This window comes from Hippoglossus hippoglossus, chromosome 4 (assembly GCF_009819705.1).
Source record: "Hippoglossus hippoglossus isolate fHipHip1 chromosome 4, fHipHip1.pri, whole genome shotgun sequence".
NCBI classification, from domain to species: Eukaryota; Metazoa; Chordata; class Actinopteri; order Pleuronectiformes; family Pleuronectidae; genus Hippoglossus; species Hippoglossus hippoglossus.
In genome coordinates, this window is record NC_047154.1 from 14,708,447 (window position 1) to 14,815,164 (window position 106,718).

The 106,718-nt window shown below is 43.1% G+C and overlaps 2 protein-coding genes across 7 annotated transcripts; one reads left to right on the top strand and one right to left on the bottom strand.

The window, feature by feature from the left end:
• Positions 1–15,674: 15,674 nt before the first annotated feature.
• Positions 15,675–81,370, top strand: fbn2b (fibrillin 2b). Its single transcript, XM_034582694.1, is given in 80 exon segments — positions 15,675–15,770; positions 18,975–19,294; positions 28,251–28,333; positions 28,483–28,584; positions 34,887–34,982; positions 35,352–35,447; positions 44,237–44,434; positions 47,786–47,911; positions 51,782–51,907; positions 56,198–56,259; positions 56,261–56,308; positions 56,310–56,345; positions 56,347–56,356; positions 57,346–57,392; positions 57,395–57,448; positions 57,450–57,586; positions 57,684–57,829; positions 58,039–58,121; positions 58,123–58,180; positions 58,711–58,740; positions 58,743–58,760; positions 58,763–58,835; positions 58,931–59,042; positions 59,044–59,050; positions 59,832–59,881; positions 59,883–59,945; positions 59,947–59,973; positions 59,975–60,020; positions 60,023–60,109; positions 60,231–60,284; positions 60,388–60,413; positions 60,415–60,492; positions 60,494–60,515; positions 61,434–61,559; positions 61,860–61,979; positions 62,966–63,103; positions 63,462–63,512; positions 63,674–63,799; positions 63,932–64,159; positions 64,986–65,111; positions 65,209–65,337; positions 65,498–65,623; positions 65,925–66,050; positions 66,218–66,340; positions 66,547–66,672; positions 66,912–67,037; positions 67,353–67,475; positions 67,587–67,709; positions 67,811–67,936; positions 68,043–68,165; positions 68,565–68,687; positions 68,885–69,046; positions 69,192–69,260; positions 69,353–69,478; positions 69,583–69,708; positions 69,824–69,973; positions 70,323–70,394; positions 70,484–70,609; positions 71,580–71,705; positions 72,387–72,512; positions 72,643–72,759; positions 73,075–73,203; positions 73,289–73,408; positions 73,766–73,888; positions 74,014–74,166; positions 74,279–74,344; positions 74,450–74,575; positions 75,409–75,528; positions 75,631–75,753; positions 75,841–75,972; positions 76,094–76,219; positions 77,110–77,316; positions 77,466–77,591; positions 77,705–77,827; positions 78,077–78,193; positions 78,297–78,425; positions 78,553–78,672; positions 79,256–79,487; positions 79,646–79,799; positions 80,225–81,370. Coding segments are annotated over 79 exon segments (8,673 nt in total). The 5' UTR covers positions 15,675–15,770; positions 18,975–19,115; the 3' UTR covers positions 80,603–81,370.
• A 920-nt stretch (positions 81,371–82,290) lies between these two features.
• LOC117760021 (cortexin-1-like) lies at positions 82,291–99,337 on the bottom strand. Of its 6 annotated transcripts, XM_034582689.1 has the most exons (3): positions 99,191–99,337; positions 94,505–94,874; positions 82,291–85,817 (listed from the first exon to the last, which is right to left on the bottom strand). In XM_034582689.1, the coding sequence occupies exon 3, from the start codon at positions 84,695–84,697 to the stop codon at positions 84,317–84,319; it is 381 nt and encodes a 126-aa protein (XP_034438580.1). In that variant the 5' UTR covers positions 84,698–85,817; positions 94,505–94,874; positions 99,191–99,337; the 3' UTR covers positions 82,291–84,316. The 6 variants fall into 6 exon arrangements, with proteins under 6 accessions (XP_034438580.1, XP_034438579.1, XP_034438582.1 ...); XM_034582688.1 differs by lacking the exon at positions 94,505–94,874; XM_034582691.1 differs by lacking the exons at positions 94,505–94,874; positions 99,191–99,337 and adding an exon at positions 91,770–94,453.
• Between the last annotated feature and the right edge of the window lie 7,381 nt (positions 99,338–106,718).

The following is a 106,718-nucleotide window of genomic DNA, read 5'->3' on the forward strand; positions in this document are numbered from 1 at the left end:
TCTCCCCCCACCTCAGCTCCTCATTGTCCTCCAGTGACATCATTGAATTACTCACAGGATCCCCTCTTTCATCATAATTTCTGTAATGATTATCATTATCATACCACCATTAAGGTCTCTCGGACTGCATCATTTTTGGCTAACTTCCTCTCCCTGTCCTGTGGTGATAACACGAGGAAGACAGGAGAAAACGTCAGGTTTAGGTGATGTGAAAGCACAGGAGGTGGAGGGTGGAGAGGCACTGGGTTACAGGGTGAATAGTTTTGAGGCCAGAGGAAAAGTGTTGCAGCTGCTGAACGGTTGTATCTCTAAAGCCGCTTGTGGACATGTACTGAACTATAAACATTTCCCGAAATTTCCCGAAGGGACTGTATGTGAGAACGCAAATATCCAACTCACTTGTTCCAGACATTTTGTAAGAGCTCATGTGAGAATTCAGCAGGAACATATCCAGAAAATGTGGACACAAAACTGGAAAAAAAAGGATGCTTCAGGGTGAACAAGAGGTGTAGAAGACGTCAACACTGTGGAATTCATACATGATGTTCTGCTTCTTGCATGCTCTACCCAGACAACACTCCTCACCTGAATGTTCTGGACACTTTCCCTTTTGTTGAACACGTTTGAACTGAAGAATGTCCTGCTGTGTTCTTCATTTATAAAAATCTAATCTTGTCCAGACCCAATTTTCAGGACATTGTCCAGAGCTCATGTCTGAACACGGCCTAAGAAGCAACACATGTGACAAACCACTACGGTCATTTGTTGGATTTTTATCATCATTACATGAATAATAAATCAACTTTATCATCATCTTATCATCATTATCCGACATCAACACTGTTGAGTCCCCGATCACCAGCTGCTGATTTGATTCCACCTTCCACTGCCACACTTATTTGCCCATTCAGTTTCGAAGTGGTTTGAAAACGACATCTTTAACATTATCTCACGTGTTACGAGACCGACGCTTTGTTTGACTAGGTAACGACTGTGGGTTTTTTTTACAATGGCTCGAGCAGACCACTCACAATGATAGGAATGGTCACTCCACAGCTGCGTTCTTATCTAGCATCAGCAACGACAGGCAGGAATGTGTTGTAGCTGCTACAGACCTGCTACATTGTTTTTCACAGCCCTGCTACTTGGAAGCAGGAGGGTGGGCCTGCCATGGCTTTCCGTTATTCATTGTTTTTGCACATATTAAACCTACAATCAACCTATTTGTCTGATAAATCTGCAGTTCTGTGTAACACCAGCAGGGATTTATCCACTAGGGTTTTCTGTAAAGCTCTGTAAATCTGTTTGATGAGTGACGTTTGGCTTTGACATCGCTTCTAATGGTGAACAACCTTCTCGGATAAAAGCCAAACTGCGTACATGAATGACATATGTTATATTTCAATGTGATCACCACCAGAACATACAGCGGAGGTGTTCAGATTACTCTTTCCCTGAGCTGGCCTGCGATCTCTGCTGAGGTCTTATGTCAACAGGACTTGGGAGATTTTTAAACACAGTAAAACCTCACACTTCTCAGAGAAAACCCTGGACTGGGAAATGACTCTAGCTCTTGTGTTTTTTCCCCCGGTCTCATTCTCTTCCTCAGATTTTACTCTTTCTTCCCCAATTGATTGTTGTCTATTAAAACATTACACATCTCCTGTGTTACTTCTCCAATTAAGACACTGTCTAGGTAATCTCCTTTCCTTTTAGTTTGGTTTTGTTTCCTTTGCTTGCTCCAATTTCAGCTTCTTATCTCCCCTCCCCTCTGTCCTTGGTGTATTATCCCTCCTGACTTCTAAGCTCCTGACCCCTGCTGTGTGTATGAAACTTGACGGATCCTGGTCAGGAATTTGCCCTATATCAGCAGAGTTTGGGGCCCGTAGCTGTAAATCACATGACCAGTATGTGGGAATGACCATAATGAAGATGGACGGGCTGGAGAGAGAGCTGACAGTGGGAGTCGCATTCCTGAAGCCGGTCCTCCGATGGTGGTGAGTGCACACACATCCAAGCCCACTTGTATTACCATACCACGTTAATCCTTACCTTTAACATAACCTACAATAACCTTATTCCCAAGTGAAAGCCTTGTAGTGTGCACTCTAAACGGAAATCACAAACCCCCTCTAATCTTTCCCAAAACCTTCTCCCTTCCACACACACTCAGACATATAAACACACGAGTATACAGGGTGTGTGCTCCTCATGAGCATGTGCAGGCCTGGAAAATGGGGGAGAAAGGCTGAAAGTAGAGATACTCTCTTTCCCTAAGGGGGCTTCACACCTTCACAGTTTGGTCTGGACTTTCTGACTTTTCGGTTTAGTCCAAACTAAAATAACAAGTGTGAAAGATGCCTCGGATAACGGTTCAGACCAACGGACCAACATTTTGTACAACCATGGTTTGGTTCGTTTGTAGAGTGACAACATCTTCTCGGATAGTTCAGACTTTCAGAACAATTGCAGGAACATTAAACAATATAAGCAGATGAAGAAGTGGATCTCAGGATTTATTGTAGCCCTCACCTCCACCAAAATAATGTTTGAAGAACGAAGACGTTCATTTTGCTGGTAGTAAAACCATAAAGATATTACAGTGGCAATGGAATTAACAAAGTGAACGTGTTCCTTCATTTTCCTCAGTCAAACAGATGGTTTTTATTCAAAAAAGTTAGTGAATACAAAGCTGAATTTACAACACGCCAACATCAGACACAGACCTGTCTACAAACTAATCACTGTTGAGTATAGTTAGGTACAGCCCACGAAGGTACTGATGACAGGACGTACTAACAAAAGTCTTCAATGCACACCTTGAGACACAATGTAAAAACTAACCAGATCAAATGTATACTATGTGACAAAGACATTAACCTGGGTTCGGCCTTTCAGGTTTGAAAACACTCTCAATTGAAAAATCTTGTTGGAAGTGTTAGGTCCTCGTAAAGGGAATTTTTTTTTTTACATTTGAGAACAAAGAGATATTATCATGAGAATAAAGTCAGAATATTACAAGAATGAAGTCAGAATTTTAGGCTCTGTGTCATTTTATAGGGGTAATTTCACAACATCAGCCTGTCGCCTGGATTAAAATGAGGAATTTGCAGCATCTTGTTAAATCATTCGTTTGTATAGGTTTCACAAATGAAGAAATACTTACTGTTTTGTCAAATCAGTACAACACTTACTTAAGTATCAGGAATTTGAAAAGATTGGACAAGAAACTGTGTCTATTCTGAAGAAAGAACCACACAGACCACTCAGAGGAAATTGCCTCTTTTATGAAGGAGAAAATGTTTGGTAGAAGTCGACTGTAAGGATATCTTTGGTTACTACTGTGTGATATTCAAATAGGTTTTGGACTGGTTCAGTAGGTGATCCAGGTTCTCCTTGCTGGTAATTTCCCCCCAAAGATGTTTCCCTCATTATATTATTGCTTTTTTTCTCATAAAATCTTATATGATGACCTTATTCTCATTATATTGCTGCTGGGACAGTCATTGTCAGCTGTATACCTCTACATTATCTATGATGCAGCTACATGTTACACACCTTTATTTATAAAATAACGTACGCCAGCTAAGTCAAACAGTGCAGTGATGCTGCAGCTTTCTAACGTTGCAGAACACAATCGAACCACGAGCCTTCAACTAGTACCAGACGCCAGAGACCACGAGGGAGGGAGGCATACACACACACTTCCTCAGTAAGACCACACACCTCCGCTGTCGCATCTCAGCTCTTATCCCTCCCTATTTACAGTACAGGAAGATGCCAAGTTTACTCTGTATCGAGAAACATTTCTCAAGTGTTTTTCACAGTTTTGGAGAAGCAGGAATTCAGAGAACCAATCGAAGAACCACAGAAAATGATGAACTGGCTGCTCTGTGACCTCACAGGCTCTTGTAGGAGTTCACCGAGTTTATCTGTGACTCAGCCAGACATACAGAGGAACAAATATTGGTTCTTTCAGATCCTGTGTCTCTCCTTGGTGTTTGGCTGGCAGAGCTGACAGCTGGACTGCTACAGCACCGCCCTTAATCCTGAGAGAAACCCCCCCCTCCCACCCAGAGACCCCTGTCTGCCTGTACACCTACAGTACTGCTTTCTCCATGTGGGGGGGGGGGGGGGGGTCTCAGCACTTCAAAGCACATGGGAGCTGCATTGGGGTGACGAGCAGAGCTGAGCAGGATCACACTCGTCAATGTTAAACAAGCAAACAAATTGCGGACCGGGTGTGAGCGACTTCGGATTTGAATGAGTGAGTGAGTGAGTGAGTGAGTGAGTGAGTGAGACATTATGTGCATTTTCACACACACAGTATCTTTATCTCTCCTCCTTTATCCTCATTTGTGTGGTCAATATATACATTTCCAAAAAGGAGACACCATCATGCACATCTGCATTTCTGTAAGTTACGTCCATGGTCACGTCCCTCACCACGTGCACGCTTGAAAACCCTTTAACATGCTCAGCAAAGAAATCATATTTTTACGTGTTATTTTCAACCTCACTAACTTTCAGCAGTAATCTGAGGCCTTACTCATAGACTGTGACATTTTGAGGTTTCATCTTGATATCTGAAGATAACACACAGGATATTTCAAATGTTTTGAATGCAGAAGATTGATTTCACTACTAAAAGCACTTGTTCACTTTGCCGCGAAGATCATTCACTCTCACCTGTATTTTGGTCAATATTATCTACAGTAAGAAGAAGTTAAGCTTGGTGTAAGCCGGGGTTTCCTCATAACTAGAAATGACTTTACTACTGTGGGTAAAGCAAGAACACGGGGGACAGTTTCGTATAAGTTTAATGTCCACATAGGGTGCAGCGTTGGACACCATAACTCCTCACAGCCAAAGTGGGACGTCCCATCTTACATTATCACTTTGCCACTGCCAAGGAACACAATATGTATACTGTATAGCATATAGACTTAGCATATCATCCAACCATGAAACTAGCTCAGCATAAAAAACTAGAAGCAAGCTAATCAAACCAGACTCTTTTTGGAAACGCTACAGTTAGCAACAGTTAGCATCAAGAATGAAAAAGGAAATACTTTGGAGCTCTGCCCTCGGGATGACGTCACACCTGAATAACCCCAGTTGATCGTAGGGTTAGGATTAGTTGCACAGGAGCAATGTTTACGTTAGCCAACTAGCCGTTGTTAGCAAAACCGACGTGAAGGGTGTTCCAGTTGCAACTTCAGACTTGGGTGTTGGTAATTCCGAACTCTGAGGTTTAATGGAACCCGGTTAGACTCCTAAGAGTAAAACAGACAAGATATTTGAACATAGCTGTAGATAGAGGTATTTGTCCTTCAAGCAACAGGACCACTGATGACTTCGACTGACTAATGAGCTAAATACGGTTAAAAATAACCTGCATATTCATAAGAGAGGTGGAGGACATAAGTTATATCATGATGCACACACAGCTGGTCACCTGATGCTTTCAGCCCGAACTGACCTTTAGAAAAAACAGAAAAAGAAACACTACTACGACCACGCAGCCTTGTACTGTGTGTGTGTGAGCACATGCAAACATATGTGACGGCTCCATTTGTATATATTAGCAGATCCGAGCGTGAAAATCCACTCGTCATTTCTTCAGATCTTCCCACTTGCCACTACATATGGTCTATTCTGTGTTTCTAGACTAAACACCCCCCTCTTCCTTTTCCTTTTGTTGGTTTGTGTAAAAATCCTGGGTGGTCCATTGATACGAGCCTCTGTTGCGTGTCTCGGAGCAAGGGAGGTTTGACCCTAAACAAATGTGTCACAGTTAGTCACAGGGAACTACAGCATCTGTTTGTGTTGAGAGTGGAACATGACTTCAGTTTTCTCATGAAGAGGATAAGACAGAGATTTTCCTGATTTGTTTTATTAGAACTTAAACTGTTTATGTTTTGTTTTTCCAGCGCAAGTGTGACTTTGTCTTTTGAAGAATCTGTTTCATATGTTTGATCACTGTCTTCCCTCTTTCTCCCACTCTTCATCCTCTTGTTTTGGGGTTAGCACTTCACACACCTGCCCCTCCTCTGCTTTTGTCCTCACCTCTGTTATTCCCCGCAAAAACAGCTGCAACCCAACAAGGAGGAAGACAACAGCAGGGAGGACCAGCGGGATGGATGAAAGGTGGAAGGAATGCTGATAGACAGGTAGGTTAAGAGGATGTTTCAAGTATCTCAGCATCTGTTGTGCAAACCTCTAATGATCTCAGTGCAGCCGCAGCAGAGCAGAGCGAGTAGCAGGCCGGCTGCATGCTAGATGTCCTGTTCCCCCATTTGTCCCGAGTACACCTGCTTTACTGGAGTTTCCGACTCATTAAACGCTTTTTGTGGCTTTTCCGACCCATGCACTGACAAATGCAATATGTGCACAGACAGATGCACGTGCACAGGCTTATAGTTACACATACACACACTCGAGTGGACACACAGATGCCCAGTGGCCTGTTGCTGTGGTCAGGCAAAATGAGGTGAAGCATAACTTTCATGCTATTTGGCCTGATTATAAATTGGCTTAGTGGGCTGGAAGGATTCAGAAGATGAGATATTGGTTCAAACTGTTGGAAGGAAATCACATTATGTTCAATCCTTTAGCTTTGATGATCAGATTTCCCAAAGTTATCTTCATCTGCTCTGCAGACGGCAAGTCAACATTTATAGATAAACATCTATTCTTAGCTGACAGAGATCGAAACGTGTTTGTAATGGGAGACATCCAGTGTCCAGGTGGAGCAAATTGGTCAATCTTGCCTGCATTTATTGTTCTGGTAAAGGGTTTAGACAGAAATTTTACTTGGCAGAGCATTTTCATTTCCAGGGCTGAGCTGCCAGTTTCACATTTAATACTGGGAATCCAATCTCACAGTCGGCATTTAGTTTATCGACCTATCTGTATCACAGCAATGAGTTATATAAAGTGATTTTCTCTCATATATTAATTATCTCATGATATTGCTTTTTAAGTGTCTTCATATTAGTATTGTTACAATATGTTTAGCATGGTACATACAGAGATTAATAAATGTAAGACTGCTTGTGGATACTCTCTTGGACATTAAGTAGCTCAGGTTTGTCAAGAAAGTCGCCATATTTGTTGCTAGGTGCTAGTTTGAATGAAAATTGTTAAATGTGTATGAAAAACTCAGTAGATTCAGGGGAAGAAGTGCGAAGTTGCCAACACTGCCTGTAAATGACCTCTGATGATGTAACATAAACATTTGCACCAAATCCTTTTGAAAGAGCAATGGCCAAAAGAGAAGGTCCAATACTCGAACGGCCAACCAATGGTATAACCTCACCACTCAGTCATGTGGCATTCATCTGACCAATGGCATAGCTTCATCACAGTCAGTCAGCGACAGACGTCATATGGCTCTGCGTTTGCAGTCCAGCCAACAAAAGGCAACACACCGTCACCAGGAGAGGTTTGTTGCTTCCTCCTTATGAAACACTTCCATTTGTTCTCAGTCAGGTTCTCAATGATGGTGTCTTTGAAGCTGCTAACTCAAAGGAGTTTTAGGTGAATAAAGAAAACTTGTCTTAACCTGTTGCGTCAACTATGCGATGTTTGAAGCTTTCTTGAGAACGACTCATCCAAAAAACTTCAGCTAATACGTTGCACTTTTTTGGATCCTCAGTATACTTTGGCATAAGGTGCAATGTCACCCTCGGCTGAGTCTATGAAGAACTAATACTCAAGGGTAGAGAAGTCCATGATAAACTTGAACCAAAAGGTGCAGTGTGAAATCCAAGACCTTGTCACAGACAGGATGACATTAGGACGTGACAACTAACGTCTGGACTATTATTGTTTCCTCCACGTCTTGTACATACAGAATCCTCTTTGATTAAATCTTCTTTTAAATGTTAAAAATGTTGAAATTTAAGTATTTTAACCTAAGACCACAATAAATCTTAGCTCATACAATTGTATATGTATCTCAGCATTATGGTTCCACTGGAATAGAAATGGAAAGTTTATGAAAATCGTGCTGAAGTGAAAGGATTTAAAGAGGAGGGGAGGAAAGACATATCAAGGTTGTTACACTTTGACAGATTGCTCTATAATCCAGACACCATGTCCGATGCTGCCCACCCCCCCCCCCCCCTCCCATCTCCAAGAGCCAATGAAAGAAAGAGGATATGGCTTCATTTTTCACCCTTTTCCTTTTTGTGTAAGCCAGTTTGAAGGACCACACCTCAGTACGGGCAGCCTCAAACCCACCGCAGAGGCAAGGGTTGGGGGAAAATTCTTGGTGGGTTTTATTAGCTGAGCTTATTTATTGAATAGGATTACAGTAAAGTAGGTTGCACAAGGTTTTAATGCAATCCCACTGCAGTCCCATGACTTGTCTGCAGTATAGCTGTATTCTTGGGTAGACTGTGAACAAGAAAACAGATTTAAAATGAATTTGATTTCATTTTAGAACCACTATGCTGCTTTCAGACATTTTCCTGAAATTATTATGAAGGGTTTCCTGCAAGGCCCCTGGTAAAATCTCCAGAGAATGTCCGAGCGAGTGTCTGAAGGATTGACAGCATACACGTAGGATACGCCGATGAAGATGTCAAATTGGAGGGACTACGAGAAACAAAAGCTTTTGGTGATAAAAACTGACGCTGGGGTCGATGTGCTGTGAACAAAAACTTTTTATGCAGCAGAATTTGTATGTCATGTCCTGCCTCCTGCCTGCTCTACTCAGGGGCCACACCTCAATGGAGTGTTCCGGATATTTTCCTGTTGTTGTGAATCCGTCTGACCCGGACAATCTCCTGCTGCCTTCTTCATATGTGAAAGGCAAACCTCTGGACATTTTCCAGAGTTAATGATGAACCGTCATGGCCTTGAATCACTGAACATGCATGATGGGTATTCAGAGAAAAGTGGTTTTGTGGTCAGGACACAGGAAGGAGGTCTTAAAGGGCGGATAAAAAGAAAAAAACCTGGGAGCCTTTTTAAATGTCTTCCTTCTTGGATATGAGAATGGCAGATGGTTTATGAAAGCAATATAACGAACAGTGAGGATTTATTTCCATACCAATAATACCACAATCTTGATCTATATTACTCAATAACTGTGCATCCATCTGTCCTACTGTCAGCTTTTGTCTGTTTAAAGTTATACTTCAAAATTAAAGGAATGTGTTTATTTGCCTGGATACCAAACTTTTTTTTTTTAAATTCAACTCTTTATTTACATTACATGTTACTGTCAATTCAATATGATGTTATAAATGTGGCATAAACCCTCTGATAATGGAAACAGGTCGGTCACAGTTACCACACTGTGCATGTGGCTTAGGGACACCACAGCACTCCAGCGTCTCCTCTCTTTGGAGTCTCAACTTTACAGCTGGAGCGAGAAATGACCTCCCCTCGTCCAAGTCCCAGCTCTCAAGGTCTGAACAGGAAATAGGGGGAACACCACCCCCGCCCACCCCCTCACACCAACTTACAGCTCTCCCAGAGAGAAAGAATCAACACAACAGAAAAGTATGGAGCCCAAACCTGAAAGATTGTTTTAAAAAAATACAGGCTCGTCTGTGGATGTAAGACACATAATATTAGTAACACGAGCGATCATGTGATAAAAATTTAGCTATAACTGATGTTGTGAATTTGAAGTCTGTGAATTCCAGCCGTTGTTTGGATTCCTCTGAGAGAGAATGTTTTATGCTTCTTTGAAAATACAAAAGTCGCTGTACACATCTGAAAACCATTAGTCCCTCAAACTTTTAGCAAGCAGTCTGAGGATTCTTTCCGCTCTCTTGGAATCTCGCTGCATTTCTCTCCTTGCCTCTTTTGACTTTTCATTTCTTTCTGTTTCAGGGGCTCCAACCTTTGAATTTTGCAGTTACAAGGGTTATGGAATTTCAAAACTCTCCTCCAGAAGCGTTTGCTCCATGGCCCACTAAAACCAGAGTCTGCCATAAACCTCTCTCCATCCATCTCCCCACTGTATGTTTTAACAGTCATTTAACCATGGCCAAACGAGCTGTGCAGAGTTACAATGTGCTCGCTCACTGGAGAGCAACATCACGTGTACATGGGTCCGCCTCTTCCTCCTCTGGTTCCCACAAAGCAGGCAGGGAACATGTGAGGCAGGTCTTCCCTCCACCTCCTCCTCATCCTCAGCAGTCTAACCTTGCATGAAAGGACCAATGTGTTTGTGTGCCATTTTATGAGATCACATATTCTCATCCCCTCTGAACACTGCCATTCTTTGTCTCCACTCGTGTTAAACTTTGAAGTTCTACATTCCTCTCCCACTGCATCACTGGGGCAGCACAGCTGCACAGGTCTTTACAAAGAGCACTGCAGGTATGGTGAGGCAAGAAATGACTACCATGTAAGCAAATGATGGAAAGAAAGATGGAAGAAGTCAGGTATGGTGGGAGCTGTGACAGAGGGAAAGGGGGAGGGTTGTACAGAGGAAAAACTATCTATCTATCTATCTATCTATCTATCTATCTATCTATCTATCTATCTATCTATCTATCTATCTATCTATCTATCTATCTATCTATCTATCTATCTATCTATCTATCTAGATCTGTCTGTCTGTCTGTCTGTCTGTCAGTTTCTATCTGTCTCTGTTTTCCACTTACAGACGGTGTACATGTTCGTTTGTTTGTTTCTTTATGTGTGTGGTGCAGAGATCATATTTCCATCCATCCAGGAAAAAAACCACCGGCTGACCACAGGATTTCCAGCTGGGACCATCTCTCGACCCAGCCACACTCCACCCTGACCCCACAGGCTCCAACCACAAACCCCAAGACCATGATGACACTACAAAACCAACCACTAAACCCCCAGCCCCGCCTTACCATGTATATATACACATACACACCGACACTATGTATGCACACACACATCTCCACGCTCTCATGACCTTAAGGTTACCCTCTGCCAAAACATACTACGAGCTCCAGACCCGGCGTGTGAATAAATCCAGTGTGGAATAGTGGGAACTGTTACAGTCAGCGATGTGCCCAAACAACAGGATCTCTGATATCCTTATTTCATTGCTTTGATGCTTCAATAAACCACATTAGTGCTTCATTTAACTAAAACCTATTGGTCCTCGTATGTCTCTCTTTCTTTAACCCTGCAAATTCAAGCATGTCTTCCCTAAAGTGTGAAACTTTTCTCCTTTCCATATCGTAGTTTTAACACATCAATGCCACTAATATTTCTCATCTTGTTGTAAATACATGGCAAAGACACGTAAGGTCCACTGAAAGCTGATTCACCACTTTCACATGTCGCAACTGGAATGGCACTAAATAGAGTTCGTGCCTCCACCAAGGCCCAACAGTTGCCTTAAATTCATTCAAGCCACACCAAATCTATATCCATTAAATTGTTCCCTGGCAAAATTGGTTAAAACATGGAAAACACTCCTATCTCTCAATGTTAAAGAAAGTGAAAAGAATTCTTGGATCCGCCCCCTGATCCCCTCCAAAGTTGAATGGGTTCTTCCCTAATCCATCCCGCATCTTTCAACCAAGGTTTGTGGTTATCCCTCCTGTCCTTTTTGTGCAATCCTGCTAAATAAAAGACAAACAAATAAACACAGATGAAAACATAACCCCGTTGGTGGAAGCAATGACCTAACACTAGCCTAGTAGAGACATAACTTAATTGTTAGGTCTCCAGCTTTATGAGCTCTGTTAATATGTGATTTCTGATGTGCTTCAGTGCTTCTGATCTACAGTTTTTGTGGCAGCTTTTCTAAAGTAATCAATCTTGTGGTTAAAATGTACTTTCATGTGTTTGTTAAAAGAGTTTTTCAGAAAAAACAAATATAATTTCTGTATCAAGTGGTATATTTTACATCATGAATGAGAATATATATATATATATATATATAAAAAAAACTAACAAATTATGGAGACAAATTTGAATCTTTCACCATAAACTCCTCCAGTCCTGCATTCAGTGAACCACATGTGCAATGGTTCACCACTATATGGGCAGCAGTACAGTATGACTAATACTGGCCATGCATCTCTCCCTGCTGAGAGGCTGTCATGGAAGTGATTTGGCTCAGTGATGTCTCTCCTGGCTGGGGCTGAAGACAGTCTGAAAGCCCCGACCTGCCAGGCACTGGAGGTCTCGCATGGTTCTCTCTTCCAGCACTGGGGGAGATCAGGCATCGTTTTAGGAATTCAACTACAAGTGTTGACTAAAGGACAGATCATTTTCATTTGCATACACTCATGGAGATATTGCATTCCAGTGTATCCTTCTCCTTATCTGTTAATGATACTCATAATCAAAGCTGACGCATGGAATCTGAGTTAGACCTGGGATTTCAAGGGTAGACCGGTTTCACGCATGTGTGCAAATGTAAAAGTGTGTAACGATGTGTTCATGTGAGGACAATCCAACTCTCAGCTGGTTTCTGTACCGGCTTGTCTCCTCTCATACCACGTGAGCTACGAGCGACCAAAGCACAGCACGACCGAGCCCCCGCGTTCCTGGCACATGCAATAATAATGTAGTCTGGTCCATGTAAAACAAATAGCCTTCTTTTATCCACGTGAGCCCGAGTAGTCAACACAACTGTCGCCACAAGTCTCACTAGAACTCATTTTTTGACCAAGTATTAGGTCGGACAATACAACTAGTTATCTTGAAAACACATGTTCGTGTCGCATGTTTGCACTTTCGAGCGTGTCGCGAGCCAAACCTCCGAACGTGAATCCAGTACACGAAAGCAAAAGAACTTCTTCTACTGTAATGACCCTGATCGGAAAGATCTGTGACATCACCGGCACACGCTGCCATTGGGTCCACACATGGCTCCTCGACCCACTTGTATTCACCGGAGGTCGACATGTGGTGCGTCTGTGTGCGTGAGTGTTTACATATGTGTATACAAATGTATGTAATGGTAAGACAAGGGATGGGAGACAAGTAAGAGGAAGAGCGCAAGGAGAAAAGAGAGGAAGGGGAGGGCTAGTAAAAGTATTTCCCCGGGCTCTGAACACACAATACACACAGACAGTGGTGTGTTTTCACTGTAGCCAGATCACTGCATGGCAAAATGTGGTTCTGTTTAGAGGGGAGAGGGAGGGACTGCTGGGAGAGAGAGGGAGGAAAGAGAGAAAGGACACACTCGCGCACACACACACACACACACACACAAATACATAGGCTTGAAACTCCTACAGGGTCCGATTCTTTTTGTTCACATTTATCCCGTCTTTCACGGTGTCAGTGTGAGACTGTGAGACTCCTTCAGAGCTTCTGCAGCACACCACATATCATCCTGTATGACTCTGCTGCAAGTTGAAGGCTGGTCCTACAGTGTGCTGCGTGGTCCCCATTACAATGAATTCCCCTGCTCACTGGGATGGAGTGAGAGTGGGTACGAACGTGTGTTTGGTTGTGTTTTGACGTGTGTGTGTGTGTGTGTGTGTGTGTGTGTGTGTGTGTGTGTGTGTGTGTGTGTGTGTGTGTGTGCGTGTGTGCGTGTGTGTGTGTGTGTCCATGTATCAATACTAAAATCTTCTCTAATGGGAATCTACTCAGTCAGTTTCAGTGCTGTTTAAATCATGTGGTGGAAACAAAGCTGAACTTTCATTTATCAGTGAGCACAATGTGGAAATGTTCAAGTTTTCAAGTGAAATTTGAATGAATCTCTTTATAATTAAATGTAGCTTTGCGTCATCTCTTCTCCGGAAATCCTAATCCACGCATTCATTCTGGTAAATCTAAATCATGCCTCGACAAAAAGCATGAAGCACCTGGTTGTAGTTACCCAACTTTTTTAAATCTTTGTCCTGAAAACTGAAAAAGGCAGTAATCTCAGCCCTTTGTCGACGCATCAGATGATGTCAGGGAGGATAAATAAGACGATTTCCAGGTAGCTCTCAAGTCTGTTTGTGTAAAAAAGTATTTATGACCCGTGTGTGTGTGTGTGTGTGTGTGTGTGTGTGTGTGTGTGTGTGTGTGTGTGTGTGTGTGTGTGTGTGTGTGTGTATGAGACAGTTCAAGAGTCCCTGTCCTCAGCACACTACTGTTATCCCCCAATGAGTCAATTGCCAATGACAAGTCTCCACTCTGACTAACAGAGGTTCTTCAGACTTTATGTTGCTCATCACTGACTGAAGAACCAAAAGAACACTGAGAAGCTTCTTTACTGCTATTAACAGGACAATACGTCATCAGATTGCTTTTTTCAAATAGGTTTTTTAGCTTTGATCGCTCTTATATACCATTTCTGTTAAAGCACAGCAGGCACCCAATGGGGAGAACTGGGACATTTCCTGGTGGCCTGTTGGTTGTTTTGGCCTGTGACCAGTTAATTAGACCAGTGACAATAGCAAACAGGTCTTTTTTTTTGTCTTATCTTTATGTCAAGTGGGGTCGTAGAAGGTATTTCACTGCATGTCGTACTGTGTAAGGTTTGTGTATGCGACAGATAGAATTAGAATTTGCTGTGTCAAAAATGATGTAATCATATCCCTTGGTGAAACATAAATCAAAATGCTTCATCACACTTCACACGTAACTACCTTCACACATACAGCCCCTTCGGAAAAATGTCGTGGACCCGAACATTTGTAGGGTCAAAATAGTACCATTGCATATGCAGGAGATGTCTCTCTCCACAGCCTCCATCATACTCTGAATATGCTCAGAACAAGGTTAGAAATGAAGCTGCACTACTTAAAACAGTAACGATACATTTGCTCCAAACCACTTTTGCTTTCTCATTTTGTTCAAATAGAAAACAAGGCCCTCCCCTGTAGATCCACACTGTACCATTCTTGTTGAGAGCGGTGAAACCAGCACAGTGGGTAGCAGCATCTGAGATGTGCTCAGCTGTCCTCACCAATATACCACCCAGATGGCCACTCTCAATGTTAACTTCCTATCAGCACTTGTGGCAACAAAGCACAAGGATGTGTCAATCACAAGCAGCGGTGGGCCGAGGCAGTAAATAGCAGAGGACTATTTGAATAGCAAGCGTAAATTTGACTCTTTAGGCTTTGCCACTTCATTTATCAAATCAAATAAGACTTTTTTTGTGCAAAGTTAAAATACAGTTAAAATGCAACAACAGAATAAAACGCAGTAATACAAAATAAAAAGATTAAATGACTAAACTAGAATAAGACATGATAAAAAAAAATGGATTACGAGAACACTACGCTAAAAAAGTAATTCATTTTCTATTATATATATATATTGAGTCCTGAGGTTATGGAATAAGATGTTACTCTTAATTTCTATTAACCCGTTGAATACTTTTATTTTTCCTAAACTACCAGCATGACATGGATAATGTTAATTTCCCTGTTGATTTTCAACTGTTGGCTCTTTTCACCTCAGCCTCATGTTAATGCAAATGCCACTTAGCAGTCACCAGAGATCATTTACTTTAGTGTCATCACCCAGGAAGCCTGCAGGGGTGTTTTTCTTCTTCTTTTGGGGATGATGGTGAAGCCATGTTAGCATCAGTGTGAAGATTTAGCTGCTTTGGCCCCTGTTATAACAACTCGAGGAGTCTTGAGGAATGTGGGTTTGTCCTGCAGTCCGTTCCTACCCCCTCTCTCCCCCCCTCTCTCCCTCCCTGTGTCCCCTCCCCTCTCTCCCAAACAGGGCAATTCCCTAACTTTTTCTCTTTTTCTCACAAGGCTATAGTTAAATATTCCATTCTGGGGAAACATATCCTGTCTCATATTCCGACTCTGGGCTCCTCGACGCCAAGGCACTCCAATTGTTGCAAGGTACCGTGCGCATTGCTGATCTCCTGACACTAACGATCAACTTATCAATAGGTTTGATGCTGACTATTGTTTCAGAAGTCCGTTGTTTCACATTATCTCTTCATGCATGTCTGTTGCTTAGCTGCAAGTCTAACATGCAGCGAGGTGGATGGTGAGCTCCACATGTGTTCCCGTGAGCGTCCATGCGCGTAGTTTGCACTTTTTACCGGCTTTTTTGGGGGGGAAACTGCGTGAAAAAACAGAAACCCACCGACAGGCTGGTCACGTTCTACAGTCCGATTGCTCGTCTTGCTGACGTTCCCATAGTTTGGGGTAAGATTATTTCCTGTCGAGTGAAGCGGAGTCTCTTATTTCAAAGAAATAAAAAAGCGCACTAACCAATTTTTTGCCATCTTTGATTAACTCGCGTTTCTGCGCACAGGAGCGGATGTTGCGCTTTTTTTTCCTCCATTCATAAAGTTGTGGTGACAAGCGGAGCTCGTGTCTTCGCTGCAGTGTTATGGAAAAAAAACACATTTGTCTTTATGTCAACTTGAAAAAGTCTCATTAATGTAAGGGGGTTATACTGTGTAAGTAGAAGTGGCTGTAGAAGTGTGTCTGTGCTCGAATCCACTGCAAATGTATTTCACTGTGTGGTTTTTGCATCTGACAAGACCCTGCATATGAATCTACTGATTTAAAGTTGTGCTTTGCGATTATTTAGTTTCAATTTTACAGTAAATATTCTGTTATTGATATGCTCCATTGTGCAGATGATTCTTTGATAATGCAGGATGCACGGATGCTTTACTTTGACAGAACCCTCAGAGGGAGAAGTCTCCTACTCCTTAATTGATGAGGCATTTCTTTTGTTCACCATGGATCCTGCCTCCATCTACTTCGCTTCCTTCAAGCAGCTTCAACCACAGCTTTTACTTGTCATGATTGAATGGGGAAAATGTGTGTTTTTATATAGAACTTGTCCTTAAAGGAGAATATAAAAAGATATAAAAATAAATAAGATTTATTAAGGGGTGAATTAAGCCATCACAAAGTAGTTGTTCCAGTCATATATTTTGAATACAGTTATTTTGGTTTGAATTAAATGGGGGGAAATGATTTGTGGAGTCACTAGAATGGCACTCAGTAACGTGCATACCTCCGCAAAGGCCCAACGGTCCTCTTAAATTCAGTCAAGCTGCACCGCGAACTCATAGACATCAATCCCCTAAATGTGCCAGATTTTTTTCAGCAAGATCCATGAATCATTGCCCGGGAAATTGGTGACAATGTTGTAAAAATAACCTTCCCGCAATGTTAAAAAAAGTTAAATAAGAAAACCTGGATTCGCACCAAAAGTTTATGTCTTTTTCCCCTGACCCATACCCCATCCTTCCACCAAGTTCCATGGAAACCCATCCAGTAGTTTTTGTGTCATTTTGTTCACAAACGAACAAACGGACAGTGGTGAAAACGTAACCTCCATGGGGGAGGTTATTATGGACACTTATACTCACATTCATCTCTTCCTGTCTGGATCATTCTCCTCCTCTCTGCGTGCTATATAGAGTCTACTCTAGCTCCTATTTCCTTTAAAATTCATCTCAGTCAGTGTGATGTGCATAGGGCCATATATTTCTTTTCTTTTCCTTTATTTGTCCAGCCCAGATAATATGTTGGGACCCATGACTGGAGGGCTGAGGGCTGGAGGGCTGGGTCTGCTGAGGTTATATATCACCAGGGGCCCACAGTTCACTCTTAAACCTGAAGTCTATAATGAGGTGGAGAAGAGAAAATAAACCTCACGGCGGTCCAACCCAGCTGGACCCTGGATGTTTCTCAATTTCATATACGTTAATGCAGCTTGGCCGGGCTTGTAAGACTTAGTGTGTGCTCAGTATGGAGTTAGAAAATGTGAACTAATTAGATTTAGGAATCCATATTGTACACGGAATTGCAGTGGGGGGTGGTTCTTGTGTGTTTAAGATCAGTAACTGATCTGGGAAGTACGACTGAGAGAGAGAGTCATTTGAGCTACTTGATTATCTTTACATCACCATTTAACTCTTACTTAACTCTCACTCTTGTCCTTTCGAGCAGCCTCCATCTAGTCTGTCTCTCTGGCGCCCTCTAGGCAACAGCTATGATTTAAGGCAGTGAGTCACAACTTTTTTTTGCATGTGACCTTTTACATCAAAGCTATGACCTCTTGTCACAGTTTGCACATATGACATATAAGTTTTTCACAACAAAAAACAACTAAAGAGAAAATATAAAGTAAAACTAAAATAAATGTTGCTTCTCATAACGCCTGATATTTATCTTCTTATATTTCCAGGGGTTTGACCACCAGTGTGCGATTCCAAATATATATATTTGTATAATATATATGTTGTTTGATGGTATATTTACGATCCTTATTATCATCCAATTTAAAGACGATAAACATTTAACATTTAGCTAACAGCATTGGATCGGTGACACCGAACATGTCTATCTAGTCAGTTTATGACTTTTTCCTCTCTAGTCTGCCGTCAATACACACAGTATTTGTTGTCTGCAGTGATAACCACTTATGAGATGCTTTGAAGTGCAGTACAGTGAAAACAGATTGCTGGAAATTGGGATTTAAGTGTCTAGTCTATTTTCTCGCTTGTTCGTCTTTATTCACGAGCAGCTCATATGTTTTCTCTTTAGTCCATATAACCACCGCTGGTATAGTGTGTGCTTCTCACAGGGTTTTTCAAATTGGAGAATGTGCGAGGGTGATGTGAGCTGCATAACAAGGGGTAAAATCAATTTGATCCATAACATCAGTGATTTCCAACCAGAGGTACTTGTGGCCCAGTGGGGAACTTCTGCCAGGAACAAAATTTGGCAATCAAACCGAGTCAGTACACGTCAATGGTGCAACTGAGAATGTTTTGAAAAGTTTAGATTGTTAGCTAAAAATAACAAAGTTACGTAGTAACATAGTTACGTAGTAGGATTCACAGTTTTTGCTTCAAATTGGCGTAAAACTATGGATAAATGGTTAAAACTTTACTTTGCCAAGTCGCACGACAAACTGTTAAAGTAGCCACTCTGATATCATTAATGATGCTAATAACCCACCTGACAAGGCTATGGTGGAACCTATGACAGAAAAGTTTTCTCTTTCAGTCTATGTCCAATAAAGGTTTTGTGTGTTTCTTAACTTTCCCTCCTCTCTTCCTCCGTCTACAGCCCCTACTCTGGCGTGCACAACAGGATTGGATCCAGGTCTAGAACCCTCTGCTCAGCCTGGGTCCACACGGTGAACAGAGAGTCAGAGAGTAAGTGTTAACACAGAGGCGCTGCCGGTCGGAGGGATAGCCAGACGGACCAATGGGATCAGGGAATCTGGCTCAGATGCTGCTGCGATGGGCGGCAGTGTGTCTTGCGGCGGTTCATGTGGCGTCTGAACAAACTGGGAATGGACAGTACCAAGCGACCCGCGTGACCAGCCCCGTGGACCAGAGAGAGGCGCAGCGGGTCCGACGCCGCGGCCAGGAGACTCTAAGAGGGTAGGGCTGTGTCTTTGTCAAAACCTAAATAAACAGCAGTGCAGTTTGGTATTGATTTGGTTCATATTATACTGTAAAAGTATTCATAAGAGGAAGGCTGAAATGAGGAGAAGTGCATTAAGTTTGGTTTTGCATACACAACTCAGAACATTTGTTGCTTTATCCGGAGAAGAAGGATTTTAAATCTAAATGACTTTCCCCTCTCTGCTTTCCTGGCAGCTCTCTCTCAAACTGCTGTGCTCTCTGGGCTGTAGCCAAGCTCGCCTTATACCAAATTATGCTGCTGAATACTACCACATTGTTTTCACAAAAACAGCACATGCTCAACCTTAAACAGGCCGCTTCGCCACACAGTCTGTTTACAGCAATTTGGCATTTTACATGGGAAAAAGCAGCGTCCTTTACATCTCATGAAGAGATGATGAGAGAAAAGCATGACCCAAATTCCCCAATGGGTATTACTTAAGCTGGAGAAAGTAGTTCAGGACGGCTGAGGGCAGTTTTCTGGCCCCCTGGTGTTCGAAGTGGAACCAAGCGATGGGGAGAACGGTGCGTGTGTGTGTGTGTGGGTACATATGAACATACATGTGTATGTTTTTAAAGGTGTTGTTTATTTGAGTGTCCATATGTGGGGAGTATCCAGTGAAATAAGCACCAGGGATCACATCACCTCTCACCAGCTGCAACCTCCCCCATCCCTGCCTCCCCCCTGCGTCCCCTCTCTCTCTCTCTCTCTCTCTCTCTCTCTCCCTCTCTCCTGCTGCCGTCCAGCTCTTTCACTAAACACCATGAATTTGGGTGTGGGATGTATGTCAGTGTGCAGCAAAGACTTTTTCACTGTATATTTCGCTACAAAACAAAGACTGTTTTGTTGGGGGCCCCCGTTTTCAGTGTCGGCATCAGTTATTCCAATCATACTCCCATCTGTCCCAGCTTACGGCTCCCCCAGTGCCAAGCCACAGGAAATGAGGTATTCGTATCACCCTGGGGTGGAGGGGGGGGGGGGTATGAAAAGGGGCATTTGTTTCATCGCTGTAGGTGACAAAGCAGCAGAACAAGAGTTAAAGAAAAGTATAAAGGAAAAGGTGAAGGAAATACGGAAATGAGGTGAAAGAGATGAAAACGAGTTTGGTAGCGATAGTGACAGTGACAAATAACCAAACTCTGTGAATTGTATTCAGTTTAGGCTTATTGCTAACGCACGCTAAAGCCCATGTAGAGTCTAGAACTGGTGTTTTCTCTCCAAACACGCTCAGGGAGGGTTCCTGCTGCGTAGTGGAAATAGATTTGACTGCCTCATTTTGCTTAATATGGAAGGCATTTGTCCATGTTGAATAAAGAAAATGGTCCTCATTGAGACCTTATTCTAAAGAAGATGTTTTATAGAAGAGACTGAGCGAGCATGGAAGCCCTTTATCATTTACTGTTCACAGCCACCATTATCCTGTCTGCTGCATCGAGCGCTCACCGCACCACAATTGAGGCGATTGGCGTTCAACTGGATGCATTAAATGCGTGATCTGACTGAGCAATAATTCACATTCACAGTTTGTCAAACAGACAGTCAAGTGAGCGGCCAGAGGAGAGAGAGCAAAGAGAAACCAGGAGACTTTGCACAATAGAGTATTATTCCCATCGAATAGTGTGTGGTTTCATGAGAACAAGAAACAAAAGCCTGCAGACTTTTTCCATTACATTGTTAAATGTTCTGGAAACACTACTACTGTGTTCGGAATGAAATGCTCATGCAGTGATCGTGTTTGTGCACCGAAGTAAAGAGGTGATCAGGATCTTTGTAAATCAGGGTATATGTTGAACAGGACGGGCTCCAGGCCAAGATGAGTGCCCCCGAACCGAAACTGTTTGACATCTTTTTGGATTATTTTCATTGGGTTTCTAGGTGTTGCCTCGTAACTGTCACTTGAATTATTTTGGAGACTTTTCAAGCGACCTCCCCTGTGCTGTGGCGAGCTGGCCAGAGCAAACAAATCTAATGTGTTGAATTTGTTTTCAGTAACCGTTTGAGCGTCACTTGCTGAAAACGATCACAGTTCAAGTGAATTTGGGTAAAATTAGTCATCTAACCACCGCTGCGCTGAAGCCTCAGGGTGACGAAATCCCATTTGCAATGACTAAGTTAAGTGTTGTGGCTGTTGATAAGCCTTTGGGTGGTGTGGGCCAAATGTATCGTACACAGGAAGCAGTGAATTGGACTGTTCATGACAACTAACTAAACAACGTGCAAACCCAAATGCTTGTGTCTTAACGTAATGCCTTCAGCGAAGAGCTTGTCTTCTCTACTGCTGTAATTTCTGATCTAATATTTCCCCCTCCGTTTTCAAGAAATATATCTATATGTATACGATGTTTACAAAGTATCTCCGTCCAAATGAAGAAGAACACAAAAAATGCTTGACGTGCCAGTAGTTGGCGATAAAGTCTACATGAGTCAAATACCAGAGAAGAACGCTGTGTTCTGAGTAATAATGGGCGGGGCAGATGCCTGTGAATGCTGGTAATGTTGTGCAGTAATGAAAATGTAATTAACTTGTAATTTGACCAAGCAGTGCTAACCAAGCGTAGCGAATGTGGTTATCTAGCTGCCATTGTTGTTGTTGTTTCTGGCACAGGCTCATTACACAAAGCAACAGTGGGCGTGCACAAAGTAGGATGTCATTGTTTTCCAAGCGCTCCTTTTCTCATGTACACACGGATACACAGAAACCAGAGTTTTAGTGATTTAAACGACGTTTGCATGTGGACAAGTTTATTTATTTTTTTGTGCTAAATATCCGCATTTGTGTGTACAAGGTGCAAGAGTTGCACCAGTCACGGTGGACTGTCAGTAACTCAGTATGGTTTCCACAGATTCTCTTTGTGGGAGATGGAGGGAGGTTATTTTAATGATGCCCATTACACTGGCCTTGGGCTGTGGTGTAGTGTTTATTTGCTGGCTGGAGCTCCGTATCCCCTGCTCTGTCTCTGGTCGTGCCTGGTCTTATGCTGACTGACTCTGATTTATTGGCTCCCACACTACAGGCTGGCACCAGTCCACTCAAGGGCAGCATCTGATCAGAGTTTAGCCTGGCGGCCTGCAGCGTCTGCTCTATTGATGGATGATTGAGCGTCTGGTTGGTAGAGAAAGAGAAGGAAAGAATGAGGCAGAGATGGCGAGTTTTTGATTTCTCTTATTTTCTTTCTAATGTAAGAGTTAAAAATTCATAGTTCAATCTCTCGTGTTGAAGAGTCCAGCCAAGTTTTTTTTTCCGTTCCAGCCACCCACCTTATTAACTTGGCCCCGCTCTGCTCTGTTGAGGAGAGGCGTTTTTTTGGATCCTGGCTACTTTGGCTGACAGTCAGACCCGAAGCAGAGAATCACATTCGGTTACTCCAGTCCCCTCCAGTTTAACGTCAATACCACCCCAATGGCCTGGATATGATCCTCTATTTATAGTCTGGCCTTGGCATGTGCATGATTTTGAAAGGGAAAAGCATTTCCCTGTTTTTCAAAGTCACAGGACAAACTTCCTTACCTCGGAGTGCTTTGAGGACAAGGAAAGGAATAAAGAGCCCCAAAATAGCTAGGGAGGAATTTATATTTGGGACACATGAAGAATCGCCAGCTTCTCGATTTCTCTTTTATGTGCATTAGGTTCCATTTTAGTTTTTTTTATGTGTCTGTGCTTTATACTTACTGTACGTGCAGGGTAAGGCTGAGCAGTAAAGGCAGGATTATCTGGGACCACTGATTGGCATGTGGTCTGTGAATAAAGTGGTTTCTGTTTAATGTCAGACTGGATAAAAAAAAAAGGCTTCACCATTGGTTTACTTCCCACATTTGACGCTGCCACACACATCGACGCGCACACAAAACAAACACATAAAGGCATCGCACCAGCTTATTTGTGTGCAGAGCTGTGTTTGATTTTAAATTATTTCTGTTGCCGATCACAAACAATATTAGCTCCGCCACAAATCATCCGAGTCAAGAAAGGTCTCGGTGTTTATCACATGTATTTTTCAGGGATAAGAAAAACAATCAATCTCTTCTTGGGTTTGTACGGTCGACCGCAGTTTAAGTTAATATAATATAGAACTTAATCTCCCCGTTGTTTCTCAGCCAGAAGAGTCATCTCAACAAACACAGCCAATTCCTTCCTCCACTACACGGCCAACAATCTCTCACTCTTTCCCTCTTTATCTGTTTCTCAATTCAATTCACGTTCAATTCTCTCGTGGTGAGTTAAGCAGGAGAATGTTTTGCCAGGACAAGAGAGTACCCACTGTTTCTCGTCTCTGAGGTGGGAAGGACATTTATCCGACGGGTCCGGTTATTATCCTCGATTAGGATTTAACAGTTAACATAAACCAAACTCACAAACTATTTGCAATATAACCTTCTCCTCTTATGCTCTGCAATTTCTCCTTTGTTTTTTTTCATTTTCCCTTCATTTCCCCTCATGCTTACCTCCTTTCTACCTCCTGTCCTTCCTTTCTTCCAGTGCTTCCTCCAGCTTCTCTGAAGCACGAGCAACTAACAACGGGAGATATTCAATATTTACCCGTCAGTGAAGACATTTCCTCACAATGAGAACGTATATATTTCTGTAATTTACCACTAATTACAAGGGGGTTATGCTTTCATCTGCAGTTGTTTGTGGTTACGTAAACAATACTTGACCAATTTACGTGAAATTGTGGAGGGGTAAGACATGACCCAAAGAAGAATCACTTTCTACAATATTCTGAGATTTCTTTCAACATTTTCATTGATTTTTTAAAGAATAATTCATGGATTTTGATTTTTTTTTAATTGTCACGTTAAGAGGACTGATATTTATGAGTAGGAGCAATTTGGTGTAGATCCAAATAAAAATCTGGATCCAGTGAATTTACCTGTGGTTTCGTAAGGGGACTAGCAGAGGTATACACTCTACTGAGTGCTGTAATCTTTTTCCATAGAAGTACAATAACTAGTGTGGAATATGTCTATCCATCGCCCTAATCACCATGTAGTTGAGTCGTTGACTATACACTCAGTTCTGTATGATCTCCTCTGTTTGAGCAGCAGGCTGAGTTATTGCTAAAGACAGCACTACGTAAGAGTTTTCCTGAGGGAGGGTCAGATACCAGGCACGTGACCTTTGACCTATGACCAGTACACACACACACACACATACATGAACACAGACACCTGACCTGGAGCCTTGTCACCTGTGAACTTCTGCTCTGTGTCCTGATGGAAACTGTCTGCAGTCATTTTCCACGCATGCCTGCGTGAAGCGCTGCCCTTCCTTGTAGGTCAGAGGAGGCTGTTTCTCTGAACTGCCTCACCCTTTGACCCTGTGGATTCCTGCACCGGGAAGAGGACCCTCAGGCCACAGCCTCGAACAGGCTTGTTGATTTTGCAGTTTCTAATTTTACAACTCGTTGCTAAAATGGAAAGAAACCACAAAAAAACCAAAGACAATCATAGATGTTTAATCAATGTGTTGTTTTGTCTGGCAGAAAACGGTGATTATATTTGAGCAGTGGCCAACATGACTGATTCATATTGCTTGTTTTATCTAACCAAGAATCAAAAACTACTTAGGTCCAATCCAAAAATCTCTCTGATACTGTCCTTCCTTTGAGCCCTAACTTCAGTTCCCGCTTTTCCTCCATTCTTCACATTTCCCCTTGGACGCAGTGGCAGCCATTTTCCTTTTATTACTATTAATGGCGGTTAATGAGCGATCCACGGGCCAGGAGGCAACTTCAAAGTCCGCGACATGGCCACAGAAGAGTTAATCTCCTTTAGATTGAGGCCTGAGAACAGTAGGACATTTCAATATTGAGGAAAACCCCCGGGGCTTAAACTCCATTTTTTTATGGCTGTCTTTCAGTCTGTTTTAGTTCAGCTCACCCTCTAAAGCCTCCTCTGTGTGATAGAAGAAGTCAGAGAGAGAGAGGAAGAATAACAAACCAGAGCACCTCGGGGTCTGCCCCGTGTAATCCTTCATATATTGACATCCCCCAGGTCTGTAACAGTGGAAAATCTTTAACGCTCTGCAGACAAATAGATCAGGAAGAAATTAAGTTCTCTGCTCATTATGTGCTGGAATGCTGATGTCTATGGCTCTATGCATTTCTAATGCTTTTTTTTTTTTTTCAAAGCTCAGTTTAGTTTGTTTGTTTTCCCCAGAAATTCAACCCCCACCGAGGGTCTGGCCTCTTCTTGCTTATACGGCTTTCTCCTTCGTTTCCATATCTTCTGTTCTTTGCTCCCACTCCTCCTCCTGCTTCTTCCTCTTCTCAACATAAACTTGTTTTGCTTTGCCTCCCACTGATCTCCTGTTCCTTTCCCACCGTCCTGTTTTCCCTTCCCCATCCTAACGGCCATTCCCCTCACTGCCTTTGACACTTTCTCTTTAAAACGTCAACCCTCACGTTTCAGTTTCTGCTTTTTGTCTGTTTTATTTCTCTTCCCTCTCAGTCCGACCACTACTTCTGCCTACGTAAATATCTCCTGTCTGCTTGCCCACCTGTTTGTCTGTCTCTCTGTCCCCCCACCATGCCATCTGGTAATGTGGTTGGAGGTGTGCCCTGTTATTCATCCCATCAGAGATTCAAACCCCAGCTGTCATCTCCCTGGTGACAGCCCGCGGTTACTACGGTCTACTGTCTGCTGAGGAAGGAGGTCGGTCATCTGTTTCACGCAGAAGGAACTTCAGAAGTTCACGAGAACGAACTCTTTATTCACCACTTTGTTCGTTTTGATGCTCTTTTCTATTCAAGAAAAAGCTAACTGTCATGTTGACTTTTATTTTTGGTTTCATGGCAAACAAATAATTAGTCAATCCGATTGCTAATTAATAGACTATTCATCGAAAACGTATTTCTGATATATTTGTTTCAATGAATAGTTCTAACTTCAAGGAAATGAGCTGTTGGACCAATAACTTCCCAGAGTCTCTGCTGGTTGAGTATAAAGCAGCAGTTTCAAGAAATAATCTGGAATATAACTCCCTGAGGAATGTGGAATTGTTGCTCTCTTTTCTTTGGTCTTTACACGACTTCCACAAATGAAATATAATGCGTTGATGAGTGAGCTTTAGAGATGCTGGAATGTGGATTTTGAACAAAGTCAGGCTATTGTTTCCTTCAGTTCAAACCTTTATCCAAAGATAAGTCATAATAATAAGAAGGTGACATTTCCTTTCCAAAAAACGAGAATACATCCTATAATTTCTCCTTCAAGTCACTCAACAAGTGGAAATCAACAGTCACTTCTCAAGTGACTGTTGATTTGGCTGTTGGCCTGGCTAGTTTGACTAAATAAGCAACTTTTCCATTGTTTCGATGGATATGATTGACTAACTGATGAGAAATGATCACTAGAAGGGAACTTCTTGTAATAATTTTGAAAAGTGCTCTATAAACAAAGTTATTATTATTATTGCTTGTAGAGCGCCAACCTACACCAAGACTAACCCCCTCCCTATTGTGAAATGTTATGGAAAAAAATAAAATCCTGGACTTAATCAAATCTGCTCCAAAAGAGAACCCATACCACATTCTCACACCAAGCTTGAATGTTCCAGAGGTAAATGTGCCAGCAAGTTGTCAAATTTGAAGATGTCCTCTGTGAGACAGCTCTGCAAAGTTAAAGAAATAACTCATTTAATATCATCAAGATTATTAATATTGGAGGTTGAAACAGGCAAATTAACATTTGAGCTGCATTGTGGTAAATGTAGAACCAAGTGTTTTTGAAACGTTATACTCAAACCTTGCCTTTCCTTAACACGTCCCTCAGCTTTATGAAAGTGCAATACTAAATTGCTGGGGTTCCCCTTGTTAAATGCTTGTTAAGTTGTTTTGTAATTCGACTAGACCTTGGCCAGTGTTACTTTAAACACTCATAAATTATGTCCTGGGGGCAGAAATTTTCCAGACTATAGGAGATGTGATCCCTGTGGTAAATGGCTCCACCATGAGCATCTGTCTCACGCTTTCCCCCAATTTACTGAGCTGCGTTCCCTGGGTTCTTCGTCATTCCGCCAGTAAACGCAAACAACAACCCACCAGGGCTGATGACTTCAGATATACTGACTATTACACACTAAGGTCAGTAAGGATATCATTAGTACGACCACGGAGTTGGAATCACTTCTGCTTGTTACACAGCTTAATGAAGCGTTTTGGTGTATTTCACTCACAATGACTCACACTTCCTCGTAATATGTGGATTTGGGTTTTGGGATTGATGCACGTTGGTAGTTTGACTCCACTTCTAACTAAACGGAGCTAAAAGTGGGAGTGTAATTATTCATGGCTAATAAAAAGTGAAAGTGAGGTGTACTTTGCGCTAGATTGGAAGGCAGCTGCTTGTTTATGTGTGTGTGTGTGTGTGTGTGTGTGAGCAGAGCTTGTCTTCTCTAGATATGGTTTAGCCATTTCCTGAGACTAAAACTTTGTGGCTAACCTTTCAGGCCAGTCAAGCACTGTTATGACTCTTACATCTGTCAGATGGGGTCAAAGTTCAGCGTATAGGCCCTCTAGCAGTCAGGATCAGAGCCGGGGTCGGGCAGCGATGGGGAGGATCTCTGGATATTTGCCAGAGAACAGGACAGCCAGGCAGGGAATCAGCCAGAGAGCAGGGCTTTATCTCGCCTTCCCAGTTTAAATTCAGCCTTTAATGAAAACAAAAGTCGTTTCCTCATTGTGTCGTTCAGGCCCCTCGTACTTCCCCCCCTCGCTCCCCTCTCTGAAAATACCTCCATCCATCACCGGAGGAGGCTTTGTATCAAAGTTTGTTATGTTTATTCTCAAAGCAGAGGCTGTGCAGATCCTGGGCAGCTCATAAACTCATAACTGTGTGTATTTGTTTAGGTTTTTTTTTTCTTACTAAAATATGTTTGGGAGGTCTGGGTGAGTATTGAGTTTGTTTGTTCTATCTTTTTGTCTCCGTCAGGCCCAATGTGTGTGGCTCTCGCTTCCATTCATACTGCTGTCCCGGCTGGAAGACGCTGCCAGGAGGGAACCAGTGTATCGTTCGTAAGTTCCTCGATCCTTAAATCCTCGATACCACAAATACCACAAAGCCCAGTGGGAAAGATAACAAATAGTGGTGGGATTATTCTGCTTATGTCATTATAACAAATAAATGAATGAGCCACTCAAATTCATTCTCTTCCCCTCTCCAGCAATCTGCAGGAACTCGTGCGGCGATGGCTTCTGCTCCAGACCCAACATGTGTACATGCTCGAATGGCCAGCTCTCTCCCAGCTGTGGAGCAGGAGCAGGAGGTCAGTAGTGCCGCTCATCACACACATATAATAACTTTATCTCCACCGAGCATCAAACCCCATCAGAGTGTTGCAATAGATAACAGCTTTTTATCTGCATACAATCCATTACATACATTCATTTGACAGTTTTGTCCAAAACGACTTACATTTCCCCCTATCTTCAGTAAGGCCCTATTACTCCTCCGTACCAGACTGATTGATAATGAAAATAATCATCACTTAAAAAACAATGATTAAAGAAGTTGACGTTTTGGGAAAATATGCTTATCTCCTTTCTGGTGGAGGGTCAGATGTGAAGAGTCTTACATCATCAATATGGAGCTGCAACCAGCAGTCGATTTACTTAGCATTGCTCTATCCGAAAATAGTTGTCTCTCCCTGTTTCCAGTCATTGTGCTAATCTAATTTTACGATCAGCTGGCTAAAGCTTTTTGTCTAGTCGTCACCATATCTGATTCCCTACTGTACACAAGGATTGGCAGAATAAACCGCTGGTGTAATGCTATGTATTAAATTAAAATAATCTTCAATCAATTATCCTCCAATCCTGCTGAATGGCCCAAACTACTGACCAAACAATGTTGCCTGTTACACTGAGCAGCTTCAGCTCCTATAGCTCTAATGCTCTGCTGCTCTCCAGAGCTAATGGTTCCACCCTTCTCTCACGGGAGCCAGAATTGTACTGCAGCCAGTGAAATAGTAGAATATGGAGTCCCAGGCCTCGGCTGCAGCCTGCAGGTCACAGGGTTTGTCAGGATTATAGCAGAGAGTCTGGCTGCTCCAGCTCAGTCTGCTGGGCTGCGTTACAGACCACTCAGGATGTGTGCGTGTGTGTGTGTGAGAGTGTCTGTACGCACGCCGAGTGTGTGAAGTCACCTTCGTCTGAGTGAGATTAGTGTGATGTCTGCAGGGTTTAAATATGAAGTTAATATGTGCATGACATGCTGAAAACATTGTTACAAAGCACCACTTAGGGAGCATGCATGCATGCGTGTGTGTGTGTGTGTGTGTGTGTGTGTGTGTGTGTGTGTGTGTGTGTGTGTGTGTGTGTGTGTGTGTGTGTGTGTGTGTGTGTGTGTGTGTGTGTGTGTGTGTGTGTGTGTGTGTGTGTGTGTGTGTGTGTGTGTGTGCAGCATGCAGTGTGTTCAGCTCCATCGCCTCAATAGGCCAAAGTCAGCTTGTCAGTCACGCCTGGACCCTGCCAGACACTTTACACATGCTCACATTCCAATAAGCTCGCGAACACACATTTTCACCCACACCCACACTCAGACAGAAACACCGTATGTAGACACTCACACTCGTATTAAACAGACAGACAGAAAAAACATACATGCAACCACACACACACACACACACACACACACACACACACACACACACACACACAGTGAACATCAGTTGGCCGCGACCCAGAGGATGTAAAAGCCGTAAGAGAGGACGACCTTTAGAGGAAGGGCACGGAGGGAGCGGTGGAGAAAAACAGCCTCTGACCTGTGTGGCAGGATACGCACAGTTCCCCTGCAGAGTCAGTGCTTTGGCAACAGTCATGCTCCTCTGAGACTGGAGCAAGAAAGTGAAGCGATAGCGAGCGCTTTGGAGAGTTGGGGCCGAGCTGATCGCCACACTTTGGGACTCTCAGCTTTCCTCAGCTGGGGTTTATGCCGGTGTTTCAACCTGGCTACAGGCAGCGGGGAGGCAGGAAGGGAAGCTACTGAGATGCTGTGTGATCGGTTTGATTATACAGCATCTCATTAGAAGTTTTGAAGAATGCCTTTTTGGCTCGGCGGAGTGGTGTTTATCCTTTGGCTTCTCTGCCAAGCTGTTTTCAGACATGAACTCAAGATAATGTCCAGACACAATTGCCCGAACTCAGCAGTAGATCGTCCGGGTCAGACGTGTTCACAACAACAGGAAGATGTCGGAGCGTTTAGGTGAGAGGTAGCGCCTGGGTAGAACATACAGGAGGCAGGACATGACGCACAAACTCCGTTGCGTGGAAGTTAACACTCTGCCATCTCTACAGTCAGTTATTGGTTTTAAACATGAAGTTATAACCCAACCTATAAGAATGATCTGTTCCTTTGCTCACAGACTTATGTTTAACTGCTTCTAAACACCTCACGTTTGCTCCATTTAATATTTGGTTACGAGGCTTCGTTTTTTAACCTTACGACCCCGTGAGACACACTCACCGTTTTTTGGGTGTTAAACAAATTACCAAGTCGAAAATTGTTTTCACAACATTATCTGTCTCTGAGGCTTGAGGCCGTGCCAGGAGAAGGCAAACACACCTCATCGTAGATCTTGTCTTGCCTTTTAATAGGATAATTCAGTGCAGCTGGGAACAGATTGCAGCTCGATGCAGATCCGCTTGGAAACGGCAATTTCCTCTGCCTTAATTACACAGCCTGATTCTCGCACCCTGGTTCACCGGGTTATAGATAGCATCTTTATGTCTTGCGTCTTGCCTGTGGAATGCCGGGGTTTAGATAAATCAGCAACAGATTTCTGATTTTCTCCTGGAATCTTTTCTGTATGCCAGTGAACAATACAAGCATGTGTTTCTGTGGAAAGACGAGCAGACAGTTAGAAATGTACTCATCTCCAGAAAGAGAAATATTTGCAAAGCCAGTGTAGCTTTGTAATTTGCACCAATCGTGTTTACTTACAACTTGCAGTCATATGTCACTTCCCAGACAACAAGGGGTTAGCATTGTTAGTCACCCTTGTAAGAAACGCACAGTTTAGAGCCGAGCAGCTGTGCAGAGGATGTTATAGGGTCATCTTTATTACCCCGTCTTCCTTTAACCGTAATTACGAAATCATTACCACGGACGTTCTTGCCCCAATGCTGAGGAACAGCTGTCTTCACATGGACTTCAGCCTCCGTGGGCTATTGACTGGAAACACTGGTGAGGCCTAATTATAAGCCCAATCTTTACAGCTAAATAATACTCTGACCTGTTAGTTATGACATATGCAAGGACATACCTAAATTAGAGTGATGATGTGTGTAAGGTACAGAAATAACTCCCCAAATGACAAGGTGCGGGACTCTGACTTTCCTAAAATGGAAAGAATTGTTTGCATGTGGACGCCAACCTACGTTGAAAACATCTCACACAGCTTTCTGTTTCATTACGTCGTCAAGTTATTGCTGAAGCTGCAGCTGACGTGTCCCCGGGTCCCTGCGGTCTGTGTGTGTAAATCAGGACAAAACACGGCTGTAAAGCTCCTCAGCTTTCCATCAGACATGTGCACACACACACACACACCCAAACACACACTCTCGACACACAAACCTGGACTTCCTGTGTTTCGCAGCCTCTCATAAAAAACACCCAGATGTAAGCAGCTCACCGACGACACTACCAGAATACAGAGGTGCATTGTGGTGCCGCAAAAAATACACCCGACTCCTTCCTCTCAGAATGTGGAAGACTCACACACACATGCTCGCACACACGCACATCCCCCCATCCTGTTACTATGCACATGCAACTTTCCAGGCACAGGTCGTTGGGGCAGACCATCTCTCCCCACCTGCGGGGGCGGAGTGGCGTGAGGAGGGGGAGCGCCGGGCGAAGTCCGCCAGTGAGATCATCCTCCTCTGCCTCCAAATGTGCTTGTTTGCTTCCTCCGTCTTCTCCGTATCCCATCTAGTCACTGTTACAGAGAAAACACACGTCATGAACTTAATCTGTCGCTTGTGTACCTCTGCAGTATCTCCCATCTTTTCAGCACTTATCCCATCATTCTCTATTCCTGAGGGCGCAGATATCACTGACTACACACGGACAGAGAGCCTCTTACTGCAAAGTCTCTTCCCCCGTCAACCTCAGCCTCTTTCCCCATACTTCCCCCCCCTCCACTGACCTATTTAGAAATATGTTTTTGTGGGGTGGGGGACTTGTTGAAAAATGGATGAGTTTACCCAGGATGCCCTCGGCTTTGGGAGAGTGTGGTTTACAGCACACTCCAAGGTTTACTCCGCAGCGGGAGAGAAAACTGTAATTACTTACTGCAATAATTTTTCTGAGATGTTTCACATCATTGCGCCTCTTGTTGGCCTGAGGGAAGAAGAGCGAGTCGGAGGGGTGTACGGCGCTAACCTCATGTCTTAGAGCCGAGGATGAAACCTGAGAGGAAGAGCTGACTGATCTCTCATGGGAGTGAAGAAGAAGGATGGGGAAAGAGCACAGTCGTACTCTAACCTATAAACATGGCGTGCCCCAGAGTCCCAAACTATTGCTTTAATTGATTACCACATGTTGCCATGAGGTTTTCTGCCAAATCTGTACATAGAGTCGGCCAAGTGTTGCACATGAGAAAGCTGAGTGGAAATACTTCGAGACTTAAGATGCATTTAGTATATGGAGAGAAGAAAGCTTTGTTGACAAGCTTGGTGAATTACAGCGCTGCGTTGAATTCACTGAAACTACCCAGGGGACCGATCCAAGATGCATGCTATTGGGCTTTGACTCATTTTGACCAAAGTCTGTGCATAAGGAGACATATGGGTTATCAAAACAAAAAACTACCTAAAGGGTGTTTACTCACAGACACGACACTGACACACAAGTCATATTTAGTGTGTTTGGACACAGTCAGAGCAAGTGGGTGAGTTGTAGTGGCTGAAACAAATGCCTCATGTTGGCAACTTAGAAAGTGTCATTGAAAAAAAACAACAACCTCAGCTATGGGGGAAGCCCAGTCATTTCCCCTCTGCTCCACATGCCAGAAATGTTAAAGTGGGAAAGAGATATAAACAGACACATGGAGAGGGAGAGGGAGAGAGAGAGAGAGCAGCAGATAGAGAGAGAGGAAATTAATGTTGAACCTGCGATTAAGATATAGACAGAGGAGGATGAAAGGCAGCGAGGGAATAAGGAAGAGTGGAGGAAGGAAGAGGGATGAAAGCGCAGGGTGAAGGACAGTAAAATATCCACTCGAGCCTTGAGGATAGAAGAAAAACAGGATGTAGGGAAGGAATACAGGCTGCTCGCATCCAGCACTGGAGGTGTCTCATTATCTGGACAGTAAAAGCTTGGCAGCAGAAATTGGCCAGGACGAAGGACAGGTTTCTCTTAAAGAAGCTGCACTGACGTGTTTGATGCTGTCAGATTGGTTCTCTCACACTCTGGCAGCCAGAAGGTCCTGTTTCAAATTATAACAGCAAATACTACATCCCTCTCTGTTGTTTTTATGAGTGACGTGCGTTACCGCTAATACTCTCTCTGATCTGATACCAAGTAAAACCAAGGGTTGCATTGCCGATACCAACATGCTACTTTGTGCTAAAGCTTGTGTTCAGAAAAGGGAAATAAAGAGTAGGCTTTTTCAAATTATAGCCATGTTTAACAAGTGTGGTGGTGTTGCCACGGTGCCTCAACATCCTACCACGCACATCATTTACAGCCTTGCTGCTGTTTTCAGAGCTGGAAAAGATCCACACATTTTGCTCAGTCATCATCAACGTGCCTGTTTGTGCAAACAAGCCGTAGTTGCTATTGCTGCGACGGGCGGAAGTAGAAGTAACAGATCCTGTTCATATAGCGTAGCAACTTTCTACCGTGTTGAAAAAATACACATTTAAATCATGAGAATCGATCCTAGAACAGACCTGTCTGAAACGCAAGTATCGATATTTGAGTATCGATCCGCGCATCACTACTGTTTATTCACTACTCAAAATGGAATGCTTTCTCTTTGCATCCTGGCATGTTTGGATTACCCTCACCCCCCACCCCTCACCCGTTTTCCCTCTCCTCTCAGCAAATTCCTGAATGACTGACTGACTGCAGCATACAGCTGGCTCGACTTATTGCCTTTACTCCCAGTCTGCTTGATTAGCTCTGGTTTTGTGGCCTGGGGGCCTTTGAGCCGTCGTCTGCTGAAACAAAGATACGCCAGCACTGTTCAAACCCCCATTTGAAGTGTAAAGAGGTTCTTTAAAGTGACCACAGTTATTTATTTTAGCTCAGATGTCTCAGCTCTTAATGTGCTTTTTGACTGGGTGAGACTTTAATGAAAAGAAGCTAAAGTCGATCAATTAAAAACACCGTACTCTCCTTTCTTAAAAATATAGCTTTGTTCGATAATGACGGGTAGTAAATAACAAAACCTTTTTGAGTCCTTTTAATTCTGTGGCAATGCCGCAGCTTGTGCCCTTTGATAAAACAAGTGAGGTGAAGGTTTGATGCTCATTTTCAAAGCGCATCTGTTGTCGATCATCTTTCTATCTCATTTTGTGGCCTAACCTCATTTCCCTCATTTCCCTTTTCTGTCTCCAACAGTTCAGTCATGTAACATCAGGTGTATGAATGGAGGCAGCTGTGCGGAGGACTCGTGCTCCTGTCCGAAGGGCTACACAGGAGGCCACTGTGGACAACGTGAGTGACAGATCCTGCAGCACTGACACATTTTCATCACATTTCTGTTTTTAGATTTGATGATCTCAGTCAAACATTAAGACTTTTTCAGACTATTACAACTCTATTAAACGCTTAGCCAATATTTGGGGGTTAACGCAAAGTTTAAAACTAGGGCGTGACGTAAGAAGAGTTGACGTTATCGTCTAAAGGTCTGTTTGTTGTACAAATATACAATGCAATGTGTGTTTATGTGCAAGTGATGCAAGTGATTACAAGGTGAAGTCATTTGAAGCCTAATGAAAGACCTGTGTCTGTGAACCTGTGATAGAGGAGTGGAGAGTGTGAAGCCGCCCTGTGATTCACTCTCTTTTCCTGTCTCTCCCGTAGCCGTGTGTGAGAACGGCTGCCAGAACGGCGGGCGCTGCATCGGGCCCAACAGATGCGCCTGTGTCTACGGCTTCACCGGCCCGCAGTGCGAGCGAGGTGAGAGCTCATCCTCGTTTCTGTAGTGACACTGTATGTGATGATATGATAGAGGCCTGCTACTGGTATTTTAATGGTAAAACCAAAGAGGCTTGAAACAGTGTAAAAAGAAACCTTTACAACTTTGTTCTTAGTTTTATATTTTTCATTTCCATATTGACCACATGTATTGTTATGTGTGGCTGAGTGGATGTCACTCATAGGAGAGTGAGGTCCAGCAGAATATCGATGCAAGACGATCAATCCCATTGTTTTACCTTTTCTGGTCAAAAAACTTGTCAAAACTGTTTCAATTTGCACACTGACTTCTGGGTTTAAATTTGACCTGTCATACTTTCCATAGTTAACACACAAGCTGTGTCCTAATTCAGTGTCCGACAAAGGCTGCCAACCTTCTTGTTTCGTTTCGTCCTTTGCGGTCTACGTGGCACACGAAGGAAGAACCGACAGCTTGTGTGACTTGTCTGGTTTGATTCCCAGCAATCACTGTAGCACAGTTAGTAATAATGGCAAAAACTATGAAAAGACTAAAACTGCCTTTCTCTAGCTGGAAAGTTAGGCAGGCCAGGATCTGATTGGCCAAAAGATGGACACCAAGTTGCTAGATTGGTGAGGTGAGATACGTACACAAGTGTAAAGGAAAATATCACTGCAGGAACACTTTGATGTGACCAAGGAGTCAGAAGTGCCGCTCCTATCAGTCCAGACGTTCTCTGTTATTTCATTACTCCAGCGCTCGGTGAGCAGGCTCTTCTAGCGTGAATGACTTCATACAGTTCAGACAGACAGTGGGTGTTCGCCTCCTGGGCTTTGAACAGAGGGCTGAGGTATGTGTGCGGTGGGAAGTGATTGCAGGGTGCTGGAAGTAGGTGGTATGGTCTAAAAAATGTCTGAATTGATGGCTGCTCTTAGTCTCGGCTTACCTCAGTTCACCTTTTCAGAGGAAGAGAGAGAGCTTTATACGCCTTCAGATATTCTCTGTTACCAATCTCACCTTTTCTTGACCCTCACCTTCCACCTTCTACCTTCTCCTTCCCTCGCTTTCTTCCTCCCCCCGCTGTCAACCTAAACTGAGGTAGAGGGAAGTTCTTGCCCTGTAATTGCACCCACCTCATTCCTCTTCTTCCGTATAATTTTTTTCCTACCTACATGTGTATCAATGCTACAGCTACCAACCCTAGTATCCTCCACACTCATCCCTCATCTTCCTCTCTCATGTCTTCCTCTGTCTGGTTCTTTTCTTCTCTATTCATGTAAACGTTGCAACCACTTAATAAAATTCTTTAACATTTGAATCATTTCCCTCCCTCTCCATCCCTCGTTTCTTCATGGAACTCTGGGGTCTTGTTTGCTTGAAAAAAAAAAGCAAAAACTACATGTGGGGGGTTAAGTTTGTCTTAAAAACATCTGGCAACAAATACCGCCCCATCCACTCTCCCCAACTTCCCCACAGGACGGACAGAATAGACTTTCTTTGTGGACATTTCCTGATGTGGAGCTGGGTAGGGAGGCAGAGAGAGAGCGATGGAGGGGAGGAGGGAGGAAAAATTGGAGGGATAGGGTGAGAATGAAAATTGACTCGCCAGCTGTGTACACAGGGGGAGAAAATACAAATTCTTTCTCTCCATGTTGGAGGAGCGGGTAGAACGTTGGACCGGCTGGTAGTCACAGGAAAAAGTCTCATAAATCTTTGTGTTTTTGATGCTAAATTTCCTTCAGAGAAAAAAGAGGATATGAGCTAAAATTGTCAAACAAGTTGCATCATTCGTTACAAATCGTCATAGCGACAACAAAGGTAACACACATACTGTGTAGTGGATTTGAAAATTGGAAATGGACCTCAACATTTTAAAAATGAATCAGCTCCAACAGATTTGTCGGGGGGCCACTTACCACAACATGTACCATCACCACCTTCACTCCGTCCTGCGCTCTGGTTGGTTGTTGTTGTCACAGACACATCTATAAATTTAGCTCGCTAGAAATCTTGTTGTTGTTGATTCTGTGACATGTTGGTGAGCCACTCGAATTGTGAATTGAGTTCATACACAGCGATTGGTGGTTGCTGATTGAATGCGATTTGGATCCGATCTGGCAACCTTTAAAACTAGTTGGCAACTGGATAATTGGGAACTGGGCTTGAAGAAATTAAACATTTGACTGTCAATTATCCAGAAAATAGCGATGTCGAGTTTTAGCGGGGCACCCCCCCCCCCCTCTCCAATAGGCGACTAATTCATTTCTTTATTTTGGATTTTGTCCAAAAGGGCTACAGATTCCCTTGTGTAACCTTTGGCGTTTCTTACGTCTGTTGCATATTGTGGTTTTTAGAGTTTGTGTGACGGAGGCTGTGAGTCAGTAGATTTACTGTGTGATTCAGTGAGAGGACTGCTGAGGAACTGCAATTATGAAGGCAGTGAAAGTCAGTTGGTACGGGGAAAACTTGGAACTGTGTGGGATGGAGTCATGGGAAACCCTTGTGTGTTTGCATGTCTCGGGTGTGTGTACAGGTGCAGCTATGTGCGAATAGCTTATGTCTGTGCGTGCCTGAGGCTTGCTGTCTTTAGTTAGGGTTAGGATGAAATATGGTCAGAGTTAGGGTTTCCTCACTGAATTAAAAAGCACGAGTACACTGTCATTATTCAACAGCTACTATGTGTTTGTCACAGTTTTGTTTATGGATATGTGTTCATGCATGGATACTGATGGAGGGGTAATGTTGCTCTGTCTGTATAAGAGTGTGGATTCCGACATGCTAAGGTCGGGTTCTGACATAAATTGTGGAATGATATTTGGTTTAGGTCGGATCTCTGTGGCTGAGCTTTCTCCTTGATTCTTCATCCTGCCTGTGTCGGTAATCGGGGGAAACATCAGGCTTTGGTCAGGTTTAAGCACAACCTGGGTGCGGCTCGGGTAGCTTTCTCTGGGGCTTAGTCAGATATGGACAGAAAATTGCGGCACAGGCTGCTCTCTAGTCTGTATGGGTTCTGTTGGTGAGTCACATTGGTCCAGGCTGAAATTAAACAGATTGAGCATTATGCTGTTTTTGGTACAGACGTTCATGTTCCTGTGAAGATGAACCCCCATGACTGAGGTGATCTACTGACTCTTCCTCTAGTCCTACCATCAGGTTGACATCTTTGGTTTGAGGTGAAATTTCTCACCACCTTCCATTTTGATTCAGATCTTCAGGTCCAATTTTTCCTTTGTCCAATAAGGTTGAATAACCACATTGTTGGAAAATTAATGACGCTTGCTTTGGCCCATTAAGCCAGCTCTGCTCCAGTAATAACCCAGTCCCAGTGTCCCAGTGGAGCCACACAGCCTCTGACATCAGCCTCAATCTCACACCAGTCCAGGCTAAATAAATCAATTATCACAGAGGACCAGTTTTCCCCCCCAGCAGGCGGTGACGTCAGCGGCATTTTAAGGTGCTTGAAGTGAAGGAAGTTGTTTTATTTCTGTTCTATTCTCTGATCCTGGGTAAGACCGAACCAAGCATGGCAGAGCTGGTAGATGGGTGGGACCTGAAGGCAGGCACAGGTCACTCGGTGGAAAATATCCCCGATGACAATTTAGTTTGAGTCAGCCACTTTGGAGCTGTGCTAAATTTGATCCGCAGCAGGTCTATAAATCATATACCAATGCAGCACGACGTTGCCATACAATGGAGACTCCATATTTCTCTTTTCCACAAAGGGTACATAATGACCTCTATCAAACCACGAAGGAGCAAATATCAGAGAGAGTCTTATTCAAACCAGACACAGTGTGTGACCTAGGTCTGGAAATCAGCTTCGTGCTTCGTCCAAATACTATATGTTCTGAATTAAATGTTATATATTCGGTGTAATCAGGAACGTCACATTTCACCAGCTGTTTCTTGTGTCTGCTATTATGGGAGCACTGAATTTTGATGATCCATCTCATAAATGAAAAGCCGAGGAAATTTGCTCAGGTCAAACTCAGAGTCTCTGGTTGGTTCAGATCAGCATCGGACTTGGCTCACAGGATGGCGATGAAGGCCGTGTTTGATCTGGCTGATTTACTCTCATTGCAGTACTACAGAAAAACGTTCCCTTCACAGAATAAATAACACGTCCCATGAGTGGTACTTGTTGATGGAGCCGGGAGCCTGCTTGCCTGGCTGTGTTTTTGCCTGGCGTTGTGTCTGCGCTCAATGGAGTCTGCGTTATTGTTCCATTGCTGGACACTATTGTGAGAGGAAGTTTCCCAAAACAGATAAAAATAGCCATACAAGTCAAGATAGATTTTTACAGTACAATGGTTGAAACATAGAAACAATGACAGAGGAACTGCAAGATTGACGGACTGATACCGTAACGTCACAGTCAACAAAATGTCTAGATATTCAAAATTAGCATGCTTTAAATGCCTGATAATTTTTTAAGCTAAAGACATTTTTTAGACGTGAACTCTGGAAAATGTTCACAAAATTGGATATGGATATGAAGAACCGATCTTCTCACATGGGCTAACTTGCACTTTGGACATTTTACAAGGAGGCTGGCATGAAAGGTTCTGGGAAATGTCTGGAGCAACTGATTTGGACATTTGCATTCTCACACAGAGCCCCTCCCGAACATTTCAGGAAAATGTCCGAGCTTCAGTGTATAACTGAAAGCAGCTTTGTCATGTAGTTGCTTCCACGTAGTCATGTGAGATCCATGCAGTTACCTTCACACACAGCGGTTAGCTGGAGCTCTCGGATCTTGGTAGATTGCAGAGGGCTTATCTCCTCTCATTATGGCCCCCTTAAATGTGTGTGTGTGTGTGTGTGTGTGTGTGTGTGTGTGTGTGTGTGTGTGTGTGTGTGTGTGTTTGTGTGTGTGTGTGTGTGTTTGTGCCCTGTTACACATTTGCTCACATTCGACTAACTGTTTTCGGTGTGGCAAAAATGAAAGGAGCAAACTCCTTAAGGGACGATTATGTCTAAAGGAAAAGGGAGATTTCAAGCCTGTTGATAATGGCGCTGATAAGACTAACAGAGACGGCTATGGTTGGCCAAGATGGAGATAAACCCACCAAACACACGGACACACACAGCCACACACAGCCACACAAAGGCACACACACACTGAGACCCATGCAAACAAAGAGCCCACACATTTGAATCATTTATTTTTATCCACAGCAGCAGAAGGACACAAGGACACAAACACCACAATGCAATCAGAAATTCCACAAGACCCGCCAGACATGTGCTCAGCTTCATCACACACACACATACACACACACAGACACACACACATACACACACACACATGGTCTTGTGTATGCATATATTTCACTTCACTTAATTCATTTGACTTGTTGACCCCTTGTCACAGGAAAGTATGTACAAATGATAATGGCCTCATTTCCATGTAATCAACTCATATTTCAGGTTCCTTATCTACCCAGACTTGTCCTCCTGGGAGTTTTATAAATACTTCAGCAGTTATTAATGAGTCCTAAGTGGGTTTTTTCCTCTCCTCTGTCCCTCCTCCTAGTGGTCAGGTCACCGCTCTGCCCCATCTCTCTGATCCCACAGCTGGACAGGGCTGATGGGAAAATTCTTTCCTGGAGGCTTTGCGTTCCAGACGGGATTAAACATTTTCTCACCTTAGCCTTTACAGTATTTTTTCTTCGTTTGATCCAGTTCCCATCAGAGCAAACAGTAATAGGCTTTGATGAGCGATCACGTTATTTTGCCGTATCAGATATCAGACATTGGTTGGCTCGACTACAAAAACTTTATCACATGTGAAGGGTCAGACCCTGTTAACGTTTGCCTGATATGAATGGCGGGCTAATCGGAGTGGACTGATCTGGGTGAGAGGTTAGATGTGCATCGGCAGCTCCCTGCAAACTGTGGGCTGCGTTACACACTGGCAGCAGTTCCACCGGGAAGTTTTATTAGAAGTGGTGATGTTTACAAAATAAAAGCCTTAAAAAATCGTGTAAAACGGAGACGAGTCCATTAAGTCAGACACAAAATGTTCTCGTTATCGGAGGAGGGGGACTCCATTCTGTGAGGCTAGCTGGATGTTTTTCATTGTGGGGATGAATGAAACCAGAGCTGTCAGGATGAGACGGAGTGCAGAGATCGCTAACGGTGGAGTTCAGAGCAAGGGACAGAGAATGTTCTTGATCTACTGAGCTATTTGAACGGTAATTAGACAAAATTGCTTCCCAATGTTGTCAGTCGGACTGAATCAGGATGCTGGATTTGGTCCTGTCCCAATGTGCCCGCGCCCTTGATTGCACGTGTCCACTGAATTTACATGCATAATATACAGATGTGCATACCTTTGTGCTTTGTGTTGTGTTAGTGTTGACTGAAGCGCATGAAATTGGTTTTTTTCCACAACCAGATTTATGCACAACACAAACAACAAAAGCCAGAACACATGGAGTACGCACGGTGATTGGGACACAGTGAGACAAGCAGCTTTTCTTCACTGTTTGTTATTTTGTGCTTTCAAAGGAACCAGCTCCAGTCTTTGGTTTGGCTCATTGCTGCAGCTCGGACAGAATGTGTGTTTGTCTTCGGTTGTGTGTATCTGCACAGACAAGTATTTGCATTCTTATACATATGTGTCATATGTGTGTGCGCAGCAGAGTCAGTAGGGCAGTGTCTGAGAAAACATGTGTACATTTTCTCTATGTAAGCACACTTGCATACATTGCTGAACTTGGCAGTTGTATGGCTTTTCAATGTTATTGGATGACCCAAGTGTGAGTGAGTGGACATGCAAGGAGAGAATAGAAGACAGACAGACAGGAAGACCCAAAGTGAGCGGAGAGTAATAAAGAAAGACGGATGAGCTGGTGGAACCGCCGTGAGCTCCGACCTGCACTCTGCATGCTCAGTTTGACCTACTTTACTCTTCCTCTCCGTCTTCCTCTCGCTCTGTTTCTTTCTGCGTCTCCCACTCTTTGCCCCATCCTCTATGATTCCCTTTCATGTAACACGAGGAACCAATAAGGGCAATACGTCTGGAGAAGGCTTCCCACCAGACACCACCGCCGTTTTGTATCTTTCCATCCCACTCCGTCCTTCAGAGCTGAACAGGTTGCTCTACTTTCTCCTCAGCTCACTGTCACTGCCTTGCCCAGTCAACCATGCACTTCATCTTTCATCTCCGCTGACACAACAATCCACTTTTTTTCTTTTTTTTTTTAATGAAGGTTTCATTAAGTTTGGCGCCACTGCAGAGGACTTAATAAGGGTTTCTCCCACAAGGGACGCCATCATTAGGCTCCATGTGATTGAACGGACGAACATCGTACTGCTGAAATGATTTCAGCATGAGGTCATTGTGTCTGATTTGTGAAGTGCATTTAACGAGATTATGCCACAGTTTCACTGGCAAACAGGGGGGGCAGGGAGGAGGCCAGGTGATCGCTGAGGCCAGGAACATTCTGTTCTCGTTTTGTTCTAATATAAAGTTGTTTGCTTGCAACATCCGTTTGAATGAGTGAAAGTATTTACTTACCTTTATGTTCACTCATCCTTTCCCTGAAGGTACAACGGGATCTCTTTGATTTTTGTAAGAAATGTGTTTATGTTTAATTAGTAGGACTGGGCAGTTTGCTTTGCCTGTGGTTGCAGCTTTCTTTCTGAAACTGTTAAAGTGACCTGCAGTCATTGAGCCGCCTCAGAGAACCCTGAAGGTGCTGCACAAAGAGCTGTTCACCTGTTTCTTCAAAGATCAGTGACGCTCGACTCCCTAACTAGAGTATCAGTTGTTCTTGCTTTTGTCGTGAACGCGCTGTTGTCGTGATCGTGAACGCCACGTCAATGAGTCCCAGCCGCTGTTGCTTTGTAGCGCCGGTCACCTGTTCAAATTTGATCAGTATTGAATATTTGCATGTCCAAATCGACCAAATTCCTCAGGCCCTTAACGGTACACACGTAAATCGTGGAGCCGATAAGATGGACGATTCTCGAGATATACGTTCCTAATGCAGACGGACAGACAGAGATTTCTGGAATTAGAAGCGAGATATATTGTGTTCAGGAGTTTTGTTGTTGTGTGTTTTTGCAAAGTTACACAAAATTGTGTTGCCCCAAAGAAGAACAACAGATGCGCTAAAACGTCACTCTCGTGTCTAGAGTGAATGATTGTCATGAGGTGACTGTTGCTGCACTTGGAAACCTCCACTGTTCAGTCACCATCAACTCCGGGTTAAAGCCGTGGAATGTGCTTCAGTGTGTCAGTCCAACGGGCTGACTTATTATCACAGATATTTAATACATAGCAGTCATTCCAATCCTATTGCAAAATTCCTGCTGAATGAACCAGCGTGGATGTGCTGTTCAGTTTAATCTGAGCAGTTTAATAGGATAATGTCTGCCCTCTCGTGCTCCTACACGATCCCTTGTGCTGCTACCAACTCTCATATTGTTCCTCTTAGGTCCTGGTAAAAACCTGCTACTTGTAAATGCTCCTCTTTGAAAGCCAATTGCGGCACTAAAGACTAAACACTTGAAGCAATTAAACTGTGAGAATGTGTTTAAAGGTCCAGTGAGTCATCTCTCTAAAATCATCCTGTAATGTGGAGCCAACTTTTTTTTTTATCGCTTAGTCATTTAGTTAAATATCACAGAAAATATGGCTTTTGCCCAAAGAGGCAATTTCTCATTCATGCACTTTCTCTGGTATCATTTAGTGCTGGACCAGATGTATTCTAGGAAATGAATCACCGTTTCATCATTTAATACTTCACATGGTAAAACAGTCATCAGCTAACAAAGAATACGTGCCTCTCTCCTACCACAGACTACCGGACCGGGCCATGTTTCACCCAGGTGAACAACCAGATGTGTCAGGGCCAGCTCAGTGGAATCGTCTGCACTAAAACCCTCTGCTGTGCCACCATTGGCCGAGCCTGGGGACACCCCTGCGAGCAGTGCCCCGCCCAGCCACACCCCTGCAGACGAGGCTTCATCCCCAACATCCGCACCGGAGCCTGTCAAGGTCAATACTCTCTCTCTCTCTTTCTCTTTTGTATACACACACCTGAACAGTGATGAAAGGGGACACACCGATACACACGCACACACACACACACAGGCGAGCGCTTGTACACACCCACATACAACACTGTAACCATTAATTTTTCCATCATCATCTCAGCGGCAGATCCTACCCATAACATCCTCGAACTAGTGTTAACATCATGCAGGGTGTTTACTTGTAGCAGGAGGCCGGATACTAACTTGTAGTTTCCTGTTAATGTCCTCTGCAGGAGAAGCTGTGCACATGTGTCTCTATCTGCTGATAAAACAGTAAATAGATTCATGTGTCAGTGTCAGTTACTGTATCTGTTACATCTGTAGAGAGGAGTTTATCCTTGTACTCTGTAAAGCAGACATGTAGCAAACACATTCGGTTGGGTTAGTGATTATGGTTGGATATCGTTTCGATTCTTTCCAATACCGGTGCACAATCGATACTTTTAAAACAGTATCGGTGCCTAAACGGTGCCAGAACCGATACCTTTTGCTCAAAAACAGCACAAAACAATGATCCATGATTAGAATGTTCTTTTGTTTGTTTCTAGATATGATTTCCGTTCTTTCCCAGGATTTCATGTTGTTTTAAGGGCACTCCGACACCTTTAAACTAGGCGAGCAGGACTGATAGAAAAACATGTGCGTCATGCCCTCTGCAGCTCTGAAGTAACATCATCAAGCACAAATTTACTTATTTCTCTGATCTTGGTTTTGGCTTGAAGACTTCAAACCTCAAACAGAAAAGCTGCATTAAGATCTGGGGACGTGGAGATTTAAAAATTGGCCGTTTACAAAGAGCAGATGGACGAATTAAAGATTGCGTTATCTAATTGAGTTACAGTATGGGAAGAGTACTATCCAGTGTTTATGGCCTCACTCTGTTGAATTAAACTAAGCATTTTTTTTTTTTAAATCGTCTCTTCCAAGTCCTCTAATTCTCTGAAAATGTAATTCTAAATTGCTGGAGCACCCCTAAGAAGCATCTGCAGTATATTAGACACACAATACACTCTCACTACTCATCATTCTTTACTGAACAGATTCACTAGACATAACATAAGCAGCTCAGGCTGAGGGACCAAGTCAAATATGAACTGAGATTCACCTTTTTTCATTAACATTCCTGCTGCTGGTGTCTCTCTCCACATGCCTTTCTAATAACCTCTGGCTCTGACCAGACTAAGCAATAAGACTACATCAATATACAGTGTGACACATGTGGAGCGTCCAGCCAGGCTCGATGTTGCCTCCATCCCAGCTCCTCTGAGTTGGACACACCCAGCAGCATCCGAGGCAGAGTGTGATGGTATGAAGTATTTATATTGTAGCAGCTGGCGACCCTTCGGCAGTGTCAGAGCTGAGGAAGATAACTTTGTGTATTTATTCTGTGAACTTTGGGATTATAGCAAACTCAAGTGTTATTTACATGTACATACAAAATAATCCTACATTTCAGAGTAAACTTTATTTCAAAAGCCTATTTTCATGTGCGTAAGGACGGTACGCTTTTTTATGTTGACAGTGAGGAGGTACAAAGTGCAGGATCCAAGTGTCACGTCCCATCTGTCCAACGTTTCAAATATAAAACGAAATGAAGTGAAACTAAATGGGCATTCTAACACCTCGGTGAAACGTATGTAATCCAATTAGAAAGTGCTTTCGTGGTTGAAACTGGGTTAAAACATCTCGCGACGAAGGCAAATAAGATTGAGGAGTAGAATAATACAGTAATAAAACCATAAAAACACAATTTAAACAATAACAATGACATAACGAAAAGACAAAGCATGTAAGTAATAAATTGTGAAATACAATTAATCATTTAAGCAGTGGTTTAAAACATTACAATGGGCTTTCTGTGCTATTTGAAGTTCCACCACTCAATCTATTCTTTATTTTTGTTTGAGGAAACATAAAGAGTTGTGTATTCTGAAAGCAGGTCAATTAATTACAAGAGCAATCGGGTCTGGAAAATAAACTGTATGTACCAATGATTACTGATATACAAACATCTGGTCCAAACACGTGTTAAAGCAAATCAAATGGATGTAGCACATTTTTCCATAGTACAAAAAGGAAATACATGTAGGATCTGTAGCTGGTTTGTATTCAGCCCCACTATGTCCTTTCCTCTTGGATGTGGCTATGTATTACCCGGCTGCTCATATGTTAGAGGTATGCCAGTGTGAGACCAGACATCACTCATCTCTCTGTTACTCACATTCCTCCTCTCTGACTCTCTCACCGTCTTCCTGTGTTTTCTTCTCTCTATGAATCCCTGTCTTTTCTCCTTTTCTCCTTTTCTCCAATTCCCATCTCTCCAATTCCCATCTCTCTCTCTCTCTCTCTCTCTCTCTCTCTCTCTCTCTCTCTCTCTCTCTCTCTCTCTCACACACACACACACACACACACACACACACACACACACACACACACACACACACACACACACACACACACACACCAAAGGCCCCTAGTCGCCAGAGAGCCTAGAGCAGCGTCTTACTGGCAGTAGTACAAAGGGCACATGACCATGAATCCAAATGTAAGGATTTCACTCCCGGCTCCACTCAGGATGTTGGCCAGTTGCTTTCTCTCTCTCTCTCTCTCTCTCTCTCTCTCTCTCTCTCTCTCTCTCTCTCTCTCTCTCTCTCTCGAACCCTTTGGCATAAAGAGTTCCTCAGCCTTTCCTTAGTACAAAGATTAAAGATTGAAGGATGATTATAAACAGGTTGTTTATACAGTGCATGTGTGTGTGTGTGTGTGTGTGTGTGTGTGTGTGTGTGTGTGTGTGTGTATGTGCACGTGAGCATGCAGGTGTGTTCAGAAGTTCTTGTTTTCTTAGAGCATAGCTCTCAGATTCACAATGTGTGGATCCTGCTCAGGGGCTGATGCAGCACGGGATATAAATCCACAGTGTGTGTGGATGTGTGTGTGACAGGATCAGAGAGACAGTGTTTTATAGGATCCCGCCTCCCTGTCATATCCCCTGATTCTGGAAAAGGTGACTCACTCATTGAATGCTGGGAAAAAAGCGTACATTTAAAAAGTCATTTCCTGTTCAAACAAGAATCAAAGTGGGTCTTTCTGGAAGTGTTCTTAGACATCACAGTGGGTTCCAAGTTTGTTCTTGTCAAACTTTGCACAAAAAAAAACATGTCTGGGAATGAAGATCAGTGTTTTAGCACCAGGATAAGTGCCAGAAACATGCTCGCAAATGTTCTTTGAACCATAGTTAACTCATAGTGTCACTTTTGATCTTACCTGATTTTGTCTTTTCTCATCCATTTCTCTTCATTTCCCTTCCTCTCAGATGTGGATGAGTGTCAGGCTGTGCCAGGTCTGTGCGCCGGAGGCAACTGCATCAACACCGTGGGATCATATGAATGTAAATGTCCTGCCGGTCACCGTCAGAGTGAAACCAGCCACAAGTGTGAAGGTGAGTCTGATCTGCAGCAGAACAGTAGTGGTCGAGTCGAATCAGATTTATTTATGTAGCACGTTAAAAACAACAGGAGTCGACCCAAAGTGCTTTACAACACGACAAAGGTAACCTGGACAAAAGTTAAGATGCACAATGTTAGATATAACGTTTATAGAAAAGACAAATACAGTAAAGAGCATAGAACACGTAGATAATATAAAACCAAAATTACTTTGATTTTGAATTGCTAAAGTATTGAAAACTTCATGGACTCTACTTGCATGCAGTGAGCTTGAGTTTGTGAACTCATTGCCCTTCAGATAAGATTTTGTTGATTTGATAGCGATCGTCATGGAGCGTGCACTTGGTGACAACTGTGGGTTTGCTTTGATCAGTTGACAAATCTCTGAGGGCTGACGACATGTTCATAGTGGAAGAGGTCTGAACATGTGCACTCACACACTCACACACACACACACACACACACACACACACACACACACACACACACCCACACACACACACACACACACACACACACACACGCACAGTGAAGTGGATTCACGTTACAATGTGTTGATTGGATGGAATTTAAACAATGCCCAGGCTAAACAGTCTGAGAGTTCGCCAGGCAGCGTTTGTGTCTCTTGGACTGAAGCCGATGTGTTCTCAGTCTTCAGGGAGGATTACAGAAAGCTCTCGAAACTGTTGCACCAGTGATCGTAGCATATCAGCGCATTAATCTCCATCTGAATTCTCCTTTTATTAATCTGTAATATGGCGAAGAGCTGTACCAGCCTCAGGAAAAAAATACAACTATTACTCGCTGGAAACTGGCATCTCCACCTTCAAGATTGACGAGAAGCAATCACTGTAAAACTCACCAAAAGTGATTTATGTCTCTGTGAATGCAGGAGGAAACAGACAGGCTGACTTAACTAATTCACCAGTCCCGGTCTCAGTTGAGGTTTTGGGTGAACGCCACCTCAGTTAAGGTATTACTGTAAGGCGAGAGTGAGCGCTTCCAGAGATGCTGGGCAAAGCTAATAGAAACTTTGGGTGTGGAGGTTGCAGCCACATTCCAGCTGGTTTATATTCGCGCCACTCAAGGACACTGAGACAAAGAAACACAGGTTAGGATTAGGATGGGATGGAGAGGATTAGGACTTTCTCAGGATTCCAAAAAAGTCCTGTAAACTCGCTACCCTCTCACTGATCGCCAAATCTTTCAAGCTACATTACTCTTGCTTTCCATCAGTCTATATTCAGTGTTACATTTATTTTATTCAGCAAAGGTAATCATGGTCATAACAGATCTAGAGCTGCAACTAATTATTGTTTCAATTTTCGAAAAACCCATCTTCCTCCAGGTACTTTGAATTTAGTCAGTTAATCTATAAAAAGAAGAAGAATGTGCTCAGGTCACCATTTACAAAGTTTAAAACCTGGAAAACAAACTGATGCTCAAGTTTGAAAATGGAAAACTCAAATACAAAATAATGTTTGCAGGGATTTGAATCTTTTTTATTTCAAGCTTCCAAACACAGAGTTTCGGAACATGACATAATATTTATCTCATAAATTACGCAAATCTTTCGCATTGATGAGTATATTTATTCAGAAAACAGGTTAATCCTTTCCAGTTGTTTTGGTTGAAAAATGAACCCTCATTTCAGTCCCAGTACTGATTTGTTGATTTTATGGTTTATCGAGCTATTTTCCCATTTGACCCACGCGGAGCGAGAAGAGAAAGAGTTCTGTGTTTGTGAAGCTTATAAAACAAAACAACGGCTGTGACGTGGGTCTGAAGTCATGGACCTGCAGGAAACACACGTTGAGTGAAATCTCTTAAACAATCAGCGCAGCTCCTCCGGGGGAAGGCTTTTATTGAAATGCCCTTTAAGCGAATGCACAAACGGCCTCACTGGGCGCTTTCACAGAGGAATTAGTGAGGGTTTGGAGCAGTTAAGATAAAGTGCAGTTAAGATGTCATGGGTGTCTGATCGTTCTCGGGCAAAAACAAGGCACCTGGTTTAATGGCCGGCTTTTAGCTCAGACTGCGCTCAACAGTCTCTCCTTTTCCCCCTTCTCCTCCGCCTCTTTCTGCCTTTTTGTGCTTCTCCTTCCATTTTCCTTCCATAAATACAGTCCTCTGGCTGAAAACCAGCTGTTTGTGCCGAACAAAGAAACACTTACAGCAACCGGGAGACTTTCTCATTACAGACCTCCCTGTCGCTCCGACACTCGCAGATTCTCACGCACAGAAAGTTTCATCAGAGTTTAGATTAAATGGAAAAATTGCAACGTTTTTTATTTATATATATATATATATATACTGAAGAGTGTTACAGATGTTTGCACACATTGCAGATTTGATGGCTCCATCACAGACATTTATCCAGGTGACACACATTTCCCCTTCGCACACACACGCTCAGTCCCGCAGCGCTGTGTCTGTGCACAGCGTAACGTCTGGCGTGCTGTTGTTGGTGCTGACACAAGGTTTATTTGGCGGGGCTTTTACAGCTTTACCTAGGCCTTCTGCCACTGCTGTCAGACACAAGTCAGCAGGGGAAGCACAGCCTCTCAGCTTCCAACACACACACACACACACACACACACATCCACACTCAGATGCAGGCACGTATACACAGAACAACTCACAAGGGTTTAAGTTACTGCTAAAAGGACTAACACTAACACGCCCTTCGTTTTTCCAGCTGCGAAATGCAAAGGGCACACACGCGCACACACACACACACACACACACACACACACACACACACACACACACACACACACACACACACACATGCACCACGTCTGCACTTATTCTGTTATTATGCCCCACAGTGGTGCAGTAATTACGTATGCGTATAAATAAGTGTCACATCATAAAACCCCAATACCTTCTGGAACTTCACTTTGGGTTTCCCCCCGTCATGGAGCAACGAGGCGCCCGCTCCCTGAATAATAGAACTTAATACCGTCATAAAGTGCACCACACCGAGGTGGGCCCTGCCAAGTACCGTGCCCAGGTACTCTCACATATTGTCCACATCTCCGAGTCCTACCGTGGCTTGTTTAAGTCAGGACAGCTTTATTCACAGTATATTTTCCCCTTAGATTCTATGACTGTGGAATTTAATATTACATACATAACTTTCACTTTTAACCTGCACATATATTTAATCTCAGTTTTCATTCAGTAGATTTAAATATTCTTTGCTCTCTCTCTTTTATTTCAATAATGCTATGACTGATTATTGTCACCTTATAACCTTTTCTCTCATTTTCCTATGCCAGTTATTACTTTGGGTTTCGTTTGAAATGTTCACTCCAAAAAAGAAAAAGTTAGGAAAGTTCAAGACACTTGATTTTTTGATCATGAGGCCAACTCAAACTCAGCTCCAAATAAAAGCTGTGCCAGGTAATTATCCTTTGTTCAGATGATTTGTCTTTGTTAAACTTATAATTTTGACTTGGCCATTCTAAGAATTCCAAACAAGAGAAGTAGTAGTAATGTAAAGATTTGTCCTGCTGCATCCTGTTTCTGTAAAAAGCCTGCAAATCTGCTGGTGGACCCTGTTCTAAACCTGGCCTGACTTTAACTGGGGCGTACTCTGGTCCGAACTTCCAGTTCTGAACCCAATTCCAGTAATTCCTCTTTATTAGACTGTGGATCCATTTAGTTTGATTAATCTTCCCGAAAGGAGAAACCGTTGCTCCAGTGAAAAAAACTTTTACCGCAGGACGCTACTGCATTTTTCCAAACAAAGAAGATTTGAACATTGGAACACGTTTGAGTGGCTTCAGGTGTAAGTACTCGACAGATGTGTCCTGTTGTGTGATCAACGTTGTATCTGACGTAACTGTGTGTTTCAGATATCGATGAATGCACCACCATCCCTGGTGTGTGCGATGGAGGAGAGTGCACCAACACCGCCGGTAGCTACGTCTGCACCTGTCCACGAGGCTACATCTCCAGCACAGATGGTTCCAGATGTGTGGGTGAGTCTCACACACATTACCAGCATTCCACTCTCTCATTTGTGAATTTCCTCACCCCCTGGCTAGCTTAACGCCTCACATCTGGTCAGCAACGTCCCTCCCTCCCTCCCACCATCACAGCTTCCTGTGACTGGCGTTCTGATGAGTCAAGCTGGCCTACAGACCTGTGGTCACCATGTGCAGACAAACACACTTGCACGCACTGTTTGGCCTTGACAGCATTAATCTACTCTAATGTTAGTGCTGCTCTGACTCATTCACACACACACATGCGCTGACACACATACCTAACTGACATGTCCCATGAAACAACTACCAGGTGTTAATGTATTCCTGAGATGCTCAGCCCTCGTGGCAGTCAAACACAACCAGGTGTTTATATATTATTTCAAGATTGCCCAAAAGACGGGACGGATCAGGGCTCTCTCTGTTTCATCCCCTCAGCATCAGAGACCCAGTCTGGTTTGCTCATGTTTTACTGCACATTGTATTCAAGTTTCTTCTCTATTCAACACAACCCCTTCCCCATCATCTGCAGAAAATAACAAGCTGCTCTGTTTTTGTTTGGAAAAGGGCAAGAGGAAATGGGTTGAGAATGAGAAAATTCCAGTTACCAAATCCCAGACTCACATGTGCACACACATACATAAGGCTGATGTCGAGCTATAGCCTCGAGCATTTTAACTTATAGGTAAAAAGCATATGATGATCAGAGGGGAAGACACAACACAAAAGATGGCAAAAGTAACCTCGACAAAGGGCAACCAATGAAGTCTATATGCCACATGTGGACACACAAACATTAACATGGATGTGATTCCTACACATAGGATTAAAATGGTGCTGTTAGATAATGGGTTGTCCATGCTTTACGCATTCCCTTCCGCTTGAGAGCTGCAGACTCGTCCTGGTCACATGTACACGCCCACGGTTCCATTCATACTAAGTGAGGATTCGCTCCGGTCTGCGCGTTTCCATGCATGCTTACCCGACCCCACATTCCATTCCAGTAGGTGGATATATTACCTGGGGCATGTGTCAGTCTGCTCACTCTCAAATCTTGAACCGTGTGTCCCCTATAGCAGACAGGGATAGATGAGACATTACATGAAGAGGACCACAGTGGAAACCAAGTGGACTGGCAGATGTGGAAACAATGAATTTGCGTTAAGGTTCAAGTTCTTCTAAATGAGGGGGAAATATGTGTTTATATATAGCTAAAATGAAAACGTCATTCCACAAGCCACAAAATTGGAAGCACTGCATATTAGTGTACTGCTGAAGCAATAAGAGTTTCTTTCATCAGAAACTCAAAACGTGAAAAATAGCTCTTAAGTGCTTAAAGACTGTGCCCATATACTTTGGCCAGGTAAGTCTACATGCTGGTACTGGACGAGGAGAGGCAAAGGGTTATGAGAGCACAGAAAAACAATGAAAGGAAAGATGCAATAAATAAATCCAAATAAAAAGAAGTGAAAGGAAGAATGGAAAAGATCAAAAAAGAAGGGAAAAGAAGGAAGAGGTGATGGAAGATATAAACTATTCAAAATATTGTATGTTTTTTTTCTCACACCAAAGCAGTGGAGCATTGGAGTAAAAGGATTATCAGAAATAAATGGTGTCATATAAACGCTGGCAGCCTGGTGTTAGTGTTTTCAGTGTTTGTGTGTGTGGGTGTGTACAGTGTGTGTGTTAGTGTGTGTGTGTGTGTTGTAGAACGTGAACCACACACTTGAAGCTGTGGGTTCACCCAAACCCAAAGGTTCTCCATCTGTCTGACTTCATGCGTTGTCCATATTTTTCCTTTTTCTCCCACTCCACTGCCATCCCCTTTCTTCTTTTTCCCCCCTGAAGTAATATATCACTCTTTCTTTGTTTCTCTCTTGTTTTTCTTCTGTAGTAAAGCATGGATCACACCAGAGCTCATTCCTACAGCGAACAGTTCAGTGATTTACATTAGAGAGTCTCCCTGTTTTCTCTGGAGTTCTCTATCTGAGTTTGGATGATTTCCCTTGTTCCGTCTCCTCTGGCTATTGTTTTCCTTTATTTTTTTCCAAACTTTTTATCTTAAAAAATGAAGCATTCTCGCTCTCTCATCCTCCTTATCTATCTCACTGTTTCCTCTTGGCCCTTTTTTCCTCCTCCCAGCTCTGACATCTGGATTCTGCACCTCGCTTCCTTTGGTTTGCTCCTCTGCAGCCTGCTGAAGGGAAAGAGAGAGAAAGAGAGAGAGCAAATAAAACAGGTGCCAGACACAACCCCCATATACTCCTTCCTCCGCCTATGTCCGTCTTCCAAAATGGACGAGATTGGAAGGAGACAGCGGCAGAGATAAGAAAATCCAAACAAAACCAGACTAGATTGGACCTGGCCCAAGAAAACGTTTTGATTATTCCCGACCAGGGATTCAAACTCACATCTAAGCACATAACTGGGTTTGGAAAATGAGACATGATGAACTCTGCTTGTTTCCTGATCACTTTGATGAAAATTTCCCAAAGTCTTTGTGTGTTTGTGGTCAGAACATGAAGTCATCTTTGCTTGCCCCACAGGTTTAAGATGTGGGATGTTTTTTTCTGGTTCAGGAGTTGACTATGCGCCTCTAGGTGTTGCGCCCTGTGTTTTGGGGGATGTGCTGTACAATGGTGCAGCGATCCCGTGGGAGCTGGTTTGTTGTTGTGTGAGTGTGTGTGTGTGTGTGGGGGGGGGGGGGGGGGGGGGGGGGGGGGGGGGGGTGGGGGGCGGGGTGGGGCTGACAGTAATCAGAGCCTAATGCCCTGTCACACGGTGGAGGCTCGGAAAAAATACAGAGGAGCCGTCCAGTCAGTCAGTCTGTGAAAACACCTCGCCAAATGAAAGCATATGCTTCTTGTGTAGCGGAGGAGCACTAGCGAGCAAACCGAGGTCTGGATCCAATTTAAGTCATCATCGTCCTCATCAGCAAAGCCCCTCCCACCCCCTCTGCCCCGTTCTCCTCCTCCACCACCACCACCGTGACTCCAGCTCGCTCATTCCTGTGGGATGTTTTTGGGTTGAGTCTCTTTGTATTTGTGTGTATTTATGCGAGTATGTATTTGTATAAGCGTGTGTGTGTGTGTGTGTGTGTGTACAGGTAGATGTGTGTCTGTACTGTACCCTGTGCTCCCAGACACAGCACAGCGGCCTCATGTTCTTGTTCTAATTGGCAGGAATTGCTCCACATGGAACTAATTAATTCCAGAACTGTCGGCTCATTTCGTGACTTAATCGACTTCTTTTACTCCTCCTCCCACCCCCCCGTCCCCCGCCCCTCACGTGCCTTCACTCTGCTTTTTCCTCCAATTGTTTTTCTGTCGGAGCAATTTTCACATATGCTTGGTCCACTTCTTTGAAATAAACACACGTCGTGTTCTCTATCTCTTTCCACCTCTCTCTCAGTCCTTCCTTTTCTTCCTCTTTCTGGTAGGGTTTTCCGAAATACCCAGAACCCACCCCCCGCCTCTCCTGTCTCCTCATCTCCCGTTCCATTTACTCCTTACACACGCTCTCTGAACCCAGGCCCCTCTACTTCCCCACTGACCCTGACCGGCACACTGTAACAAATAAGTCCCCTTAGGAGGCCCTTCAGATGCCTGCAGTTAGTCTGAGACCCAGGCAACCTCTCCCACTGCCGGCCCATAAAGAAGCTTCTCCCTGGGCACCACGGAGAGGGCAGAACAACAGCCATGCTGATCTGAGAGGTGGCTTTTTATTACCTGTCACCTTTTCTCACGTGTAATAAAGTGTTGGACCTGAAAATAATACTGATGGTGTAACCTGAAGGGCTAAATTTAAAGATGAATCTAAACATCATGTTGAGAAGCTGTAATCGGAATAGTAATAATAGTGTTAAATGATTGTTATATTAAATTATTAATACTAATTTTGTAATAATGTTTTATTCTGTCAATACTTCAAGGTCGGGGTCATGAGCCCATCATGCAAAACAGGGTATTACAGACGTCCCTCTCCATGGAACACTTTCCAGCTCAAACACTAGGGGATCTAGTGATTCTATAATGTTTGAATGGTTTATTCTCCCATAATATGTTGCTCATACTTGCTTACACATTTAGTGATTTGTGTTACACTGTTTTCACCCTAATGTAACGCTAATGTAGTCGTTTTTCTAAATTTGATCTTTGTCATGCAGCCAGGGGAAACAAGGAACTCACACGGACTCAAACATAACCTACATAAAACATATCAAAATACAGTTTGTTGCATTGCCCAGTCTTCTCATTATGTCCATGGGTCTCCTCCTCTTTCAGGACCAGCGCGTGGGGACCGATGTTTCTCTGGCTCTGGCTAACGGCCGTTGCGCTGCTGAGGTGATCTGGTCAGTTCACCAAGATGCAGTGCTGCTGTGAAACAGGACGCTGTTTGGGCATTGGGACAGATCCCTGAGATGTGCCCCGTTCAGAGGTTCTGGTGAGAACATGAAAACAATACACTCTGAGTCAGATACATGGAAATCCATTTTTCAGTTGTTGACAACATCACACAGGCTTATACCACATCTGTGTTGTTGAAAGCAAAGTGATGTGAGCGAGCGATCCATCACTCTCTTTCCTGTGGGACAAACACTGGCACTCTCCCAACAATGGATTGTCTATAATTTGGCACGAACAGAGGCAGTAAATAAAGCCATGACTGTGTAAATGGTTCACAAGCCAAATTAATTCAACACTGTAATGTTTAACCAGACAAGACTGACTTTGTTTGAGAAAGGCTGCTTTGAGTTTGTGTGTGTGTGTGTGTGTGTGTGTGTGTGTGTGTGTGTGTGTGTGTGTGTGTGTGTGTGTGTGTGTGTGTGTGTGTGTGTGTGCGCGACAGGAGGGGCCAAAGCATTTACTCAAACTGATGAGCATGATGTCATGAAGACAAACAAAGAGAGAAAGATGGAAAAGATTTTGTGCGACGATAATGACCCATCATCTTTTTCAGTCAAGCTGGAATTCAGAAAAGTCTTCCCCTGCGTGAGACAATGTGATCCATAACTGATCTGTAACAGAATGTTCTCTTTCTCTTACTGGCACCACAGTGTTTGATTTAGTGACAAACGAAGAGCAAAACATACAAACAAACATACTAAACATAGATACACGCACAAGTTCATGGATAGTGTACAGAGTTACTGTATGTTCATGCTAAGGTGGAGCAGAACAGATCATCAAGTACAGTGTGCATACATTTGTTTGTATTGGTCGGTCAGGCTTCGCTCTCAGTTAAAACACATGTGAATCTAGTAAAACTCTTACAGGAGATGATCAGCTCTGTAACAACTAAACTAAAGAACATCAACATTTACTCTAAAGTGCAGCAGCCCTTCTGGAGTTTATCTAGTAAACGTACACCATAGGCTGCAACAAAATCTTTTAACAGTCCACTCACTCTGTTATCTCTGTTCCCTCTTGTAGACGAGTACAGGCGTCTGTGTATTGTGGGCTTGCCCCAGGGACACGCGTTTTGCCTCATGGTTACCCCAATGGACACTTCACCCACAACGGCAATGGTGGTTTTCTACCATAGCAACAAGTTCCCCATTGTACCTAACGGTAATGGCAACGGAGGCTATTGTGGGCAACGGAGTGAGGACGTCCGAACCATCAACACATAGGTGAGTCTTTCTTGTGGATCTGAAAGTGTCTGGAAGGGTTCGTTATAGAATTGAAAACTTGAATCAATTAACGTACTATGTAGTGTTGTTATATGTAGGCTGTGTTTTGGTAATCCTCCTTTATTGTTGTTTTCTCAGGCACTGGTCTCTCGTGAACGAGTCCATTGACGTGTGCAAACATTTTACCAACCTCTGTCTTAATGGACGTTGCAATCTCACACCCAATAGCTACCGCTGTGATTGCAACATGGGCTACAAAACAGGATGTCCGCGGGGAGTGTATCGTTTAAAACACACTTCATACACACTGAATGAGAGTACATGTAATGTTCAGTTGTCACTAACCTCTCAGACAGCTTATACTGTGCACTGCACTGCCATCTTCTGCTGATGTAGGGAAACTTAATACAAGTGGAGGAGAAATCTACCTAAATGTGAATTGTGTTCTTTGTTTTTTTTAAATTTTTGAATTACTTTATTTTTCTCTCTCCAGATGTGGATGAGTGTGTGAGTAATCCATTTGTATCAATGGAGATCTGTGCCCAACAACAACCGCGGTATTTCGGTATGAACCACTAGACTACGTGGCCACGACGGCTTACCAAGGAACATACCAACCAAACAAGCCTGTATCGGTGAGGTCACAACTTTCATCACCTGTTTAACCTGATAATTAAGATGCTTATTTAATACTAATCGTAGTACACACATTAACTGAGGTCGGTTGAATAACACATTTAACTAAATCTTTGGTGCACAGTAGCGAATGATCTATTTATCAGCTGGAAGTGGTCCAAAATGTTATGACTGTTATGAGCCCTTAACAGACATATCAGTCCATATATTTATTGATATGCACTGATATGAAAAGTTGTACTTTAAAGCATGAACAGTGCTAAAGAGATGTGCATTTGAGTCAATATTTGACATTAAACTTGGAGTTCTAAATACAGTATTTGTTCTATTTGTGTTCTCTATTTTTTATAGAGTTATTCATAATAAAGTTGATAGGAATTAAATGCGTTTACTCTATTATTACTATTATTATATTACTCCCTATATTGGTAAAGGCATCGCCCCCAGAATCGGTCAGGCTCTAGTGCACAATATACTATGATTTGTGTTTAAAAGGACAGTTAATTAAACCTTTCTCTCCTCTTCTTAGATATCGATGAGTGCATAATGAATGGAGTGATGGTCGCAACGGCCGCTGTGTCACACCGAGGGAAGTTTCCAGTGTATCTGTAATGCTGGATTTGAGCTGACTCCAGATGGAAAGAACTTGCATTGGTAATAAACCAGCTCAAAAAACTGTTTTAACCTCATATGATAATAATGATAATGAACTTGATCTAATTCCTGTTGTCCTTGTCCCTCCAGATCAGCGATGAATGTGCCACCACCAACATGTGTCTCAACGGCATGTGCATCAACGAGGACGGCAGCTTCAAGTGTATCTGCAAGCCCGCTTTGCGCTCGACGCCTCACGGGCGCTACTTGTACCGGTGAGTGTGATTTATGAGTACAACACAGACATAACAACTTGGGCCGGACTCAAACAGGCTACTTCAAAACAGTGTTGACAGATTTGGTGTTCTTTGAAATCCCGCAGACCCCGGTTTGAACCCATTGGAGCTCAGTTTTGTTTCAGGAGTCAAGAGTTTTAGAAACATGCCGAGGTGCTATTAGGTGGAGTCCAGAAAAAAAAAAGACAGATAGATTAGATGGATAAAAGTGGATAAATGTATGAGTTTCTGTTGAGAGATGTTGGCTGGAAGCTTCCAGAGTAGCTGTCATTCCATCGCGGTCACACCATAACACAGCGCAAGGTGCACACCCCAAATATAGCACACGTCAGTCTAGATAATGCTAACTCCCATGAATTGATTTTCTCATTACACAGTCTGCTATTCAAATCTTTTGATCCCCGAGTGTTACACAGGAGACAATTCACAGATGGTCTTATTTTAAGGGAGACATTTTATTTATGACTTTATATTCTGTGAGCCTTTTCCCCTTTTATTTTGTAATGTAGCCAATAGGAAATACAAACCAATGAAGACAAAGATTTACAAAATCCAATATGGCTGTGTTTACAGTCACTATCCTGTATCTATTACATGACACCTGGAATAATAAAAACCTCCTCATCTTGTTTGCAAACGAAGGAATTCTACTTTAACCTACTAATATATATAAACTATATATATATTAATAAATGTAAACTCATGTTCCTCAGCTCATGAAGTCAAACGTTATATTAACAATTTGCCCTCTCCTCACCAGATATCGATGAGTGTCAGACATCCGGCATTTGTATGAACGGCCGCTGCATCAAACTCTGAGGGCTCCTTCCGCTGCGAGTGCCCACCAGGCCTGGCTATAGATGTAGACGGCCGATGTGTGCGTGGACACACACATGAGGACACACCTGCTACGGCGCCAATAAAGATGGCACGTGCTCGCGTCCGTTCCCTGTGCAGTGACCAAGTCTGAGTGCTGCTGTGCCCAACGCCGAACACGGCTTTGAGAGCCGTGCCAGCCCTGCCCCTCCAGAAACTCAGGTAACATTGTATATTTAGACTTATTATAGACTCTATACTTACAATTTTCATGTAATTAAAGTAAAATAAACAGAAAGTAGTTTATCAAGCTAATTAAACCTGTTTTCTTCTCATCTCTCAGCTGAGTTCCAGGCTGTGTGCAGCAGTGGCATCGGCATCACAGCTGATGGCAGAGGTGAGTATTTTGCTTGCGAGTGTGAACTTCCCCACAGTGTTGTTAAGAGGCACTCCTGTCAGTATTTGTCTGCACCTGCTGGATAATACCTCTCTTCTCCCAGACATCAATGAGTGCGCCCTTGACCCGGGACATTTGTCAGAACGGCATTTGTGAGAACCTGAGGGGAAGTTACCGCTGCATCTGCAACATCGGCTACGAGTCCGACAACCAGTGGCAAGAACTGCGTCGGTGAGTAGATAGTGTTTATGGTGTTTAAAGGGGGAATTTCCGTATTTCTCAACCTGGTTCCCTGTGTTTGTAAATGTGGGTGTGTAAACAAACACATAGTACACAATCAGACCAGTAGATCATCTCCAGCGGCAGCCGCGACACGGTGGCAATGGCTACATTGTAATCTTATGGGGCAACTGCGGCAGTCCATGCCAATTTGTTATTCTGGGTCTTTGTTGGAAGACTGGCGACAAATCTTAACGAGGAAGTCTCACTCACTCACTCAGCAGCAGCTTGTTCCTGTCTCTCACCCCTCGTTCACTCTTTAATTTCGTAGGAGCTCTTCGCCCCCTGTACTTCGGCTCAAACAAGTAGGGGCTCGCCAGTGAAATGCTTTATCGACATAATCCACATCAGAAAAAGATATTCCTTAATAGAACTCCTTGACCCTCTGGGCACGGTCACACATACCAAGTGTAGCAGCGGTGAACCTACGCTTCAATCGTGCGAGCGAGGAGGCGCATAAAACGTTTCCTGTGGCGAAGCAAATATACGTGTGGCTTCACGTGGAGTTCAACTTCGTGAAGTTTGACCAGCAATATTCGCAGCAACTATGCATTGGCGCGTGTGACCATTGTCCTCACTCTAAACACCTGAGACCCCCTTTGAGAAAAATACTGGAATTACCTTTAATGGCAACCTGGTTAAAACAAAACACAGTGTACCCCTCGTGCAATGTTACCCATAATATATGTCGTAAAGTGAATTTCTGTACATTTAAATCTAAGTATATTATATTATATTATATTATATTATATTATATTATATTATATTATATTAACTTTATTAACAATATCATATGTGATTTTCAGATTTATCCCTCTAATTAGAAACTACATGAATGAACATGACTCTGATCATCTTTTCTTTTTACAGACATCAACGAGTGTCTGGTGAACCGTCTGCTCTGTGACAACGGGCTCTGCAGAAACACTCCTGGCTCCTACACCTGCTCCTGTCCTAAAGGATTCGTCTTCAAACCTGACTCAGAGACGTGCGAAGGTGAGCGTGCACACACAAACACAAACACACACACACATTTACTCCCGGAAAAACACACTCACACATGTTTGCTCTGTTTCCCATCCACATGTTGTGCCTCCCTTCTTTTTTTTTCTACCAACAGTCAAGGTCATTACAAGGTGACATTAATACCAGATGTGTTGCATTTAGTTTCAAGCAAACATGTGGCTTGTGGAAAGAAGAAACAGGTTACACATTGTTTTTCTGATCGCTAAATAGTGATCCGTTTGAATTCGCCTGTGAGCCCTGACCTCAGGTGTTTGTTGTCACATGTTTCAGATATCAACGAATGCGAGTCCAGCCCGTGCATCAACGGAGCGTGTCGCAACGTGGCCGGATCCTTCAACTGCGAATGCACCCATGGCAGCAAGCTGGACTCCACCAACACCATCTGCGTGGGTAAGACGTCCCAAGTGCTTCACACAAATCACAGCGGCACCACATGGTCCGGGAATCAGATTGTGTGAGACAATGATTGCACACAGAGTGTCACTGGAAAATAATTGTTGCAAGAGCCTCTTTGCCTAATCACTGTAATCGCGGCTTACGCTCCACTTTTGTAAACAAACAGCGAGTTGGGTCACATTTCCAGGGTCCGTCCAGAGATATTATCATCCTCAGATGTTGGGCAACATGGTACACACGCATGATTTATTAGATAAATACTTGCATGCACGGCCTTGGGTCCCATGGAGATTGTTTTACTTCATCGAGATCCACCGCAGATTCAGGATGACGTGTGGTATGTAAGACTCGGCTGAGGTTAAATATTCCACTTGTTTGGAGGCTTGTTATTTTTTTTGGGGGGGGGGAATTATTCTGAGAAAACCCACACGCTAATAACGACTGCAGATGTTTTTGTAATTGAAAGAGAAAGTGAGTCATTAAGAAATAATCACACTCATATTATTGCGTGAGCTGGGTCTGCCTTCGAATGTCTCTGGTTTGGTGCATTTGTGTTTTATGGTTTTAGAGTCCATCACTCAGCTGGGGAGGAAAAGGAAAGTGAATTGTGGTTTTGTGTGTGGGTGGCCTTGTGGTTTTGGAGGAAAGGTGCCACTTTTATAACGTTACACTATTTCAGTTCATTAGGAATCCTGCAGCATAGGATTCAATGTAATGACGTGTGGGGTTTACTCTGCCCAGCCTGCAGAGTTGAACTTCTAGTGGTGCTCCAAAGCAATATCATGAGGATTTCAATTTTTTTCGTGCCTTGTACTCCACTGGGCACATGCAAAAGGAAAATTATTCAAAACATCGATGAAGAAAATTGCACTCAATGCATCAATAGAGACTCACATAATATGTCATAGTGGGCAACAGGGAAAGGAAACTCCGCAGCGCTTGAAATTAAAGCCTTCTCTGCTGTTTCTTTGGCTCCACAGACAGCATGAAGAGCACCTGCTGGCTGACGATACAGGACAACCGCTGTGAAGTCAACATCAACGGAGCCACGCTGAAGTCCGAGTGCTGCTCCACACTGGGAGCCGCCTGGGGCAGCCCCTGTGAACCCTGCGAGATCGGTCAGTTCAGATACAGAGGCATTCATAAAATATGGGTCCTTTAGTCTAAATGTTTTCAGGAGAAAATCTGTTTAATAGAAGGGGAAGGTATTTAATCATTGCTGCTTTTAAATCATGACCTATTTTGCAATTACTGACTTTAAGCACAATAAAACAATGATCCATGAGATCCGGAATGAAGATGCAAATTGAACATTGTGTTCACATTCTTTTTTGTCATTGCACCATCCTGTGAGCAAGACTAGACAACTATCAAATATGAACTAAAGGCTAATATTGTTGTTATTTAGGTGCAATAAATACTCTACATGCATTTCTGATACAAAAATGTTAACATCCCTTTTCTCATGTTCCCCAGACACTGCTTGTTCTCGAGGATTTGCTCGTATGAAGGGCGTTGTATGTGAAGGTAAGAATATCTGATAATTTAATGAACTCTGCTTCTATCCAGCATCATTTAATCCTTTTGTCCTTCTAATGTTCCGTAATGTTGTCCCTGCAGAAGACAAACCAGTGAATGTGTGTTTCACCCTGTAGTGATGCTTCTTCTAATTGTCCCTCTCCCTGTAGACATTAATGAGTGTGAGGTTTTCCCTGGAGTTTGTACAAACGGCCGCTGTATGAACACCCAGGGCTCGTTCCGCTGCGAGTGCGCCGAGGGTCTCACCTTAGACAGTACGGGACGAACCTGTGTGGGTAAGTAAACAAAGAAAATATACATCACATCACCGGATGAAACTGTTATTTCCTCTGGCTATGAAATGTACTTCAGTAGAAAGGCCAAACGTAGTCCAAAAACCAGGGTGACTTTGTGTTTGAACTTTCTAGATACGCGCAGCGAGCAGTGCTTCTTGAAGTGGCACGAGGACGAGTGTGGCGAGCCGCTGCCGGGAAGATATCGTTTGGACATGTGCTGCTGCTCGGTCGGCGCTGCCTGGGGCATTGACTGCGAGGAATGTCCCAAACCAGACATGCCTGAGTACAAAGCCATCTGTCCCAGAGGGCCCGGCTTTGCCAACAGAGGAGACATTCTGACCGGCAGGCCTTTCTACAAAGGTACCAGAACTCTGAGCTTAATGAACACGGTCACATCAGTGTAGTTTAACCTTATAGAGCAAGAATCAGTGTGGTCCACATGCAGAGAGGGTTGGAAGCTGCATCAGCGAAAAAGTTCAGGTCTGAATGATGCATTATTCAGTGACTGTGTGCAAAGCGTCGGAAAAACGTCTAAAAGGAATAAAGTCCCTTAGCAACTGAACACTCATGTCAGCATTATTATGACCACATCATGTTATGTGCGGATGAAGCCATTCATGTAATCACATGGAAACTGCATTTAAATCATGAACATTTTTCTAATTCTAGTTAATCTTGGTGGATTTAGACAGTGCTGTCAAAAGGATGTTTATAGATATACTCTCTCAGATCTGACAATCATTACCAATCCCACGCAACCACCCAAGGTTTTGTGGGGACAAGGCTTTTGAGACAGTAGCACCAAAGTTAAAGGTTTGCTGATTCTGTGGAGCCATTAAAAAAACAGTTAATAACCTTTTAACCTTTCTCTCTATGCACTTTACTGGACTCTATAGTTTTCTATTTAGTTTGTTTTCTGTTTTAAAATTTTTAACTGATTTGGCCTTAAAGCACTAAAGTACTTTGTGATTCTTGTCTATGAAAGGTGCTATACAAATAAACTTTATTCACGTATTCTAATATTTCAGTATCTGTCCATGTTTGTGAATTACTTTCTTCTCTCTTCTTTTTCTTTTTGTCCCTACTGACACATGTGAAGCGTCCTTGGGTCTCTTGAAAGGTGCTATATAAATTCAAGTAATTATTATTATTATGTGAGTATTAATTCCCATTGTCTTTCTCCCAGATGTGAATGAGTGTAAGGTGTTCAACGGCCTGTGTACTTACGGAAACTGCAGAAATACCATCGGCAGTTTCAAGTGTCGCTGCAACAACGGCTTCGCTCTGACAGCTGAAGAGAGGAACTGCACAGGTATGAGAGAGAGAGAGAAATAGATCTAATAGTATCACATTTCCAAAAAAGTGAATATTTAGAGAGCTTTCTTTCCTTAACATCTTTTGTGTTTCAGACATCGACGAGTGCCGCATCTCACCCGACCTGTGTGGTCACGGTGCCTGCGTCAACACGCCGGGCAGCTTCGAGTGTGAGTGCTTTGAGGGCTACGAGAGCGGCTTCATGATGATGAAGAACTGCATGGGTGAGCTGGATTCACATTCACACACACAAGTTTCAAATATAAAACACAAATTTAAATTCATGTCGTCAATTTGAAATCACAAGCGAGTTCAAACAGTTTTAAGTTCATATTTTCCTCCTCTTGCTCCTCTTTTCCTTGTCCTCCCTCTCTTCAATGGCAGACATCGACGAGTGTGAGACTAACCCCCTGCTCTGTCGTGGAGGAACCTGCCTGAACACAGAGGGGAGTTACGAGTGTGAATGTCCCACCGGACACTCGCTCACCGCAGACGGCTCTGCCTGTGAAGGTTGGTCATATATCATGTAGCACACACGCACACATATATATATGCATTCACACAGAGGCTGACTGGATGTTGTATATCATTCTCAGCACAATGAAATGTATGTTAACAACTACTCGTAACATCAGTCACATCCTTAAAAGTTGTCTCATACACTAAATTTAGATTCTCTTACTTTGGCTCAAGCAACGGCTCAGGAAACCCATTCGTTAGCAAAAGAGGGAACGTAAAATGTCTCTATTTAGCTCATGTACAATATGTTTTATGTAATGTGTAATTCTTTACACTTTTCTTTTTGCTTCAGATGTGAATGAGTGCCAGCTGAGTGAAAACTTGTGCAAGAACGGACAGTGTGTCAACTTGCCAGGGACGTACCAGTGCACCTGTGACACAGGTTACCAAGCCACACCGGACCGTCAGGGCTGCGTTGGTGAGTGGAGACATTTTCTTTTGTTCGAAAACTATGTAAGTTTGGATCATTAGGAAATCTGCTTACGATGAATCTTGCAGTATATTTAACTATTATGAGTCTGTCACTCACATTTGAAATTGAACTGACGCAAGGATCTAAACTGTCACTGTGACCTGTCTTTGCAGATATTGATGAGTGCACCATTATGAACGGAGGCTGTGAGACCCACTGCACCAACTCAGAGGGCAGCTACGAGTGCAGCTGCAGTGAGGGCTACGCTCTCATGCCTGATCTCAGGACCTGCGCAGGTAAAAAAAAATAAAAAATACAACACATGAACAGTCATGTCATTTCAGTCAGTTCTTTACTCAGAAAAAAGTTTTATAAAATGTTAAAACCAACCAACTAAATCACATTGTGATGGTCTCCGATATGAAATATAAATTATTAATGATATTGTTTTGCCACCTATATATTAAGTCACAGTGAGATGTGTTTCTGCTGTTTCACTCAGACATCGATGAGTGTGAGGAGACACCAGACATCTGCGACGGAGGCCAGTGTACCAACATTCCTGGGGAATACCGCTGTCTCTGTTACGATGGCTTCATGGCTTCCATGGACATGAGGACCTGTATCGGTGAGAGGAGAAAAACATTCTGGCGTCTTAGTCTCTTTCATTTTGTCCATCATTGCATTTCCTTCCCTTTTCTCCTATCTTTGTAATTAATTGAGCCTTCCCGTCTGTGACCTGCTGTTTTCCTGCTTGTCTGGCTCCCTGTGGGACCTCCTCTGTCAGCCTCACTATCTGTCACCCTAACCTCCTAAGGCCACAACACTCACATAGTATCTGTGTCTGTCCATCCTCGTCTGAACCAGATGTGAACGAGTGTGATCTGAACCCAAACATCTGTCTCCACGGCGACTGCGAGAACACAAAGGGATCGTTCATCTGCCACTGTCAGCTGGGATACTTTGTCAAGAAGGGATCCACGGGCTGCACAGGTGAGTGCATGCTCTCTCACACACACACACAGATACACATATACAAATATCAGGGGCTGTCACTGAGAGATCTTGAATGTTGAGACAGTTCATCCATGCATACAGTAGTTCCAGGTCTATATTTTAGAAATGAATTATTTATTTGTACTATACCATATATAGACACCCAGAACAGAAGTAAAACTGCTGTGGTTAGTAAAAAGTTATCCTTTAGTTATTTGTTTAATTCTGATTCAGACTTCTGCAAGAAAATACCCAGAGCAATAATCATTTTACTGTGTGTTTATTGGTCACTTTATCTGCATGTCCTTCCAGATGTTGACGAATGTGAGATCGGGGCTCACAACTGTGACATGCACGCTGCCTGCATCAACGTTCCCGGAAGCTTTAAGTGTCGCTGTCGAGACGGCTGGGTGGGCGACGGCATCAAGTGTGTGGGTGAGTGCACAGAGAATGGTTTGAAATGTTTGGTTTGAAAGATAAAAATAAAGGAGCAACACCTTCTCCTGCAGAATATTTGACTTTGTGTCCGTGTCACTCTGTCTGTAGATCAGGATGAGTGCTCTGCCGAGGACCACAACTGTAACCCCAACGCAGACTGTGTCAACACACCGGGGTCCTACAGGTGCACGTGCAAGGAGGGCTTTAATGGAGACGGCTTCTCGTGCTCGGGTAAGGCTGTCGCAACTTTCTGTTTGCAACTCGTGCGGGTGTGAACAGTGAAGTTCACGTCCAGAGAGTTTTATTTGATGCGTTGATCTGATGTGTTTCAGACATGGATGAGTGTGCGGACAACGTGAACCTGTGTGAGAACGGCCAGTGTCTGAACGCTCCGGGGGGCTACCGCTGCGAGTGTGAGATGGGCTTCATACCTACGGAGGACAGCAAAGCGTGTCAAGGTGCTGCTCGCATTCTGTCACAGTTTATTTTCTGCTTTTTTCATTTAGGTACAGTTGCTAAAATAAATGTTTCCCTCTCTCTCTCTCTCTGTCGCCTCTGCCACAGACATCGACGAGTGTAATTTCCAGAACATCTGTGTGTTTGGAACGTGCCAGAACCTTCCAGGGATGTTCCGCTGTGTGTGCGATGACGGTTACGAGCTGGACCGCAGTGGAGCGAACTGCACTGGTCAGTGGGACACTTCAGTAACTGTATCTCTAAAATCACAAGAACAGCCGAGTTTCTTTGTCAATCATAGTATAATTTCATGCGTCACATTACCGTTGAACATTTTCAGACCAAAGATGTCAAAACTCTGCAAAGGCCAAGGATGGATCTGCTTTAGTCATCTGTTCAATCCCTTCAAAAACGATTTAGCATCAGTTTCTGCATCAGTAATAATCCATGTGCATACTAACACACACGGAAACATATATATCACATACTCATGGGTGTACAGTACATACATTTTTTGGGGGTTTCTACCCGTTCAACATCAGTATGTAAACGAATAGGTTCATACATTCAGAAAGTTGTCCGTTATCGGGGTTGTTTCACTGAACTTGTGTTTGTCACTTTATACCACAGACATCAACGAGTGTGCGGACCCGGTCAACTGCATCAACGGACTGTGTGTGAACACTCCAGGAAGTTACATGTGTAACTGCCCGGCTGACTTTGAGCTCAACCCCACTGGAGTGGGCTGCGTGGGTGAGTCACACCGAGAGCAGACAAACAAACAAACAAACAAACAAACAAACAAACAGAAGCAGCTCTTAATACAGAAAAACCTATTGCCCTCCATGAGTGATACAGTGTGGGATAAGAGATAAATTAATATAACATAAACATATTACAATGTTAATTTCAGTTGAGGACTCACACAACAACATATATGTCTTCCTCAGACACGCGTGTCGGTAACTGCTTCCTGGATATCCTGGCACGCGGCGATGGAGGAATCTCCTGCAGTGCTGAGATTGGAGTTGGAGTGACCCGAGCGTCCTGTTGCTGCTCCCTGGGCGGAGCCTGGGGAAACCCCTGTGAACTGTGCCCCGCCCCCAACTCCAGTATGTGCCACCTCGACCGACACTTACATTTATTGCAAAATGCACATCCACGTGTTAGAGTTTAAATAGTCTGATTTGTTGTTACACTTACATCTTCTGTGAAAAGTCGAGCTGACTTGCTGTAACCGCTCTGTCTTCTCTGTAGCGGAGTATAAGACTCTTTGTCCCGGGGGAGAGGGATTCAGGCCCAACCCCATCACTGTGATCCTGGAAGGTAAACAACCTTTTTACCATCAATATACTGTACAGGCCAATGTAAAATCAATACGTGTGTGACATCTATCGCTCTAACAACTTGTTTTCCAGACATTGATGAGTGCCAGGAGCTGCCTGGGCTCTGCCAGGGTGGAAACTGTGTCAACACGTTTGGCAGTTTCCAGTGTGAGTGTCCGGCAGGCTACTATCTCAATGAGGAGACTCGCATCTGTGAGGGTGAGGACCGAAATTACACCGGATGATTTATTCTGTGCAAGTCGAACTGTATCAACTCACCACTTCTATTTTCTAACGATTTGTCATCATATCCCGATGTGCAGATATCGACGAGTGCACCGCTCACATCGGGATCTGTGGACCTGGTACCTGCTACAACACGTTGGGCAACTACACGTGTGTGTGTCCACCTGAGTACATGCAAGTCAATGGAGGAAACAACTGCATGGGTGAGTGGGAGAGAGAGAAAACACTTATTCTCACTGTCTCGTCTAAAAGTGCACAGGAAAAAGTTCTTTAAATATCTCTAAGTCAATAAGTTCATTGGTCATTTTTGTCATACAGACATGAGGAAGAGCGTGTGTTACCGCAACTATAACGACACGTGTGAGAACGAGCTGTCGTTTAACATGACCAAGAAGATGTGCTGCTGTTCCTACAACGTGGGAAAGGCCTGGAACAAGCCGTGCGAGTCCTGTCCTACTCCTGCTACCAGTGAGTGTCAATGAAAAACACCAAGCAACCACAACTTCAGACCAACACACACTCACACAAGTGTTTATACATTATTGCACAGCTTATTTCAGACATGCACTGATCCCCGGAGGATTCACTGTGGTGTGTTGTTGACCTTCCTAATTTGCGAGAGATGCCAAACAACAATCGCATTAAAAAAAAAAAGAATGAAAAAGAGGTGCCATACATGTAGATGATTCTGGCAAAGTTGTCAAACTGGAAAGACAACGGGATCCAACAAGATTTGTTGATGTGCTGTAAACAAAAACAGGCTTAAGACTCCTCTTTTACTCCATTCACTGAGTCTCTTGTGTCCCGACTCTTTCAGCTGAGTACCAGTTACTGTGCGGTAACCAGGCTCCGGGTTTCATCATCGACATCCACACTGGCAAACCGATTGGTAAGTTCCACACTGGTTGTTGAAACGTCAGATCTGCACCTTATTCAGCGAGCATCATTTGAACGTTCTCTGTTGTTGTTTTGTCGCAGACATTGACGAATGCAGGGAGATCCCAGGCATCTGCGCCAGTGGAGTGTGTATAAACCAGATCGGGAGCTTCCGCTGTGAATGTCCTATGGGCTTCAGTTACAACAACATACTGCTCATATGTGAAGGTAAAACTCAGGCGCATGCTTTCTTCTGTCTCACTCTTCCAGTTTGTTCCCTGCATGTCCTGTAACAACTGAAAAATCATCAACTTTGAACTGAACAGTCATTTTTTCCATACACACAGTTAGTATGAGATAATACATGTATGGTGGTGTGTGACAAAGTTCTGCTCTTACTTTTTCCTTTGTGTCATTCACAACACACACACACACACACACACACACACACACACACACACACACACACACACACACACACACACACACACCAATGCTCAGACAAACTTTTAAGCAGTGGCAGATCTGGGTTTTTTCTAAATCTGGGGCCATAAAGGGGCTACAACATACACAGAGCGGCCAATTATATGTCCAACATCCATGCACAATTCCAAGGTGCACATTTAAGTCATTCCTTATTTACCTGTTACCATTTGAACATTGTTCCTGTACTTCACAAGATTTACAGCAGTAGCCAATCCGATTTTAGCTGGGGCCAGTGCCCCCCTGGCCCTGCCCCTGGATATGCCCCTGCTTTTACATCGTCACCCTGTAGCTCCTCTTCTGCATCATTGTGTCACTTATATAGCGTACAGTTTATTATGGGTTGGAAAGAAGTCTTACCTGCCATTAGTACATCGCACCAACACACACACACACACATATAAATACAGATACACTCACTCACTGGCTGAGCGAGAGTCCCTTTTACAAGCTGTCTACTCAGCGAGCAAACGGCTGCTTCTTCCCTCATGAATGATGTCCTTGTTAGGACGAGTGTAGTGGCTCTGAATGGGAGCACCTGCCAGGATCCTTAAATCAGGAGGAACCTGCCAGCGACTGTCTGAACTGTACCGGAGCCAAAATGGCGCCGCTGTGTGTTCTCTCCTGTTGTCCACAAGCTGACTGTCTGCTCTGACCAGACAGCTATAGAGCGTCTGATTGATGACCCCTGTCTCTCTTTCTTCCTCCTGCGTAGATATTGATGAGTGTAACAGTGGGGACAACCTGTGCCAGCGTAACGCCAACTGCGTCAACATTCCAGGAAGTTACCGCTGCGAGTGCTCGCCAGGCTTCAAACAGTCCCCCAGCGGGGCGTGTGTGGGTGAGTCCAGCCTTTCTGACAGGCCTGATGGAGGTTTACCGTCTTTAAATACTAAGGAGGAGGAGGAGGTTGTGTTGGAACGTGTTGCAGGGGCTTTCATTGGTGGGGGGGGGAATATCAGCATTTACAGTTACTCAACAGTGGGAAAGATGCTGAGATAAGTTGATAATAAAGAGTTTTCAATGACGTTTTGTGGAGGGGTGGTACATGACCCAAGGAAGAACCCATTACAGTTAGGTGTGGATCCAGATCAGGGGGAGGCTACTGGAATTTTCTAACATTTTCAACATTTTGGTTGATTTCTCAGAGAATAATTTGTGGATCTTGATCAATGTCGCATGTTTTGGGGACTGATATTTATAATTGTGTGCAATTGGGTGCAGATCCCCCCCCCCAAATGTTTTTAAGTACTTTTAATTGTGGTTTTATACGGGGACTGTTGGGTTTAGCTTAAGGTATGTTCTCTACTGAGTGCCATTCTAGTTTATGAATGCACTGTATGTAAAGTGGGGTTCAAATAATGTGTATATTGATAGTAATAGATTGTCAGATGTTTTTTGACATCTTATTGACTCAACAATGAAATGAAAATGGAATCAACATATTGATTGGGAAATAATCGTTCATTGCAGCTCTTTTAATTATGTTTAATCTATTTCCAATAATCTTTCTGTCTTTCAGACCGTAATGAGTGTCAGGAGATTCCTAATGTGTGCAGCCATGGAGAGTGTATCGACACACAGGGCAGTTATCGCTGTCTCTGCCACAACGGTTTCAAGGCTACAGCTGACCAGACCATGTGCATGGGTGAGAAGGACACTCCACATAGAAACACAACTTTTTACTTTTGCTTTATAATACTGTATAATCTTTTAGCAAATCTAGTAACTATCTGTGAACCATTTAGAATGATCATTTTCTTCTCTTGTTATTTCAGACATTGATGAGTGTGACCGACAGCCGTGCGGCAACGGCACCTGCAAGAACACAGTGGGATCCTACAACTGTCTCTGCTTCCCCGGCTTCGAGCTGACACACAACAACGACTGCATGGGTCTGTATTGTTTACCGTTCTCTGTCTTTAAAGGTCACCAGCATTTGGTGCTTTCTCTTAAAGGTCAACAAGTGCTGTCATGTTATTAAAGATTACGCCTATAACATCCAATAAAAACATGGCGTTCTTTGGAGACAATATGGAGACATAAAATGTATCTGTGTTTTGACTTTTCTTTGGCTTTATGAGGAAAACATTTACAAACACATTTTACAGTGTATATTTTATATCTAGTTGTGTAACGAAGACAATAAGACACAGGAAAAGCATGAATTTCTCAGAGTCCTAATCTCTTCAATGTTCATGTTCATACAGACATAGACGAGTGCAGCGCCCTCCAGGGACAAGTGTGCAGGAATGGACAGTGTATCAATGGACTCGGGTCCTTCCAGTGTCTCTGCCACGAGGGTTACGAGAATACTCAAGATGGGAAGAACTGTGTTGGTAAGCGGTTAAATGAAAAAGTAAAGTTTGTCCGACTAACACACAAACAAGCTTTTTCTCACGTGAACTTTGTTTTTTTTCGCAGACATCAACGAGTGTGTGAGTCTGCCCGGTACCTGTTCTCCAGGAACTTGTCAGAATCTCGATGGGTCCTTCAGATGTATCTGCCCTCCTGGATATGAAGTGCAAAACGACCAGTGTATAGGTAAAAAGATAAAGGCACAAACACCCTCCTAACTCTGACTTAAGCCCAATTTAAACTCTAACTCTCAAACTTAGTCTTAAACCTTATACCTAAAGGTCAGCAAGTGAGGACCGACCTAAACCTTCTCACTTTCTAAAAAAAGAGCTCACTATGAAGGGTAAAGTACACACTCACAGCGATAGCCAAGCTTCAGAACAAACAGCCAGTCCTGATAAACACCTACAATTAAACATCAGGGAGTCAGAGACATTAGTGATCTGACCATCTGCGCCAAACACACACATGCTCAAGAAGAACACATTGAGAACACACATCTCTATTCTCACCTCTCTGCCCTCGTTTCCTCTCCCTCCCCAGATATCAACGAGTGTGAGGAGACCAACATCTGCCAGTTTGGCACCTGCACCAACACCCCCGGCAGCTTCCAGTGCTCGTGCCAGCCGGGCTTCGTGCTCTCTGACAACAAGCGACGCTGCTACGGTGAGAGAAGCTGTTAGTTAACATTAGAGCACAGCAGAGAGCGTTGAAGATGGATCACAGACACAGCCACTGAAGAACAAGAGAGTCCTGGATTTACTTTTAACTCCTAATTTGTATTTTTGCAGACACCAGAGAGAGCTTCTGTTTCACCAAATTCGACGCCGGCAAATGCTCCGTCCCCAAAGCTTTCAACACCACCAAGGCCAAGTGCTGCTGCAGCAACATGCCTGGAGAGGGCTGGGGCCTTCCCTGTGAGCTGTGCCCCCGACAGAGCGATGGTGTGTAACACAGACACACACACATGTTGTCATTAAGATATACACAATCATATTGTAGAATAACTAAGCTGACCTTGTGTGTGTGTTTGTGTGTGTGTGTGTGTGTCTCCAGCAGCTTTCAACACTCTGTGTCCTTTCGGCCACGGAGCTCTGCCTGGACCGAATAATGCTCGTGAAGGTGAGCGGCTGCCACAGTAACAACCCTTGGTTCTAAAAAAAGAAGTGGCGATATTGGTGGTCTTATATATATTTTGAAATATGCATATGTTTTTACTCTCCATAGATATGAACGAGTGTCTGGATAACCCAGGCATCTGCCAGAACGGTATCTGCATCAACACCGATGGTTCCTTCCGCTGCGAATGTCCCTTCGGATACAACCTGGATTACACTGGAGTCAACTGTATCGGTGAGATGTTCTCTGCAACTGAAGAACACAGTCTGCAGACTTATCAGTCAATAGTTTGTCACCAGCAGATCTAACACATCAGTTTTACTAACCCGTGATTCATACAAGAAGAATCACGTTTATGTGTTTATCATGAAACTGCAGCAGTTGAGCAGAAAAATCGATGGCTCAGTGGCTCCTTTTTTAGAAACTATGATCTCTTGGGGATTTATGGCCACAGAATGTATCACTGAAATCAATATTAGCAGCCGGGCCTGATATTATTTTCCCAACACCCGAGTTGCATTACAGCCCGATCTATTTTCATGGCTCCGACAGCTTGTAGCAGGAGGCATTATGTTTTTTTAGATTGTCTGTTCTTGTGAACTCGATATCTCAAGAATCCATTGAGGGAGTTTCTTTAAATTTGGTTCTAACGTTCAGTTGGACTCAAGGATAAACATATTAGATTCTATTTTAGTGGACAAACTGATGGTTTGGGTGGTCAATGGTCCAGGTCACTGTGGAATCTTGGCCTCTTGAACATGATTTCACAAGTTTGCTTTCAGGGAATTTCCTCTCTAATTTTCACCAGTTGTCACTTGGACTCAAACATTAAGTGATCATGTTTCAGGGGTCAAAGGCCTCTGTGACCTCATATCAGTCTGGAAAAAAAATTATGTAGACTGACACTGCACTGTTTGGTGGAGGCATACATCCACAGAGCAGTAACTCTTGTGTTTTGGACTAACATTTAAACTGCTAGTAACTGTCTGTAAAATCAAATGTGCATTATAAATGTTTGCTTGCTTTTAATTGCCTCCTGTTCTAACCTTGCTCTCCATCTTTTCCAGACACTGATGAGTGCTCCATAGGAAACCCATGTGGAAACGGAACCTGCACCAATGTGGTGGGAGGTTTCGAGTGCTCGTGTGAGGAGGGCTTTGAACCTGGATCCATGATGACTTGCGAAGGTCAGACATTTACAAAGCAATACACTCAACACATTGACACAAGGCCGTTCTGCATCATAAACTTGAATGACACCACCCTGTTGCCCTCTCCCTATATTTCAGATATCAATGAGTGCTCCCAGAATCCTCTGCTCTGTGCCTTCCGTTGTGTCAACACCTTTGGGTCCTACGAGTGTATGTGTCCTGCTGGCTACGTGCTGCGAGATGACCTGCGCATGTGCAGAGGTGAGAGGACACGGCCGATTACCTGTTTGCAAAGTGTAACGTAGCTGGAGGTTTCCTCACTGGCCGTCTCTCCCTGTCTCCTCCCAGACCAGGACGAGTGTTCTGAGGGTCTCGACGACTGTGACTCCAAGGGTATGACCTGCAAAAACCTGATCGGAAACTTCATGTGCATCTGCCCTCCTGGCATGCAGCGCAGACCAGACGGAGAGGGGTGTATGGGTGAGAGAAAATGTTCAACCTTATATGAGGTGTTCACCTCAGTCTACACACGATAGCTTCTGCTGTCACTGGATTTTTCTTCACTCTTTGCCCGCTCATCCTTTGCTCTACATACTGGCAGACCTGAACGAGTGCCGTGCCAAGCCTGGCATCTGCAAGAACGGGCGCTGCGTCAACGCGGTGGGAAGTTACCGCTGCGACTGCAACGACGGCTTTGAGCCAAGCTCCACTGGAACTGAGTGTATCGGTAAGATCATTACTGCTGGAGAACATGTTGTCAGACTGCGGGGGTAAAGATTTCCCAACTGAAACTGTGCAAACACATTTCTTTTTAAAGTACACGGCACGAGAAGAATGATCCAAGTGTCTTTCTCAAATGGAGTAAAATAGTAAAATTCCCGTTCATTTTCTGAAAAGAGGTTTTTCATTATCAGCCATAATATTGTTACTTTCCGAGGTAGACTTACCACAAGCTACGAGATTGTGAAATATTGTTATATGCAGAAGCTACAAGTCCGTATGATATCAACTGTGCTTAAGGAAAACTTGTTTTATTCGTGATGTCACAGAGAACTTCTACATTACCCACAATCCTCAGGTGTAATAGCTATGTCTTTGATTCGTGGAGCTCGCTGTTTGGTAATGTTCAATGTGAAAATCATGTCAGTTAGATCGAATGGTTCTGGGTTACGTTTACCACCGAGCAAACATGATTTCCCTTCCCTCTCTAACATGCTGCGTTTGTTTAAAGATGAGGAAACCAGTCCAAATTCAAGAAGAAACACTCCAAGTCATTGGAAAGGGATCATTTGCAGTGGTTAATGGGATACGTAGGTTCCTTCACTCTTAAAATAATTATGAACACAGTCTGGTACCTTTGACTTTTTTCCATTTTCCATTTACTATTTTTTTGCGCCCCCAAAAAAGGTTTTACGGTCACGATTCATCTTGTTGGTGGTCGCACTGGTTCCAGGCGTAAAACTCTTTTATGAGGATTTTCTGAAACATCAATGTAGAGAGCGAATGGGAAATTTACTTCTGGAAGGTCATGAAGGAGAGCCGTTCTAAAAGTGTGTGGCCATAGTTCCGCTCTATGTCTAACTCCAAACACTCATTTGTCTTTTCTTTCCCCTTCAGACAACCGAAAGGGCTTCTGCTACAGTGAGGTTCTGCAGACCATGTGCCAGCAGTCGTCCACCAACAGGAACAGTGTGACCAAGTCTGAGTGCTGCTGCAACACGGGCCGAGGCTGGGGCTCTCAGTGTGAGCTCTGCCCGCTGCCCGGCACTGTACAGTACAAGAGGATGTGTCCACTCGGACCCGGCTACACCACTGATGGAAGAGGTGAGGAGCGCTATAACAGGCCCATGCAGTTTTAACATACAAAGATTATAACAGTTTGGATTTGAGAACACTTCACTGAATTATGTGTTTGTTAGTGTGAGCTCGTGTCTGATCTGGATCGTTGTCTAAAACATTTTCTGTACTTCAAGATATCAACGAGTGCCACGTGATGCCGGATCTGTGTCATAACGGTCAGTGCATCAACACCATCGGCTCCTTCCGCTGTCACTGCAACGTGGGATATAAAGCGGACTTCACTGCGATCTCCTGCATCGGTAAGGCTCCCCTGTTTCCTCTCTCACTTTGGTTTGACACTGGTATCGATTTACAATCATTTTCCACAGCACCTCTGCCCAAATTTCCTAATTTTCTTGGGTGCAAATTTCAGATTTGGACGAGTGCGGTCTGTCCCCAAAGCCCTGCAACTTCCTGTGTAAAAACACAGAAGGCAGCTACCTGTGCTCCTGCCCCAGAGGATACAGCTTACAGCCCGATGGAAAGACCTGCAAAGGTACATGCACTCTGAATTTACTTCTTCGTGTGTATAATGATTAATTTGCTGTTCATGAATAAATAGCACCATAAAGAATATTAAACATATTATTTGAAGATGTTTTTCATAAGACGGAGGCTTATATACTATATTGATAAGTATGATCAATACTTAATCACCAATGCTTTAGTATGTTGCAAATTAAATATTGAGCTCTATGGTTTCATGTATTTATTTAATATGGTGTTTGTGCTTCTTTCTCTCCAGATCTGGATGAATGTTCAACAAAGCAGCATAACTGTCAGTTCCTCTGCGTCAACACCATCGGAGGCTTCACCTGCAAGTGCCCCCCCGGCTTCACCCAGCACCAGACTGCCTGCATCGGTGAGCACGGGACGGGAGTCGATCAGTGCTCCTCTGCAACCAAACAAAAAGGTTTTGTCTTAAGGAGGAAAGTTAATTAAAAAAAGGCCTTTTCTCTTTCCAGACCAGAACGAGTGCTCGGCTCAGAGCAGTGCGTGTGGCAACCGGGCCGCTTGTGTCAACACGCCCGGCAGCTTCAACTGTGAATGCTCTAAAGGTTTCTCCTTGGACACTGCAGGCGTGGAGTGCGAGGGTGAGCAGGTTCATTAACTCTAATGTTGGGTTGGGTGTGGTTCCCGAGAGTACAGCTGAGGGGTTTGTAAGTCTGTTTGCACTTAGTTGTTTAACTGAAAAGTCTTTATTTTGCTTCCCCTCCTCAGATGTGGATGAATGTGGCAGCAACCACCGCTGTCAGCACGGCTGTCAGAACATGCTGGGAGGTTTCCGCTGTGGCTGTCCTCAGGGCTACGTGCAGCACTACCAGTGGAACCAGTGTGTCGGTGAGTAACTCTGACTCTGAGCCTGTGAGATTGTTGTCATGACAATAAGGAACAAATAAGTTTTTACAGTTATGTCCTTTCTATGCAATTGCAACTGCATGATCGTCTCTAGTATTCTATCTGTAGTATACTACCTTGTATACGATGCCCTGTTCATATAAATAGAAATATGGTGGAAATTGGAAATCAATGACTGATTATATTTATTCTTAAACTATTAATTGATTACTCGAAAGTACCTGTTACTTTGAAATGCATCATCATCATCATGAATACCTTTTCCTAATTGATCTCATTTAGTTTGCAAGGAGACAAAGTTCTTTTGTCCATATAAGTTTATTGTCCATATTTGATCACATTGTACACCTGGGTCATACTAAAATAAAATGTGAGGATGGTCATTTCACAAAAACAGTCTGAATAAATGTTTGCTGGAAGAAGAAGAAGTACATAGGAGTTTTTCTTCATGCTAGAGTCTGCCCCATTGACTGATTGTAAAATATGGAGTTGTTTTTCAGATGGGATTTGTCTTCATTTTGCATTTTACCGTCTGACTCTGTACTTTCTTCTCTTTCCGCGGCAGATGAGAACGAGTGTCAGGGAGGAACAGTGTGCGGCTCGGCCTCCTGCTACAACACACTGGGCAGCTTCAAGTGTGTGTGTCCCTCTGGCTTTGACTTTGAGCAGGGCGCCAGCGGATGCCAAGATGTGAATGAATGTTCCACAGGCAGCAACCCCTGTGTCTACGGCTGCTCCAACACCGATGGAGGCTACCAGTGTGGCTGCCCTGGAGGTTTCTTCAGAGCTGGACAGGGGTGAGGGAACAAAGTTTAAGGAATAGTGGTGTCGGTGGACATTTTTCGACTAATCCCTGGTTTTGACAGTGTTTCATGGGCGGGGAGCACTAAATTTGAGATTATATTCACTCCTCATGCTGAACCACACTGACCTCTCTTCCTCTGTCTCCCTCCAGTCACTGTATCACAGGCTCAGGTTTCCAAGGCCAGTTCGGGGAGGGTGAGGAGGACGACAGTTTGTCTCACGAGGCCTGCTACGAGTGTAAGATCAACGGAGGAGGAAAGAACGGACGACACAAGCGCAACACTGATGGAAATGAGCTTAACCAGGTACATGTGCTAAAGATACAATAGTTATTCTTTAAAATGTCTAAAAAGGACCAGACCTGTGTTATAATTTTGTTCACTTATGTACTTGCATTATCCAAATTGTTTCCAACAACAATGTTTCCAGAAAAATCCTTAATTTTATTTAAATTAATGGGACATTTCATTTTGGTCGCCTATTAATTGCGTCATATCAACTTTATATTTATCCACTGGCTTTGCGCGTCTGGGGCAAATGACATATGATGAAGGAAAAATGCTGCTAGTTTGTTTGTATTGGTCACCCTTATTTGATCATGATTATTCATTTCACTCCATAACGTGAATACAACTTTTAATGCATCACCTCTTCCGTGAACATGATTTGCACTTGAGTCAGGGTCAGGAAAGGTCCACCTCTGATCCCTCTGTCTTTGTCCTCGCTTTAGGAGCCAGCAGTGAGCATGGCCAGCGTGGACACCCAGGAATCCATCCCCATGAACCTCTCTCTGGCCTCGCTGGGCAACAAGGATCCTCTGCTCGAGCTCCTGCCCGCCCTGCAGCCTCTGGAGCACCACGTACGCTACGTCATCACCCATGGCAACGCAAACGAACACTTCCGCCTGCTGGAGCGCCGCGACGGAAAGAGCGTGCTCCGACTTGGAAAGAGGCCGCCCCCACGAGGATCCTACCGGCTGGAGATCGCCAGCCTGCCGCTGTTTGGGCCCCGAAGACTACACCAGCTGGAGGAGCAGCATGACAGTGACTACCTACAAGGAGAAATAGGAGACGCCCTGCGCATCAAGCTCCACATCCACCTGCACTGAGCTCAGAGTGTGCCTCGCCCTGGACTGATTCCTAAAGCCTGAGAGTTTTAACCTGCCCCCCCTTTTTTATCCAGTAACTCCTCCTCCCAGCTCCCCCCTGCAGGACCATCCCCACCATCAGTGGGTTAATCAAGGGCTATGAAAAACTGAGTCAATCAGCCCAACTCTACCACCACTTTGTTACTGTTCATGCTATTATATGTTCATGTTTTTTTTACCCTCTAGCGCCCCCTCCACCTCTTCCCGATCTAGCACTCATTCTCCACGGAGAGATCCAGTGGAGGAGATGGCAGAGAGGTGTGTTTGTGCTCGGACCACACGACACAGCAGACAGGTGGCCCACAAGTCCATGAAGCACTTTGAGTAGACGAGCAAAAAAGAAAAGAAAAAGAGGTGCTGAGAGTGGCCAAAACTGTCTTTATGCAGCATGTAGGGTGGTATTTAAATCACTGAGCAGGAGCTAAAGTGACGTCATTTTTGTAAAACTATTATAAAGAATAGAATATTAAGGCTAAAGATCGGGGGTCAGGTGCCATCATGGTGGTCCGAGGACTCTCTCACCTCTCTGTCATCTTGCAAAAAAAATCTAAAAAAAATCACAACACTGGGGAACAAGGATTAACACGTCTGCCCCGCTCAGTATTGTAGTGTGTCATTTAATGTATTTGTGCTGTTTGAAAAATGTTAACACGAAGGACTGCAACATTTACACAGCATTTCAGGTTCTTACGTCCATAGCTGGATGCCACACCCATTTTCAGATGAGAGAGGACAGCGAGCTGCGTTCTGCTCTGTTGTGACTGACTATTGTCCTGCCTGCAGGCAGCGGCAAGCAGGGATCAGCGTGTTGGCGTGTGTGCGTGTGTGTGTGTGTGCGTGCCGTCATGTGTGGTTACCTCAGCACCTCTCACCGAGTGTGGACACCATGCTGTGATGCTGGAGTTAAAACAAAAGAGGGTGCTAGTGTCCCTCAGCATCCATCATGAGCAGGGATTACATCAGTTAGTAGCCTGTAGACTTAAAAGAAGATAGATCAGGACACATTTGTATTTCTCCTTTAAGGGATGTAAGACTTCAGGTGCACTGGTTTTGGACCTGATAGCAGCTTCTTCTCATGAAGTCTTCTTTCCCCCCGTCAGCTCTCAGTCGCTTGTAGCTTCTCTTGAACACAAACGCTGCAGGAGAACGGTGCTTCAGCTGACGACCGGTGCTGGGTGGCTGAACTTGACAATAAGCTGACTTTATCTGACTTCTTTGACTTCACCACGAGCTTGATGTCTGAGGTCTGAGCCTCGTTTACAACACAGTAACGGTCTCACAGGTACATGACATGTCAACATTACCTAAGCTGTAACTAAAGGTAGTGCTTTACAGTGTAAGGGCACGCACAGGTGAACACAAAACCTCACAAATTTAAAAAAAAACAAACACATTCGTCAGGTCATCTTTCATTTCTCACGATTAGTTTTTCTCTCAAAGAGGAAAAAGGTGCTAGATAAGACCATCTCTTACGCTGTGCAACGAAAGTGCAGTCTTGAATCTGGATTGCAAAAGTGACATTTCTTGGTTTTGTTGTTGTCGTTCGTCTGTCTTTTGTATTGTCTCATTGCTGAAAAAAACAATATTATCAAACTTGCTTTTAAAATTAAATTGTATATTTTTAAGTGAAATGTTGACTTATTTTTTTCTTTTCTTTTTTGAAATGTCAAGGCTGCCAAACCAAATACTCACAGTGAAGCCAAGACTGGAGGCCTTTAGTGCTGGTGACTTTGTTTTGTTGAGGGGGGGAAAAAAGACGCAAAACAGCAAATAAGCAAATGGGGCATCACTGACTGAATCGTTTGAAACCACAGGCATCAGTCAAGTCAAAAAAGAAAGAAATTAGAAACACAGACTTTTAAGAGAATTAACATTCCCACAGTCTATTATCGTACACTGTCTGTACAACCTCATCAAAACCATCTCCATGTTGGATGTCTCGTGCTTAAACGCAATTTTTTTTTTCTCTTAACAGTCGAGGTCGCTGCACTGTCCCACAGTCGAGGCGATGTTTATAACTCATAACCATTTTCTAACCTGGGAACCTTTGTATACTTTGTATCTTTATTGTCAGTTTGTAATTTTTCTTTTATTTGCCACTATGTTTTAAAAAAAAAAAAAAGAAAACGGCAGTGTGCTGCGTGTGCTTACTGTATCTCAGCGTCAGTGTCAAACTTGAAACAATGCTGTCGTCATCTGCTTGCATCGAAGTATCGCGTGCTTTTGAAAACAAGGAGCCTGAAGTTTCAGTAGTTGGAATGTTCAGCACAGCCCTGAAACATGTTCATACCAAAGTCTGATACGACAATCATCACGGTCGCACATCTACTACTCCAGGATTAATAAATCAGTCAGCCTTCATGAGATATCTTTTAATATGATCAAGATTTGTGCAAAATAAAAACCAAAGAAACGGAACGGCAGTCTGTAAGATCAGAGTGATTCATATCATATTGTACACTTTTTGTCCAATGACATAAATGGCAATAAAGTATTGTGGGTTATATTTTTAAGACTTGTGTGCCTGAGTTTTTCTTTCCTTTCCTCCTCGTGTTTGTGGCTGACAAATGTGACACATGATGAAGAAGTAGTAATCGTTTTTATTTCATTCTCAACTTCCACACAGTCGATCTATCAGTGGAAATTAAAGAAGAGTAATTGAAGGAGGAATTCTTATCATTTCACCGATTTCAGCACAGCGTATCAAAAACAAAGCAGATAGTCAGAAAAATCTGTAGTTACAAAACACAAAGGAGCAAAGCTACCTGCTTTGCGACTACCTCTGAAAACTCACGGTCTAAGGATCGATATGGTGAGAGGAGAAGGACAGAAAGATAGCAAAAAGGAGACTCTCAAACTTGAGTCAGGAATAGAAAAATAAAGCTTTTTTTCCCCTAAAAGTCGCTGTTTGCTTCATCACCACATTTGGCAGGCCGACTAAGCAAAGGACACAACCAATGAACATAAATTCTACTTGCAGTGTAAGAGATTATATAGTTTCAATATGGCTTCTCAGTTATAGTGACAGTAACACACAAAACATACACGGACAAAGTTTTATGGACACATAAACTACGTGCTCGGGCTCTAAAAAGCATCTGGAGCTCGTCTGGTGCTGCTCGAGGATCAGTGTCCGAAATCATGACACACGTGAGGTTTGTGCTGCAGGATCAGCACGTCGACATATGGAGGCTTTTTAATGGACCGTGGTTCATTTAAAGGGGCGTCTGCTCAAGTGTAAACCGTGTCCTTCCTGCGTGTTCTCACCACAAATGCAGCTTTGAGGTTCGAAACTATGTCGTGATCTGACAAGTCGAATTTGGAAAAACTAGCCCTAAAGGTGATGTCGTTATGTGGCGGCATGTTCGCGTCATACATTAGTTCAGGTTAAGGCAGCTGTGCAGCTTATTATTTCTGGGTTTGGGTGAGAGTTTATCTTGCAGGGTGAGGCTCTGGTTGGACCGATCTTGTTGTGGTAGGATAAGGTACAGCAGCCTCATATTTACACCAGTGCACAGACTGCAGTAACATCAGGTAAACCTACTGCTTATGGAGCATTTTTAATACCCTGCATCGACACCGTCCATCACCATCTCTGAATTAGACTATGCCCTAAAAGATTGTGTCTGTGTACTTTGAAATATTCCCTCTTCTACACCCTGTTGACACACCACCCTACACCAGTGCATAATCAAACTGACCCCTCTCCAGCCCCTCCTTGTGGTCAGTCCAGGATGATGCAGGCATGCGGCTGTATGGGTCAAGCAGGATCCTGAAGCACCTGACCAGCAGGAAGACCAGGAAAAGCATGAGTAGACCTACGAAGGCCAAGGCGGTGCGCTGCTCATTGTCTACCCCGACCAGTGTCAGAGGGGGGCTGCTGCTGCCACCGCCAGGACTGCCGGGGAGGGAGGAGCTGGCCGGGGACAGCAGCAACTCGTAGTCAATGGTGGGCACATCGTTCATCCTCCACGGGACCCGAAGGCAAGGTTTACACACTGACTGGAAGGTTGGTGTGTTGGGAGGAGTTGCAGAGAAGAAAGGGAACGTGCTCATTAGTGGCAGCGCTGCGAGAGAGGCCAAAATGGAGACCTTAATACGAGACTTAATAAAAAAAAGATGCTTTACAGGTTTTATACTGTAGACCCTGTTTGTTGGGTGATGAAGTTAGGTAGCCCAAGTTAGCAGGTTGTCAACAAGTAAGACGACTCCAGTAATAGATGTGTGTGTGTTCTGATCACAGGGGGACGCACATGTTCCTCTGGTGGCCAGTTTATTTAATTAAATCTAGGTCAGTCAGAGTGACATGACCCAGACAGGCCCAGCCTTAATCTGCTCCGACAATGTGACAGACACACATGAATATGCACACAAGCACTTTTCAATTAACATGGACTATTTTTTACCGTCGCACATTTCGGGGAAGCGATTTAATCAAGCTCTGTGGCATCCAGCTTTAGTGGCCCACCCTCGGGCAGGTATAGTTTTTTTTTGTTTTTTATCAGGGCCACGTCAGCTCTCACCTTTCACTCAATGTAGAAAGGACACACTGCCTCGTGCTAATCCAAACACATGTCTGATCGCACTCTCTGAGGGAGTTAATGACGTACAGATGGACTTTTATCACCCAGTTGCATATAGCTGTCTGTGTGTGTGTGTTATGTCACTGAACTGAGAGCCAGAGACAAGTGTTCACGAGGCTATTTAAAGCGTCTGCAGAGGCCGGCAACACCAGGTGTTCATTCGCTTGGCAGTTTGTTTATGGCTAATTAGATCAGGAGGTCAGTGGATCAATAGCCCTGAATATAAAACAGTGCACCACCTTCCCTGGTGGCAACTGCTAAATGCAAAGTTTTTCCTTCAGCCCAGCTCGCTGAAGCATGATAAGTAGGTCAGAGAGCTGTCAGGTGTTGTAATAAGTTACTTTCACTGTTTCCCTTTGGGATGATCTCTTCAGAAAACTGCCTCTCCTGACAAGACAAGCAGCAAGAGGTAGAAAATGACTCAGAAGGTACGTTTTTTTTTCAGTCACAAAGTAAAAGTGGCTTCATGCAGTTCAGTCTTCAGTCCGCTGAATGCAGAATGTGTTCACCGAGCTCATCCAGTTGTGCTGACATCACAGACAGATGTTCCTGGTTGAGACGAAGAATCACTGGCGCTCCCTCTAAACCACGACCTGCAAACATAAGAGCCACCTGGTTAGAAAAGCAGTCAATAGTTGCAATGGCAGCTGTCAAATATCCTTAATCTTTAATTCCTCTTTTACACCAAAATTAGAAGGTATATGGGGGTGTTTTAATTGGTCAAATTTAACATGACAGGTTGTTGACTCCTTTCCCATCACCTTTTCCCCTAGTGCTTCATCTTCAACACCATGAACGCAACCAAAACCGAGGTGCTCTCTCTCGCCAAATAAACACATTCACCCGGGTGTCATGTTTCCATAACTGCCGAACTTGTGTCTACTGCTGAATCATTGGACTGAAAGCCAATTTAATCCATTCCCATTGCAGACAAAAGCCAGATTTTAGTGAGTGCTAGTCCCTACTTGAGCAAAACTTTGTGTTCTTAATCTGCACCCAATGGATTTTATGTTAAAACAGCAAGGGGAAGATATTAACTCTTAATTTATGTCCGTTACAAGCGTGAGGTATCATTTCTTTTTGTCTAAAGAGCTCATCTATCGATCGCTGGTTTAAAGAATCTGTCTGTATGCTGTGTACGTTAAAATACACAGTGGAGAAGAAATCAGCTCACACAGCCTCTCTTACATTTTTAGAGAACTATGAACTTGAGAAAGCTTTGGAAACTTTTACATTTCTTGTGAATCCGTTTGCAACTGTAAATACAGTATCTGTATGTCTATTATACAAAGTTATGTTTTTTAATATCTATGAAATGCAATGTTGTAACCTTAGGGAGGGAGAGGGGGATTTTACGTTATGTTTTGCTTAAATGTATTTCCATGTGTTGAATTAACACTTTATGAAATACATTTAAAAAAAGACAAGCACGGAGAGAACTGTCCAAAAAAACTTCATAATAAAGCTCAAATGCATTTAATTTGTGTTTAAACTTCAGTCAACAGTCTTTCAGAATCAAACTACAGGACTTTTCCATCAGGACTGATGGTTTCTAATGTCGACCATAAGGAGAAGATGAAGTCACCCCTTCCACGTTTCATCATTTGATCTGATTTTATGACCCTCTGCTCAATAAGTGACAGCGACATTAGCCATGTGCAGGGAGAACACTGCACCAGCATCCCCCGGTAATGACACTCAATTAGTCAGCTGATTATGGCGTCATTACAGCCACTTTAGCAATAATGAATGCATCATTATAAACACTGATACCACATTACATCAGCCTCATTTGTCAGTGCAGTGTTACAGTGGACCATTTGTTTACTCGCTGACCCCCTCTGTTTGTTTGTTCACGTGACGGAGGGAGAGACAAAGTGTTGTGGAGCCTCATCAATAATCTAAAATCACACCTCCTGTGGCAAACCGGGTTTCAAATCATCCAGGTAACACGATATGCAAACCATTTCACCTGCTCACCCATCTGAATGCAACAGCGGCTGGGCTAAACAAACATGATATGGAGAGAGAGCCCTGTGTGTTTGTGTGTGGTGGTGAAGAGAAAAACACAAAGGTAAGAGGATGCAAAACAAGGGAGGGGAAAGAGAGATAAATGGAGGAGCCATTAATAGTAAGTGCTTTTAAATTTTCAGGAAGGAGGGATAATGAATAGAGGTGCAGAGATTAATGCAGGTTGAATTTATAATTAGTAATCGTCTGTATGAAGAGAGAACATATATGATGATGCAGGTAAAAAGAAAGACGGACAAGTAAATCAAAATATTGAGATGAAAATAAGATAAAAAAGAAGTAAGGAAGATGGATAGAGGAGGTAAAGATGAATGGATGAAGCAGAGGTCCCTGTGGTAAACAGGCAGCAGTACAGAGGAGAGAGAAGAGGTTTGCTGGCACGAACTGGACCGACTATCCTCTGCATGACCGTGGCAAAATGTCTTTTCAATACTTCCTCTCTCTCTCTCTCTCTCTCTCTCTGTGTCGTGTTCAGTTCAGAGGTTTTCTATCTGCTACTTCATCAGCTAGTGTCTCCGGGGTGCAGCAGACTCAGGCTGGCAGCAGGATGACACACCTGGGAGGTTCCACTCGCACCGTGGATGAATATGCACTTCTGCATGTGTACATACAGACCTGCCCTCTGTGTGTGTGTGTGTGTGTGTGTGTGTGTGTGTGTGTGTGTGTGTGTGTGTGTGTGTGTGTGTGTGTGTGTGTGTGTGTGTGTGTGTGTGTGTGTGTGTGTGTTTCTAGCTCGTCTTTGCCTCTGAGTGATGTGAGTTGCAAAACCCCAAAATAGGTCAGGAACCTTGAAACTGTTTTCAAGGACATTGGTACAACCGACACTGTCAAACATCAGCATCTGCAGACAAAAACTCACAAACTCCGGCTTATTAAGATTAATGTTGTTCATGCCTAACCCTAACCCAAACCTAACCCTAAAACCAAGCCTTAACCCCCAAACAGTCCATTAAAGGGGGTCACAAAGTGAGATCCGACCAAAAGGTCCTCACTTTCCCAAAATGTCCTCACTCCGTAGGTTGTAAACTCAAACTGGTCCTCACAAAGAAGCTGTACAAGAGCACACACACACACACACACACACATTTGTACTTTTAACTTGGTGAAGACACTCATTGGCAAGATGCCTTCCCTTACCATAACCTTAACCATCCAAATTCAATGACTAACCCTAACGCTAACCTAATTCTAACCCTAACCTTAAAGCCAAGTCTTAACCCTCAAACAGCCCATTGAAAAAGTGAGGACCAGTCAAAATGTCCTTACTTTCCAAAAATGTCCTCACTCTGTAGGGTCTATGCTTAGAATGGTCCTCACAAAGATATAAGTACAGGAACACACACACACACTTGTATTTCCCACTGTCACACTGAGGACCAGTACCAAACTCCTCACAACTAATGGTCACTGCACAGGGAAAGCTCTATTGACAGAAGTGAAAGCAATCGTACATATGCAGATAGACCAGTCTAATCCTGTTGAGACTGAACTGCCCACTCTCTCTCTCTCCGTCTCTCTCTGTCTCTCACACACACGCACAAACATACTTGAAACAGAAGTGGGAGCGAGAGCAAAAGCAGAGCAAAAACAACATTGCTGCTGAAACCCACGCACTGGGATAATTTCCATTTTGAATGTGGGATGAGCAGCTAAAAGGCACCAACACAACCTCCTCTTGTGGTCCTGTCTTACCTATAATCATCAAATGGCAGCATAACTGAGACGGGGGACTGACTCAGTGGTCAGGTAGTTCAGTCGTGGGCTCCCAAGATGTGTGCAAGTGTGTGTGTGTGGGTGTGTGTATGTGAATAAGTCATTGGGAGGTAGAGGGAGGACGGACAGAGATTGCTCAGCTTATTTTCCTCCTCGTTAAGTCTCACTCCCACCATCACCCTCCATCAGTCTCACACACTCATGCACACACAGAAACACACTGACACACACACACATACACACACACACACACACAGACATTCTGTCGTCCATCAGCCTTGTCTCGCTCGACTCGCATTGGTTCTCGCCCACTCCATTTCCCCACCAGAACATTTCCTCAACGTACCGACCAGACCCCTGAGATGAAGGGAAGCGAAGCGGACGCTCGTCAGTCTTCATCAAAAAGCCCTTAAGTGGACACCTCTCTCACACATGCACACACACACACACAGAAGTGCAACAGTAGCAGCTCATTCACATGAAAATCATGGCATGGACACACACACACACATAGAAGTAGGCATTACTACATGTAGTTAAGTGTAGCACATACAAATACAGCACATATAGGCTAGAAGAAATGTTCTGATACCATTTTCCCTTCCCGATTCTGACTTGGACTTTGTGTATCAAGTACAGATCTGATACCAGGACATTAAAAAAAAATCAACTAATACAACTTTTTTCAACAGCTATGTGCTACTAGCCCTGAATGGAGGTGATGATAGCTATCATTATTTAATGGTCTGGCTCTGGTTAAACCCTTTGAAAAACAAATACATACAGAGAATGAAAGACATTGAACTTTTATATCTAGTTTGAAAGTCTAAACTGAAAAAGAGGACAATCTAACAATTACTTCCTTCAAGTAGCTCATAACTGAAAGTTTTGCACACGGTACACATCGCCATTTTACTTGAGGGACTTTCCAGCAAAAAATATTGCCAAATTGTTGACATTTTACCTTCTCTTCTGGCTAACGCAAATCTACAGGAAAACTTGTCTTCACTGCTTTAAAAACATTACTTGCCAGTGGCAGGTTTGGAGCGGCGAAGACGTGATTTCCAGAAAAAGAAAATTGCAGTTTTATGTAGGTGGAACTAATAATATGACGTGGTATCTGATCGGTACATAGATTCCCATACTCGCAGATGGCCGACCCAGCATTTTCGGCAGAATCGGAGGCATTTGACCAATGCTGGTATCGGTATACATCTCTACATATAGATGGAGAGATGCACTGAAACACACAGGCACACACTCTGCACCACTGCCCTCTCCTCGTCACACAGTCATCGGTCAAGCCATGTTGACAGAACTCATCAGGGTAAATGAAATGAAGCTGGGAGTAATTTAGTTACCTCTCCGGTGACCAGTCTCACTTTTCCCCCTCTTCTATCCACCTATCGTTATCTCTCACAGGAATCCACACATACACACACCAACACACAATGTACATCTACATCACGTGTTATGGTTTAGAGGCAATTTATAAGAGAAAGAAAATCCCAATGCCAATGCCAGGGCTAAAATACCCACAGTCTCACCGATTTCTCACTAATGCAAGGCTGCACACAATCTTTTCAAAAGGGAGAACCATAGACCCCCACTGTCCTCCAACCACACCCAGCCTCCGCAAGGTTCGGTGCAGAGACAGGCTTGATTTGTCATTATTTATGGCCTGAGTAAAGCCACTCTCTAAAAGTAATTAGACTTCAGAAACAAAGAGAAGGGGAGAAAAGAGCAAGAGAGGGCAAGTGGCAAAAGGGAGAGAGAGAGGGATACAGTTAATGTTCCCAGTCTCAGCCACGGCCTGCTGGGAATTGAATTAACCCTTTTCAATTTGCTCCTTATAAAGATAAAGTGGACCTGAAGCAAATGCAAAGGGTAGCTGCTGCATGAGAGGCACGAGCTCAGGTGGGTATCCCCCTTCCCATCAGAAGTAATAGTGTTTATGAAACAAACATGCAGCTTTCATACAGCACACGTGAGCTGCACACAAACTACCAAACATATCGGCGGATGGTGGGAGGCCACACATTGAAACCATCCATCTCTGAGCCTTATTGATACGTTTGATTTTCTGTTCGTGGTGACTCCTGGGTGTTTATCTGGAATCATTCATCACCTCTGGGAGTTGCCATTTGAAGAGTGTCTGTGGCAAATGAGAACAATGGGGACCGGGTCACCTTGAGCTGTGCACGACAACAAATGTTGTCCAAATAGCAAACCTTATCTTACTTTAACATGTGCCCCTTAACCTGCGGTTCACGAGTGCGCAGCTATCAGCTGAGGGAAACACACACCCGCACGTGTTTGTACGTATGCACGTGAGCAAATATGCAGACCAATACATTACAGGTATTCTTAGCATCCGAGAGAGACAAAGTGTCTGTGGAGTCGTGTCTGTGCAGTCGACCAGCCGGCTCCTTGGATAGCCCCGGTCATAATTAGTCTGGCAGACAGTGAGTAGCTACAATAATGGTGATAAAGTTGGGTAATTAAATATTCTGCTGTACCGACAGAGCCTGCCGTCTGGCCACATACACACTGGCTCGTGCACAAAATGGTGTGTATTTGTATGTGAGCGACAGATATAAAGACACATTGAGAGAGAGAGAGAGCACCCTGTTCTTTTACTGAGCGAACATGCAAATGAGGATGCAGTGCTGCGAGAGTGGCAAACAAACAAGACTGCTGACCTTTTAAAACAAAAAGGTACAGTGACACAACAGGGAGGACAATACGTCTTGTATCGATGCATGCTTCAAGCGCCTGTCCACCATCATGAACACACATACTTCCCCCACTGCTCACTCCTCATCAGCTTGAAGTATGGATCCCTCTGTCAGGCGTTCCTAAAGAGGAAAAAGTGGCCCGCTGCTGTTAGAAAGTGTGGAGAAGCAGCAGGAATGAACAGGGGATGGAGATATTGAGGAAGAAGACAAATGGGAGTTGTGCACAGATGAAGGGGGAAAGAAGCAAAGGGACAAAAACAAGCCCTTTGTGATTCTCAACAGCAGCTGAACAATTCCATCATCCAGTCCTGCAATCTATCACTTTATCACAGGCCCAGATGAACATGCAGTCTATTTTCTCTATCAGCATATTTAGAGTTCTTCAAGGTCACTCCTGCATCAATATTCAAAGTATTCAAGATTCCAGATCAGCATTCATTTTTGTACAAGACGAGCTTTCGGGTTTTAACAAGGCCTGATTTAGATACTGCTGAAATTCTCCCCCTGACAGGGTCACCCGTTCCGAGGCGGACCGAAATAAAACCCATGCAAGATCCGATCGAAAGACATCAGAGGGTGTGGGAGGGGGGGACTCGCTCCTATTTAGTCTCCAATCTGGTTCGTCTTCTCCCCTGGTTGTTTGTGTCACTCTGCCTGACAGCCCCGAAGCACCAGTATGTCTGACTGCCGCTGGGAGAACATTCTATGGGAGTCAATCCTGTGTCCCTGTGCAGAAACTGGATCTTCTGCTAATCATCAAACCTATTAAAATTGTCTACAATATTGGGATGACAGCACGAAACAGTATATGAACACTGAAAACTAATTGGCTGAATTTTGTGAAAGCGAATGAGTTTTTGTACATATTAATTAATTATCTTCCAAATATAGGACTCAGCTAGTCTCTCCCTTACTGCAGGCTCACCTCTCACCAAATTTTGTCATTCATTTCTAATAATGAGCAGTACATAAATACAGCAGGTGGTTTATGGGGACACCTCACTCTAGAGACCTAAAACAAGGACATAATGTGGAAATCTATAGACTCAGAAATGAGATGTGAGTGTTGGTTTTTCTCTGTTCAATAAAGTGGCCATGCCACAGAAAATATTGTCAGCCATAAAAACACAATAAAAAAGACTCCTACCAAATGCATTCTTTCAGAGTGAACCTATTTTCGATTTTTATTATGTCATGAGTCATGATAAATAGGATTTTTCGGGTCATGCAGCCCTTGGGGGCTGACTCAAAGGCGACAGAGTCCTGGAACACATTTTTGCTTCCAGCCGTCTGTACCTCACTGATGCTGGCAGCAAAAGAAACAACCTTTGTCTCCTTTTCACCACCTTAATCAATTCTGTTGTATCTGACCATTACTTCCAAAGATCTCTCACAATACTCACCCTGCCTCCCTTTTTAAAAGTGCCATCCCCACACCTCCATACTTTCTCTAACCACCAGTTAGGTTCAATAAATATCAGCACAATAGTATCCACCTACATCCTATAATTCACAAATCCCAGGCATTAATAGGATAAGTGTGAAAAGAGACGAGACCACGCTTGGCAGCAGGTCACCAGAGAGTGGATATAAGTATGGATGAGTGGGTAATATCATAAATGGATTATTTTGTTTTATTTGAAACAAAAAGGGCAACCATGCACAGAAAGAGGGCATCCAATCAATCCATATAGTTCAACCTTGAAAGACCCCGTGCTGCTGTCACATCAGCTAATGACGCAACACCATGGAAAAACCTGGTGGCAAGGTGCGAGGTGGTCAGATGAAAGATGAGGTAAGAGGAGCAGAAGGGCAGAGAGGAAGTGGAGGCAGAGCCACGATAGAAGCATGGAGGGAAGGTGCAGAGCAGAAATATAATCCCTATGATTTACGCAAGCATTCAGACAGAGCAGAGGTCTGCGACTACCCGGGAAACGTAGACGGCCGGGGGGCATAAATTAGACCAGCTGGGGGTAAGAGCCAGAGACAAAAAGAAAGTCAGGAGGGCGAGAGAAAGAAAAAGAGAGATGAGATTTGGGGAGGATAGAAATAGGAGGTGTATGGCCGGGTAAGGCAATATGGAGATGTCAGCACTCTTAAGTCCGAAAACAGCACTTTTGTTCCATCAGGAAGTTGTTCTGTCACGTCCACTGGGACAGAACAGAGCCTTTGCCAGCCAGTCAACCAGCCCACGATGAAGGCCATATATATATTACATGCCCTGCCCACACAACACTTGCTCAAAGCCAAGGTGGCAGGGCTTTGAGTCAGCATTAAGGGAAGAAAAGGCAGAAACTTTGCTGTAGAGGGTAAAAGAAAATGACCTGAGATGTCATGAGTCAGGATGTAAAACAATGCTTTTCACTCAGCAATACAGAAAAAAGAATTATGCTTACAGCCATGAATGTGAAAACACAATATCAGGGTGCAGTGCTCAGTGAATCTGAAAGAAACAGAGGAGTGTTAAATACTTGACAATGTGCTGATTCAAACAGTGAAGCATAAAGAACTGCTCGGCAGGGAGCTGCTGACTGCTCTGATCCCCGCTGAAATAGAAGCCACCAGTTGATCTATTAAGCACGGATTACACACAAAAGAAAAGTCATCACAGAGACACCGACGTACCACCGGTCCTCACTGAAGTGAAGGAAGTCTGTTCGGCTGATTTGATTACTGAGCTTACAGTGGGGTGCAAGGAGAGGGAAGCTGCAGGGCCCCCGAAAGCCTCACAGACAAAAAAAAAAAGTCAAGGCCAAACACATTTAGGACAAAAAGAAAAGGAGAGCTTATCTGTGCACTTTATTTCATGGTCCATCAGCAGATTTCATTCCAAAGAGTGAATGGGCCTCATCTCTTTCCCTCTTTAGTGTTTCCAGATGAGTTAATAGATTCCTGCTTAGAGCTGCTCTGGGGTCTAAGGGTCTATTTCTTTAGCTGAGATGGAGCAGAGAGACGATTAATCCTGTGCCCAGTGTCAGTTATCAAAGGGCCAATGGATTATGGGGTTGATGAATATTTGTTGAGCGATCTTCAATGGAAATCACAACCGCACGTCTTGGAGTGTCTCTCTTTCTTGTCAAGGATAAAGATCCATGATGACGTCTCCACAGCAGCCGATCGACCTCGAGCTGGGCATCATTTGGGTTGTTTTGGATAACGGTGCCGGTGCTAAATAAATAGGATTAAAATAGTATCAGTGCCTAAAGTTGAAATTCAACATATTTGCTATTAACAGTTTAGCTCAGGCACCAAAATGAGGCACTGAAATCTGTGTTAGGATTTGGTCTGGTAGATAGCGGCCATGTAGGATTTCAGTACACAGTCTCGGTTCCACCATCCTGCTGGTTTTGTGTTGACGCGAGCAGGAGGTGGTTCTTCAAGCGACAGAAAATGGGACGTTTATGACCCCATGTGCCGTGTTGCCACATCATTTAGAGCCAAATTGAATCATGCTTGATATGACATTGTTAATATCTCAGGGGCAATACACTGAAGTACCACAGAAATGTACAGGTGATTTCTTGTCCCATGGTTCCACATGAAAAAGCCATTTCAGAGCTGAACCGTGCCACAGTATGAAATTTCAATTATATGTATCAGAGCGACGCCGCAAAGGCACTTCAGTGACTATACCTCCTCACTCAGCTGCTTTTAAACGTCGCCCGAACAATGTAATAGAACGAGAACCTTGGTGAGCAGCGGAGAGTAAATGATATAAGATATCGAACGTAACCACAGAGATTGTCAGTGACACGGTGAGACAGCTGTGTGCCGGAGAACCTGATTCACTAATGTGCTTCATGTAATACTGTATATCCTGACAGGAGTGTGAGCACGGCTTTGTTGCTCAACCCACCGGGGTTTTCTCTTTCCTGCACAACTCTCCTCTCATTACAGGTCATTACATGATTACACTGACAGCTTCCTGCCGATCAGCATCAGCAGAGCGCGCTGTGTATTTATCAGAAGTGGTAAACTGAGAGTGGTCAATAAGGCAAAGTAGTCCCAGAGTATTGTATGTTCTCATTTTCATGACTATTGAGGTTAGCCCCTTATATGTTCGTTAGCTCCTTAACAAACATCAAGTTTCCCTCACCGTGAGTATTTTTGGAATGAAATATTTTCGATTTTTATTGTAATTTAGCCTGACATATGAAATCTGAATCACAAGCTCTGTTGTTTGCAATGGTTTGACCCAATAGTTGGCCACTAGTTTAATAGTGCTTCATTCATCAGGCCAAAATAAAGGCAAAAAAATACAAATTAAATATATTTGCTGCTGTGTTGAATAAATAAAACAATGTAAATGAGAGCATTCATCTGTTTGAAGGTGCTTAATCTAAGTTTCGATATTCATAGGAAGATATGTTTGTGGTTTTGGTACCAAAAGGGATCCTAGTATAGTTTTATATTTGAGCTCAAGATCGAGGCTTTTGTGTCCATTTTATTCGCCTCTATTCTGATAAACAAATTTTCAGAATAAATAAGCTTAAGCTACTGGTTCATACAAACACAGAAAACCAGGGATTCTGCAGTATTTTCTGACATTTTGTCTGCAAGCTCAGCAGCTGCACGACCACTTCGTGTTGTTAATAAAGTTAAAACAACAACATCAGATAAAGTTGATTGACGGGTCTGGGTCAGGGCTGAGGGCGGTGACTGTGTAGCTGTGACATACAGAAGTCCTGACGGTCCATTTTAAGGCACAGCTTCTGGGCGCTTTTCTCCTTGAGTGTTTTGATACTTCCACAGCATTGAAATAGTACATAGTGCTGCTGTATAAACAAAAAAACACATCTCTCTTTCTACAATATGGGACCTTAAAGCTGAGAGTGTTCAGCTGCTCTTTCACTTTGGGTTTCCTTTACATTATTATCTGAACGCTCAGGCTGCTTTTTTGCGCTGTCCTCTTGACCTCCATCAGATTCAAGATAAGAAAAAACTCTGACTCCTCATTACCATCAACAAGACAGTTAATTATTCAGCAGTTGTCACTGTAACGTGAGACAATACAGATTGAGGAGTCCGGCAAGGCAGTGGTGCATCCAACGCCTGGCACAGATTTCAGAGCTCTGTGTTGGGTAAACGATACGGAGCAGCACAGACCTGAACCTGCACCTCTATTCAGAAACTGGATCAAATTACACAAAACTGATGAGAGTCAAAGATTCAGATCAATGAACTGACGACACAGCGCTTACAGAGTTTGCGAATTTGAACGAGCAAATGAAATTCAAAGGACATTATGGGGGGAAATTAGATTCTTACTCTGAGTGACAGTTCTAAATTAAATTCAGTTGCGTACTGCTAGCTGTTCAGGATGTATGCATCTGACCCACCCTGATGAGCTGTGAGGCGCTCAGGGGGGGAAAAAAACACCTCTCAGCATCTCAGCATGGTAATTCAGTGCACTTTTACTGAAGTGATTATTTCTTGTTACACAGATACTGCAGAGCTCAAGACTAATGCCATAGAAACACGTTGATACAAAATATGTTTTGGACCAACAGAGGTCTCTTTCTTAAGACCCTTATGGGATGGAAGAGATTTTACATGCAGTTTATAGCCCTGCCAAGGAGGTTATGTTTTCAGCCCTGTTCGTTTCTTGGTTTGTGCGTTTGTTTGTTTGTGTGTAAGCAAGATTACAAAAAAACTCAACGTATTTCCATGAAAATTTTGGTGCAGATTTTTTTTTACCTTCTTTAACATTGCGAGAAAAAACATTTTCGCTGATTTCCCAGAGAATATTTCATGTATCTTGTTAAAAAAAAACAAATCAGGCACATTTAGGGAAGCGATATTTATGAGTGTGTGAAAATTGGTGCAGCTTGATTGAATTTAAAGAGAGTGTTGGGTTTGCCTGAATTCTGACTAGTGACAACAACGCAGCACATCTTCACATGCCATCAAGAAAGTTGCTATTAATCAAAACAAGGAGCGAACAATATGGGCACATACTTTCTTATTAGTCATTGAATTGAAACACCAACTGGCTGCTAACGTTACCTGCTGGCTAACTTTACAGGCACTACACTGGGAGTAAGAGGTTCTATTAGCTCAAGCAAACATTTATACGATTTCAGTGTATCAATGTGCAGTTTTTTATTTTTTTTAATCATCTAAGCCTTAAACACTGAGGACACACAGAATGTACGAGGATAGTAGGGATGTCCGTGATATCTAACCCTTACCCAAGCACCATGGTTAATCCATGAAACATCAAATAAAACAAGAATCAATCTCTGTCCTTTGCATTTCTCAGGAAACATCCTATCAACTTGGCCGGTAAATCACTAAGGAAGTAAAATTGGTTTATAATTTGGAACAAATTGGACACGAGACACGTTTAAGATCAATAAACTTTGAATAAACTAGAAATCTGCTCAGCTCTGCAGCAGCCGGGCGGCGTCTCATGCATGTCATACGCACAGCTGCGATCAGAGCTGTACAGCAGTCGGAGAAAAGTAACTGTACATGTCGTTGTCTAAAAACGACATAAACATAAAACTGTATTGCAAAGTTCATCCTGAAAGCATTTACAAGTAGTGAAAGCAGCATTACAAATCTTTACAGATAACTTTACTAAATTTATTTAAACCTATTTCTTTCAAATAAGCAAAATACATAAAATTATCTCTTTCCTCCACATTGTAATTGTGTTTTTATTATGCTATGATTGACTTTAGATGATCACAAAGTAAAGACACAACATTTTGATTGAGGAAGGGTTACATTCTCTTCTGGAAGGTTAAAATTGTTTTTATGAGCAGTCCAAGGATGGTATACTCTGGAGCTGCATTGTCATAATTTATTTGGTCAGTTGTGTGCTAACCTGGTGCTTTTGGGATATTAAATATATAAAAATAAGAAGGTTTGGTTAAAAAGCTACACCGTCATTTTATTCTCTGCTTTTGATCCCATATTATTCGCTAAATTATTGCATTAGTCAGAAGATATAAATGACCGTGATATATATAATACTATAATATTTTGCTGGAAATAGCACAAGAGGAATAGTTGATATGGCAACAATCTAATTGTTGTAGTCATTTTGTCTTGTCTTGGGTGTTTGCTCTGACATTTTCATCTTTATGTGTTCCTCAACAATCCAACATCTCTAGCATTTGTCTTGTTTATTTCCAAACCTACAGAAGCATTTACTGCAGCTTGTTGGCAGTACGACTCTTGTGATCAGCTAATAGAGGTTTGGCACATTAGACTGGGCAGTAAGAGAATAGAGCATCTGTACTGAGAGGACAACTTCCAAAGTTTGACATCACGAAAAGAACAGGAATTAATGACGCAGTCCGAAACTTTTCAATACACTTAAATGCAAATAAAGGACATGCAAGACATAGTGTACAATATTTCACCCACATAAACACTTGTCCAGTACAGATGACTAACTTAAACTGGGCAGATTTGTATATTGCATGCACTATAAGCAATGTGTTTGCAAACAGAAATAAGAAAATTCTACAAACCTGACTCCTCGTAGCCTGGTCCTTGTGAGTGTTGAGCACGAACAGCTGCAGACTCAAACTTTGGGATGCTCTCGGCTCTTTGTCCCTCTCTCCTCCAGCTCTAGGTTCTCTGTTCCTCCTGTTCCTCCTGCTGCTGCTGCTGCTGCTGCTGCTGCTGATGCTCAGTGTGGCTTCAGCCGGAGACACAACGGGAAACAGGCAGAGGCTCTCAAAGCTCCCCACCCACTCCGGCCTCCTCCAGAGCACACAGCCAATCACAAAGGCAGCCTCATCCCAATGATAAATAATCGATGCATAGCACAACTACCTACAGTCACACCTGCACTGGACCACATGTGTGCTGATGGGAAACAATATGAAATTATGCAGGATTTGAAACAAATATTTGCACAATTAACTTGCAGTAAGAAGATTACCAGCCTGTGAACACAATCAGGTTCACCTTAGGGTGCCATTAACTAACAAATAATTGACCTATTACATAATTTTGCACTTTAAGAGCCACTTGCATGTCTTTGTTTTATTTCTCTAAACCCACAGACTTTGATAAAATCCCAAAACACCAAATGTAAAATACCTGTAGTTTGAGGGAAATGAAAAAGAAAATAAATGAATATTAATAATGAGCACCTATTTAATATGCGACTCTTTCACACAGTGTAGTGCAGAACTAGCCAAACTCCCCACGCTGTCTATTCTCCTCTTCAACCGATTTGTTCTTGAGAGCAGCTTGTTCCATCTCTTCCTTTCCATTAAATAAAAATAACACAAACCAGTGCACCTCAAAACTACTGTTGTATGACTAATTAATACAAACAGATGCAGAGTATAAATAAGACTATAAATTGACTGAGGTGTGAGTGTAAATGATTGTTGGTCTCTACATCCTCTGATACGTCAAGGGTGTATCCCAGTCCAATATCTGCTGGGACTGGCTCCAGCTCCATGATCCTCAAAGGATGAGCAGTATAGAAAATGGATGGACAGAGGGATAAACGGGCAAAAGTTTAAAAAGCATATTTATTAATTTCAAAAGCAAATGTTGCAAAAGAATTTCAAATCAGTTTAAAGCCACATGAATTAACATGTATTTGAAAGTTTCTACTTTCAGGTAAACGCAACAAGCGCAGGTCAATCCAAACTCAGTGTTCCACAGGAAGTGACCTCGCACCTCAATTGAAAAAAAACAAACTCAAAAGTCTCAATCTAAATTGTCAATTTTATTCCAGATTCTCTTCACCATATTGTTCCCCTCCATCTATTCATATTGCCCCTAGTTTCATTCTGTCCCAAGTATGCACCTCTTCCCTTTCTTCCACCATTTCTAGTCCTGCGCATAATCCACCCTGCTCTCCTCATCCTCCTCTTCCCTCTCATTCGGTCAGAGGTTTCCACGAGGGAGGAAGTGGTGACATCCGTGCCATCTGCTGCATCTCACTGCCAGGTGCTGCTGTTGCCAGTCCCCTCACCTGGGCCCCCATGGTCAGGGCACAAGTGTTGTGGCATGTGGGAGAAGGGAGCAAGAAAGCAGCGGCAGACGGGTCCAGTGTAGTAAGGGGCCTTAATTAGATTTACTAGTGTGGTTCTTTTGGTCCTCAGAGACTCATCTTCACAGTACTTATATAATTGGTGGGGGAATTGGTCAGTCTGCTTCTCAGAACTTTTTTTATCCAGGAGCTTATTTGATGCTCCATTCGGAAATATTTGATTAACACATGTGCTCTTGGGGTGGCTGTGTCTGAGGGGGTAGAGCGGTCATCCCCTAACCAGACGGTCAGAGGTTCAATCCCAGTCTTCCCTATCTGCATGTCGAAGTATCCTTGGGCAAGATACCGAACCCCGAATTGCCCCTAAAGGAAAAAAATGCATGCATGAGTTAGTGCCATGAAACCACTTTAAACCAAAATACAGATGCAAATATCAAATGTTCACGCATCAAAGCAAGTAGAATGTCAATGATTGAAATCACATTTAAATGCCATCAGGCGTTAATGCCTGAAATTGAATCCAAATTGAAAGAGTTCATTGTGTTTTACATTGAATAAATAAGCCAAGTGCTTCCAACAGGCAAGTACAGGGATTTGAACCCACTTAAAACCAACAAACCTCAAACATCCAATGTCAGAATGACAATACAAACACAGATAGCAAAGTCAGATCCAACCAAAATTGAAATGTCGTCAGATAGAACTATTAAATGAATGTGGATGCCATACATCAAAAGTGCTAATTATGTTTTATATTAAATAAACTTTTACATTTCATGACTGACACTGATTCTCTACACTGATTTACCAGTTATCTAAAAAAAACAGTGCCTAGCATGGAATTTTGATTATGATGTTAAGCAATAACTACCAGAAACCAGACATTTAAAACTTCTGTATTCATACAGATACATTTGTATAACATAATATCAAAGGAAGTTTAAAAAGTTAAAGAGTAAACGATGCACAATCTTCATTTATTTCTTACAAAATAATTAAATGTACCATTAAGTATTTATCAAACAAGACAAATAGAACAAGTAGACCTATATAAAGTGAAACATATACATAAAAAGCATGTATGTAAAGCATGTCTTTCAAATTAAAGAGCAAGTCAATCAGCAGCTGCCCACCAGTGTTATTTAGGTTTGATCACATCTTACACCCAAACATTTACAAATAATGACAAAACACAGTCTTTTGTTTTCAAATGTAACTTTATTCACTTTGATAGTTTGTTTTGTAGTTTGGGTTCACACAACTGAGTTAACATTCTGTCACATGTTCTTTTGAGCTGTTGCTAACACTCACCTTTCTGTTTGTCTCACTGAGCTCCCCTGGTAAAAAGCCTGAAGCTGGCAAAGATGACCTTTTAAAGACAGCCCACAGGAAGTGGAACAGGCCATCAGAGACTGAAGAAGGGGGGGGGGGGGGCTTTGATTTAAGATTTCTTTTTATGATTTCTTTATCATTTGTTTAACACAAAAATCTATTTGTTGATATGTTTCTCCCCTCTGAGTTTAGGACTAGTCCATGTCTTTATAAGCTCCCTTTGTCATTTGTGAACAGGTTAGTTTGGTTATGTTTGGTTGAGTTAAACTTGTGTTAATTATTGCCTATTTGACCTCTTTGTTTTAGTTAGTGCCCTTAATTTCGTAGCTATTTTCCAGTGGCTTATGTTACACAGAATTTATTAACTCTTGTAACTTGCTAGCAATTTTTTAACACTTTCAATATTAGAGGAGAAAATGTCCTATTTTACACCTTGTCCTTGTGCCTCTTTGAATGGTCCCTGAGAGTCAAATGCAATATCTCAACAGTACTTTTCTTGTAGAATATATAACCTTTACTAACCTTAAAATAAAGATTTGCAATGGACTTGCACTTGTTCCATTAAACTGAATTATACAGTTATGTACAATATATGTGCCATTAAAGATAAAAGATAAAAATGTTCATCTTTCTCCACAGGCCAGTGAGAGTTGATGAGAACATTTGGCAGATGGAAACAGATGCATATGGGATTTTTGTTGGGGAGACGTCGATTCCTTCTCGCAGTTGACACATTGAAGAAGCTGTACCCTACGCTGATCGAGTTAGACCTTCATGTATTGCGGCCTGTATCAAGTCAAATGATTGGACGCAATCGAATTAAGAGTCATTTCATTTTTCTTTCACATTAAATTAACTCCAATATGCGACAACTGGGAGCCACAAGCTGAGCTGCCAGGGCCAAGTCACTCTCCTCTGGGTACTCTCAGTCCAATCAGAGGCAGGGAAGGGGTGGGTCTTCTGCCTTGATTGGACATTTAGACTTCATCTGATTGGATGGTAAGTGGGAAACATGCTGATTGGCTTACAGGCTCAGATGTAAACACAGGGTGACACTTTATGCTTGTGGTTCCTAATTTCAGTATCCCATGCATAGATCAGACGTTTGTGTGTCTGTCCACCAGACTTTGTGAAACCTCAACGTTTTATATATATTCCGGCACAAATTTGACACATACACACATTTTTTCACGAGCTATAAAAACTGTTTTAATTGGTGCAAATGAAAGCTATATGCATTAAATGTTTTCACACAACCACAAAGATTTTGCGGAAGCTGCAAACTTTATATCACATTAGCAAACTACAATATCTTTTTGTTTCATAAATTCACACATTCAGGCATACAACTACAGGATGTAAAAATTATCTGTGAACATTATATCTTAATCTTAAACATATTTGAATCTATATGCTGCTTCATCCCTTGTTCACATTTCCAACTCTTCATGCTAGTGCAAATTCTCACATGCAGCTGCTTCTTCATACAAATTCAAAACAGCAGTTCAGTTCAGTTTAGACCATCCCACCACAATTTCTTTAGAAAATGTGTTTTCTCTTGATTAAAGCAATTTTCTCTTGGAACAAAATGGCAGCAACACAAAAGATTCTGTTCTATGTATTATAAAGTGTGTGTGTGTGTGTGTGTGTGTGTGTTCATACCCTGCTAAGTGGCTGTGTAGGTGTGTATAAGTGCTTTACAGATGTGGAGAGTCACGCTCTCAGGTGTTTGTCTCAGTGTGTGTGTGTGTGTGTGTGAAGGAGGCTTTGAATGGAGCTTGAAAGCACATATCAGGCTTGTTGACTCTCTGGATGTTCACCTGAGTATATTTAGTATAAATCTGTCTGTGTGTGTAATCCTCTTGAATGCAAGTGAAAAATTCATCTTTTCTGCTTTTGTGTTTGGTGTTTGTTTCTGGTTCGTTGTGTGTGGGTGGAGGAGCAGGTGGGCATGACCAATCAATAATCCTGATAATGAGATCTGAGGGGTGTCATTATGGCGGCCCCTCGGGCGTGCAGTGCCTCCTCTTCCGTAAAGAGCATCATTGTCTTCTCTTCTCCGAGTGAACACATTCCTCATTAACCTTTTTAGCCACCACAACACAGACCAGGCTCCGTTTACTTTCCCCATGTTCTGTTATTTGCTTTCATGATTAACTTAACAAACCCTTTTCCCCCTAATTTTTGGAGTATATACTGCAATTTTTCAAATGGTTTAAAGAACATAATCTGTCTGGATCTATATATATATAATTTGGTAGTTTGTCTTAAACCTGAAGGTTTAGATTCCTCAATTTTGTATCGGTGTATAAAATGATAAAATAAACCATCAACCATAGTTAATGATACAATTTGACTGCAAATTACTGCCAGAGCAACATAATGTTTTCATCTGAGATTAGCAGGATTATGCAAAAACTACTTTTCCATGAAACTTGGTGGATGAATGCGGTATAGTTTAGGTTAAACTTTGGCGAGGATCCAGATCAGGGGGTGGGTCCAGACTCGTGAATTTAAAAGTGTTTGGACTCTAAAACCTTGTCTGAAGTCATATTTACTGTCACCCCCACAATATACACTCAATATACATAGGAGTGAAACACCATTCTCCACAGATCAGTGACACATCTACAAATTCCGAAGACAGTAACTGGGAGAAGCCACTCCAACCAGGTGCACCACCATGTTGTTCACAATAACGTAATATCATACTCTACAAATTCAAATTTAAATTCTACAAATTACCTTCAATGATTCAAGAATTCTGCTGGTCCATTTCATTAATATATGTTTATGTCTAGAGTTACAACTTAGAAAGACCTTCCATCATTTATAAAGTAGTTGTGGATTTTTTTTTTACTGTGAGTAAACTCTGCAGCTGAGATGATAATCTATGTTGGTGCTGGTGGTGGAGCGCGGGGGGGGGGGGGGGGGGGGGGGGGGGGGGGGGGGGGGGGGGGTTCTTGCCAAGAGTGACAATTTTCTCCCCCTCCCTGAAGCCCGATGCTGTCCCTCATGGCGATAATACCTCGCAGGTTGGACACCAGCCCAAGTATTATCACAATTATATGCAGGAAAAACCCAGTGGGTGCTGCTGCTGTGAAAGCAGTGGAAGCAGTAAAGTGAGCAGGGTGTGTGAAAGTCATTCAAACCTCTGGGAATCCAAGCTGTGTTGTAGCCGGTGACCTTCAGAGGCCCAAGCATGTCAGTTCCCTGTGGTGTGTGTAATTTAGTGTAATTTGGCTGATGAAGAGGTACAGAGGAGCCTTGCTCAAGTGAGTTTAGTCGGTAGTTGCTGTGGGTCTATACTTTGGCAGTCGTGTGCGGTACTAAAGTGCTGTTGAGCAAGATGCTCGAGCTGCTTCGTACTCATCCATCACGAGCTGTTGAATAAGTCAACTAAATGCACAAATATAAATGAAATTCAGCAAAGATGCTTCTCTGGCTGAAACACGGTGCTGCATCAGCACATTTCTCTTTGCATGCATGGACACATCTTCTAAACAAGCGAAGGATTAGATGTATAATTACATGTGGCTGTCAACGCAGAATTTCAAACACTTTAACACAGTGAAGTCAGAGTGGTTTACAGAATAAAAAATGTTCCTGTGCTTATTTGGATCACTAATATTAGCAAATGTTTGATGTTTAAACTGAGAGCGATCAGCAGTTTGAAAAATGACTTTTTGATTGTGTGCGTGTGTGTATACATGTGTGTGTCCTCTGCTGTCGGGGCGGCAGTGAGCAGAGGTTGTGTTTCCCTGATGGTTTCATTTGCTGCAGGGGAGGTGATCGGTGAAAAGGTTCAATTTCATCTCAGTTGTTGTTTTGGAGCAACATTCATCATAGAGTTTCACAACTTCACCCTGGATTGTTCTAGTGCCACCACTGTGCAAGCTGATACACACACACACGCACACGCACACGCACACACACACCACCTTCACTGATCAATCTGCAAACAGCTTTTCTTCCACACTTAATGGTTTATTTGATATTTGATATTTTATTTTAGTCGAAATACTTTAGTGTCTGTTCAAGATAGTTAGTACCCTGTGTTGGTATGTTTGCTTTGAGTGGTCATCAAGACTAGTAAAGTGCTGCATAAATACAGACCATTTAAACAGTGTGGCTCTAACTAACAAGCAACTCAAATGAATACACAACAAATTGATAAAAAAAAAGATTTTGTATTAAAATGAAAAAAAAATTGTATCGGCCAATGTGAACATTTCATAGACATATTAGCATTAGCATTAGCAAACATTCATAACTTTTATTTAACGTAATAAACAATGTAAAAAAAAATGTGCATTTTATGTAGATTTTCGCAATTGAAGTTTTGCATATTTGATCACATTGTTTCCTATTTTTTTTATAGCTATTTAAAATAATGTTTATGGTTAATAGTATTGTATGTATCTGTCATAAGGGCAGTATAGGCATTGGCCCCCAAAAAACACATCATTGTGTCATGTAAGGCAGCGTTTGGTTATGGTTGCGTGTGTGTCTGAGTGTGTGTCATTTTCATCACGTCCACTGACCTCCATCTTCTGTCTTTTTTCTTCTTTTTTTTTAAGCCTGACAAACAACTGTAGATCAATACCTTGAGGCAGTCCATCACTCTCCAATTACTCATAAAGGAATGATGTGAAAAAGAGTTCTAATGAGACATTAGCTCAACCTCTGACCTTGGTAAGAGCATTCTG

Bases quoted from the DNA above. Each gene is read 5' to 3' on its own strand.
- LOC117760021 (XM_034582688.1), bottom strand. From the start codon at position 84,697: ATGAGCACGTTCCCTTTCTTCTCTGCAACTCCTCCCAACACACCAACC.